Source organism: Schistocerca serialis, chromosome 3, assembly GCF_023864345.2.
Source record: "Schistocerca serialis cubense isolate TAMUIC-IGC-003099 chromosome 3, iqSchSeri2.2, whole genome shotgun sequence".
In the NCBI taxonomy this organism is placed as follows: domain Eukaryota; kingdom Metazoa; phylum Arthropoda; class Insecta; order Orthoptera; family Acrididae; genus Schistocerca; species Schistocerca serialis.
The window spans coordinates 51147501-51291679 of record NC_064640.1 but is presented as its reverse complement, the minus strand read 5'-3'; positions in this window follow the sequence as shown (position 1 = coordinate 51291679).

The following is a 144179-nucleotide window of genomic DNA, read 5'->3' as shown; positions in this document are numbered from 1 at the left end:
GAAGCTGAGACCAGAGTACGGTTCAGCAGTTTTGGTATGCTATATAAATGCCGTAGTAAAGGTAGGATTGCTATTCGTAGCGCTGGTATGGAAAGAAAAGTCCTTGAATGTATAAGGGAGAAACTCGTAGCCGACGACTTCGCTTTGATACTTTCGTTTATTTGGGTGTTTGTTTTGCTAAAAAGTGGTTCAAATGGCTCTGAGCACTATGGGACTTAACTGCTGAGGTCATCAGTCCCCTAGAACTTAGAACTACTTAAACCTAACTAACCTAAGGACATCACACACATCCATGGCCGAGGCAGGATTCGAACCTGCGACCGTAGCGATCGCGCGGTTCCAGACTGTAGCGCCTAGAACCGCTCGGCTACCGCTGTCGGCGTTTGTTTTGCACTTAATAAGAAATTGGAAATTCGTGGTAAGGAGTATGGCACCAAACTGCTGCGATCATCGGTCCCTAGGCTTACACACTACTTAATCTAACTCAAACTAACTTACGCTAAGGACAACACACACACCCATACCCGAGGGAGGACTCGAACCTCCGATGGGGGGAGCCGCGTGAACCGTGACAAGACGCTTAGACCGCACGGCTACTTAATAAGAACTGTACGTCATACAGTGTTGGTCCAGTGTGGATTTTATATCCTTACAAAATATAAATTGCATTTAAAAATTAATAAAAATTATTTAATCCAGTAACCTCTGCGCTTTTATGTAACCAAAGAAATTACTTTTGATGCAAGTACAGTTTACATCTACATATGACCGGGTTCCTAGGAGGAAGTTATTGTCTGTTCTACGAGATTATGGAATAGGAGGCAAACTTTTGCAAGCAATTAAAGGTTTTTACATGGATAGTCAGGCAGCAGTTAGAGTTGACGGTAAATTGAGTTCATGGTTCAGAGTAGTTTCAAGGGTAAGTCAGTACCAAGACTAAGTTATCTGTGCACCGTTCAATCTTTCGACCAACTTCGTTGTATGGGAGCGAAAGCTGGGTGGATTCAGGTTACCTTATCAACAAGGTTGAGGTTACAGATATGAAAGTAGCTAGGATGATTGCAGGTAGTAGTAGATGGGAACAATGGCAGGAGGGTGTCCACAACGAGGAAATCAAAGAAAAACTGGGAATGAACTCTATAGATGTAGCAGTCAGGGCGAACAGGCTTAGATGGTGAGGTCATGTTACACGCATGGGAGAAGCAAGGTTACCCAAGAGACTCATGGGTTCAGCAGTAGAGGGTAGGAGGAGGCGGGGCAAACCAAGGGGAAGGTACCTGGATTCGGTTAAGAATGATTTTGAAGTAATAGGTTTAACATCAGAAGAGGCACCAATGTTAGCACTGAATAGGGGATCATGGAGGAATTTTATAAGGGGGGCATGCTCCAGATTGAACGCTGAAAGGCATAATCAGTCTTAAATGATGATGATGATGATGATATACAAAAATATATGTATAGTTATTGTTATTTTGTAGTCAACAGAACGTTTTTCATCATGATCAAAGGCATGAGTTTCCTGTCATTATTGACAAATGCGAAAGTCGTTTTATATAAGTTTGATGGGATGTTGAAGTGACGTTCGAAATATTTCGGTTAGCAGCATTTTTTAAATATTACCTTTTGTAGAGAAAATTCCGATTTCTAACGTTACTCGATGAATCTGTTTTGTTTTCTTTATTTTTCTACAACACCCCTCTTTTTCACATTAAAAGTGAACTGTTTTCGAATTAAACCTGAATTTAACATGGAAAATTTCAGTTTTTCTGAAAATACTGCTTATTTTTAAGTAATTGACAGGATGATAACTGTGTATAACAAAAATATTCCGTGGTTTACCGTGCCCTTTATACATTTTCACTCAGTTTATAGACAGTTCACCGCTTCTGGTTTTTAAGGGAATCTAGTAATATACAGATCGCATACGTAAAGAAAATGGCCGTTATAAGATAACGCCTCATAGGTTTGCAGCATAATTAACATATAGGTAATGTGGGTCTGACCTTAACTGACTAAAGCTACTAGAGTGGCCATCACGAAATTAAGGTCACACCCATTGCCTGCAGCCCACCTGCGCTAAGCGCCGTTATTCGTTGACCTCATACCTTACACTAACATGCAGTGGGTCAGCGCCATCTGAATTTTCTGTGTTTCCGTGCAATATTGCGTGTTCTCGTATGGTATCAATCTTCCAAGGAACGCTGCACTGACGTGTGTTTGCTAGTGAGCGTAATGCAGAAGCAAGACCTACAGCGGTCGGAGTGTATAAAGAGCGACAAGACTTTTCGGGAACAAGTAAGACTGCCGTATGGAACGTACTGAAGATTTTTTTTTTTTTTTACAGGTCTGGTCAACAGCGAACGAATCAGGAATAACATAAATTTTGCGGATGTTTATAAAACGACAACGAAACCTTTTGGTGTTTCAGAATCGAGTGTACTGACAGTGCAGTAACATCAGCAGGATCCCTATATGTGAGCACATGTTTTGATTCTCCAAGAAACGGATATAAATGAAAACGGAAATTACGGGGTCGGAAGACTTTGATAATACCTTATTGTGTAGAACTGTAGTTCGATACTACGACAGAGGAGAGTATCTGACGGATAGAAAAATACAGAGCGATCGCCGTCAAAAAATTACTTATTCTGGCTCAGACACCTCCGTCCTCCGTTTTCAGTACTCACTTGGTTTTTGATTCAGATAGTTTAATGGTGGACAAAGATTTTTAATGGAATATAGAGACATAGCACCAGCAAGAGCAAAGTTTTGAATTATATGCTCTTACTGCATGCTGAGAACAATAGTCTTGTAGTACTTTGATAAAACTTCGGTTTCGCAAACCCAAACGCAAAAACATATTCAACAGAAATATTGGCCGGAAAGTACATACAGCTACTTTTGTATAGTATATATCGGCAGTTTGGGTAAGAGGTACAGTGACGAAGAGTCAGTAAGAACTACAAACAAAAAAATGATGAAGATAGGGAAAATTCCGTGTCGTATTAAGGCGAACAGTTGGAACTAAAACCCTGCAATGGCATACAAGTATCCGTGTGATATCTACCGTATTTCCGTAAATACATAACGCGAGACAGTAATGATGTCTCAGATTTTGCTAATAAAACAGTTCCCGCGTCAGTCACTTCTTTACTTTCACACACGCGTCTCAATGGTTAACACCATCGTCTTAAGGTGAAGAACTGTTTATTTACATAGCTGTTGTCGGTTATGAGTTCAGGTGTCTTTTTACAGTAGCAGAGCAAGCGCAGTGTGGGCTATTTTGGATCTTTTGCCAACAGTAAAAATTGTTTATTTAGGAAAAGAACTTTTGATATTTAAAAAAATCATGAATTTCTGAGAGGAAATTGTTCTTTCAGGGACGGTTGAGCTGTAAAATATCTGTATATTCCTGCCTGATGTATGTCTTCTTCACTGTACATAGCGTTTACAGTTTCACTTTAAGGATGTTGTACATATTCTTACACGTGTGATTGTTTACATTGGATACAAAGCTAAAAGATTAAACGGTTTTAACATAAAAACGTTCTTTCTTTTAAAAAAATGTGAATGAGTTGCACCAGAATATGGACATGTGCGCAATTCCGTTACTGTATTATGTAGTTACGTATACATAAATATACATGTTTTTTGATGGACTGCAGCATTGGGTACAAAAATAATGACTAAATGATTATGAACATAAACATGTTTTCCTTTTGTTTTAAAATATGTGAATGGGCTACACCTGAATATAGATATGATCACACTTCACTTAATATATTAATTTCTTATACATTAAAAGATTACAACATGTAAACGTACTGTAGGTGCAACGTATTGAGGGATGCGCAGGAGTGTTTACAATGAGTTCTGCGTATTGAATCTGTAAATTATCAGAAGCCTTAAATACGTTCAAGAAGCTTTTGAAAAAACTGCTTGAGCTTCTTTCACTATTTTTGTTGAGTAGATGTTCCCCAAGTTTCACTCTGTGTATACAGATTTCTAATTCTTCGTGTAGATACTTTCTGCGTCCTTTGTTCAGTGACTGTAGAATTCTGATGATGATTTCTACGTTGTCAAATGGCCTTCGTATATCTTTTAAATGGGAGGCTATTGTAGATTTGCTACGGTCGCAGGTTCGAATCCTGCCTCGGGCATGGATGTGTGTGATGTCCTTAGGTTAGTTAGGTTTAAGTAGTTCTAAGCTCTAGGGGACTGATGATCTCAGATGTTAAGTCCCATAGTGCTCAGAACCATTTGAACCATTTTTTTTTATTGTAGATTTGTGTGTTGTGTGTATCGGAACCTCAGAAGTGCCTTTGGTCTGTTACTGTGAAACGATGTCTGTACTCTTCGCCAACACCAGCTCTGTAAATAAGCAATTCTCCGCCTTAACACGCTTGTGAGAGCCATCCAAACACACAGTGGCAAAATAAACAAGTGAATGGTGCAGAAACTGTATTTATGAACAGTCGCATTCCTCATAATGCCGTCCCTCAAAGACGAAGTATTCAGATGTTACCAAAATTAATTTCATAGCTTTCTTAACAAATTTCAGCCTGAAAGTTTCTACAAAGTGCACCAGAACACATAAATTCATTTGGGACGACATTTTTTTTTATATGTGGGCGGAAAAGTTTCACACCTCTTACAGTGTATTATTTTTTATCTCGGAATAGTTTCATTTTTTCACAATGAAATGTGTATCACATGCATCTATAAACGTTGAGAATGTTCATATATTACTTTCAGCCCAAATACGTCAGTAGTTCTGTTTTCACCACAGACCGATGTAAAAAGAAACATTGTTCTTCAGAATTTCCTGTAACGTAGTTTTATTTTTTATTTTTCTTAGCAAGTAGCAAGAATTTTCTTTCGGAAAGTACCGTATTCTGGCCTAAAAATAGAGATTTCTGATATTCTTCGGAACTGTTACTAATATTTGTAATTATCTGTAACTAGCAATACTTTAGGGTGGTGAGGTGACCTTGAGGTACTTACTTGTGTGACGGCCGCTATAGGAAAACTACCGCAGTGGGCAAGTTACTTATGACTGTTTACCACAGCCTGCAGTTGCTCTACAGCTCTACCGAAGACGGAATGGGGCACTACTGAAGGAAAGCTTCAGTGGGAAGAGTAAAACAGACGTTATTGTTGTAAACAGCAAGTACGGAGAGTGAATGGAAAATGTTTGTTTTCAAACAAGACAGTTACATTAGTTTGAAAAATATCATATCCTCTGCTTATTGCTGTAAAGTAAATGAAGTGCTACAAACTTCGTGCGGGACACAGAATAATAGACTGATAATGTTCTTTCTTCCATGAGTTTTGTGTGTATAAATAGATATAATAACACCTTAATAGGTAGACTGAATATGTGTTGTGACTCGTAGAAAGACTACGGTGGACAAAATTATAGCATTCCACTGCAGCTCAGTTTGCATATTTTTGGTGCTCTGTAGCATCTTCTCATTTAACACCAGTAGTTGGGAAGTTGCACAAGGTCTGAACGGAAGCCAAACAATAGTTTGCAGAATCTCACAGGAGCAATATCTGCACCCAGATCAAACAGCAGAAGGTGCACTCATTGTAATCTGTGGACTTTCCATTTTAAGTGGTGCTTTAAAATTGGTTCCTACAGCAGTATGAAAAATGTCACATTCATTCTGCGTTCGTTTTGTTTGCTGCTGAGGCCATGTTTGTTATACAGGGAATGTTCAACAGAAGAAATTGCTATCTATGTGATAACGAAAACCAAATCAGTACGAGTACAATTTCGTTTTGAGTATATATGGGGTATTAATATCAACGGTTCTGTGATGTAAACTGTCGTACTTCCCGACTAAATGACCATAGTCATGTCCACAATGGTCCTTCTACATGTCCTCCTACAGGTCCTAGAAGATTTAACACTGAGGAGATGTGCCACTACTGTGCCATTACTATATTCATCATGATTTTCAAGTGCAACATGATATCGACACCAGCACTTCTCTGTACATAAATCCTACATCATCGTAATTCGGCAGTCTCCAACGGTGTACTAGCTTACCGCTATGATTTCAATGGGTGTCAACTCATTTCTCATGTACGAGACTGACTGTTCCTATTCTTCTGCACGACAACAAAGAACTGCTGTGCATTATAGAAGCTGATCTGCACTCGATGGTAGGTCCGAAAGTCAGGAAACTCCGATAGCAGATTTGGGATAGGACGGTGTATATCTTCTCCCACATAGACAGTGCGTATAAGGCTACCAGTAGTTACTTCGTACGCCTGCTTAGCTGGGTGCTAACGTGCTCGCCTCCCATGCAAGCGGGCTTAGGTTCGATTCCCGACCAGGTTGAAGATTTTCTCCGCTCGGGGACTGGGTGTTGTGTTGACTACCTCATCATTTCATTCTTATCACCGGCTTGCAAGTCGCCTATGTGGCGTCGAATGAAATATGACTTACACTTGGCTGCCGGACTTCCCCGAATAGGGGCATCCTGGCCAACGATGCAATACGCTTATTTCATTTCAGTAGCTATTTAGATCCAAAACACATCTGTTCAAAGACAATAGCGAAACTGGTTTACAACTTCTAGGTGGCATGTGGATTGGATTTATCTGGTCTGCACATAGGGCAAATGTCTACATATGGAATTCCCGAAATTAGTCTTAGTTGATTCCAGTTTCTTTAAATTTACGCAATATTGTTTCACAGGAAATACGCCGTCTTTTCTGCCAACTGACACGGTCCGGTCACATTAATGTGGCCACCTCCTATGTTCGACGTGAACGTGCAATAAACACTCACAGATGGCTGGTGCCAGCAGTAACAATGGAGCGTATGGGGCAACTGGGAAAAGAGTGCGATCACTGTCACAATGTGGAAAGGAAGCGACCTACCTTACGTCCAAAAGGGCGTGTTCTGAAGCTTTTGGGACAAGGGTGGAAGCTTTTCCGATACGGTTAACTTGTAAACTGTTCGCTTGCCACCGTGGTTATGGTGTACCGTGCTTGGCAAAACGGCGTTGTAGAAAATCGGTACTGAGGAAATATGGTACACCAAGAGTCAAAGGTGACAATGGTGACCCACTGCTGTGGAGATGTGCAGGGCGAAGAGACCTACATCTACATCTACTTCTACAGAGATACTCCGCAAGCCACCGTACGCTCCGTGGCGGAGGGTAGCCTGTACCACTATTAGTAATTTCCTTTCCTTTTCCACTCCAAAATAGAGCGTTCGTATGAGCCCTAATTTCTCATATCTTATCTTCGTGGTTCTTACGCACAATGTTTGTTGGCGGCAGTAGAATCATTCGGCAGTCAGCTTCAGATGCCGGTTCTCTAAGTTTTCCCAACAGTGGTCTTCGAAAAGAACGTTGCTTTCGCTTCATCGATTCCCATCTGAGTTCCCGAAGCATCTCCGTAACACTTACGTGTAGCTCGAACCTACCACTAACATACCTAGCAGCCCGCCTCTGAACTGCTTCGATGTTCTCCTTCATCCTGACCGAGTACAGATGCCAAACACTGGGGCAGTATTCAAGAATAAGTCGCACCAGCTTCCTATATGCGGTCTCCATCACAAATAAACCATATTTTCTTATAATTCGCCCAGTAAACCTAAGTCGACCATTCGCCTTTCCTATCACAGTCGTCACATGCTCGTTCCATTGAATATCGCTCTGTATCGCTACGCCCGGGTATTTAAACGGAGTGACTATCTCAAGCAGTACACTACTATTGCAGTATCCGAACATTACAGGTTTTGTTCTCCTACTCATGCGCATTAATATACATTTTCCCACATTTAGATCAAGCTGTCATTCATTACACAAACTACATATTTTGTGCAAGTCGCCATGTATCTTCCTACAGTCACTCAACTTCGACATGTTACCGAACACCACAGCATCATCAGCAAACAACCGCAAATTGCTGCCCACTCCGTCCGCCAAATCATTTAAGAACGTAGAGAACAACAGCAGTCCCATCACATTTCCCTGGGGCGCTCCCAACGACACCCCCGCCTCTGATGAACACTCGCCGTCGAGGACAACATACTGGGGTCAGTTACTGAAGAAGTCTTCGAGCCACTCACATGTCTGTGAACTTATTCCATATGCTAATACCTTCGTTAACAGTCTGCAGGGAGCACCGTGCCAAATGCCTTCCGGAAATCCAAAAATATCGAATCTGCCTGTTGCCGTTCATCCATAGTTCGCATCATATCATGTGAGAAAAGGGCGAACCAAGCTTCGCACGTGCGACGCTATCTAAAAGCACGCTGATTCGTGGACATAAGCATGTACAGCTGCTGAGCTGCTGACCGTTAGATGAACCAAGGGGCTATCGACAGCGCCACCTAAACAACCATTCAGCAAACTCTGCTGCGTGTGGGTCTCCGCAGCAGGTACGTAATCCTTGCACCCCTGCTGACTCCTGTTCACTGGCGACTATGGATGGAATTTGCACGCCGGTACCTCAGTTGAGTGTCCATTGAGTGGGGAAATGTGGGATTTTAAGATGAATCGCTTTGTATGCTCCATCAGGCTTGAAACGTCCGAAAGAAAACACCCTACAACAGTCTTCGGAATGGTCCATGCCGGAAGAGGGAGCGTTATGGTCTGGGAAAGGTGTTTGTGACGTTCCTTGGGTGATTTCGTCATTCTGAAAGGCAAAATAGACCAACACAAGTGTCCGTCTATCTTTGGGACCACGTCTACCCCTACATACAGTTAGTTTGTCCTCAGTACGATGGCATCTGTTGGTAGGACAGCACAACATGTCACACAGCTCGCAGTGCACGTGCGTGGTTCAAAGAAAATTTCATGTGTGATCTTAACTCCATGGGTTTCCAATCCCTAACAGCAATAAAAGTAATTTTCAACACAGCGCTTTCCTCCGGGTTGACAATGTCAACAGACTCACTGTGCAAATGTCTGTGTAAACCAGATAGATCACTTCCACATGCCACCTAGAGGTCTTCAATCGCAAGTCACTTCCATCTTTTGAAAGAAGTGTTTTTGCCGGCCGGAGTGGCCGAGCGGTTCTAGGCGCTACAGTCTGGAATCGCGCGACCGCCACGGTCGCAGGTTCGAATCCTGCCCCGAACATGGATGGGTGTGATGTCCTTAGGTTATTTAAGTTGAAGTAGTTCTAAGTTCTAGGGGACTGCTGACCTCAGAAGTTAAGTCCCATAGTGCTCAGAGCCATTTGAACCATTTGAAAGAAGTGTTTTATTTCTAAACTAACTAACTCTACGCGCATATGCACTTTATATGTGGGAGAAAATGTGCGCTGCCCTACCCTAAATCTGCTGTCGGAGGGGCATGACGTTTGGAGTCACCATCGAGTGCTAACGAAGATTTTTAATGCATAGCAGTAATTTGTTCTAATGCTGAAGTATAGGCACAGTGAATTTGGTAGCTGAGAAATGAGTCAACTGCTATTAACAAAATAACGACCGTTGCGATTGCTGAATTATGATAACGTAGGAATTACATAAAGAGAAGTGCTGGTTGTATTTCAGAATCGGGATGTATGACGTAATCGCACCTTACAGGTAGCGCATTATCTCAACAGCACATATTCTCGGATGTGGGACGTGTTGAAGGAACGTTTTGTACATGAATACGTTATATTTATCATAAAGTACGGAAGTGTAAATCACAGAATCGTTGATAATACCGCTCCATATATTCCCAAGGAAACTGTATTGATGAGGTGTATATCGGTTTTTGCGATCCCATAGATGTCTATTCCTTCTACTGTAGACATTGTATCTCATAAACATGGTGTCATCTGCAAATAACGCGAAAGAAGAAGAATTTTAGTATTCTGCATATTGCTGTAGGAATGAATTTGAAAACTCTGTTTAACATGGGAATTCCGCTTCCAGCAATGAATGCTCCTTCTGTTATTTGATACGGGTGTAAATGTGTTCGTGCGAGTTTCTGCAAATAACTTCATTGTCTACATTGTGTGTGAAATCGTATGGGACTTAACTGCTAAGGCCATCGGTACCTAAGCTTACACACTACTTAACCTAAAGTATCCTAAGGACAAACACACACACCCACGCCCGAGGGAGGACTCGAACCTCCGCCCGGACCAGCCGCACAGTCCATGACTGCAGCGCCTGAGACCGCTCGGCTAGTCCCGCGCGGCTGCAAATAACTGCTTGGCTTGTGTTCAGATCTCATGCAGCTCGCCAACTGCTGGTGGTACGATTGTCACTAAAAGCGTATGCTGTTCCATATTTTGTGTTGTGGCATACCTCACATGGAAATTCTTCCGATTCCGACAAGGAAGGATCTGGTTTCTTATAGGTACCTATGTGCACGTGCAAAAGTACTGACGCTCGCACCCCTCTCAGATTTAGTGGATACGCTACATTACAGTGGATAGCCCGTCAAGAACTGAACATCTGAAGCCGGCCGCGGTGGTCTAGCGGTTCTACGCGCTCAGTCCGGAGCCGCGCGACTGCTACGGTCGCAGGTTCGAATCCTGCCTCGGCCATGGATGTGTGTGATGTCCTTAGGTTAGTTAGGTTTAAGTAGTTCTAAGTTCTAGGGGACTGATGACCACAGATGTTAAGTCCCATAGTGCTCAGAGCCATTTGAACCATCAGATATGAAATCAGGAAGAAGGTGCACTGAACTGTGACAAAAATAAAAATAGAATCAGTGAACGGTTCAAGAACAAGAGGTGCAATAAAGAGCGGTGGTTAAGTGGTCATGGTGTTGGACTGCCAGGTGGGCGAGCGGTGTTCATAACTCCCCCTTGCCATTTACTTATTTGTTTATTTTCACAACATTATGCACTGACCGTCCGATCATGGAAATGTTTGTGTTCTCTTTCAGTAGCCTTGGCCGTTGTCATGCTATACATTGGTGATACAGGGTGAGTCACTAACAACTGCCACCAAGAATAACTCCGAAAGTATGATAAGAGCTGAGAAGTTTGTGAGACAAAAGTTGCATCGGACAACTGGGGCCTTATATGACGTTGATTTTTTGTTGCTAGGTGGGGTCGCTTCAGAGATATGAAGGTCAACTTAGTTTATTTTTTTTAATGGGATGCTATAGTTTGGTACTTGTTTTCTGATAGCGGCTATCGAGACGAATTCAATGATGTGTAATTTGGTTTTTTTAAATGGGATGCTATAGTTTGGTACTTATTTTCTGATAGCAGCTATTCAGACGAATCTAATGATGTGTAACAGTAAGGTCTTCGAAGATCAACAAAGGTCACAAAAGTGGCATTAGCGTCCATTTACAGAAGGTGTTCGATGTGATGACCATTGGTATCAACGTAGTGCTGCAATATTCTTACCATGGATTGAGTGGCATTCCTTATCACATCGGCACTTATCGAAGCACATGCTCTGACAATTCTCGCTCGCATATCTTCAGGAGTAGTTGGAACATCTTTACAAACAATGTCTCTTACGAGTCGCCACAAGGAAAAATTCAGAGGCGTCTAGTCTGGCGAACGACCGACTACGACACATCTCTTCCGTGTCCAATCCAACGATTTGGAAATTGTCTCTGCAACTCATTTCTAGCCATCAGCAGGACCCCATTGTGTTGATACCACATTCTGTTCCCTGTTCCTAAAGGTATTTCTTCCAACAACAGACCTAATGTTTATTGCAGGAATATGGTGTACTTCATACCGTTAAGATTTCCATTGATGAAATAGGGGACTATAATTCTGACCTCCAGAAGCCCACACCACGCATTCACCGACCACGGTTTTTGGTGTGCACCTTTCCGCAACCAACATGGATTTTCAGCTGTGCAATAATGCATGTTATGCAAATTAACATTTCCATGGTTCCTGAATGTAGCCTCGTCGGTAAATAAAATCAATTAATAAATGTATCGTCTCTCGGAATCTGAAGTTAATCCCATCTGCAGAATTTAATGCGACGGATACAATCCGTACCAGTTAATTCTTGGTGGAGACTGATATGGTAAGGACGATATTTATGGCGATGCAGAACACGAACAGCACTACTCTGGCTCATGACAGATTTAACGAGAACTAACACAAGATCTCGAACCACAGTGGCAAGAATACCAATATCCGTTTCTCGTTAGTAGCTTTCCTTCGCCGGATATGTTTCCGATGAGTTAAAGATCCAGTTGTTCTCAGTATATCATACATATATTTAAATGTACGACGTGTAGAGTGACTACATTGAGGTTAACTTTCGGCGTATAAGTCTGTAGTTCTCACTGGATTTCGTTGGCATTCTTCGTAAATGAGAAGCATATTGACTTTTTCTTCGAAGCAGTACATCATTCATATTCGCTTGATTAGACGATACTAGTCTTACCGTTCCTATTAGAGTTGTATTGCGAAACCGTTGAATATTGTTTACATGTCATTGGCACGTTACATGGATCCTCCGTATTCGGCGAATATTTACTATTTTCACGATGTATGGGAGGGAATTGTCAGAGCACATGCCTCTATAAGAGCAGAAGTGATAAGGAATACCACTCAATCCATGCTAAGAAGGCTGCAGAACTGCGTTGATACGAATGGTCATCACTTCGAACACCTTCTGTAAATGGACGTTCATGCCACCTTTCTGACCTTTGTTGACCTTCAGAGACCGTATTGTTACACATCATTGGATTCTTCTCGATAGCCGCTATCGGAAAATAAGCATCAAACCATAGCGTCCCATTTAATAAAACAATGTTGTAATTCATATCTCTGACGCGACCCAACATTTGTCCCACAAACTTTTCAGATACTATCATACTTTCGGAGTTATTCTAGGTGGCAGTAGTTAGTGACTCTACCTGTAGAATACGAGTCATGTGGTAAGAACACGTTACAGTGGCAAGTGAGTGTCATTATTAGTAAGAGAAGGAGAGCTAACACACAGATGTCTCACAGAAATAAAAACAACAAATAAACCGTTGTGAGCTATGTTACAACAAAGGAATTCAAGAGTCAAGTCTTCCGAAACGGAACGCACCTTCAAAAACGTTAAAAACATATGTTTTGACAGAGTACAGGGAAACTGTGTGATTTTGAAATTGTTGCGTTCATTTGTTGCAGTTTATGTGAGAAACTATAATGTTTTCATCATTTACTTGGGAGTGGTTACATTCACATTCATACGAACACCTATATCGAGCAAGCACTTACTCACCAGTCGTACAAATTAGATGTGACGACAAGAGATTCCTAGCATATGACACACGTACTGTCACAGACACCGTGTATGACACACCAGACGTGTTTTCCGGTGGAGGGTTCGGTTGACTTGTCGCGTTGTCATCAAGCGTTTGCGGTTCCCATTCGAAAGCCACTTTCTTTCGGCACCTAATAGAGTAGATGCGCAGAATCAACTGTAATTATAGGTCCATACTTAACACCTCGCTGTTGCGAACGGACGTTACACCACGACACAGACACAATCTTCAATAAAGCGACAACGAAAAAAAAAAAAAAAGGTACGAGTGACGTTTGATCACAGCTCACGCGCTTGGCAGTCAAACACTGTAACCACTGCCGGCCGGGGTGGCCGAGCGGTTCTAGGCGCTACAGTCTGGAACCGCGCGACTGCTACGGTCGTAGGTTCGAATCCTGCCTCGGGCATGGATGTGTGTGATGTCTATAGGTTAGTTAGGTTTAAGTAGTTCTAAGTTCCAGGGGACTGATGACCTCAGAAGTCAAGTCCCATAGTACTCAGAGCCGTTTGAACTGTAACCATTCTTTTTTTCTTTTTTTTTTTTTTTAAGAAAAGGAACCTTCCCGGTGCCAAAGGAAGGGGTGGGAACAAAGTGAGCAGAGGTCACACGCTACCCAAGGCCTGGCCACCCTCAAGGAATCAAAGAAAGCGTAGGGAACGTGGAGTAGAGGTACAATGAACAACGTTTATTTATTTATTTCACTTTTCTTTCTTTTTTATTTTTATTTATATATTTATATTTTAGCATTAAAACCACCGAAAATAGCAGGAAACCGACATCGCGAGAAGGAGGGCGCAGCAAGACGTCAAGACTCATTGAGACTATCAACGTATAGTTTTTCCGAGAAGAAGATTCCGATGACCAGAGAATATATAGCTTCTAAGTGTGGAAGAGGCGGGGATGAACTCTTCAGGACAGTAACACCCCAACTCTGGTGTGGGTTAAGGAAGATACTGCAAAGGAAATTGGAGAAAAATTGTCTGTATTTTGAAATTCAGGCAACTGCACAATGGCTTTAATTAAGGAACTGCCAGACATCAAGGATACTTTTCTCGCTACCAGCAAACAAGTAGTGTGTTGCGTGACCGCAAATACGCTTTACAGAGCTCGTCATCGCTTCCGAGAAGTATCCCGCGTCCGTAAAGAGGAGCAGTTGAGTAGGTTTTTGTCGAGGGGAGTCGTACGGGTAATTAGGGATGACATCTGTCTCACCAAGAACCAGACACCTCTTGCCGATCTGTACATCAGGCGGTGCTCGTCTGTGTCCTTAACACCACAGGCGTCACACAATGTTGTGTCTGAGAGGTGAATCCTGTGAAGGCGTGATACTTCACCATCGCCTGGTGCTCTGCTGAATACAGCATCATAGTATGTTCCCGGAGAAAGTTGAAATAGAATTGTTGAGTCCGTCGCCGCCACGCCTCAACCTCCCATCCGTAACCAAACAAGGTCTTGCGGAGGGCAGGCTTTGCACAGATCACCCACCAAGACAGAGCAGACTGATAGGCATCAAGCTGCCCACGTGGTCTCTATGATCTGTCGGCAGTCAGGTGAAGTAAGGTGGATCACGTTCAGTTTCCATAGTTCACGGCCGCGCCACATCCTTTGGCGGCAGAGATTGATGGCACCGATATATGCTTCGTAATCAGAGAACACAACGGTCCAGACTTGGGCAGCCTGCTCTTCACTGACAATATCGCGGGAGATGTAAACACGATCGAGTCGACTGGAAGAATGGCTAGTGAAATGTGTAAACCCCGAACGATCGCCACGAAAATACTCCCAAGAAACCACTAGGCTGAGGTGCTGGAGAATTTTCGCTAGCGCCACTCACGGAGAGTGACGCGGTAGTAGGTTTTTGGGTGCATGGGTGCAGTTGAAATTGCCTCCCATGATCAATGCATCCTGCCGACCAAGGAAGAGAGGCGTGACTGTCTCTCAGGAGAAGGTCGAACGTTCACGGTGGAGACCCGAACCAGAAGGCACATAGACATTGACGATCCTGACCCACCAAACGTGAGAGCCATACCTCTGACATGAGGGAGATAGGTAACTGCATCAGCGAGGATACCGTCACGTAAGAGGATCGCCACCCAACTACTAGTAGGGGAAGCATGAGCGACATCCGCGGCATACAGCATGTCATGGAGCGAAGTCAGTTTGTGACGTACGCGAACGGTGTTGGCATTGACAGTGGCTATTCGGTCTGGAAAACTGCCAGCGCCAGGAGAACGGACGAGTCAAACACGGGGGAAGCACAGGGAACTCGCTATTAGGCCCCCGTGGAAGGGCACATCACTGTGACGGGGAGGGAGCTGACACCACCAAAGAGGTTCATCGCTCTATACACCTCCAGAATGTCGATCCTCAACATCGACGTCGTACGCACAGGAGACAGACGTGTCACCGGGCCGGTTTAGTGCAACACTATCAGAGGTGCGCCCACAGGTAGCGTTAGGCGAAGAAGGGGAGGCAACCGCATCAGACGCAGGTAGGGGAAGGTCGGTGTCCGGGGGTGGACGCTGATTGGAGATGGAGGAGGGGAAGAACGTCGCGTTGTCAGGTGTCAGGGATCAGAGGACTGGGCACCATTAGTAGCACAGTCGTCATGCTGTGCAGATTTCCGATGGAAGCAGTCATCGTAAGGAGTACGGCGTTGTCTCTTCCGTTCCCTCGGCGACCGTTGCTTCCCAACATGCTGTTCCGTTGCGGATGGCGGGCGGCTATCTTCAGAAATGTAGCCAGATGCAGACGGTTGAAGGTAATACAGCTCTACGATCGACAACCATGGGTTTGGGACAGAGAGCTGGTGTGTGCTGACCGTCATCGTTTATTTGTATTGCCTCCATAGGAGAGAAAGGCTAAAAGCCCATCGCGTGGTCGAGAGGAACTGACACCAGTACCGACTGATCCATGAGTGGTGGTGGGAGGAGGCAGCACCGTCGCAGAGGTAACACAGTGGGCGCTGCAGGAATAGAAATGTCTGCGGTCGGCGTCTGAACCAGTCGACGTCGGAGGCATCCAGAACGGACATTGCCTTCCTCGCCACAACCTGAACAGATGCGCGGCCGGCCACTGTACGTGACGATAGTCCTGCAGCTGGCAATAAACAAGCAGGAAGGCACGTGTTTCCTTAGTTCAATTTTTATCTGACGGATACCACTGAAGACTCGGTACGTTTCGCATGTCTTCCATGTTTTAGCCACGTGACTGACGACGTTGCCGTAAGGTTTAAAGGCTGCCACCACAGCGTCCTACGGTACTTCAAATGGGAGTTCGAAAACCCGTAATGTTCGGAGGCCAAAACCAGCGTGATCAACAACGACAGTCCCTATGTGTCCGTCAGAGTATCGGAACTTTACAGCGTTAGCGTGGCACAACATCGGCGCACAGCTCGTCATTCGCTAGCCTTATGTACACAGTAGTACTGAGGATCGAAAAATGAATTCGAGAACAACTTGAGGCGGGAGAGGCATTTCATCCCGTATACAACTTTGAACTTCATACGCCTTCGGTCGTTCGTGATCCAACGGTGAAATTAATTTAATTTTGGCTTGGCGGTAAGAAAGCGCCATAATGTTCGATGAAGTCGGACTCTGGGACAAGCCACTACGCGGAAGTAAATAAACGTGCGCTCGCTCGCAAGCAGCACAACAGGCGATACGCAAACGAGGCCAAAGACCGACTGCCATTTAACCACGACGCCATTTCTCTCCCCGGCTGCTCCATATTGCACTTTTTGTTCTCGGATCGTTCACTGTTTCTGTTTTGCTCTTTTCATAGTCTAGTATCCCTTCTTCCTGTTTTCATGCTGGATCTGTGTTCAGTTTTCCAGGAGCCGCCCATTGCGCTCTTTTACCACTAAATATGAGGGGTGCGATGGGGAGTTGTGAGATGTGTTTGCTGTGGCTGCTTTAGTTTCGTTGTGCAACTATTTAATTGCAATAAATGAACCCGTCCACAACTTGCACCTGGAAAATTATCCATATTAATGTGTGTTAGTGTTAATGTACAGCACTACGAAAACCCGAAAGAGAACCGAGTACTATTGAATACAAGCTCGAGTACAGTGAACGTCACAGTTGTAAACACCAAATACCATTTGTGAATGCAAACTGATCGTTTCCAAATATCTCACCCAAAACATAATGTCGACATTTGCACTGTTGTGTAGATATAATCTGCACAATACAGTGAAAGCCGCACATTAAGCAAAGTATTTCAAATCATTTACTTTCCATGCGTGTTTAATACCGCTGGCGAACTAACATGATATGAAGCACATGGAAAATAACTGCAGCCACGATGTAAATGATTTTTAAAAGGAACAAATGAATCTAAAAACGACGTGAACCAGCAATAAAACCACGTTCAAATATATTTGTATTGTATTTGAAATCAGTTAAATGATGATTATATTATAAATGACACTGCACAAATTGCCTGAAGCAGAAAGGGGGATGTGGTATCAATCTAAATACAAACAAAGCTTTTCAAGTTTTCGTTGACTCGTGAAAGAAAAATTTTAACTATCACCAAGGAACCAAAGTTGACATGTAATTTAGCATTTTCTTTCAGCTTCTCAGTTAAGGAATGTAATTACATTACCGTGACAATTATTATCAAATCCTCTGCTAAGTTTTAGTAAGGTAAATAAAGTGCTAGTGACTTAGTGATTGCGAATAACAGATTGGTAATGTACTTTATTCCTTGAGTTTTGTGTCTATAAACGGATGCAGTATCATCATAATAAGCAAAATAAATATGTGTTGTCAACTCGTAGATAAAATCCGGTGAACGAAGTTATAGCATTGCTCTGCAGCCCAAACGTCTGCGTATTATAGGTACTCTGTAGTATTGTTTTTGTTTAATACATATTGTGCTTTAGGTGCGTCGAGAAAAAGACAGCTTTTCCAAGAAAATTACACAATGAAGAGCTCGAAGCCATAATTAGTCGTTTAAACCTGATATGTACAGAAATATCTTATAGAGGTTTGACAGCATGACTGGGTTTTGGGTTTGCTGAGGGTGGGGTGGAAGGTTCTGTGATCGCTCAAGATATAGTGAGACTTATCCATGTGTGGTGCCTAACGTCGGGTTCTGACATGCGCTGGAATGGCGAGCTAGCCATCAGGAGTGGAGAAGTGCTGTGTCATTTTTCTGTTCCTTTAAAATAAAGTATCAATTGTTGGACTCCCATATTTACGTGTCTTCCAAACAGGTGGGGGAAAATGTGCAAAATTGTAATAAATTCCCAAAAATTGCCAATAGTTACATTAGCTGATGTGGTTGCAGGATATGCATTATGGTAGTAGTAGTTAAACATTTAAAATCCTGCAATAGAACGAGCATGTGAGGATTGTGGTAGGGAAGGGTTTATTGGGAAAATTCTTGGAAAGAGTGGTTCATCCGTAAAGGGGACCACATATAGGGCGGTAGTGCGACCTATTCTTGAGTACTGCTCGAGTGTTTGGAATCCGTACCAGTCGGATTAAAGGAAGACATGGAAGCAGTTGAAAGGTGTGCTGCTAGATTCGTTCCTGATACGTTCGTACAAGACACCAGTGTTACTGACGAGCTTCGGGTCGTTATTCACCAGGGTACCTCTAAGAGAGTCGCTAGAGCCTATTGCTCACCAATTTGACGGGAATTTGACGTGCTTCGGGAACTCACATGGGAATCCCTAGAGGGAAAGTGACACTATTTTCGAGATAAACTATTGAGAATAGTTAAAGAACCGGCATTTGAAGCTGACTGCCGAACGATTATACTGCCTGGATCATACACTGTGCTTAGGGACCACGAAGATAAGATACGAGAAGTTAGGGCTCATACGGAGGCATAATGGCAGTCGTTTTAACCACGCTTCTTTGCGAGTGGAACAAAAAAGGAAATGACTAGTAGTGGTACGGGGTACCATCCGCCACGCTGCGTACGGTCGACTGCAGGAGATCTAAGTAGATGTGAAGGGAGAAATATATGTTGATGTAGATTTACGTGTGTAATCTTGAAAAGGGGGAGATTATCTACAGAACTGTAACAACTTCCTCAAAAACAGCAACTCGGAACAATACTCTGCTGTAAACTGGAAAAAACGAAATTGCAAATGTCACCTGAATTTGCTGCTGCTGTTTGTGCTGCTGCTTTTGAACGACAGAGATACAGAGCGTGAACGCTAAGTACAGCTTCATGATGCTGGGTACCTGATATGAGATGTTGGTGGAGTAGGGAATGCACGACGTGAGCGGGGTAATTGTGACCAACATTTTGGATCATAGATTTTGGTCATTAATGTTAAACATAAATTATTATAATTCAGGTCTTAGTTATCAGATTACACTAAAGGCGTTCGAACCCCTGAGTAAACATGAGAGCAAGTTGGCTATAATTAAATCCTTAATAAAGAAATTAACAGCCGAGGTAAGCTGTATGTTACATAAGGATGCTAGGCCTAGTGGCCATTTTTATATAATAAAATAATCGACCCCATTGTTCCAGGACTGGCCTTCTCTCGTTACTAATGTAACACATTTTAGACCTACGGACTAATCTACACCTACATCCGTACTCCGTAAACCACCTGAAACTGTGTGACGGAAGATACTTCTCGTACCATTAACGGCTGGCCGATGAACATTGCAAATAATACTACGAACAGCGTGGAAACTAATTTACGTTTGTCTGACAAGGTTTTATTTGCACAGCTTTCTACGTTTTTAGAGCAACGAGCAGCCATATTTCTGCATTAGGAAAGTTGACTAAATTATACAGACTCCCAGAATTACAGTCTGCCATTTATGTGGTCTCCGACACTAGAGCCAGCTGCTTCACAGAAAAGTGGTAGATGACAGTACCACACTTTCCTGCCGCAGTCTTCATATCAGGTGAAGACGTAATTAAAACCCTAAAGATAGCTAACCATTTCCCTCTAACCTATGTCGTAAATAGGGCTTAGTACCTCGAAACACCCTCCCTAGCGCTCCTCGAAACAAATACTTCATTAAGAGATGCCAATATAGGTGTTACCTTTAATTATAATTCACTTCAATACACTGTGTGTAATTTACCTTTCAACGTAGCTTAGAATATAACTGTTGATGACACACAGTGGTAAACGCGGGCTGCAGGATGAGCAGTAAGTGTATTTCTTGTGAGCCTTTTCCCGCCTTTGAGCTCCGGGCAGCAGCGCGCGCAGGAGGTGCCTCCGCTCGTCGAGATGAACGCTAAGTGCAATGCGTTAGCAGCGTTTGCCGAGTGTTGAGGTAACGACGTCAGAGTAACGAGGTGCGCGACTTCTGCTTTTCGCAGAGCGCGGACGTCGTTACGCTGCACTCCGCTTGGCGTCGGCGCGGCTTTTCGGAGACAATGCTATGATACACAGCAACACTACACTGCCCTGCGTTTGGTTGCGTGGCAGTCAAAGAGGCAATTGAAAGTTTAAGGGTCAGCGGGAAAAAGGGTTTCCCTCTACTTTTTCTTCCGTGCTTCGAGTTAGAAGTTGTATTTATTGAAATCTGCAGTTGGAAGCTACATATATGTCAACTGAGGGACTCTGTCGTTATTTTTCATTCCTTCTAGTTTTTATGACCTATCTTTCTCTTGACTACATATTTGTATTCTATGGGTTTCTTACTCCCTGGATAGTACTCAGCTTCAAATTTATCCGGTTATCCGCCTCGAAATGTCCAGCTGTAGAGCTACAAGCGGCTAAATTTTATTGCAATATGTTAATATACCCCTGGATTCGATATTCCTTCTGACACTCTTTTACTCATTGTCTGCGTTTGAACCTGGATTTTCTGCAACGAAAATATTTAAAAAAAAAAGGAAAGGAAATAGACATTAGATAATGACTTGATGGTAACGGTGGAAATATAGATAATGAAAATAGGAACATTATGACCACACTCCTCAAACTTATTTTACACACTGCCGATTAACTACCTTGAAACACAAAATATACAGTTTCTGATACGGGGCATAACTGATAGCGACATGTTATTACGTATAACAAAGTAAGTGGCATCGAACCACTAAAGATTGCGTACTTCGCTTTTTTCTTTCACTTCACTGTGCCGTGTAGCATCATACTTTGAGGTAGCTGAATTCAAAAATCAATAAAAAAGCTCTTTGTGCAGAAAGGGTGATCTGAACCATCAGAAATGTAGCACATGCAGCTTATGCTGGTAATTATTCACGTACGTATAAGTTAAGGTTCTAGAGTGTATGTGATTCTTCGGCTTATAACAGTCAAAAAGTACTATAGCGATCGCTCAGTAAACATCAGATGGAAAAATCTATTTGAAATTGAACAACACTTGGTAATTTTTGTATGGAAGAGAATTCATTATTCGGTTGGTTTCGTTCCCGGTCCGTTATAAATAGAAATAAAAAACGTGAGTGACAAATCCCTAATATTCAGACCACTATTGAGAAACATCACATTGACGGATGGATTTCCTTCTATTCTGTACAGGAGTTACTTGTAAGTAATTTAGAGACTTTCGCATTGCATAACACGTATGCGTGGAATATAGCTTTTACCTTTTTAAACAGAAATTTTGTGTAATATGTGTTTGCAGTGAGTTCTTCCATGTACTGCCTTTTATACAGTTCATCCTATTGAACCAAGAAAAATTGATGAAGAATTTAACTATGCATTATCACATTGAGAAGAAAACAAAAATTTATCCTTTGCTACTGAATGTTGTATTTGTGTCTAGCAAGCATGTTTCGCGTATTCATGCTAGGAATCATCATTGGTCTATAACATTACGAAAATTATTTAATCATTCGTATTTTGTTAGAAGATCTGCAGAGAATCTTGGCAGCTCATTTAAGTCATTTACCTATGTACAAATATATGGCTGCGTTGTTTTACCCGTACATTCATTTTATGTCCTTTTCATATATCCGTGTGTCCAGCATATAGCAGATGCAAATAGTACAGATTTCCAATTGTATGTCACATTTAAAAACTTCACTTTATGTAAACTGTCCTATTGCACACTACATATGGTCTTGCTCACGCGCTTCAGGACTGACTGAAGGACTGTGGGAGCTGTATAGATTGAATATAGAGTGATCTTTTGGGGTGGAGATGGAGACCGCATAGATGGTTGGGCACAGTGTTTTAAGGTGTGAATTTGTGACTGTATTGTCCTTATGCTATTGGTTATTTTCATTTTTACTTATGGCCTGATGGTTGAAGTGTGCTCCCTGTGAAGTGAGCATTCCCTTTCCTTTGTTGTTACAGCTTAAGACTGTCATGTCTGTTTTTATCCTACCGTGTTGGTGATTTTCGTTTATTACATGCTCCACATATGTTGAGTGGCTTCTACCAATTCCTAATAGTGGTCGGAACGATGTTTAACAATGCCAGGCGTACCGGATACACAGCACTCTTAAGATATATAGATTTTTAGAAAATTTTCTTTTCCTCATCTGAATTTACTGTTGAAGCGTGCATGACGACCATCTATGACGATAATTGACCTTAAGTGCTCGTATGATGACCTAATCCAGCAGCTGAATTAATGCCGCCGTGTTTTTTAGCAACCCCATAGATTTTATCTTTCCATCTACTGACTGCAACACACCAGCAGCTGGATGGGCTCGACTGTGCTAGAGGATTAGCAGAGCTCCTTCTCTCAACTTAAGTGACCATATGTTCTTTATCTCTAACGGAACAAACTCTGCTTGAAACCAGGTGGTGAAAATGTCACATGTCATCTAAGCATTCTCTGAATGCCGGCAAGTGAACTGTGACGATAACATGTTTACATGCTTGAAACATCTCGGGCTTTTACTTTAACCTACACAAAGAGGTTTCAGTTTATGTCTGCCCGGTTTATTTGTGGCAAAGATGAAGGTTATTCTGTCTTTATTTATTTTCAAATCCATCTACTTTCCAAACTATTTTGTATCGAAAAATGTTCAAATATGTGTGAAATCTTATGGGACTTAACTGCTAATGTCATCAGTCCATAAGCTTATACACTACGTAAGCTAAACTATCCTAAGGACAAACACACACACCCATGCCCGAGGGAGGACTCGAAGCTCCACCGGGACCAGCAGCACAGTCCATAACTGCAGCGCCTCAGACCGCTCGGCTAATCCCGCACGGCCTTTTGTATGGAGATTCTTGGTGAAGCAGACGATAATAAAGCGCAGTTTCATCACAATTATACACTTGATGATCATTTAAATTTTCATCAAAAATTAATTTGTGTAGGACACTGTGAAGCAGATTCAGCGTCGCAAGACCTTACCTCTCCTTCACTGGTCGTTTGGCGAATTCCATAGCTGCATTGTCTGCCCCGATAGCTGAGTGGTCAGCGAGACGGATTGCCGTCCTACGGGCCCGGGTTCGATTTCCGACTGGATCGGGGATTTTCTCCGCTCAAGAACTAGGTGTTGTGTTGTCTTCATCATCATTTCATCCCCATCCGGCGCGCAGGTCGCCCAATGTAGCGTCGAATGTAATAAAACCTACACCAAGGGGCCGGACCTGCTTCATAAGGGGCCTCCCGGCCAATGACGCAAAACGCTCATTTCCATAGCTGCATTTCCATCTTGAAAACCATCTGTCGGAAGCTATAAAAGTCTTTGTCGCCGCTTAAATCAAAGTGAAATTTTCAACTTAAGCTTTAATAATTAGCCCAGAAAGTGAGACACCTTCACCTTTCTTTATTAAATCCACCTATCAAGGCATTCTTAAAGTTCGCTGTCTTTTTCTAGTTCAGTCCTTTCTCTGTCCATTCCCACATCACTTTCAATTGTGTTTAGAAAACTTCTAAGTCTATTCTTTTGTTTTACCCATCCCTTACTGTTCCTTCAGGTACAGCCACCCCATTTCCCCCGCGTGATAAACTTGCTATTCTTCACAATTGTTCACACCGTCAGTAATTTTTCGTTTATCACTCATAGAATACACTTTCCGTTTTTGTGACATCGTAACAAGCACACAGAAATCCTGGCAATAAATGAATAATTTATGATCCACATGATCGTTGGGCTCATTTCCATTATTGCCAAGCACTGCTGCATAGTAACTTTGCTGACTGCATCACAGTGTTAAGCGTGAGATGTGTATTCAGAGCTTCTGTACTGCAGCAATCCTGATATGCTGCTAAGACAAGCCAAAAGTTGGGTTTAATTACATACATCTATTTTGATTGCTGTGTACAGATCTTGGAGGTTACAGCAGTAAATGACACTGCAGCAAGGCTACATGCAGACTGTAAGAAGACTTTTTCACGTTATAAAATCCACTGAGAGTGGAAAAATAATTCATAAATTATATTTTACTTTGGAGCACACACTGTATACCACGTTATACTGGAATCCGCGGTAAATCGGACGGCGGTTTATGGGGCTTCTACTGTACATAATTGTTCAAAAATGAAACACTGCAAAAACCACTGTTGAAAACAGAAAACGTACTGCCTCTCCCTGCAAGGAAATTTTCAACAGATCAATAAAAAATGTTCCATAAGACTTTTCTCCATTGTCGTTGTGGTACACTGCGACTGTGATGAATAAAGATTTCCACAAATTACTGGAACCAGCCCCTTCTGTTTTATTATTCAAGGAATATAAAAATTAAATAATAACACAAGGGGGATTAATAAGTGGAAACCATTATAAAAGTTTCAGCAAGATGCACGCTAATATTTTTCATTAAATAAAGAGATATATCTGCTAACCAACTCAGAGAAAACAAAGCCTTTGTTTTTTAATCAAGTAATTTGTTGAAAACAAAATTCCTGTTCCTTTAAGAAAGTAATCTTTAGAAAGCAAAGCCCCTGTCCTTTTAATCCTGGTAGGAAAGGTGACACATATGAGATGCCTGAATAATGAATGGATGTTACTTAGAATCTTAACTGCAACACTTTGTGGTCACTAAATCTCACATGAAGGTTACCCTTCCTTCAAAAATGAATTTCAGTCTGACTTCTCTCACTTATGCTTCTACATACTCATACAGCCAATATAAAATTTTGTTTAATAATTGTAATTCTTTAATACTGACTGTTATTTAAGCTTCCCATTGCTGAGTCCAATTCAAATCCTCCTAAAAATATTTAATGTCTGCATAGAAAGCAACATAGAAACCCGAATTTCTCCTTTCGTATCGTAACGTTGTTATCCTTTGTAGAAATGGCCTTGCAGTATCACGGTGTCGTAAACCCTGTACAGAAATGTCTATTGGCTGCCGCCTCGAAGCCCTCGAGGCAACTTACAATCTGCACTATGAAAATAATTTACCAACCCAAAGAGTAGTTCTTGGTGAACATCTACTATCAGAAGAAATGGTTTTGATTAATAAAGTTGATTTAGACTAACCATGAGAATATTTACATTAATTGTTTCGACATAGGCAATGAGCTACGCCTTATACGTGCTAGCTTCTATTATCTGATAAAAATAGTATTCAGTTAATTAAATTTACGAAAGATACGAACTTGATATAAAGGTAAGAGATATGCATTAATTTTATAATTATTATTGTGTTTCAGAAATACAGACGCCTTTACTCAGAACACCTACTAGTCTCACCACAATCATACAAAGACCGGTTCGTTAACACACGTCTGAAAAGACGCAGAAGAAACGTATTTCTGGAATGAGCTAGCGGCTTGCTGAACCAGGTCACGAATCTGAAATGATGGATAAACAAACCGGAATCCTCCCCACAATGGCCGCAACCGCGAGCGCCACTCTGTTACTCATTCCATAACATTGCCTAACCAACATCACTCTTTCAACGTTGGTCTCCAGATCGTGAAGTAAAGAAATACACTATCTTGTGTTGCTGAATAGTCCAGTAGTTACTGGTCTATCTGATTAATATGCACAATTACTGGAAATTAACATGTATAGCACCTTACAGCACTGAGGCAGATTCATGCAAAGCAATGAGGCTTTTTAATGAGAGCAGGATACAGTGTTTTAAGAACAAGTTTAAAAATGTATTATGGTGACAGGTATATATAAAAATAGACGCTCATGTCAAATTCAGTTCATTCCATAGTAAATTTTTATCATTATTTAACAGTAGTTTTAATATAAATTCATCCAAAAAGGTCTTTAAGAAAGCAAGTAAGCCATTGATAAGAAAGGAAATTACAAACCTCATGCACGAGGGAGAAGCAAATTTATATTAAGACTAGAAGTAGTAAGGACGTGACGTTACTTGCACTCAGAAGAAATATTATAATATTTTAAAGAACTCATTAAAATATCCAGAAGCATGCCTGTCGTAAAAGAAGTTATTAATGCCGATAAAAAGATGAAAACTATACGGGATATTGTCAAACGACAGACAGGGGAGTCAGTCAGTGTGCCAACAACTACAACAAACTAATCGACAATGTTATGGCTGATAATTTGCTAGTTGTGATTCGTTTTAACAATCACTTTCTAGATGTAGAAGCAAAAAAGAATTAAGTGGTTCAGTTGAAGTGGCGAGAGAAAATACTAAAACTTCATCCTACAAATCTTCCTCCCTAAGTGGGTGTTTTATGGTGTAGAGTAAAGTAATGTGTGCGAAAAACACACGCACGTTGTTTGTTGAAATGCTCTTTGCCCTTCCTACAGCATTCATTTTCCACTGATTAATCATAGTGAATTTGTTAAAAATTATTTTGATAAGCAACTAACAGTATGTTAGCTGTACTAGTTTCCTCTTCCAGTGTCTGAATTTTCCAAACAACATCAAATAATTAATTGTAGCTTTCCTTACATGACCTAATTTGTCTTACTTAGCACAATAATTTTCTGGCTAGATTTCATTTATTGTGTTTCCAGGTGTATCTGATTATTGCATAAGGATAATTTTTAGCAGTCCGTCGGATTATAATCTTTGTTCATTCACTTGCGCTCAGTTTCGGACTTCGTGGCAGGTTAAATCTGTGTGTTGCAACAAGACTCGAACCTGGAACCTTTCCATTATGAGGGCAAGTTCTTGGTTTCCTACGTTCCGAAATTCACAGATCGGGACGTTCGAGCTGCATGGAGGATCTCGTGACGAACTCCCCAGGAAATTAGAATATACTGATGGTACTTCGGGTTGCACACTATCGCCGTATGTCGTTCACACAGGTTGTTCCAGAAGTCCAGCACATACTCCGGGCCGTCGCGGAATTTGTAACACACTGCTTGGGCTCGTAGCCGTGCCACCGCGTTCACCTTGGCTTGTGGGTAGGACGTTCTGTCCGAAAAAAGAACACACGGAAGAGGAAAAAAGTCGTCTTCGTCACTAGATGCCACGCTTCCGCAGAGGGGCGCACAAAAGGCGGTGGGCGTCGTCGTAAATGACAATAAAATGCCATGAAAGAAATCGAAACACCAAAATTCGCGACTTTCCCTTCAAGTGGTTTTTCAGCTAAAAATTAATGTCAATTGCCTCAGTCCTCTTAGCTGTAAGTGAGTTTTCCTGTACAGGGCTGTACCCGTTTAACCCAAATGCGTTTGAGAACTGAAGGTCTGCTCCTTCTGAGGCCGTAAGAGTAACTGTGGAAACAACCACAGAAAGTGGTGCAACGAGCCGCAATCCATCAACAGCTACCCCAGCAGTCTACTCGAGATATCCTTTCTTCTTCACAGAAACAACGCCAAATAAAACTTTCAGAGCTGTACCAAACGCTCGTCACACACCTCCAGAAAATATTTCTGTAGCAAGAGCAAAGAAGCAAAAACGAGAGCTTCTGAACTCAGCAGTGGCGGAAAAAAAGTGCTGGTACCATAGATAGAGACAATGTTGACCTATTTAAGAAGACGGCTACCAGAATTAACGGAAAGGTCTAGACACCAATTCAGATAGCATTTTCGACGATTTTGTGTCCCTAAAATACTCTGAAGAAGAGGCGATGGAATGGAAATGTGGATTCTGCTAGGGAAAATGGCCAAGTGTTGCAGATGAAAATATGTGAGGGGACACAATGCCAAAAGTGTGCCACCTCGTATCATGAATAATGTGCCTGTGTGAGAGGTCGCAAACAAATTCTCGGATAAACCATCTCTGGAGGCACCGTGCAAGACGATCACCAATCTCACTAACATGGAGCTGTCTTATGAGGCGGTTTCGGTTCTGGAGAAGGGACTCACCTTTGCTCCCACCACTAGGTTCACGCCGGTCGCGGACATCGTCAGTGCACCTGAAGCAGCAGAAGAAGTGCGTCGGGAAAGCTGCCGGGCTCTGACCAGAACTAAACCTACGAAAACTAACATTACCAGTAGAGAGAGGGCGGCCATTCGGGACCTAAGAGAGTACTCTGAGTCTGTTATCTTACCTGCTGACAAAGACATTGCCACTGTTGTTCTTTCCCGTAAGGACTACATTGAGAAGATGCAGCGCCTGCTAGATGACGACTCCTATAGGAAGATCAACGCTGACCCCACGAAGAAGGTGAAGAACAAGAGCAGGGCTCTACTCAAGGACGCGGATCAACCAGAGGGGGACGCCAAGAACTTGTCACCTCGAGGACCTGTACCACCAAGACCCTATGGACTTCCTAAGGTCCATAAGGAGGGGGTACCTATGCGCCCGATTGTCAGCAACATTAGGGCACCTACTTACATGCTGGCAAAATATCAGGCGGAATTACTTAGCCCCTATGTAGGTAAATGCCCTCACCATGTCCGTAATTCCGTGGATTTCGTGAAACGTCTCCACAACTTCAGACTGAAAGACACTGATATCCTAGTGAGCTTCGACGTGGTTTCACTATTCACCAGGGTGTCTCTACGAGAGTCAGTCGAGCTTATTGGGCAGAAGGAACATTACCATTCATGGACGTCATGGTCAAGAGAAGAGCTGATTGTACCCTGAGCCACGGTGTGTACAGGAAGAAAACGCACACTGACCTGTACGTGCATGCAGACAGCTGCCACCACCCTTCTCAGAGGAATGGAGTACTAAAAACATTATTACACAGGGCGCGCAGCATCTCAGACGCAGAGAATCTGCCCCAGAAATTGGAACACCTCAAAACTGCGTTCCGAAAAAACGGGTACTCGGAATGGCAGATTAGACGCGCTCTCCGTCCCACCACCACAGCACAACCTGTGGAGACGGATGAAGTCACGGAAGAAGAGGTAGCCACTGCCTTTATTCCGTACAATGGCACACTATCGGGGGAAATCGGCCGTATATTAAATAAACACCGAGTTAAAACCGTCTAAGATGACCTCGGTTTGAGGAAGGCCGGCATATACCAAATTCCCTGTGAGTGTGGGAAGACTTATATCGGACAAACAGTACGCACCATCGAAGATCGTTGTTGAGAACATCAAAGGCACACTCGACTGAAATATCCAAATATGGCAGCGGTAGCAGAGTACTGTTTGTCCGAGAAACACGAGATGGATTATGAGCGTACCAACATCCTGACTCAGACCTCTAAATATTGGGACAGCGTTATAAGGCAGGCTATCGAAACTCGCAGCAGGGAATATCTTATCAACCGAGATTGCGGCTACAATCTCAGCAAGGCTTGGGACCCTGCATTGAATGTAATTAAGAAGACTCTCAGCAAGAAGTACGAACTGGTGACCAGGGCGGACGTAGCAAGCACATCGACGCTACGACAGATTCCGACGCCCACGTCTTCGCGCGGGGGGAGGGGACTGAATCGGCCGCCCGCCCTCAGGAGCTCAGTTCGTCAGCGCACCTGACGATGGCGACATGTCTGATCGCCGAAATATTGTGCCCGTTGTACACTATGAACCCGCAGTATACCCGTGGACTGTTCGAGCAACAAATACGCCGGGAGAAACTGAAGAATCACAAATTCTATGTGGACGCTGCAGGTGATCTGCACAAGAACAGGAAGATTTCAAGAAGGTTACTTTCTATTAATGGGAAATTATTATTGTATTACTAAGCCTAATCAATATTAAACAGAAATTAGCAATGTTTTCAGCTAAACATTCACGTAATTTAACTGTGTACCTGTCCACAATTAATCTCATTCGTCTACCCAGACGACTGTCCGAATAGCCCCACTCAGAGGCATTTTTACCCACTCGAGAAGGTAAATTGAATAACGGTATTAACAGTATAACATAAATGTTTCACAATCTTGTACAACCACCTATCAAATATAGGCTTGTTGTACCCATAGAAATATTATACATGCCTAAAAGGAAAATTTAGTTCATAATATCTCGGAAAAATATTATGTAACTTAAAATTCTTTTATCGCCCCACTGTACCCTAAATCTGTCAAGTCTCTGTAGACTTACATTCCACAAAATAATTTATAGAGTCTAACGCCAATTGCTTTGCTACAAAACCCGAAGTGCCAAGATTGTGTAACAGAATTTAATTATAAATTATGGCTGAACAGTGGTCTGTGACAGTGTTTTAGACGTTCCTTTTCTATGCTGAAAGTGCTCGAATTTACAGTCCAAAGATTCCGCCCTTCCCCAACAGCTTTCTATTCCGTTTAATGACCTACAGTTTCTGGTGATCATCTAATTTGCCAGCCTGTTAACGCGCCTTTCGGAAGCGCACTTAGCTTCTCATGCGGCTAACACTAGCTGTCTCATGACATCGACAAAATCCGTCATTGCATTCCGATTGTACGCATTATCAATTTACTTTCGATGAGGATGCTCTATGGTAACGTTCGTTACCTCTTATGCAGTCCTGCTTTGGAGTCCACTTTAAGCTACGAATATCCGTTGGGCAGTCGCAGAGGTGCTACATGGGAGTGTTCATGTGGGCATACAGTATTTTACGATACGATACCATCAGACGTAGTCATCGGTTCAGGGAAGGTGGAGAAGATCCGACCGCCGCCTTTTGATTCTGCAAGCTCCTTACTGACTGTATCGTAAATGAACCATTTAGCGCCCCTGGTGACGCATTAAGCACCGCAGTGACAAATCGTGGTGGTAGCTGCGGGTCATTCGTCACGTGACGAGTATTCCGATACGCGTTCCGCACGCATTAATCAGCTCCGCAGATGGGACTTCCGCGCCACGCACCATTTATCAGCTACCCCACAGCGCTCTTGTTCGGGCTATTGTTATGATCACGTCACGGTGAAAAGTGAGTTCCACTTTAGCAGCTACGGTGTGGGAACAAGTCTTTCGAGGTTGCTGTTCACCTGTCGCCTGTATATAAAATTTGCTGTTGTTAGGCATTACATTTTACGAATGTTGCTCAGTGTTTATTCAATGAAGAAATCTACTTCACTTAACTGAGAAAACATTAGATAAAATCGAACAATTGGTACTGAGAGTGAAAAAATAAAGTTTACATTTACACTTACGGAACTTAACAACCAGAATTTTTAGGTATGTACATTCTAAACACTATAATAAAGTAAGCACAACCCAAACGAACATAGAAAAATTGCTTTACTAATAGCAACCGTAACTGTCGGAACATCTTAGGGCCTGTTCGTGTGATAATCTGGTAACAATTTCTTACATCGAAGGCCAACTAGTGGTGTCATCTCAAGTGGAATAAGTGATTTGACTGAAGCAACACACTCGACAGGACAATTGTGTCATCAGTGGTACTGTTAGATTACAGTGTTACAGGAAACACAGTCAACCTCTATGACATTTCTGATATAGCCAGCAGGGTTGCAGTTTGCGACGTGAGTGGCGGTAATATCTACATCTACATTTATATTCCGCAAGTCTCCCAACTTTACGTGCCACTGTCATTACCTCCCTTTCCTGTTCCAGTCGCGTATGGTTCACGGGAAGAACGACTGCCGGAAAGCCTCCGTGCGCTCTCGGATCTCTCTAATTTTACATTCGTGATCTCCACAGGAGGTATAAGTAGGGGGAAGCAACATATTCGATACCTCATCGTAATTTCCTGTGATGTTTGGGGAATTATTACATAAAACACGAACGGTAGGGTGACCCTGTAAAATCTCAGTGTCTATCACAGCCGAGCACTATCCCTTCGTTGTTCTAGCAAGTGCCTATACCAGATCTTTGCTACCCTCAACTTATAAACACTTTCATTGGTCAGTATCGTCCGCCCCAGTAGCTGAGTGGTCAGCGTGACGGATTGCCGTCCTCTGGGCCCGGGTTCGATTCCCGGCTGGGTCGGAGATTTTCTCCGCTCAGGGACTGGGTGTTGTGTTGTGTTCATCATCATTTCATCCCCATCCGGCGTGCAGGTCGCCCAATGTGGCGCCGAATGTAATAAGACCTGCGATATGGCGGCCGGACCTGCCCCGCGAGGGGCCTCCCGGCCAATGACGCCAAACGCTCATTTCATTTCCATTGGTCAGTATCGATCACCACATGCCTAGGTGTGGGACAAAGCAACGGACATTTAAAATAGGCTCTCCAGCTGGACTCCAGGATTTCAAGTGTCTGCCAGTACCAGCTACAGATACTCGAATTCCGAGGACCTCCGTCAGAAAAGACAAGAATGCCAACATTACATCATCCGATGATGGGCGATGCATCTGTGGGAGATCTCAACCAGACAGCTTCCTCTTCTCGTATCACGCTTCATTAGTTTCAAATATGCTAACTATTCTGCAAGACCAACTTTCTGGTTGTATATATTTACAGAATTTACAGATTTGATAAGTCATGTAAGTATGTAAATTTTTGTACGGTGCAGCCATATACTGTACAAACCGTTATTTGTTAAATAGAGTACTTTCGCTACCGTGTTGTTATTTATTCTTCACAGCTTGAGAAGTTATCCATTGTTGTTGTTGTTGTGGTCTTCAGTCCTGAGACTGGTTTGATGCAGCTCTCCATGCTACTCTATCCTGTGCAAGCTTTTTCATCTCCCAGTACCTACTGCAACCTACATCCTTCTGAATCTGCTTAGTGTATTCATCTCTTGGTCTCCCTCTACGATTTTTACCCTCCACGCTGCCCTCCAATACTAAATTGGTGATCCCTTGATGCCTCAGAACATGTCCTACCAACCGATCTCTTCTTCTGGTCAAGTTGTGCCACAAACTTCTCTTCTCCCCAATCTTATTCAATACCTCCTCATTAGTTATATGATCTACCCATCTAATCTTCAGCATTCATCTTTAGCACCACATTTCGAAAGCTTCCATTCTCTTCTTGTCCAAACTGGTTATCGTCCATGTTTCACTTCCATACATGGCTACGCTCCATACAAATACTTTCAGAAACGACTTCCTGACTTTTTAATCTATACTCGATGTTAACAAATTTCTCTTCTTCAGAAACGCTTTCCTTGCCACTGCCAGTCTACATTATCCATATTAATGCCAAACTCTGTGCTTCTTGTAAATCTGGGCGTCAGTGTTGTATTAACCAATTTTAACGATTATTTATTTTACTCTGCCTTTTCCCTGATTAATTGTGTGCACATCAGAGCATAAGGGATTGCGTTGAGCAAACTGGGAAGTAAAATTTACACCACCTTCTATTAACACATCAACAAATGCGCATCTGTTGAGACCAGTTGATCTCAAATGGTGCCTCGCGTCGTATCTGTAATTTAAGTGTTTTGGCAGTATGGTGTCTTTAGCGTGGATATAAATGGCGTTGTTCAAGAGCAACGGAAGAAGCTAAGAAATGAATTTATTGGTGGGACTCACATAACGATCTGGCCAATTAAATGTAATGATACAGCCAGCGTGAAAGTCAAAGTTGACATTAGACTTAGCACTGCTGCTATGGGGTCGTACCAACTGCCAATGGATGGCCGCAAAAGCGATCATTGTTAGTGCGAGATACTGCAGATTCTGCCCTCTACGTCAGTGTTATGTGTCGCCCAATAATAAAGTGCTCTAACAAGGGAACTTTTTAAAACTTACCCCCACCGATCTGATTCATATTGGTAAGATGTGTAAGGCACGACTAGGATTTTAACATACGTAAAAACAAAGACGCAACTTTCGACCATTTCCGATTTAATCGAGCTTGAAAATTTTACGCGTGCTTGTATACTTCATACGGTAGCTTGTTGTCAAGGTGTCCGTAGTGACTAAGCGCTGAGTTTCAGAAATTCAATGTCTTTGGATCGGATCTTCCTGCCGGTACTTCTTTTCCTTTCATCTCCACCTAATTCTAATAACAGATTTATTATGACTGTATAAATTAACAGTATTTAATGATCATTTACTGTTTTCATAACCTTTATCTCGGAGAAAGGAGAAACAATTTCGTAGGGACAATGGAAATAAAAAAGAACATTCAAGATCTTTCAATAAAATCAATATACTCATTTTATTTATATTACTCTATCTACATTTGTGGCAAGTATAATGTGTAACCTATAGAACACAGCACGAACCAAGATGATACTGATCGTAGAAACGTGGAAGACAGTAATTACCGTAATGAACGCCGAATTTTTGCATGGGCGTGCCTTGTCAATGTGTGTATTCCAAAACCAACATCGTTTACATTCATAAACAGTTCTCGATCGTCACACCGTTTCGCGGCGTACCACATATCTCTGTTCTTATAATTACGTAGGAATGAAGAAACAAATATACTGGCAGTTAAATTCGATCTACAGACCCCCGGTTTATAGAACTAAGAGCTTACTTGCTTGGTTGCAAAGTTCGTAAGCGCCAACGACCATACGAAGTATATAAGCGAGTCTGAATTTTTCAAACTCGATTTTCACAAAAATGATTGAGAGCAACTCCTTCCTGTTTACGTATGCTGAAGCCTTAGTCGTGCCCTGCACACCCTGTCAGTACGAATAAAATCGATTACGAGAAGTTTGTACGGTCCTCTTTTAAGCGCCAATAGAAAACACTGAAGCTCAAATCGCTATAGGTACTGAAACAGATACGTTCAGTCGAAAGTTTTACAAAGGACATAACGATTTTCGGAAAGGATAGATTAACAAATTTCGTGGCAGAGTGTTTATTGCTATCAGATATAGTTTACCTTGTAGTGAAATTGAAATAGATAGTTCCTATGAGTTAGTATGGACAGAGTTTATGCTTGAGAAACGGAATAATTTAATAACTGGTTCCTTTTACCGACTCACCAACTGAGATAAAACAGGTGCTGAACAGTTCAAAGGAACCTTGGAGTCTCATTTAAAATTTGTTCCACACTCACAAATTATGGTTGGTGTAATCTTATAGCTATCCTCCATATGTTGGCGTAAATACATGTTTAAAATAGGTAAGAGGCAAGGAATGTCGTCCGAAATCGTACTGAATGCTTTCTCAGAAAATTATTTTGAACAGTTAGTTCAGCAGCCCAATCGAAGTGTAAATTGTTTCAAAAACATACTTGACCTTTTGCAACAAATAGTCCTGAGCAAAAGCGGGAGCACGATGACGCGTACAAGGATAAATGACCATAAGATCGTTGTAGCCAGACAGAATACCACAAAATCCAAATCCACCAAAAATAAACGCAAAATATTTCTGTCTAAAAAGGAAGATAAAAATTCGTTTGACGCATTCGTAACTGACAGTCTCCACTCCTTCCAATGTAGTTGCAGACCGGACCTGGTATAAATTCAAAGAAATGTCATCGACGGCAGCTAAGGAATTACACTGATCCACCACAGTACATAAAACATGTCTGTACGCTGCTGCAGAGGTAAGAAAAAAGTATGCCAAATTCAAAGGAACGCGAAATCTCTAAGATAGGCCATGATACCATGAAGCTCGAAATTTAGCTCGGAATTCACTGCGAGATGCTTTTAATAATTTCCAGAACGAGACTCTGTCTCAAAATCCGACAGAAAATTCAAAGAGGTTCTGGTCATATATAAAGTACACCAGCTGCAATACACGATCAGTATCTTCACTGCTCGATAGCAAGGAAGATGTTCCCAATGACAGCGTCACTAAAGTGGAACTATTGGCCGGCCGGTGTGACCGAGTGGTTCTAGGCGCTTCAGTCTAGAACCGCGTGACCGCTACGGTCGCAGGTTCGAATCCTGCCTCAGGCATGGATGTGTGTGTCGTCCTTAGGTTAGTTAGGTTTAAGTAGTTCTAAGTTCTAGGGGACTGATGACCTCAGATGTTAAGTCCCATAGTGCTCAGAGCCAACCCAAAGTGGAACTATTAAACACGGTTTTCCAAAATTCTTTCGCCAAAGAAGACAAAGTAAATGTTCCACGATTCGAAGCAAGAACAGCTACCAAAAAGTGTAACTTAGGATTAGATATCCTCGGTGTAGTAAAGCAGCTTAAATCAGTTAATAAAGGGAAGAGCTTCGGTCTGTAACACCTATATCGATGAGAAGTAGGTTTATATTATGTATCTGTGATTATGAAGCGTTTGTTCTTTGTTACTCAGGGTCACTGATTTGTGACAAGAAATTTAAAGTTTGTAATATCTGTAAGGAAAAAACTAAATAATGTTTAAAATAGCCTGGTCGGCTCCTTGGTGGGGATGGTACGCAGTCAGTGGCTAGCCGATGCTCGGTACACATCGAGGGTGCCACGGGAGGCATTTGGAAGCCGTTTTGCAAGGAATTTAGCCTCGGATGTGGATTTGGCTGTTGCATGGTACTCTCGGCAACAAGGAATTGCTTTAACACATAGAAAAAAATCTGTTGCAAGGAAGAAATTGTTGAGAGCAGTCAAACATCAAGAGCCGTGACAACAGTTAGCCGCCACGTCGCTTGCCACCACAACTTCGCCACTGCTCGACCAACTTCAGTGCATACAGATATGTATTAGAGCATGGACCAGTTAATTTGTGTGAATATTTTCAATATTAATCCAAATACTATAAACCTGTGTTTAGAACCATAACTTTTAACCTAATCATGAACCTATGCAGGATGCCATCCTAAGTGTTCAGAAAACCGAGTATCCTGTTTCTAACGAATTAATAATTTATTTCTGTGTATTAAATGTGCTAAAATTCAGCGATAGACTGTGTAAATGTTACTGTCTAAAATACCTGCTTCACAGGTGATGAAAATGACACACAAGTTAAACTTATTTGAAACATAATTTAGCCTCGATTGTTATCATGAACGATTTTTCGAGATTAATCGAGCTCAGTGTTGAGTAATTTCCTTTGAAGGATGAAAACATAAACTATTCCAAGTGGGGCTAAGAATTAAATATAATTGAACTGAACCTTACTACTGAAATAATCATAGAGTTTTACTAGTAATACAGTATCAGTTTATGGCTCCGCACCACAATTTTCTCATATTAGAAAGATAATTAGAATATTATCGCTCCTAAGGAAATCTGATATAGTTCTATAAATGGGTGTATAACAGGTTTAATTGTGGTATTATTTAATTCTATTTGTGGTAATCTTATGTCAGTTTAGTCAGAAACCTTTCCATGTCCAACTTTAGTTCGATGCTTCCTGCAGTAACATCTCAATACTGCGTCACGTAATGATCGTGATTGTAACTGTTATTATGACTTGGGTATCATTTTGCTTTCTATGACTACTGGTTTGTGCACTAATGGTTACTACTGCTACCTACAACTTAGATTGCCCTGTATTCGTGTGTATACAGTATGCTATTCATAGGGAATCTCAATGAAAGTCACTTCAACAACTAATATTCAATTTTATGAAACATAGTATTTCAAATTAATGTGCCTAATTGGGCTGGAGACCGGTTATTGTTTCATTCGTATGAACTTTTCTACTTTCATGGAACATCAGAGTTTAAGCCTGTTTAGTTTTCTGTTAAATTACAATATTTTCAAAATTAAAGTCCAATACATTCATGATTTAAGTGTCAGGAAGTCATTTCTGAAAGTATTCGTATGGAGTGTAGCCATGTATGGAAGTGAAACATGGACGATAAATAGTTTGGACAAGAAGAGAATAGAAGCTTTCGAAATGTGGTGCTAAAGATGAATGCTGAAGATTAGATGGGTAGATCACATAACTAATGAGGAAGTATTGAATAAGATTGGGGAGAAGAGAAGTTTGTGGCACAACTTGACCAGAAGAAGGGATCGGTTGGTAGGACATGTTCTGAGGCATCAAGGGATCACCAATCTAGTATTGGAGGGCAGCGTGGAGGGTAAAAGTCGTAGAGGGAGACCAAGAGATGAATACACTAAGCAGATTCAGAAGGATGTAGGATGCAGTAGGTACTGGGAGATGAAAAAGCTTGCACAGGATAGAGTAGCATGGAGAGCTGCATCAAATCAGTCTCAGGACTGAAGACCACAACAACAACAACAACATTCATGCATTAGACACACGCACGGTCAAAGTTAAAAATCCTCCCAGAGAGTAACATTGGTTTGTGTCACAGCAAGCGAGTGTTATAGGTCCAGACTGTATACCAATTAGGTTCCTTTTTAGAGTACGCTGATAAAATAGCAGTGACATTTAAGCGCTCGCTCGACGGAAGCTCGGCACTTTCAGACTGGAAAACTGCAAACATCACACAAATACTCAAGAATGGAAATATGAACAATTCGGTGTACTACAGATCCGTATCACTAACGTCGTTTTTCAGTACGATTTTAGAACACCTACTGGGTTCGAAGATTATGAATTACGTAAAATGTGACTGTCTTCTGACACATAGTCAGCGAGGAATCCGAAAATATCATTCTTCTGATTCGCATCTAGCCCTTTATTCACACAAAGTAACCCATACATGCGGTGATCTCAGACTGCTTCCGTATTTCTAGATTTCCTGACATCTTTTGAAGCTGTTCCTCACAAGAGACTTATAATCAAATTGCATGCCTGTGAAATATCGTTTCAGTTGTGCGAGGAGGACTGGAATCGTGATTTCCTGTCAAAAAAGTCACAATACGTGGTAGTCTATAGAACGTCATCTGTTAAAGTAGATGTGATATCTATCGTAACCCAAGGAAGTGTTAAAAGCTCTCTGCTGGTCCAAATCTATAATAACGATCAAGAGTTAATCTGCGCAGCCCTCTCAGATTTTCTGCAGATGATTCGGTCATTTGCCGTCCCCATACATACGGATAAATTATCATTGCAATAAAACAAAAGGAACCAGAGTTCTGACGGAGAGATTTAAGTGTTAGCTTTTCCGGTACGCTGTTCAAGAGTGGAACGGGAGAGCCTCTTCCAGGCACTTAATTCTTAATTGCAAAGTAGTTAGGTAGATGTAGATTAAAGCAGCCCCACAATAATTACATGTGCCCGTTGTCTGTTTTTCTGAAAGTCGGTACTGACCATCAATGAGAAAGCTTATCCCGAGATTATCATCGGTAGAGGCTGTGTATTACTGTTTTACATCATCGTATATCTCTTTATTTAATTACTTTAAAGTAATAAGTGCTATTGTAAAGCGTTGCTACTATAAATTAAGCGTTGTTACATATAGTTCATATTTGGGGAAATATAAGCAATGAAAGGAAGTTCGCTGCAGAGAACGCATCGCCTAATTACATCCAAAGTCTATTTTATTTGTCCATTAGTACTGAAATCTTATCCGAGGACTTTGAATTTAAAGACAATTCATTACTCTATACTTCTGGTATCTGGCAAAGCGTGACACAGCTTTGGCTCACAGAACTCCGTTACTTTTACCAAACGAAACGTATTTAAGAGCATCCTGCGTCATTTTGAAAGTGCAACTTTCTAGAGCAGTCCGATTCAGCGATAATTCTACATACGCTGGGAAAACCAAAAGAGTGAAGACTCGGCATTTGACTTGGAGTGTGAGTATTCCCCTAGGATGGAGCGAGGGCACTTGTTAGCGTTCGGGAGTTGGCCGAGCCCTGGGAGCAGGATGTTTGCGGAAGCCGCAGGCTGCCCCCCGGCCAGCCCTTACGTCTCCACCTGGCCCCAAGGCGCACGCCCCGCCAAAACACTACTGCTTGCAGCCAAAGGCGCTCTCAATTAATGAAATGGACTCATAGCTTATATTAGGCTGTAGTTACATCGCAGAGCTATTCACGTGCTTTAAATTTAATTAGATTATTCTCGCCAGTCCTAGAGGAAGATTTTACATCCCTAACTAGGAAAACGAAATAGGGATATGTATTAATGGAACGTACACGAACTTAATCCAGATAGGCTTCAGCCACGAATGGAGCAACACAACGTTGCAAACAGTCTTGAGAAGCGAGTTTAAAATACTCTACAAGAATACAGAACGGGGAAAACAATATTAATTAACAGTGAACATGTACAAACAGTTTACGAGTTTTTGTCGAAGACAACAACTACTTGAGCAACCATACTAATAAATAGTAGAGCAAAACTAGCCCCGAGTGCTATTAGTAAAATAAGGTAAGTTTTGAAAATTCAAATTCCTAAGTGTCTGCAATTGACAGTTTACAGTGTGTACTGTAAGACATGAATTAGGGAAAAGACACATGGGCTTGAAATGCAAAATCCATTTAATGTACGACGCTTGCTCAGCGAGCAACAAAGTGTGAGAGGAAAGTACATAGATGGAACAGGAAGAGACTAGAGTGACGGACGTAGTTAGAATCAAATGAAGGTGGATGGGAACGTAACCGGACGATTGGATGGTAGAAGGAACGAGAAAGTTGTCTACGGATTCCAAGACACACGGAAAGATTGATGCAACGATCTAACGGAAAGTGGGCACGTCAGTCAGGGCAACACGGATCAGAGAAACATAATGCATGGAAAAGTCAAGGAAGTCTGTATGAAGCACTGGATGTCAGATGGCTACTGCTGGCGACAGCTGTAATAGTGGCGGTAGTTATTTGACAGTAAAGTCTGGAAACAGCATCAAAGCGCCGGTTTGGTTTCTCCTGATAACGACATCCTCCTGCGTAGTCCCCGCTCGGAGATCCGACCGGGGGACTATTTTACCTCCGAAAATTTTTTCCCAAGAGTATGACATCTTCAAGAACCACACGCTTGTCTGGCATTCGACAGTGTGGAAATCGTGTTAGTGTTTAGCAAACGTGAATTACTAAATCGATTTTTCGGTAAATTTCACACGTGTCAGCAACCGCTTCCTTTGGAATTGGAATTACTACACTCTTTTTGAAGTCTGATGGTAGTTCGCCTGTTCCAAACACTTTGCTAACTAGATAGAAGAGTTTTGTTGTGGCTGTCTTTGAAATTCTGAAGGTAGCAGGGGTAAAATACAGGGAGCGAGAGGCTATTTGCAACTTGTACAGAAACCAGGTGGCAGCTGTAAGAGTCGAGGGGCACGGAAAGGAAGCAGTAATTGAGAAGGGAGTGAGATAGGGTTCTAGCCAATCAACGATGTTATTCAATCTGTATATTAAGCAACCAGTAAAGGAAACAAAAGAAAAATTTGTAGCAGGACTTAAAGTCCAGGGAGAAGCAATAAAATCTTTGAGGTTTGCCGACGACATTGTAGTTCTCTCACACATACCAAAGGACTTGGAAGAGCAGTTCAACGAAATAGACAGTGTCCTGAAAGGAGGATAAAAGCAAAACAAAGGTAATGGAATATAATAGAATTAACTAAGGTTATGCTGAGAGAAATAGATGGGAAACGAGACACTTAAAGTAGTAAATGAATTTTTCTATTTTTCCAGCGAAATAATAGATGATGGTCGAAGCAGAGAGGATATAAAATGAAAACTGACAATGGCAAGAAAAATGTTTCTTAGGAAGAGAAATTTGTTAACATAGAGTATAGGTTTACGTATCAAAAAGTCTTTCTTGAATGTATTAGTGTGGAGTGTAGCCATGTATGGAAGTGAAAATGGACGATAAACAGTTTAGACAGGAAGGGAATAGAAGCTTCTTAAATGTGGTGTTAGGAAGAATGCTGAAGATTAGATGGGTTCACCACGTAACTATTGAGGAAGTAGTCAATAGAATTGGGGTGCAAAGAAATTTGTGGTGCAACCTGACTAGAAGAAGTTTTCCATTGGTACGACATATTATGGGACATTAACGGATCACCAGTTTAGTACCGGAGGGAAGTGTGTGTGGGGGGGGGGGGGGGGGGGGAAGTAAAAATCGTAGAGGGCAAAATATGAATCCAGTTAGGAGATTCCGAAGGGTGTAGGTTAGGAGTTCCTCGTTAATGAAGAGGTTGCACAAGGTAGTGTAACATGGAGAGCTGCATCAGAACCAGTCTTCGGACTGAAGACTGAAACAACAACACATTGTCTATCTAAGTACCTTCAAAATTAATTAAAATGCACATTTCCTGTGGAGCATCCGGTATAATTCTATCACGTAAATTGCTAGAAAACTATTTAATTTAAAGGGCCCTATATTATATTAAGATGGCGAAAAATTGATTTCTACGATTTAATTTAATTTCAAATCCTGAAATATGAGTTACGGTGTAAACTTGCATGAATGCTTTGTGCTTTTTTTTATGTCTGTAGATGTAAGATGAAACCCTATAATACTAGCAGTGGTACTTTTACATAGAAGAATTAATAAAATAGTAAAAGATGTGATTTCTTAGAGCGTAGTCTACACATTTGACTGTATTTAAAGTTATTTGTGGTACTTTGTTTAAATTTGAAAAAAAATCTCAGATTCAATGTTTTTAAATTATGCTTCTGAAATGCCAAATAGCACAGCTCGAACGGCTGAAAGCGAAGACAAATTATTTTAAATACGTAGTTGTGTCAGCTCGACTACGCATAAAAGTTATCTGTCTGTGAAACGGTGCAGTCGTGTATAATCGATCCCAGAAATATACCTAGTCTAAAAGCCAGAGAAGCAAAAGTAATTATAGGAACAATAGCCTGTAACATGCAATTATAGCTGGTAGCTTCACAAGAGTCATAATTAAAGTAGAACTTGGTAGAGAGCTAAACATTTCCTTGGAAAAGTACGTGTTAACAGTGTCGAGAGTTCAACATATTCTTCGCTGTATTATTTATCACCAACTTTGGACTGATACAAATCAATGGGTGAAATGATATGGCCACGAATATGATACTACTTTTGCATAACTTTGGTTAAGGTTTATGTGTATGTAAACCCTGACAGTAATTTATTTCTTATGAGCTGCAGACTAAAAGTGGAGAAACTGCAGAAAAGTATGTAATTAAGAAGATGGTATCTGCATAAACTGAAAAAAATCAGAGATTATTGAGAGTTTCATATCAGCATTTGACAGCGACTGACTGCAACATGGGAAAGGAATACAATAGAAGCCAACTTGTAGCTTTCAGAGATGAAACAGTATCAAATAGATATAAATAAACATCATACCCAGTTGAACTCTATGGATAATACACGATATGTTGAATTTAACTGAATAAAAGAGACAATACAAAAATACTGCAAGGAACAGTCAGTTAATGTAGAGGAAGGCATAATTTTCCATAAGGCTGAGATGGTATCCATGACTACACCACTTATAAAGACTGTTAAGAAAGGTCAGTAAAAGATTTTGTTTAGCAAGAGTAAGAGAAAACACATTGCGCAGTATCTGAGCAGCCAACATCAAATGTTCAGTTCTAAGAACGAAAATGTGGAGCACAAACGGATAAATTTCAAATCATTGTTCAATACGCTGTAGGTAAGTACGTACCGAACAATGTTTTATAGAATAAAAAAGACCCAACGTGATTTTTTAACCGTGGTAGAATGATGCTACGTAAGCAGAGAGCGTCATCTCAGATTTAAGAGAACTCATAACTTATCTGGCAATCAAAATCTCAACGAAGCGAAAATGAAAGTACGGAGAGCATTCAGAGAAGCGATTAATTAATCGAAAGAAAAATTTTGTCAACCGATCTGATTTAAAACCCCGAGGAGTTGTGGTGGATCGAAATCATCTATTATGCTAGTAAGTGACCATACTAGCAAACGGAAGACGACAGAGGGAAATCCGAAATTCTGAATTAAGTCTTCCAGAACGGTTTCACTGTGGAAGACCGTAACACGTCCCATCATTACAGACTGAGGTAAGTGATAACGGAATATAAAAGTTATTACAATCGCTTAGCAGTGAAAGACCGTGTGTAGCAGACGAGATACGTGTAAGATTATACAGAGATTACGCGAATGTACTTGCTCCCCTTTTAGCAGCGGTCTATAGTATGCTGCAAGGAACGGAAGATACCTAGCCACAGGGAAATTGTGCACGTCATTTCTGCCTTCAAGAAGAGTCGTCGAACATATACACATAATTATAAACCTACAATGCTGACGTCAATCTGTTGCAGAATTCTGTAACATGTTTCATATTCACGTCGTGTGACAATTGTGGTGACGGAAAATCTGCGTTGTAAAAATGAACACAGTCAGCATGGATTCAGAAAATATCGTCCTTTTGAAACGCAAATAGCTCTTTATTCTCACGAATTAATGAGTGCTATCATTTCTAGAAAGCTTTGCACATCGTTCCTCACAAGCGCCTTCAAATCAAACTGACTGCCTACGGAGTATCGTATCGGTTGTGTGCAGGATTCGCTGATCTCTCAGAAAAGTCACATTTCGTTGTAAATGACAAAAACTCGCCCAGTGAAATAGAAGTGGTATTTAATGTTTCCATGGAAGTGTTATAGGCCCTCGACTGTTTCGAATACACATAAAAATTTTAGCAGACATTCTGAGTAGCCCCCTTAGATTGTTTTCAGATGATGCTGTCGGTTACCTTCTGGTGAAGTCATAAGAAGGTCAAAACCATTCGGAAAATGATTTAGACAACATATCAGTATGTGGGGGATTAGTAATAGATTCTAAGTAATGGAAAGTGCTAAATGAAACCCGTTAAATTTCGGTTGTACGATAAATCACAGGTATCTAAAGGATGTCAGTTCAAGCTAGGGATTAAAATAACGAACAACTCAAATTTCAACGATAATATAGAAAATTTTGTGGGGAATGTGAACCACAGACTGCGTTTTGTTGGCAGAACACTTACAAATTGGCCGTGCGGTTAAAGGCGCTGCAGTCTGGAACCGCAAGACCGCTACGGTCGCAGGTTCGAATCCTGCCTCGGGCATGGATGTTTGTGATGTCCTTAGGTTAGTTAGGTTTAACTAGCTCTAAGTTCTAGGGGACTAATGACCTCAGCAGTTGAGTCCCATAGTGCTCAGAGCCATTTGAACCATTTGAACTTACAAATTGCAATCTATTTGCTACAGAAACTGCCTACACTAAGCTTACCCGTCCTCTTCGGGATTACTGCTGCGCTATTGCGATCCTTACCAAACAGGATTGACAGAGTACTTAGAAAAAGCTCAAAGAAGGGTAGCGTGTTTTGTATTGTGTCGAAATAGAGGAGAAAGCTCCACGGATATAATACGCGAACTGGGCCGACACTAACTAAACCAAAGGATTTATTCGCTCTGTGGAGATCTTTTCGCGAAATTTCACTCACAAAACTTTCTTCTCCGAATACGAAAAGATTTTGTTGACACCCACCTACCTGGGGAGAAATGATCACCGTACTAAAATGGGAAAAAATTCGAGCACTCACGAAAAGATTTAAGTGTTAAGATTTCCCGCGGGCTGTTCGGGAGTGCAACCGTAGAGAAATAGTCTGATGGTGGTTCGATGAACCCTCTGCAAGGCACTTAGATGTGAAGTGCAGAGTAATCATGTAGATGCAGATGCGGAATCCGCAATCAGAGATCGTGCAGACTCATGTCACCGAGTTCGTCCATACAATCTAGCGCACCGTCGACATTTGTTCTTATCTAGATGCTGTGCTCCTTGACTTCATTAAGGCATTTGATACAGTTCCTCACTGTTTATTGAACATAATGTGTGCATTTCTTGTATAGGCCAGAAGTGTGACTGGATTAAAGACTTCTCTGTAGTCAGAACTCAACACAGTGCTCTCAACAGAACAAAATCTGCGTACGTAAATGTAATTTATAGAGTTCCCCAAGAAAGTGTGATAGGAACGTTACCGTTTACAGTATATATAATGATCTTGTGGATAACGTCGGAAACTCCACGAGGCTGTTTGGCTCTTTGCAGATGATGGGTTTCTTTGTAAGAGGGTAGCAAATTCAGAGGACTGTAGATAACAAACGGACGACCGGCAGCGGATTGATGAATGGTGCCAGAACTGGCAGTTGACCCTTAACGTAAATAAATGTTACATATTGCGCATAGATAGAAGAAATCACGTACTTTATATCTGCACTGTTGGTGACAAATTTCTGAAAACTGAAAGTCACGTAAAATACCCAGGAGTAATCATCTGGGGCAACCTTAGGTGGAATGACATCATAAAAAAAAATAGTAAGAAAGCCATATAACAGGCTGAGATTCATAACTAGAAACTTAGGGAAATGTAATTCAATCACAAAAGGAGTTGCTCAAAACACTTTTTCGATCGATTCTCGAGTATTGCTCATCAGTCTGGGACCCGTACAGTTTTGGATTAGTAGAAGAGGTAGGTAATATATGGTGAAGAGAGTCACATTTCGTCACGGGATTGGTTAGTCGGCGGGAGACTTACGAAGATGGTCAACGAACACTACCTGGAGTTGCTAAAAGAGGGGCTTTGTGCTTTACGGATTGTTTTACTATTGAGATTTCGATAGCGTACGTTCTGGAAAGAGTCGGATAACATCTTACTCCCCACTACATACGTCTACATGAGCACAACGAGAAACAGTGAGACATTATCGACATTCATTATTCCCAGGCACCATTCGCTTTTGCAACAGGGAAGGTGCGATGAGGAGGTGGAACCAGAAGTACCCACCGTCACACACCTTCAGACGGGCTGCACAGTACAGATGTAGATATAGACTCTAACTGAGGTATGAAAAACGGATACAGACGTCTAAAAATGTGCGCAACGGGGCTAAGCAGGTATAGCTAGAAGACAAACGCAACGCTGTAGAAGCGTAAGTGACTTGGAAAAGATCGATGGCGCCTGTAGGAAATTTTACCCTTGCTTGAAGGCTATTTTAACTAAAAACAACAGTGTTAACTTGGACAATGGTTTCTTATGCTTCAGACATGCTTTTTATGGACTTTTTATTAAAACTGAACAAAATATTTATGACTAAATCACGGTTCGTAGTACAACCATTTGAAATCTTTGTAGTGGTGTAAGAGAAATCCCCAGGTATGCAATATGTGATTTTCAATGTTATATTTCAATTTTATTCCGAAAATTAAGATTTGGCAATGATGCACCTTCTCAGTCGACATTTATTTGTCCGTTGGTGTAACCATTTCATAAAAAATACATACACGTGCGTTGTAACGCGAAAGGCAAAGGTCCCGAGTTCGAGTCTCGGTCGGGCACACAGTTTTAATCTGCCAGGAAGTTTCATATCAGCGCACACTCCACTGCAGAGTGAAAATCTCATTCTGGAAACATCCCCCAGGCTGTGGCTAAGCCATGTCTCTGCAACATCCTTTCTTTCGGGAGTGCTAGTTCTGCAAGGTTCGCAGGAGAGCTTCTGTAAAGTTTGGAAGGTAGGAGACGAGGTACTGGCAGAAGTAAAGCTGTGAGTAATGGGCGTGAGTCGTGCTTCGGTAGCTCAGTTGGTAGAGCACTTGCCCGCGAAAGGCAAAGGTCCCGAGTTCGAGTCTCGGTCGGGCACACAGTTTTAATCTGCCAGGAAGTTTCAACACAGATATTAGTTAATACTTTTTGCAGCCAAAGTGGACGTTGTTTGTCCAATATGTGATAAATAATGCTGGCAATAACGAATACGTAACCGTTTGGCTGTACGTGTGGCCGGCCGATGTGGCCGAGCGGTTCTAGGCGCTTTAGTCTGGAACCGCGCGACCGCTACGGTCGCAGGTTCGAATCCTGCCTCGGGTATGGATGTGTCTGATGTTCTTAGGTTAGTTAGGTTTAAGTAGTTCTAAGTTCTATGGGACTGATGACCTCAGACGTTAAGTCCCATAGTGCTCTGAGCCATTAGAACTATTTTTTGTACGTGTGGCAACAGAAGCTGGACACACGTTTCTCACAACACAATAATGAATCAATGAAAATATTGTTTTATATAGTCTATACTCAGATATTCTAATTTCGAAAATGGCATTTAAACTCATAATCGAGAAGTAAATGACTGACTGGAGGTAGCTCTTCCTTTTCGACAGTAATTTACGTTCACTAGATTCTTGGACATGTCAACCTACGTACTTTGCATAGATTGTAATTACTATGAAAATTTACTGGATGAAATAATCAACTGTTGGCTTTCAATAGATTGCCAACGCCAAACAACGAACCAAGCCAGTACACAATAGTATTATTACAATAGACACAAATATGAAATATGTGAACCTAATTTATTCTTTTCTTCGAACTTTAATTGTCATAATTGCTTTAATTTTAATTTACTTTTCTTTAGTTTTCTTCAGTTAGTTAGCAAGAATGACATTGTCTATGAATACTATTGAACGACACTGTAAACTTACTGACGTTTCATCACTAATTACTTTCAGTTATCCTTACAATAAGCAAACAAACCTTAGCTATTTAAACAACACCACATGGGTATTCAGTAACTGGAAAGGAATGGCACCCCAAATAGGTGAGAATGATTGATGATAATGATAAGATCAGGTACTACAGTTTTTACGTGCAACACTTATTATTGAAATAAAATTCACGGAGAATGTCACTGGGTAATGTCTCACAAAGTTTCTAAAACAATCTTACAGTTCGTTGAAAATGTCAAGCCGTTGTCGTCTAGAGTGCTCCAATTGGTCCCTGTACTATTTCGGGCACACCTTGATACGCAATGACCAGTTATGAGGCAGGATCTAGTTGTTATTGGAGCCTCTTAAACTCTTCGTCGTCTTGGAGCCTCGTTAATAACAACTGCGCCTCACATAGGCTCCGCAGAGCACATCACTTGCGTGCGTTCACTCTTACGTCTCACAACCGAGGAAGTCTCCTGCTAGCTCTGCTGTGACGTCGCAACCGCGTCCAGAGACAGCGCCCCTACACAAATCTTTAATCTCTGGCAGCGATATTGTTCAAATGTTCAAATTTGTATGAGTTCCTATGGGACCAAACTGCTGAGGTCATCGGTCCCTAGACTTACACACTACTTAAACTAATTTATACTGAGAACAACACGCACACCCATGCCAGAGGGAGGACTCGAACCTCCGGCGGGAGAGACCGCGCAAACAGTGGCATGCCGCCTCTAACCGCGCGGCAGCGATATTGCCTTTCCTAACTTTCCCTAACGGCATTAACTCAGAATAAATACATCACAATACCAAATAATTGGACCACTCACCCACACTCACTGCTCGGCCTCTTGTTCGCAACTCGATCCCAGATCCCTGGGTTAGAACAGTATCATTGGATGATGAGACAGTAAAGAGAAGAAGATAAAAAAAAGCTGGTTTCTCAATTCAGAGGACATTATGTAGTTGTAAGGGCAGAATTATAAATGAAATAATAAAAAATTAGTAATAGACGACAGTTAAAGGTTTATGCCAGTAGACTGAAGCCAAAGTATCGAGACAGAGTTCGAAATTTTTTTACATTTTTTAAGGGAACTACGATCAGATTTTTGGTTGCAGAATACAAACCCACCATGGCGTCAGGGCCAGCTATGACTTGGTTTTGGATTGTCACGAGCAGGTGACTGGCCTACCATTCTCGAGTGCACAGAGCAATTGACGAAATGGTGGAAATTCACACAATGAAGGCATCACCAGAACGAAGTCATCATCATCAATTGGTAGTCAGAATTACTAGTACAGTTTGCAAGTTGGTGACATACGTAAATCTGAAAAAACTAGATCAGAACTTTCACGGAGCACTAAGAGTGGGACACAAGGCCGTGCAGTAGTGTAATAGACTATAACGCATAAATACTAGAGAAACAGAATATAATATGTTGAGTAATCGGGACACAAGCAATGTAGAATGGTTGCACCAAACGAAGTCCCTAATACAGCAGTTAATGATGCTTGGAGAGAGACAGAAAAGAGGAATTCTTAGTTTTGTAGTAGAAATTAGCAAAATATTGTTCTTAACATTGAAAGATGCAGATGTTACATATTATAAAACACATATCGATGCCGTTAACAATTCTTCTTCTTTAGGGCCAGCAGCATAATATGTCTGGTAAAGATATGATTATTAGAGTAGATGCACGACATGGCTGCTTATAATAAGTAATCTTTATTTACCACAGACTGTTTCTGCTTTATCAATACCTCAGAGATGCGATTAGATTTACCGGTGAAACATGTCACCTTAAATCTAGATGACTTAAGGATAGCTGGTAAGAGGTTAAAAGAAATAGACAAGTTCATAGATAAGGAAGAAATCGAAACGGAATGAGAAAAACGGGTCCAAACCTACACCATTACCACATATGAGTGTAAGTTTAGTTATAATGGTTATTGTATTTATGTGTTGTTCCAGATATAATTACATCTACATCCACAAGGCTACTCTATAATTCAAAATTAATTGCCCGGCAGAGGCGCCTTCAAGCTGTTTCTCGATCGTTCCACTCTCGACAAGCGATCGGGAAAAACTAATGCTTAAATCTTTCCGTCCGAGGCCTAATTTCTCACATTTTATGACAATGATTATTTCTCCTTATGTAGGTGGATGCCAAACAAACGTTTTCGCACTCGGAGAAGAATGTTTGTGATTGAAATTTCATGAGAAGATTCTGCCACAACGAAAAACACCTTCCTTTTAATGATTGCCACACCAATTAGCTTATGATACACGTGGCACACTCTCTCCTCCATTTAACGACAACACAAAACTCAATGTCCTCCTCTGAACTTCTTCGACGTCCTCCGTCAGCGAGCCGGCCGGTGTGGCCGTGCGGTTAAAGGCGTTTCAGTCTGGAATCGCGTGACCGCTACGGTCGCAGGTTCGAATCCTGCCTCGGGCATGGATGTGTGTGATGTCCTTAGGTTAGTTAGGTTTAAGTAGTTCTAAGTTCTAGGGGACTGATGACCACAGATGTTAAGTCCCATAGTGCTCAGAGCCATTTGAACCAGCCATCCTCCGTCAGCCCTATCTGATGCAGATACAACATCGCGCAGCAATGGTCCAGAAAATGACAGAAGGGGGTGTAGACAATCTCTTTAGCAGACCTGTTGCACCTTCTAAGTGTTTTACCAATAAATCTCTGTCTTTGTTTCACTTTAACCACAACATTATCAATGCTATCGTTCCAAAGTCAGTTATTCGCGCTTGTAATCCCTAAGTACTTAGTTGAATTCACAGCTTTTAAATTTGTGTGTTTTATCTTTTAACCGACATCTAACGGGTTCCTTTTAGCACTCATGTCGATCGACTAACACTTTTCGTTATTTAGGGGCAACTGTTACTTCTCGCGCGATACAAATATCTTGTCCAAATCATTTTCCAAGCCGCGTGGTCTGAGGCGTCTTGCCACGGTTTGCGTCGGAGGTCTGAGTCCTCCGCCGGGCATGAGGGTGTCGCGTCCTTAGAGTAAATTATTTTAAGTTAGCTTAAGTAATGTGTAAGCCTAAGGGCCGATGACCTCAGCAGTTTGATCCCATATGAACTTACCAGAAATTTCCAAATTTCGTTGGTTTTGATCTTCCAATGTATTTACTAAATGGTAAGCGACAGCATCATCTGAAAATAATCTAAGAGGGCTGCTCAGATTTTCTACTAAATCGTTTATGTAGAACAGGAAGAGCAGAGGGCCTATGACTCTTCCTTGGGGAACGCCAGATAACACTTCTGTTTCGTTCGATGACTTTCTGTCGATTACTATGTCGGTGACATGTGGAGATCACGAATCCAGCCTCAAAGCAGACACGATACTCAACAGCAACTTAATTTGATTACAAGTCTTTTGTAAGGAACGGTATTAAAAGCTTTCTGAAAATCTAGAAATGTGGAATCAATTTGAGATTCCCTTTCGAAATCACTCATTACTTCGTGTGAATAAAGAGGTAGATGTATTTTACAAGAACGATATTATATGAATCCATACTAACTATGTGGCGATAACCGTTACCTTCCATATATACGGTCGTCAAAGGGTGGTATCTAAGTACGATTCTGCTCCGTGAACCATTTCTTAAAGACGAAATTTAAAACTTCAGCTTTCCTTTTGCTGGCTAACGTGTGACTGGATAAAGCCTTAGACCTAATTAGCGATTTTACGTAGGACAAGAATTTTCTCGCGTTCTCGGCAAGATCTTTCGTAAAGGTACGCCGGTGGTAGTTTTATGCTTCACGTATCTATCTTTTTACAGACGCACGAATATCAATTAACTTTTTCCTGTCGTTATTTGCGTGTTCTCTTCTTAACCGAGAATTCCATGGGTTTTTTCCTTCAGGATTTGCTGAATTTCATTGGTAAACCACGGTGGGGTGTTTTCGTCCTCAATCCACTTACTCTGCGACACTTCCCCAGAGCAGATGTACAATTTGGTTGGTCTTTGCCCATAATTCCTCTACGTCTCTGTTACTGGATTCATTGTCTAAGTGGGATACTGACAATTGCTTATCTGCTTTTTCTAGCATAAATACTCTTTTAACCTGCTTGATTGATTCATTAAATTTAGTAATCATAGTGTCTATGACGACATCATGGTCATTAATACCTGACTCTTTACTGACTTTGTAGATAAGGTCAGGCCTGTTTGTATCCAAAAGGTATAAAATATTTTCATTGGGTGTGATCCGTCGAACTAGCTGCTCAAGACAGTTTTCGGTAAACGTGTTCAAAACTACTTCGCAAGACTGGGTGTCTGTACCACCTGCAATGAATCGATAGACGTCCCAGCTTGTACACGGTAGGTTGAAGTCGTCTACAACAAATGTTGCAGGATCTGGGTATTTTTGCTCAACCGAATGTAAACATTCTTTGACTGAACAGAGGAATCGGGTGTCCGATTTGATTTCACCTGGACCTGTTATACGCGACCAAGATAACTTCACTGTCACACTCAAACTCCCCTCAATAGAGCAAATATTTTTGTAACTGCAATGAACACTCCCCCTTCTATAGCGTCTAATCTCTCTTTCCGATATACGTTCCATGAATCGCCAAATATCTCAGAGCTTTCTACATCGGGCTTCAGCCAGCTCTCGGCCCCGATGATAATCAGAGCGCGAGAAATTTCCTGGAGGGCAGCAAAATCTTGATATTTGTTACGAATACTGCTTCAATTTACTGATAAAATTTTGGGAGTCTTAGAGTCTTTACCACTAATGCCGGCTGATTTCGCTATCTGCGAATCGTCTGACGAATGCTCATCAAAGTATCTAGAAACATACAGCCTAGCCCAAAAAATCCCCATGGGCACTCCACAAGTACTCAGCTACCTGTGCGCTAAAAAATGCCTGAATTAACATTTACAGTTACAAAACGCGAAATTAAACCTCTTAAACAGGGAAATACGCACCAAGTTTAAGAAATATACTGCTAAGAAAACAGAAATAGGTAAATGCGTAACCCGTTGCTCTCCAGGTGTGTACAAAGTGGCAGCTATAACCTGACTGAAATTGTTGTATATTTACTTACCTTTCTGCAGCAACATTATTTTTCTGTAGCTAGCAGCATTTTCAGCGAGCAATATGAAAGGCTGCTGACTCTATCTGTTAAATCACTTGTGCGACTGAGAATTTTAACGGCCAGGGAGAGTGGCACAATGACGGTCGACTATTAATGGTAGACATTACTAGGTGGTAGAAGCACTGTGGCAAGTGCTATTTTCTAGTGACCATCAGGGAACTAATAGTGCTTATGGTGCCATATTATCAGTGGGCCTGTAGTTTTGCAGTAACATTGCATTCTGAGAGTTGTCACTAAGATATTACAACTTTTACACCAACGTAAGAGCTATGATTTTACCCAGATAATAATTCCAACTAGCGTGAACTGAACTGGAAAAAGACACTATTCAGTATTCCACAGGGTGTCCCAGGAAGAATGCTCAATATTCAGGGATATGAGAGGAACGACCATTTGAAGCAGAGAACTTCATATGGATGTATGGCCTATTCCAAGTGGTTTCCGAGAGAGAACAAATTATATGTTCACCTTCTGTATTATTCAATATAATCTCAGGTTTACACATGTACAACAGTCAGTAAACATTACAACATGCGTTTTACGAAGTATCCATTGAAAACTATGCATCTTTAACACGATTAAATGTAAGCATTATCTAACACGTCACATTACAGCCATGGCATAGTTCAAGTAGGCTAATTATTCGAATATACTACCATCAACTTCAGTGCATTTGTGCATTCTTGGGATGCGTTGCTTGTCCGAGTCCATCTGCACATGCACTAATGAGGGCATCAGCGTCCATAATGTGTCTAAGAAATTCATGTCACGTACTCACCTTTCGTTTTTACACCCAGACTTCATCTAATCACGTAAATAAAAATTTAATAGGGTAAGGTCTGGCGATCTTGGTAACCTTTAAACTATATCGGCTCGACCAATCCAGTGACTACGATTGAGATGTTCCCTCACACGTCTGGTAAAACGTGGAGGGTCTCCGTCAAGCTGGATGTAACTTGCAGTCCGCATGACGAAAGGAGTGTCCTCAGTGTGTTCGACAAACGAATTTTCCAAAATATGCAAGTAATTCTGTCCTGTCAATCGCTTTTCTAAAATGACTGAACGTATCAGTGTATTACCGATCATTCCGAACCAAACTTTGATCAAAAACCGAACTTGGAAATTTGTGGATTTTCCTGCGTCCATCGATTATTATTACCTGCCTTGTTGATTCTGTTAAATGTAAACGTGGCTTCATCAGTGAATAATGTTAATAGAAGCAAATGACGATTGTCGTTTAACCAGTGACAGAATTCATATCGTGTGGCATTGTCGCCAATGTGAAGATTGTGGACACGCTGTATGTGTTTGTGTTCGTCATATACGCATTCGCAGGACACTGATACGTGCAGAAAGACGTCGTGTGCTGGTTGTAGGACGCCACTGCACCATTTCGACAAAGTGTTGTTGTTCCTGTACAAATTAATAAACTACGAGTTCAGAAGAAAAATGGGAAACTGCAAGAGTAACTATTTCACGCAGTGTGCTGAGAACTCTGGTAAGCACTGTACTATCAGATATTCACCGTGTCGGAAAGCGCCGACGGTATTCTTCGACAGCAGCAGGGCACTACCGTCTACGAAGCCGTAAATAAACGCCGTATCTGCATATTCTTCGTAAGTGTATTGTGCGGCATTTTAGCCAGCGCTCATACAGAAACAGTTAGCCGATGCGTCTCTCTGATACACTTTCAATCAAATAAATGTTCAAATGTGTGTGAAATCTTATGGGACTTAACTGCTAAGGTCATCAGTCCCTAAGCTTACACACCACTTAACCTAAATTATCCTAAGGACAAACACACACACCAATGCCCGAGGAAGGACTCGAACCTCCGCCGGGACCAGCCGCACAGTCCATGACTGCAGCGCCTGAGACCGCTCGGCTAATCCCGTGCGGCCACTTTCAATCCCTCGCACTACTTCACTAGCTACACACCATGGACAACTGTGTGTTCAACGGGCTAATACAATGGCAGAAGGACATCCCGAGTAAAGATATTGGGCCACAATGAAACTTGGACAGGTTGGTTAGATAAGACACATACGTGCCCGCCAGTGGGGCAGAAACAAATTCACCTTACATGGGTTCTATCTCGGAAATTTTTTCTGAATAGAGCTAATGTGCAAATGAGGTATTGTGCATCAAATGAGCGACTCTGTCATCTCTCTGAAAATTAACCATTCCTCCTGGTAAATCCTGTATCCGTTTTCAAATGTAGGTTATTCCATTAGTTTGCAGGAATGTTGCAAAATATGGCAAGCTGTGGCGCTAATAGCGGTCATTTAATTTGGGGTAATGAGATTGTTTCTTTTCCGACTGACATTAGACAAACTTGAGAGATCCGTTTCTGTCTCTGTTCCAGACACTTAGAAGTCGTATTAGAGCAATTGATAAAGCTAAGTGGCAATCAGCACAGTTGGTGCTGCCCGTCGTTCTGTTTATCAGGAAGCATCTATAAAGAAGGATTGCAAAGACTAAAGACGGTGTATTTCAGAGTATGTGACCTTTGCTTAAAATCTAAAAACGTTGTTAAAATAGTTCCACTGATGCAGCTAAGATATTTTACACGGCCTAATCAAGAAGAACAATTATTTCTAATTACATGGTGCTAAGGAATTTGAAATAATTGGGATCCAAGACCTCAGTCCAAAAAGATAAAGACATTGTAAGTGAAGACGACATTCGAACCATCAATTGCCCATAGTTAGAACTGAAATTTCTGTGAAGACGTCATCTAGATTTAACAACGCAACAGTGGTAAATGATACAAATACTGGTCAGATCTCCTCAACTAGTCTACAGTCTCAATCAGATTAAAGATGAAGCCGAAATGACGATTTAGGAGAAAAAGAAGACGTTTATTTTTATTGTTAAGAGCACAGAACAGATGGATTACTCGGGTGGCGGTGCACGTTTAGTGAAACATGAGCTCACCAAGCAGACGGGGCAGTCCTGGTAACTAAAAATGTGACGAAGAATATACGACACTAAGAAGCTGAATTTTATTATGTCACTTTTCCTTACGCTACATAAACTAATTTCACTTTTTAATAATAACGATATCATAGCCTACAACTTTTAAATAAATACAATTTACTGACGTAATTTTCTTGAAAAAGATTTAAGTAAGTGATTAAATTTAACATTACTAAGTGGGTTCAACTAGCTTTTGCCATTTTCCCCACATCATTGTTCTGCCAGTGAAATTTATGTGTTTGCATCAAAAATACTGGCAAAGTAACCGAACATTATTTCTAATTCCACCTGAACAAGTACATGATGTATCTATTAATGTGAAGTGGTCTTATCAAAATACGTTTTCTTATTTATAAGAGAAGGTAGAGTAACCGCCATTATCTCTGTTCCCTCTACTTCCATTTGTCTTTAAAACTGCTATTTCAGTGCAGTGTTCCGATTTCCATGAATCAGAAGTTCCTCAAGCCAGTCTGGTAACAGTGAAGCTACTCTGTGTGACTGTATCTTGGTTACCAGTCGACCAATTGATTACGATGTTGACAATCTTTCGGATGTCTAGGAAGACAGAATCTATTTATTGGCTTACGACTACTGTTTGCTAGACTCATTTCATAAATTTACAGGGATCTTAACCCATTACAGCATTACACTAGCAATGCACTTAGTATGGAACTGTTAGTAACTGAGGAATGTTAGTGTGACAGAACGTTAAAGTCTGCTAGTAGTAATGACACAGGTGGAATATTGTTTTCCTAAGAATCTCGACTTCGATGCAGAGATTTTGTGTCTACAGTTTCTTCGTTAGAGTATATCAGCAGCTGAGCTTCAAACAGCAGCACGAGGGAGCGGTCTGTGGTATTCAGTACTTCTTGCTGCGGGTCTGCTTTACGTAATTTGTCGCTGGAAGGGCAGTCTACAGCAGGCGAGTAGCGCTGCACAAAGATTTATGCTCCACGGGGCACAAAAATTAGTGGAGATTGCTGCGCGAATAAAGTGCTGCATCGCACTGTATCAAAACCCCATTCAGTCAGCGCGGCACTCAAAACAGGAACATTCACTGTTGTTGAGAAGTGGATGACAAGTGAACTGTGAGAGTCCTACCCAGGAAAAGAACCATAGTTAGCGGGTTTAGTAATTCTAGCTGTAATTACAACGCTTCATGTCATTAGTACTTTTCAGTTGTTGCTAATTGATTTTTTACATATACCTCACGTATAGTTTGGTACTATTCTTGTTTAGTTATGATTTTTTTTACCGATTATGGGCATTTTGTATGTATATAACATACCATTAAAAAGTATACATGGTGTTCCGCTACTATTAGTTCAAATTGACGCAGCAGACAGAGAACATCAAAACAAGTGTATTCCGACGAGGAACATATGGCTTCTGAGATCAACTTGTAATTCAAATGGTTCAAATGGCTCTGAGCACTATGGGACTTAACTTCTGAGGTCATCAGTCCCCTAGAAATTAGAACTACTTAAACCTAACTAACCTAAGGACATCACACACATCCATGCCCGAGGTAGGATTGGAACCTGCCATCGTAGCGGTCGCGCGGCTCCAGACTGTAGCGCCTAGAACAGCTCGGCCACCCCAGCCGGCAACTTGTAATTATTGGTGCTGGTGTAAGATGTTGCGACGGTGTCGCTGCCTGGGAATGTCTACTGACATTGGAAACTGCTCTGTTGAAGTACCGTTGGTTTTGAATTCTGCTTCTAAACACACCAATTCATTCGCAAGCATCAACGTCTTATGACAGATATTGCATCTTCGTGGAGTATGTGTTGCCAGAACTGCTGTAAGATCTGCCTCTGAATCTTAGACAAGAGATGTACTTTCAGCACGATGGGGCGCCACCACGTTTCAGCATTGCTGTAAGGAATCATCTTTGAGCCATCTTGGGGAATCTATGATCGATGGGCCGACCTAGGTGGCCCTGTGGCCTGGTCGCCCCGGTCACTTAAGCTTACAGGTCTGGATTTCTTTCTTTGGGGTCAAATGAAACAGCTGGCATCCGAAAGTGTTGTGGAAACAGAAGAGGAACTTGACGGTAGATTTTCCGTCGCTGCTGGTACCGTTTCGGACATGTCAGGAATCTTCGGAAGGAACGACAGTCAATGGTCCGACGATGTGCAGTGTACTTACTGACCAATGGTCGCACATTCCAGCAGTTCCCGTGAATGCCACTGTTGTAATAATCACGCTAAACTACTTTCTGCGTAAACCGTCCCTAGCATCAGGAATTACCGTCAAGGATCATATGAACCATAACCAAATATATATGTACTGACGTCCTCTACTTCAAGCATTAATTTTAACTAGTAGTGTCGAAACACCCTGTAAAGTTTACTGATCCAAGTGTAGGGGCGATAGAACTGTAACGATATGATAGGAAATGCTAGAGGGAAGTCCCTTTGTGATAATATAGTGCTCCACGGCAGTTGGTAATTTGAGAAAGAGTGCCGGCCGCTGTGGCCGAGCGGTTCTAGGCGCTTCAGTCTGGAACCGCGCGACCGCTACGGCCGCAGGTTCGAATCCTGCCTCGGGCGTGGATGTGTGTGATGTCCTTAGGTTAGTTAGGTCTAAGTAGTTCTAAGTTCTAGGGGACTGATAACTTCAGATGTTAAGTCCCATAGTGCTCACAGCCATTATTGTGAAATAGCAATGCGCGTGGCATATAAATGATGAGGCTATGTTCCGGAGTACTTGCGTACGTGGCCTCCAGACAAAGTACTGTTTTCTTTAGTGTTATAAAAGCGCATGTTCTGGTATTAATTTTGAGTTCTTTTGTAAATGTAGAGGAAAAATGTAATTTATACATGTAGTAAGATTATTTTTGATCCAAGTCGTGTTACCTGCGGTAGGAGCCTGGTCCGAACAATAAAATAAGCCTTGGCGTCATTAATGTAATGAATAATACCAGAACTTCTTAAGATTTCCTGTCGACTTAGTAGCTAGAGCTTTACTTCCGTATTCGTTTATCTCTTCACACATAGCCTCCTTACGCTAATTTTGGCGTCGTTTAGCTTCTGTCTGTTTGTTAGGCTTTGTTTACGTTTAAATCTGAAGTGTAGCTCTCTTTGCTTTCGTAGCAACTACCCAAGCTGGTTTTCGAACCACGGTGGATTTTCTCAGTTCCCCATAATTTTGCATGTAAGCTGAAGGTGGGAGGGGAGGGGGGGAGGAAAGGAAGGGGAAGGGATTATTGACTGCATTGGGACATTACGCGGAATCAGCGGCGATGAGTGCCAATGTGTACCGAACCCGGGATCTGCCGCTTACTAGGCAGGTGTTTTGACCACTGCGCCATCCGAGACACAGCGTTATCGCAGCTGCGCGGACTGTCGCCTCACAGCCGACCCACATTCCCACCGAGATTGGGATATCCCTGGTTCGAAACCCAGTCCGCTACCCATTTTCACTCGTCGCCGCTAATTCCACATAATGTCCCGATGCAGCTGACATCACTAATACCTTCTCGTCCCTTTCGTGTCACCCCCTTTCACCTTCAATTTACATACAGGGTGTTAAAAAAAGGTACGGCCAAACTTTCAGGAAACATTCCTCACACACAAATAAAGAAAAGATGTTATCTGGACATGTGTCCGGAAACGCTTAATTTCCATGTTAGAGCTCATTTTAGTTTCGTCAGTATGTACTGTACTTCCTCGATTCACCGCCAGTTGGCCCAATTGAAGGAAGGTAATGATGACTTCGGTGCTTGTGTTGACATGCGACTCATTGCTCTACAGTACTAGCATCAAGCACATCAGTACGTAGCATCAACAGGTTAGTGTTCATCACGAACGTGGTTTTGCAGTCAGTGCAATGTTTACAAATGCGGGGTTGGCAGATGCCCACTTGATGTATGGATTAGCACGGGGCAATAGCCGTGCCGAGGTACGTTTGTATCGAGACAGATTTCCAGAACGAAGGTGTCCCGACAGGAAGACGTTCGAAGCAATTGATCCGCGTCAAGGGAGCACGGAACATTCCAGCCTATGACTCGCGACTGGAGAAGACCTAGAACGACGAGGACACCTGCAATGGACGAGGCAATTCTTCGTGCAGTTGACGATAACCCTAATGTCAGCGTCAGAGAAGTTGCTGCTGTACAAGGTAACGTTGACCACGTCACTGAATGGAGAGTGCTACGGGAGAACCAGTTGTTTCCGTACCATGTACAGCGTGTAGGCACTATCAGCAGCTGATTGGCCTCCAAGGGTACACTTCTGCGAATGGTTCATCCAACAATGTGTCAATCCTCATTTCAGTGCAAATGTTCTCTTTACGGATGAGGCTTTATTCCAACGTGATCAGATTGTAAATTTTCACAATCAACGTGTGTGGGCTGACGAGAATCCGCACGCAATTGTGCAATCACGTCAACACAGATTTTCTGTGAACGTTTGTGAGGGCATTGTTGGTGATGTCTTGATTGGGCCCCATGTTCTTCCACCTACGCTCAATGGAGCACCTTATCATGATTTCATACGGGATACTCTACCTGTGCTGCTAAAACATGTGCCTTTACAAGTACGACACAACATGTGGTTCATGCACGATGGAGCTCCTGCACATTTCAGTCGAAGTGTTCGTACGGTTCTCAACAACAGATTCGGTGACCGAGGGATTGGTAGAGGCGGACCAATTACATGGCCTCCACGCTTTCCTGACCTCAACCCTCTTGACTTTCATTTATGGGGCCATTTGAAAGCTCTTGTCTACGCAACCCCGGTACCAAATGTAGAGACTCTTCGTGCTCGTATTGTGGACGGCTGTGATACAATACGCCATTCTCCAGGGCTGCATCAGCACATCAGGGATTCCATGCGACGGAAGGTGGATGCATGTATCCTCGCTAACGGAGGACATTTTGAATATTTCCTGTAACAAATTGTTTGAAGTCACGCTGGTTCGTTCTGTTGCTGTGTGTTTCCATTCCATGATTAATGTGATTTGAAGAGAAGTAATAAAGTGAGCTCAAACATGGAAAGTAAGCGTTTCCGGACACTTGTCCACATAACATATTTTCTTTCTTTGTGTGTGGGGAATGTTTCCTGAAAGTTTGGCCGTACCTTTTTGTAACACCCTGTATAATGTATCACAGCTGCGGATTCCGTATGGTGTCTGTTCTTTCCTGAGCTTAGTCCATTGATCCCCAATCTTGTCAGACTGCATATGAAATTTTTGTAATGTCCCCGTAGGTAATGTGAAATCGGTTTCTTGTCACTCCTGAGAAACAGAAAGATCTACCTGCCTCAGTTTGTATTTCTATTTACCGCCGTATGCAGTGAAGCTGTAATGGCGTTGTGGTCTGATTCCCTGTTCTATCCAGACTGAGTCGAAAAGTTTAGGTCTGTTTGTCGCCAGCAGGTCTAGGATGTTATCTTCATGAGTCAGTTCTTTGATTAACTGCTGAACGTAATTATTTGTTAAGGCACTGATAACTATTTCACATTATTCTCTGCCCCTACTTCCTGTCCTAATCACTTGAGTCTCCCAGTCTATAGCTGGTAAGTTAGGTCCTGTGCCTTAACTGAAACATCACCAGGAAATAAACGGAAAATATTCTCTAAGTTTCGCCTTATCGACAGCACACAACAGCTTTCTAAACTGGAAGTGACTACATAATCATGTGACCAAAGTGGCAGTGTTTACATATCTTGCTACAATAGGCTAAAACGCTCTCAGCTATTAGTGAGGAAGATCAGACTAACGTTTTGGTGTGCAGTTATTATTGGAGAACCTGGACGAGCTTGTCACTAATGTTAGTAACATAAAAACATCGAAACTAGTACGCTCCTTAGCAAGAAGAAGTAAAATGTCCTGACAGCTATTACAGAATTGTTTTGTGAGAACACTAAGGTGGCTAAAATATGTGATCACGTGGAAAATCAAGAACAATTGGCTAATTGGTGGTCTATAATGTTAAGGAAGGATATTTGCAATGAATTTAATGATCATCTAAACGGCTCATTCTCATGTCAGACATGGTGTCAAGACACAGTAACCATTTCTCCTACAGGGGATCGGGTCGACTGCATGGCAGCAAAAGAAGTATCGGAAACAACAGTGTTGCTGTAAACAATGATAAGACAGCCAGAATAAACGGTTTAACATGGAAGAGCTTAAATTTTAGAATACAACTATATAACAAATTCATATATCAAAACATAAACCCAGGAGTGAACAAAAATATCGGTAACCAACTTATTAACTTTGTCAAGCGCCTTGACACAGGTCTGCCAGAAACATCTGGATCTTCCTTGGCTAAAGTACACAGTATTACCAGGCTGGACGTTACGATTTATAACTACTGAATGAATGTCGTGTTCCACCCTCTGAAAGACTGTTTAAGTGTGTTACACACCAACAGACAGTGCTTATTATGTGCACCACTGTACTCTGTGCCAGATGCTTTCATTTGGTCTAAATTATCGCAAAGCTGTGTACAGTTCATCCCATAATTATTGCCTGGGGTTTGGACGGGGTGATCTTGAGCAGCCGTTAGTTACACCAGGAAGTGAAGAGAGTAAGGTGAACTTGGAGGGATTATTATGGTTGAGGAGCGTAGGGTAGAGGGCGAGGAAAGCGCTATCATCAGCATACTGAAAGAGGCAGATTGTCGCAGGTGGTTTGGGTATGTCAGCAATGTAGGTGAGGTAAAATAGAGAAGAGAGGACGGAGCCTTGAGGCACACTTGCAGTAGGTTTCAAGGTGCGGCATTTAGTGTTGTTAGTACTGACAGATGATTAGCGTTTACGTGGGAAGGGTGCAATAAAATGGACATAGTTAATTGGAAGTGCAAAAGTCTGTAGTTTGAAAAGAAGACCAGAATGCCATAAACAGTAGTAAATTTTCCCCAGTCCAAAGGAGACAAAATTGGGGGATTTTCGGATGTTGAGCTGGTGGGATAGGGTCTGAGTGACGTACAATAGTTGTTCCTCAGAGAACAAGTTGGGATGGAAGCGTCACTGGTTAACGGGAAGGAGATGACTTTAGTTCAGATGTTGATGGACGTGTTGGGAAGGCCTTGATAAACAGTGAGATGAGGAGATGGAGCAGTAAGAGTAGTTATCGGTATGGGGTTTGTGAGGCTTTCGGAAAGTTGGGATTCTGGAGTTTTCCCACAACTCAGAATTCTGTGATGAGAATAGTCATAAACAGGGTTGCAAGCATGACTAATCACGAAGGGTCATTCTTTGAGGCTCAGAACTAGGGGAAGTGTTGCGTTTTTACTGAAGTAGTTGTTTCTTATCGTGTGCTGTGTATTTAATTTTCTGTGCAATGAATGATAATCAGGTGTGAACATTGGAAAAGCCGCATCTCAGTTTGCATTTTACTGGAGATCTAGGTACAGTACGTCTAGATCTACAATATAATACAGATACGTACACGACTGTTTGCTGTGTTCATCCCTGATTATAATCATTTCACAGTCGCTGAGCGCACATTTCCTAATGGTGTACAATATGATGTAATTTAATTGTTTGTGGTATGTTGTCCACGTAGTCGAAACTGGGAGCCAGGGATGGGTTAGCTATACTGTGCGTTCATGGATTGTAGGAAACAGGGTGTAATCAAAATGAGGGTCATCAGGAATGGATAAAATGTTGGATAGATAGGGTGCAAAGTGATCAACTTTTCTCAGGTTGTCAGGTAAATGATGATTGTTGCGGAAGAGTGGGTAGTGAGAAATTGGAATGCTTTCCAATACTTGAAAGAGCTAATGCAGAGTGTAGCATTGAATCGGGTGCTTTAATAAATTTCTAATGTGTCTTTGCATTCACCGTGACATGTCAGTATTTCCTAGTCAGGAGTCCGCTGGAAGCAGTGGTGCAAGCGAGAGGATTCTGGGAGGAGGAGTAGGGCTTAAGGAGCGATGAGGATTATAGTGTTGGTACAAATGCGGGCAGGCATAGCGTCTGGAAAGGTCTTTTACAGGAAGGACGTAGCGTGAGGGATATCATAATATTGTTGGAAGGTGAGTGGGTGGCCTCCAAATGGTTTACTATGGATTCACGTAAGCATACTTGTTGGTGAGGGAGTAGACTAGGACAACCTTTGAGTGGCGACTGGGATGAGGAGAATAGGATGGAGGTTTTGTCTGAGGCATGGTGAGGTGAACAAGTAGGAGGTCACTTCAAACTGGATACAGGAGTGTTGCAGTGGGGTGTACAAGGAGGTTGGGAGAAGCAAAAACGACATCTGTACTGGTGTTAATCCTGGTGTGTTGTAGGGTGGGGACAAGGCCATCTCGGAGGGAGTCGGTAAACTGCCATCACCGCTGGATTCCTGCAAGGAATGTCCTGTGTGTTTCAAGCTCAGCGTCAATAATATGGCTGCCAAATGTATGGTCGATGTTAATAAGGAGGTCATAGGCGACGGGGTGATTAGGTAGGATATAGATGGTGGCGCAGGTATCACTTAAGGTTTTAAATAAGAGGGTAACGGTAAGGTGTACGGCGGCAATATTGTATAAGGACTGAGACAAAGAGAGTAAATGCTTTTGGCGGCCAATGGCAACTCATCCTCTGCTCTGTGGAGGGGCATTATCTGTGCGAAGTAGGAGGTAGTGAGGGATTTGGATGGTGTGATACGGTTGGAGGAAGGTCATATTTACAAACAAGGAGTGGATTTTGTTCTCGGCCCGGATATGCATAAACAGGGCTTTGATCATTGGTACTGAACGGATGTTGTGAATTACTATGTTGTAATTCAGTTGAGCCATTATAATGAGATGGAAGTGGTTTGAATAGGTGAGGACTGGAGGGGGTTCAGGCTAGGGTGTTTAGGTGGGTGAAAACGAAGTGAAGCTGGTGTTGGAGTAAGTGGCTTGGGTTTTGAGACAGAAAACGCAGTGGGCAGCAATGGTAATTTGTTGGAGACAGTGTGACGTTCATATGGATGGGTGTGTTGGAGGACGATTTTCATGAATTTTATTATATCTTGACCAGCCGGAGGCGGACAGCGGAAATTTTTTAAATTTAATGTGGTTAACAAGGAAGGCAGATCATGACAGTGAGTTCAGATTTTATAAGATGGCACTTGGCTGTACGAACTAATGGTATTTTTCCTTTATTGTCATTTTATCCCCATCGCCATATGGGCAGGGAGTGGGCAGTCAACAGATACAAGTCGTAGCTCTTCAGCCAGGTCAGAGAAAAATTTTAAAATATATAAAATTGGACATTGCGGTTGACAAAATGAATGTTTGACTCAATAAAAAGACAGATAGTTGATAAATTAAAATATTGGCACAGATGAAATGGCAAGTGGATGTTTCACAAAATATAAAAGATATATTGACAACTGCGCATGTTAAACGATAAAAGCCAATGTGTTGACTGATTAAGACAGAGACAGACGAGTGAAGTGGTGAGTGGCGGTAGACTGCAATGGAGAGAGATATCATGAGAATGTAGCACTGAGGAAATTTGTGGTAAGATCTTTTATGAGATCAAACTGCTGAGGTCATCGGTCCATAAGCTTACACAGTGTTTAGTCTAACTTAAACCAACTTACGCCAAGGAAAACACACACACCCATGCCCGACGGAGGACTCGAACCTCCGACAGAGGGAGACGCGCGGACCGTGACAAGGCGCCACAGACCAGCGGTGCTTGTGTGGTCGGATGTTTGGAGGAGGGGTATGAGAGAGCGAATAGGGACACTTTCGGACCAAGCCTTAGGTTGTAGGTGGAAAGGAGTGGAGAGGAAGGGAGCCCTGACAGAGCGAGTTGGGGTGGGTTCTTTTGATATCGTAGGACAGGTATATCTACAGGGTGAACATTAATAAAACTGCGGGGACGGATTCCTGACTGGAAATGGTGGACAAAAGGTCCCATAAAAATGTGTCCAGAAATGCATCGTTGCCACGGTAGATGGTGCTGACGAATGACAGTTCCGCTGATCACGCGACATGTATTCCTTGTGTATTGCAATCTGTGTGATTGACGTAGCGTACTGTAAGCAGCAGAATGGCCTAGTGTTTATGTCGGGAACAAGACGACATAGTGTTTGTGTACTGCCAAGCAGACGGAAAAGGTCGAGAGGCAACATAGGTGTACCAAACCAAGTACCCTCACAGGCACCAACCACATCACACAACATTTCAACCCCTTGTTGGGCGTTAGTGTGACCAAGGGTCCTCTGAGACAGACGAACGTGCAGGCAGACTTCGTACAATAAATTTGGAGAACCAGTTTCTACACGATATTGAAATGAACCCTTGTACGAGCTCCAGGGAAGTAGCCCGCCAACCTGGTTTAACCCAAAGTAGGATTTTGTGTATGCTGTATGACAGCCGCTACTACCCCTATCACTTGCACTCCAATGGAGGCCACTTTGAACATCTGTTGTGACGTCGATGCGATGCATCTCTGTAGTGTGCTCTAGGACGATTTGTTCTCGTCGCACATATACCGTCAATTCCTGGACACATATTCACAGCAGCTTTCCTCTTCCATGTCAAGTCATGAATCTGTCCCTGCAGTTTGTAGGTTTCATTAATGTTCATCCTGTATATGAGGGCAGATCATAGCCAGGTAAGGGAAGGTGATTAATGTTTCGTTGAGAGAGGACGTAGAGGGTGTGGAGGCGTAGTGTTGTTGGAATGTGGTGATAATAGTGCGCCAAAGTTCCAGGATCAGTGAGCAGGGGAGAAACTATGGATGAGTAGTGTCGAGTTTACAGGTAATGTAGGATATTATGAGATGTGTAAAAGTAGGGAGATGAATTTTATACGTCTGTAGTGGATGTAGGTGGGGGAGGGTATGCAGATATGAAAGATTGGTGGAGTTCATGGCGTTAGTGGATACGTAGGGCATGATAAATGGAGGAAGGAGTGGAAGTCCATGACACATATGCATAGCAGAGAATGGGTCGAATCAACGTTTTTTAGGGGTGGGGAACTGTGGAAGGGTGCAATCCCCATTTCCAGCTAGTTAGAAGTCTTAGCCTATTCTGGGTTTTCTGCTGAATGATTAGTAGGCGGGGCTCCCATTATAGTCGGTGATCAAGTGTCAGTATGAGATATTTTTGTGTGCTGGTTAACTGGGTACGACGGTCATAAATAGTAAGGTAAATATTGAGGAGGCGAAAGCTGCGGGTTGTTCGGCCGATACGTATTGTCTAGGTTTTGGCTGCGTTGATTTTTTTAACTAATGGAAGAGACGGATGTCTTATACGAACACACTACGTGCAGATTCAATCGGATATGAAGTACAGTTATACAATTTACAAGAAGAATTGAAACCTTCTAAACCTGTAATACATGAGACAAAAAGAATGATATTGTAAAAAATAATAGTCTGCAACATAGTTGTGTGATACATTTTTTATTACTAAAATAATACAGTCGTCAGCTTAGAACAGTGATACCTAGCGGCGGTTAGGACAGTCACGCACGGACCGAGAAGTTGGCAGCGGCAGTTGAGAGCGCTGCTGCCAAACTCTCGCCGCAGCCATACACTTCCGTTTACAGTTTGCCTACTTTTTACCTACCAGCATGAGGAGTGCAAGTATACTATCCTCTGCTGCTAACGTGGCTGAAATGCAGAATAATGTATTAGAACCATCTTGCAACAGTATCCTTATTAATTCATACACATGTATTCTCTACTACAATATGTGGTTCACAGCAAGAACATATTAAAGTTATGTTTTCCTTAGAACATGTCTATATAGAGTTCAGAATGAGGTCTCATATTCTGGTGTTGAAAATTTGTAACAGACTACCGTCAGACTTCCGTCATGGAATTGAAAATACAAGCACTCAGAAGCAAAGCAAAGAAACATCACTATCTACTCGTATAATTTATTACCATACACAGAGCTCAAAACACCTCATAATTATTATTTTTAACTTGTCAAAAAATGGTTCAAATGGCTCTGAGCACTATGGGACTTAACTACTTTGGTCATCAATCCCCTAGAACTTAGAACTACTTAAACCTAACTAACCTAAGCACATCACACACATCCATGCCCGAGGCAGGATTCGAACCTGCGACCGTAGCGGTCACGCGGTTCCAGACTGTAGCGTCTAGAACCGCTCGGCCACTCCGGCCGGCTGTAACTTGTCACAACCGACATCTTACATAAATGAGATACAGGTCTCCACGAAAAAGACTGAGTATATAGCTTCACATGTGTTAACTATTATTTCCCTCAATAAAATGGTGGGGAATTAAAAATATTGATCCCTATCACTCCAACTTATGGAGCTATCATAACTGACGGGCAAGTGGAGAGGGGTTTACACGTGCTTGTAAACACACAGATTCTTCAAAGTCGATGTTTGCAAATACATATTATTTGATCGCATGCGAGTCGAAACGCTTCATTGTTGACATACCACCACACGTCGAGTGTGCAGCAAGGTAGGAAGCTTCAGCTCACTCAAATAGAGTGCTTCACTCTCACCCTTGCATATTAATCTGGACATTACGCAAGGACATGGCTTTTTTACCTTTATTACGGCAAAGTGTCGCAAACAAGTGGAGTTTATACGACGAATTACAAATACTGTACTTCTCAGTGCTGTGGAGCTACACAGTTGTATTTATTTCTTAACTATTTGTCACATATGGGACGTAACGCAGGATGTATCACATTGCTAAAACACAAGTTTTGTGAAGTTTTAGTGTACTCTTGTGGATAAACTTCTGCTACACCACTTCATCAACAGCGTGAGAGATATAAGCGGATGGTAGCAGCATCATTGAAATCGCAAGAGATAGCGGTCCCTTAGACAAAAACAGAAAGTTCTATTACAGCCTCATCGACATGCTCACCTCTGTGTGTGTCTCATTGACAGTCGGCATCTCATTTATAGCAATTTAATATATTCTGCAGAAGACACAACATAACTTCGTACAGATAAACTGTTAAGACACTTTAAGACATATTATGGCAGACAACAAATTTAGCATATTTACTCATCTGAGATGGACACAAATAGGGCGAGGAGGACATGGAAAAAGGTAGGGGGAGGAAGAGACAGACACAGAGAGGTAAAGGGAGAAATCGACAGAGAAAGGAAAGAGGAGGATATTTACAGAGAGATGCTGCCAGGAGGAGATGGACAGAATGGGTGGTGGAAGTGAACAGAGAGTGGGAGAAGGAGGAGATGGAAAGAGAGAAATGAAATCTGGTGGACAGAGAGACGGTGCGGAGGAGATGGACATGGTGAGATGGCAGGAGATGGACTAACAAACACATACCTGAACAATGCTGAGTACTCAGCTAGAGGTACTTAATACAGAGTAGAGCTGTTGTTTCATGCACCATTACCAAAAAACCTCAAAAAAACCGTCAGGTCATTAAATTTCATAATTGTTTTGTGTACACCATCCAATGAAGGAGAAGGGAGGAGGAGATTAGTCTTTAACGCACCGTCGACAACAATCTCACTAGAGACGGAGCAAAAGCTCGTATTGGGGAAGAATGTAGAAGGCATGCGGCCGTGCTTTTTCGAAGGAACCATCCCGGGATTTGCCTTATGCGATTTAGCGGGATCACGGAAAACCTAAGTCAGCATGGCCAGACGCGGGTTTGAACCGTCGCCCTCCCGAACGCGAGGCTAGTGTGCTAACCTCTGTGCCAGCCCACTGGGTACACCATACAGTAAATATTGTCTAGAAAACAGATGCTACCATCTTAACATCGAAGATAGTGACTCACAACCGATTATGAAAGAAATAGCATGATTCCTCACTGTGAGACCACTTTATATTGTTTACAGTCATGTTTTATTACTTATACTTTTGTAGACATATTGTAACTTCGAGAACTTTCAACTCATCTAAGGGAACAATGAACTGCTTTTCCATCTGATGTGTTGCTCTTTCTTACTGTCATCTAGATCTATACGACTGAAACAGGTAAAGAATAAAGAATAATTCGTACTACTGATTGCTCAAATCCAGATCTTCGAGTCCTTGACTGCTGTAGCGAGTCAAATATTAGTAACAGTAAAGAACTTTTTACTTGCAATATTGTGGAGGGCGATGAAATTTTCCCCCACACATGACTGAACATTCATTGTTATAGTACATATGAGTGCCTTATGCAATATAAAACGGGATATAAAATGAGTTTATTAGACATCAGATGGAGCTGGTATGACAATCAAAATAGCTGAAATTCGAAATTACAATTGTGACGGCAGGACATAAACACACACACACACACACACACACACACACACACACACACACACACACACGCACACACACACACACGCCCAGTTTTCAAATTGTGCCATTGCACTACACACTGTTTTTAACGTCAAAGTCCAATATTTACCCTTTGCCACAGCTGCTATTGGTTCAAATGGCTCTGAGCACTATGGGACTTAACATCTATGGTCATCAGTCCCCTAGAACTTAGAACTACTTAAACCTAACTAACCTAAGGACATCACACAACACCCAGCCATCACGAGGCAGAGAAAATCCCTGACCCCGCTGGGAATCGAACCCGGGAACCCGGGCGTGGGAAGCGAGAACGCTACCGCACGACCACGAGATGCGGGCACAGCTGCTATTCAGGCACTGGTATTGGTAGTGTGGGTTACGTAAAACTGAGTATTATGAGAAATGTACATGTTCGACCAACACAACTACGTTGTTGTTGCTGTGGTCTTCAGTCTGAAGACTAGTTTGATGGAGCTCTCCACGCTACTGTGTCCTTTGCAAGCCTCTTCATCTACGAATAATTACTGTACTGCAACCTGCATCTTCCTGAATCTGCTTACTGTGTTCATATCTCGCTCTCCCTCTACAACTTTTATCCCCACCCCCTTTCACAAACACACTTCCCTCCAATGTTAAATTGGTGATATATTTATGTCTCAGAATATTTCCTATCAACCGATCATTTCGTTTAGTCAAGGTGTGCCACATATTTATTTTCTCCCCAATTCTCTTCAGTGCATCGTCATTAGTTACATGTCCCACCCACCTAATCTTCAGAATTCTTCTACAGCATTAAGTTTCAGAAACTTCTATTCTCTTCTCGTCTAAACTATTTACGGTCGATGTTTCATATCCATACATGGCTAGGCCCCATACAAATACTTTCAGAAAAGACTTCCTAACACTTAAATAAGTATTCAATGTTAAAAAATTTCTCTTCTTCAGAAAAGATTTTCTTGACACTTCTAATCTACATTTCATATCCTCTCTACTTCGGCCATAATCATCTATTTTTCTGCCCAAATGACAAGACTATTCTATTACTTTAAGTGGCTCGTCTGCTGATCAAATCCCCTCAGAGTCACCTCACTTAATTCAGCTATATTAGATTATCCTTGTTTGATTTTTGTTGATGTTCATCTTACATTCTTCTTTCAAGACGCTGTGTAATCAACAACGGCTTTCTTTGGAATTGGAATTATTTCATTCTTCTTAAAGCGTCAGGTTATGTAGTGGGTTGCTTTCCCAAGAGTATCATTAGTTCTCACGGAACGTCGTATACTCCGTGGGGCCTTGTTTCAACTGATGTCTTTCAGAGCTCAGTCAAGCTCTTCTCGCAGTATAATACCTCCCATCTCATCACCATCTACGCCCTCTTCCACTTATATTATTGCCTTCAAGTTCACCTCCTTTGTATAGACCTCCTATGTATTCCTTCCACCTCTCAGTTTTCTCTTCTTTGCTTAGGAGAGGTTTTCCATCTGAACTCTCGATATTGATACAGCTGCTTTTCATTTCCCAAAACGCCTTTTTAATTATCCTTTTGGATATACAGCGAACTATGGACGAAGGACAACAGGCAGAATCCATATTTCTATATTTCCGAAAGGCGTTGGGCATGGTGCCCCATTTCAGGCTGTTAACGAAGGGATGAGCATATGGAATACGTTCACAGATATGTGAGTTGCTCGAAGACTTCTTAAACAATAGGGCCTAGTAAGTTGTCGTCGACGGCGAGTGTTCCTCATAGAAAAGGGTATCGTCAGGAGTGCCCCAGGCAAGTGTGATAGGACCGCTGTTGGTTTGGAGGACAGAGTGGGCAACAGTTTGCAGTTGTTTACTGATGATGCCGTGGTGAACGGTAAGGGGTCGAAGATGAGTGACTGTAGGAAGATACAAGACGACTCAGACAAAATTTACAGTTGGTATTATGGATAACAGCTATCACTAAATGTGGAAAGTAATTTAATGCGGATGACTACTAAGATCAAGCCTGTAATGATGAGATACAGTATTAGTAGTCTCTTGCTTGACAGAGTAAAGTCGTTTAAATATCTGGGCGTAACGTTGCACAGCGATATGAAATGGAACGAGCATGTGAGAACTGTGGTAGGGAAGATGAATGGTCGACTTCGGTTTATTGTGAGAATTTTAGGAAAGTGTGGTTCACCTGTAGAGGAGACCGCATATCGACCGCTAGTGTGACCTATTCTTGAGTGCTGCTCGAGTGTTTGGGATGCTCTTCAGGTCTGACTGATGGAAGACATCGAAGGAATTCAGAGGCGGGCTGTTATATTTGTTACCGGTAGGTTCGAACAACAGGTAAGTGTTACGGAGAAGCTTCAGGAACTCAAATGGGAGTTCCTGGAGGGAAGATGACGTGCTTTTCGAGAAACTCTATTGACAAAATTTACGGAATCGGCATTTGTAGGTGACTTCCGAACGATTCTACTGCCGCCAACTTACATTGCACGTAAGGACCCCGAAGATAAGATACGAGAAATTAAGGCTCACACGGAGGCATACAGATGGTCGGTTTCCCTTGCTCTATTTGCGAGTAGAACAGGAAACGATATGACTAGTATTCGTACAGGATAACCTCCGCCACGCAATGTACGGTGGCTTGCGGATTATCTATGTAGATGTAGATATGTTTCCCTTGGTGAAATATACACTCCTGGAAATGGAAAAAAGAACACATTGACACCGGTGTGTCAGACCCACCATACTTGCTCCGGACACTGCGAGAGGGCTGTACAAGCAATGATCACACGCACGGCACAGCGGACACACCAGGAACCGCGGTGTTGGCCGTCGAATGGCGCTAGCTGCGCAGCATTTGTGCACCGCCGCCGTCAGTGTCAGCCAGTTTGCCGTGGCATACGGAGCTCCATCGCAGTCTTTAACACTGGTAGCAAGCCGCGACAGCGTGGACGTGAACCGTATGTGCAGTTGACGGACTTTGAGCGAGGGCGTATAGTGGGCATGCGGGAGGCCGGGTGGACGTACCGCCGAATTGCTCAACACGTGGGGCGTGAGGTCTCCACAGTACATCGATGTTGTCGCCAGTGGTCGGCGGAAGGTGTACGTGCCCGTCGACCTGGGACCGGACCGCAGCGACGCACGGATGCACGCCAAGACCGTAGGATCCTACGCAGTGCCGTAGGGGACCGCACCGCCACTTCCCAGCAAATTAGGGACACTGTTGCTCCTGGGGTATCGGCGAGGACCATTCGCAACCGTCTCCATGAAGCTGGGCTACGGTCCCGCACACCGTTAGGCCGTCTTCCGCTCACGCCCCAACATCGTGCAGCCCGCCTCCAGTGGTGTCGCGACAGGCGTGAATGGAGGGACGAATGGAGACGTGTCGTCTTCAGCGATGAGAGTCGCTTCTGCCTTGGTGCCAATCATGGTCGTATGCGTGTTTGGCGCCGTGCAGGTGAGCGCCACAATCAGGACTGCATACGACCGAGGCACACAGGGCCAACACCCGGCATCATGGTGTGGGGAGCGATCTCCTACACTGGCCCTACACCACTGGTGATCGTCGAGGGGACACTGAATAGTGCACGGTACATCCAAACCGTCATCGAACCCATCGTTCTACCATTCCTAGACCGGCAAGGGAACTTGCTGTTCCAACAGGACAATGCACGTCCGCATGTATCCCGTGCCACCCAACGTGCTCTAGAAGGTGTAAGTCAACTACCCTGGCCAGCAAGATCTCCGGATCTGTCCCCCATTGATCATGTTTGGGACTGGATGAAGCGTCGTCTCACGCGGTCTGCACGTCCAGCACGAACGCTGGTCCAACTGAGGCGCCAGGTGGAAATGGCATGGCAAGTCGTTCCACAGGACTACATCCAGCATCTCTACGATCGTCTCCATGGGAGAATAGCAGCCTGCATTGCTGCGAAAGGTGGATATACACTGTACTAGTGCCGACATTGTGCATGCTCTGTTGCCTGTGTCTATGTGCCTGTGGTTCTGTCAGTGTGATCATGTGATGTATCTGACCCCAGGAATGTGTCAATAAAGTTTCCCCTTCCTGGGACAATGAATTCACGGTGTTCTTATTTCAATTTCCAGGAGTGTACATCTAAATCCTTGCATTTGTCCTCTACCCATTTCTGCTTCGCCATTTTGCACTTTCTGTCAATCTCGTTTTTTAGACCTTTTTATTCCCGCTCGCCTGCTTCACTTGCTGCACTTTTATATGTCCACCTTTCATCAATTAAATTCAATATATCCGGTGTTATCCAAGGATTTTTACTAGGCATTTCTGATACTCTTTCACTATTGCATCTCTTAAAGCTACACATCCTTCCACTCTATTTCTTTCCCCTGTTGTAGTCAACCGTTGGTTAGTGCTCCCTTTGAAACCCCCAATAACCTCTGGTTCTTTCAACTTATGCAAGTCCCCTCTCTTTAACTTCCTGCATTTTTGCCGCTTATTTAGTTTTAATCTACTGTTCATAAAGACGAAATTGTGGTCTGAATCCACATCTGCCTCTGGAAATTTCTTAAAATTTCAAATGGGGTTACGAAATCATTGTCATTTTATATACTCAGTCCGAAACCTTCCAGTGCCTCCAGATCTCTTCCACATACACAGCCTTCTTTCACGTTTTTTAAACCAAGTTTTAGCAACCATTAAATTATCCTCTGTGCAAAATTCTACCACGCAGCTACCTCTTTCGTTCCTCTGCTTCAGTCCATATTGACTTATTATTTTTCGTTTTCTTAATTTTTCTAGAGTTGTACTCTAGTCGCTCATCACCATTAAATTTACGTCTACCTTGACTATCTAAACAATTTCGTTTATCTCATCGTACATTACTTCAGTTTCTTCATCATCTGCTTTGCTGGTTGGCATATAAACTTGTGTTACCGTGGTAGGTGTGGGCCTCGTGTCTATCTTTTCTACGATAATGCGTTCGCTATGATGTACATAGTGGCCTGCCCACATACCTACTTTCTTATTCATTTTTGATCCCACTCCTGCATTACCCCTATCTGACTTTGTATTTATAGCCCCGTATTCACCTGCCCAGAAGTCCTGCTCGTCCTGCAACTGAACTTCGCTACTCCCATTTTATCTAACTTCAACCCGTCCATTTCCCTTTTTAAATTTTCTAATCTACCTGCTCCATCAAGGAATCTAACATTCCACGGTCCGGTCCGTAGAACGCCACTTTTGTTTCTCCTGGTGATGACATCCTACTGAATAGTCCGCGTCCAGAGATTCGAATAGGAGCCGGCCGCGGTGGCGGTGCGGTTCTAGGCGCTCCAGTCCGGAGCCGCGCTGCTGCTACGGTCGCAGGTTCGAATCCTGCCTCGGGCATTGATGTGTGTTATGTCCTTAGGTTAGTTAGGTTTAAGTAGTTCTAAGTTCTAGGGGACTGATGACCACAGCAGTTGAGTCCCATAGTGCTCAGAGCCATTTGAATTTGAACCATTCGAATAGGGGACTATTTTACATCTGGAATGTTTCACCCAAGAGGATGCCATCATCATTTAACCATGCCCTCGTGAAAAATTACTGCTGTAGTTTCCTCTAGCCTTCAGAGTTCGCAAAACCAAAACAATAGTATCCGTTTCTGTCGACATTACGCCGGTCGCGGTGGCCGTGCGGTTCTGGCGCTGAAGTCCGGAACCGCGGGACTGCTACGGTCGCAGGTTCGAATCCTGCCTCGGGCATGGGTGTGTGTGATGTCCTTAGGTTAATTAGGTTTAAGTAGTTCTAAGTTCTAGGGGACTTATGACCTAAGATGTTGAGTCCCATAGTGCTCGGAGCCATGTGAACCATGTGTCGACATTACAAAGCCAGATCAATCATTCATCCAGACGGATACCCCTGCAATTACTGAGGAAGCTTGTGCCCCTCATCAGAACCCACTAGCTTTTATCGCCTCTCAACAGATGCCCTGTGTTGTGGTAGCACCTGCGGTACCGCTTTCTGCATCGCTGAGACACAGTCTGCCTTTGGCAGTGTGGACGTGCCGTAGTATTTCCGTTAGTGGAGAGAGAGCTCACCTTGTTTACATTCTGACGCCCGTTGCTTATGTACCGGCTTAGCGTCTACGATGCATGGGGAATCGTTACCGTAAATCTACAGTCCGATTTACTTTCTAAGGCTCTCGAGTTGGAGGATTTTTTGTGTGATGAAGTCAGGAACATGGCGAACGACATTAAAGGAATTCATTTTTCGATCGTGAGCAGCACGGTCTACGTTAAAATCGATAACGACGTGGCGTGCAAACGCATCCTACACGAGCCCGGCTTCTGTCGTGCCGGCGGCAATGTCGGGCCATCGTCACTCTGGTGATATGGCACAGTCCATGGTGTGGGGCGGCGGGTAAAAATTATTAATTATGCCGTCTTATTCACACGAGCCTGGCAACTAATTTTGTGGTCAGCCAGAAAGCGAAGGTAAACATAATGACCTTTGTTTCCAGTCTACACGGCCACATTCTGGTCCAGCTCACTGAATGAAAAGTTTCTTTTTCCTATTTCTTTGCGGGATCAGGACTATGATTTTAAATAAAAGTATAAAGTTCCAGTCAAAATTTGTATTACGTGAAGTTTCTCACAGACAGCACTTAGAAATTCACTATTGGCGATTGAAAGCTAGTCTCTCTATTCTAACAGCACATTTAGCAGCCCAGAGGCGACCTCTACATCACGTTCCTTCCAGATTGTCCTTCACTCTGACTAAAATTCCTCAATGAAAGCTTGCAAAAAATGTTCCAAATTAATGCTCGCCATAAAAGTGGAAATAAAGTCACCACTTGCTACGCGGAATTGTAAATCACACGGACGGCACATTAATAGTTACTGTGGCGAATTCTAAGCGATCCAGGACGGTGTACAGACCTCGCGATTTCACTATCCATTTTTACCGCAAAACACGAGATTTGTCACAGCTCGGCTCTGACGTCATCCGAGGCAGAGCGCGATCCGACGTTTGACAGACGTGGATCTTACTGTAGTGCGGCCTCATATCTTCTGGACTGGGTGTGGAAGAGCGCAGTGTATCTGGAACGTAGGGTTTACCCAATGGGTATTTCCTACCACCGCTGTGGGTTGAAGGTGGTGGTGGACATCTTGTGTGATAGCGTAAGTCTCGGAGAGAAGTCGTAGGTGGTGAAGCTTCGACGCTGACCTGACTATTCAATATGAGCAACGGGCCCCCTATAGTGGTCGTGATTTTCATTTGGTCGTCCTAGCTGCTGGACGAGTGGGTTGTCGGAAGTGGGGGTGGTATTATAGAACCGACGCGCCGCTTCTTGAAATCGCTCCCTTACTAGGGGTTCTTCAGCATCTTCGTGTAGGAGACGGTGAGGAAAGTCGTTCGGTACATGGTAAATGCGTCGCAATATCTTGTTTTGAAGTTGTTGTAGCTTCTGTATGTGCGAGGGGCTGAGTGCGGGTTACATTTATATACGTGCCACAGCTGACGGCCGGGGGAACGTTTGTTGTCTATGGCTATCAGCCCCGAACGACCGCTTTCTCGGGCACATAAACTTTAATAATATAGTTACAAATTACTTCAGAAACCTCTTAGTTTTTATTTGTATTCAGTGAAGTTGTTTGAAATCACCGAAACAGTTTCAGCTTGCTAGAATTAAAACTTTGCTTTATATAATTTTTATAGTGGAACTAACGATAGATCGTTACCTCTGAACCATATCTTTACTAGAACTTATGTCAGCAGTTATTAATACTAAAACTCTCAAATTTGGCATAGGTCTGTCAGTTGGTATGTTTTATCATCTACGTAAACCAAAATTCTCTATTATTAAAATCACAGGTACTTAATCTACAACAATTGGGTACATTTTAGTTACAAAATTGATTTTTACTTAATTACTCAAAAACTATAAGAGATAGCTTAACTTGGTCTTTCAGTTATTATTTTTCGGGTGAACTGAAGCATAAAACAAATTTTCATGTTTCTAAGTCCATTATTTAGCGCCTCTGATTTTTCACAAAAACGTGGATCCGGTGTTAATTTGTTTGTTATATGGTTTTGGAAACCAGCACCACTTATATATGAGCTCTAACTGCACCTTCAGACCAAATTCTGGCTTTCTAGCTTCATTATTTAGCGTCACTAATTTTTCTCTTAAAACGGCATTTTTAAGTAAACTGTTAAGTCGAGAACATAAAGACTTGGAATTTGCAAAATTATAACACTAAACTACATTTTAACAAAGTTTTAAACATAAATTTTGATTTTTAATTTCATATTTAATTGTGGTGCAATACTTGCGCGCTACGCACAGACGCGTTGTGGTGACGTGGCGCTACTAGCGGTGAAATGGGGTAAGTCCCGGCACACTCGCTCGCCCCTGTATCTCACACACGATGCAGCGCTTGACTTGCTTCAGTGGCCATAAGCGGAAAAAGGGACTCGCTTTCGGACATATCCTGTCCTAAACTGAGTTTGAGAGGTCATCATTGAATCTCGAAGCCACGTCCCATCCTAATTACAGACAGGCGGAGGCCGCGCAATAATTATATACGACGGCCAGCCCCGGACGTGTTCCAGGTGCGACAAAGAAAGCTACCTTGGATCCAAATACCTACAAAGGCGCAGTACGGAACTTCCAGCCGCGTCGGAAACTACGGTGTATCGGTGACCTACGTCGCTGCCCTCGCTTCTCCTACCGCGTCGAAATGACGCACGAAGGCCACAACTGAGCCAGATCATACCCCAAAGGAGGGCGCCTCGGATGGGTGCCAACGCTGCCAGCGGCTGAAGTAACCGTCAACAATAAGACGGAGATCGACTCGGTCGGACACGGAAGGTCGCGTGAGGAAACAACGTTCTCCGAAACGTCGCAAGAGAAGTCGTCGAACTGTCTCCGGGCAATATGAGATGTTGCAGGCCAAAGACGAGGCCGCCGTCGACCCGAACGATCCCCACGAAACCGCCACCGCCGAAGGAGACGACGTGAGCGCGGCGGCGTCTACCGGTGTGCCAAACTATTTACTGGAATCAGAACAGCCGATTCTACGCCACTGGCCATTACTTCATCCGGAGGACAAAATGGACGCCGGCCACGGTTGCCGAGCGGTTCTAGGCGCTTCAATCCGGAATCGCGCACCTGCTACGGCCGCAGGTTCGAATCCTGCCTCGGGCATCGATGTGTGTTCTGTCGCTAGGTTAGTTAGGTTTAAGTAGTTCTAAGTTCTAGGGGACTGAGGACCTCCGATGTTAAGTCCCATAGTGCTCAGAGCCATTTGAACCAGTTTGAACAAAATGGACGATACATCAGTGGCTGCCTCCACAGCATGGCACGAACTGGAGGTCGAGGATGAGAACAAGTTATGGGACCCTGCGTTGCCGACGCCTCTCCACCTAATCATACTCTTCTCTGAACCCTCCGCGGGCGCGCGGAATGTCGTTCCACAGCGACGCCCACGTCCTTGCGTTGACGTCATCGTGGATTGTCCTTCAGCGGTCCGCCACCAGGCCTTTCGGATGCAACAATCAACACCAAGAACATCCGTTCACGGGTGAAGATCTACCTTATGCGGAAGATGTTCTGGGCATCTGATAACGATTTCGTCCTCTTGCAGGAATTTCATACGGCATGTCTACCAGATATCAATGACTATAGCATCGACGCCTCCGCCTCCGCAGTTGATCCCATGGGCCATGGAACTTCCAGCTACAACCCCGAAGGGATTCCTGTCACTTAAGTTACCTTCCTTCCACCAGCTTAGGGTATGGCATTCAATACCATGGGGACACACTTCAGTAATGTCAGCGTCCAGTCAGCACCGGCTAACGACACGAGTAGGACCAGTTTTATTCTGAGGACATCAGCCCTCTGTTTTTAGGGTGATACGAGCATTATCTGCTAGGAGGTGTTTTTAACTGTGCTCTGCACCTAAAAGATTAGGTTCTCCACTATACTACATGCCAGGAAATACGTATAGTGGTGTGGGACCTTCTCCTCAAAGACACCTGTGATGTCCAACATGGCAACTGTTCTGGTCATACCTTTCTTATCAGTTATTGTGCGAGTCGTGTAGTCGGGATTTTACATTTGCGATACAGGAGCCGAACGCTGGAGACTGGCCTTTTCCGAAAACTACTTTACATATGCATGGTCCTTCTTCTGCCACAGTCTGTATGGCACAGCTGTGCACAGTGGAAACTTAATGTTTCTCATCTGCATCATCCAGCTTGTCGCTAGCAAATCGCTGCAACATAGGCAGACTGGGAGCGACGCCTTCCAACAATGACGTAGTGGACTTATAACACTCCCTCTCTGCTACTACTGTACCATAACCTCTATGCTAGAAGCAGGTTGTAACATAAAGCAATTTTGTAAAAGCAACTATGGCACAAAGCAACAGAGCAGTGTTACCCTCTGAGAGGAATTTTGTTAATTTGACCGTGTTATTCCTAACGGAGGTGGCTTATCGGAAATGAAAGTAAGAATTACGTAAATGTTGGAATAGTGACAAACTAAATTTTGCCTAGCTATACTATTCCTAGAATAAGGGAAACGGTCGCCAGCCTAATTAGGCAAGAGAAAGATTAACATTCTCGTTTATGAAAGTAGGTATAAGTAACTATAATGGACAACACAACAAACACAACCTAGACTTAGCAACTCTCGAGTGCAATGAACTCTGACACACATATGTTTTAAGATTGAAGCTAACAACTGGAGCAGCACAGAAAAAAAAAACTATTTGCTAAATTATAACACGTACAGAAAAACACTACCACTTTCAGGGTTTGCACAAACTGAGTGGTCTTTATACTGTTAATATGCACACAAGAGAGACAAACACTTGGCATACATGAGAATGTAACGTTTCACAACTGCAACTTTCTCACTTTTACTACAACGAAACACAATGTTGACAAAATTGCAATAAACTGACTCACCTTTTGGAATTTACCACAGACAACAACGTGATCATTTACTTTATAAGACTCAGCCTAAAGTTTGAAGTTGGTAACAGCACTTTAAATAACAGTTTCAATAGGAAAATTATTATTGGACAAATAACATTTGCTTTAACTCACTCTGTTACCACATTAGCTTTAACTATCTTTCTAATAAGTTCAAGAGGCATTATTTAACAAAGCTCTAGGCTTCAACGTACTTTCAGTAAGGACACTCGGTAATCACTTCAAACGGAGAGGACCCTGAGAGGTGTTATGATGAGGAGTAAAATCAAGGTAGGTAAATAAATTCCGATATGAATTACCTTATATTTCAGCACACTAACACATCCATTAGGCTGATCCTTCACTGTACATCAATTTAGTATTACGTTACAGTGATTGCGCAATGTGGTGGCAACTGCATGTTGGTAGGTGGAATTACAGGTAGAATTGCCGGACTTTATCGTATCTTCATGGCGATGATTCATACAAATTCCAGAATAGATCCAGCTATTTATCCACCCATCCGAGGCACTGGAAAGAAGCAGTAAAAGCCTCTCTCTGAATCAGCATGATATGCACCTTTACATTGACAGTGCACAGACTGGTAGCTCCTTTCCGACTGGTGGCTCGTCTCCGACTGACTATCAGTTCCACCTTTTCCACCTATGCCAACCACAATTTGCGCGTGCTACGCATTTCCGTTCCAGAGGGGAACCACTACACCATTTACATACAAACTAACTAAGAACCCTAAGTGAGGATCAGCAATTTACATAACAGCAAACAAATACATTAAATAAAACAGAACATTTTCACATATTGACACTTCTACAAAAAATTATTCACACAAAATTACAATTACATACAATAAGTTCTGTTCCCTCCAAATGGGACAAAGAATTTAAATTACAGATACATTACTTTGCATAGAATCAAATCACGACATCAAAGGTTTGACAAAGAAAAGAATACACAATTTTATGCTATCGATTTGAACACATTCACAGGCGATCAACAATGTAACATTAAATAAAGCAAAATGAATCCATACAGCATAAGAGCTGTGGTGTTACACATGCCCCATGTTTCGTTGAAGTTTCCCATCAGGGATACTTCAAGGAAACATCCATAACACCTAAGTGGTGCTGGCTGCAAAAAAAAATTTATTCCATCCAACTTCAGTTGGGAGAAAAAAAAACACACACACACATTACAAATATACAGTATATACACTAAGAAATTGCATGTATTTCTTCCAAAATATTTTCAAAGTAAAATATCTAAAGAAATTTTCAATTTCACACTGGTTTAAGGAAACTAATTTTCATCATTACACAAAATATCTTTAAGCATGTTCATTTCATACACACACAGTTCAATTAATAGGCAATCAGTACACAAAATAAATCTGCATATTAGTACCAAAGGTATAGCCTTCAACAAATAATAAAAGAATAAACACATATACTATAACACAGAACATTCTAACTTAGCAGAACAGAAGTTTGTCTCTCAATAATTGTAAAAGGAATGTAAGTTTCAGACACACAAGTAGAGTCATGATCACAGTACATTTTACAAGGTTCAGCAATTAATGAAATATTGAAAATATCAGTTTGCATCCACATATGTACAAATATTTACACAAACAGCTATGGAAACCTTTTTCCAACTGACTCTTTAAATACCAAAGCAACTTGGCAAGGATGTTTCAAAATAAAGCTGCTCTTCATTAATAGCAGTCCAGAATATTTGTTGCACATAAACATACTAACCTATTCAGAGCCTATCTTTAATCATCACTGCAGTGTTTTAAAACAAGGCAGTCCAAAACTTTACGTTATTTCAAAAAACATAGTATCAAAAACATCTACATCCATTTAAATAAGATTCCTTATACATTTTATAATAACTTTTCACTGACTTCAATAAGAATAGTCAGTTTATAACATATTGCTCAAAAAACCTAACTTAATTCACTGCTTGCCTCAGCACTAGCAGTCCATGTTACACATTCTACCCATTATTGGTTTAGCAGTCTTTTTACATACACATTTAGACACAAAAACACAATTTAGATTAAGAATACACAAAAAACACATTTTTAAATTGACACACTGCCCCATCCTCTAGGTTTGGCAGTTCATGACCACTTATCAGCTCCTTGCCCCACAATGGCAAGTCCTTTGGTTACTGCTCACATCGTATATTTTGTAGTCCTTAGCATCAGGACCACAGCATTTTTATTATTTTGTCTTGTTTTACTGCCCATCAACATATTTTTGAGCAGTTTATTGTCATCATTTCCAGTTTTTGTATCATTCTGACACACTTTTGGTAAAATTTGCATTAGTGGTATAAAACATGAAACCTGTAACTTTGAAACAGCAATTAGACACTGGTAACAAAACCATTTCTTTTCAAATGACACAATCAGGTAACATATACATTAATCGAGAAAGAATTAAATGTCACATTCAGGATCAAGTTAGGATAAAGTATTTCTTACTACTCCTTTATCATTGCTTTTCCACACACAGTTAGGTCATTACATACATCAAGATCAGGACAATAATTTCATATCCTATTGCAAGTGATTTCTGCCAACTCTTTTGCTGGCACTAGCCACATACCTTAGCCAGGTTCATCTCCTCAGTTTTAAACACATATACAGTTTTTCAACACCATATTTGCCCCTTTCTTTTTCAAAAACATTTACATTTAATTATATTATGGCATTCATTTACCTTTTATTTTCAATATTCTTACCTTTTCTCATCCATATTTCTCTTTCCAATTACTTTTTAATTTCATTTTTCCTTTACAGTACCCACTATATTTTCATTATTCTTTGCCATTTTCTAGTGTACCCATATTATTTTTCCATTTACTTGTCCACAAACAATACACAATATCTTACATCATTGCCACACTATTCAATACACTCTGATAGAAAAGAAGGAAAGAAGATAGTAAAAGTTCTGAATGATGAAGAGGAAGGTTGGCAGCACGAAAAGAAATGGAAGTAGTGCTAGCAACGACTCGGGTCCCTGGTGCTCGTCAGGCACCTGACAATGCAAAGAGTGCATTGCCCCCTGAGGGTTGTACATTTCATTCATTATTGGTTTCTGTGGACATACATTTTCAGGTCAACTATATTTCTAACTCCTAAAGGCTTCCTTGACCTAGGGTACACAAGAAAATAAGCATTTGCATGTGGAGTTCCTTGCACTTCAAAAGGTCCATTGTAAATATATTTGAATTTAGAAATTTCATTATTAATTTCGCTAGATTTTTCATGGGTCTTTACTAAAACATAATCTCCAAGCTTAAATTTAGTTGTTTTGAGGTTATTATCATGCCTCTTAGATCTAGCGGCCGCTTTCTCTTTCATTCTTTTCTTAACTAACTCTTTTTTCTCATGCAGGTTAATTCCTACAATAGGGGGGAATTGCAAGATCTCTTCAATAATACTTTTACTTTTATGGTCCAACAGAATTTCTTCAGGGGTAAAACCTGTGGTTTCATGGTATAAGGTGTTCATGGTCTTTTCAAAGTCATTTACAAATCTGCCCCAAGCCTTATGGTTATGGTGACAGTAGGTTCTACCTAACCTTCCTAATTCACGCATATATCTTTCAACAGGGTTACTAGCCGGGTGGTAAGCTGAAATATATTTAACTTGAACATCATGTTGCTTCATGCCTTCCTTCCAGATTTTTGAGATAAACTGTGGTCCATTATCAGACAAAACTGCTTTAGGTTTACCAATGGTGTTAAAATACTCAGTCATCTTGCTGAAGACTGCTTTAGCAGTGGCTTTCCTGATTGGATATAATTTAATAAATTTGGAGAACACTTCCAATACTACAACAATGTAACACCAATTACCTGAGGTTTTAGGTAAAGGACCATACAAATCCACTGACAGTAATTCTAATGTGTCCTCTGGTACGGTATTCTGCATGAAACCTTGATTTTGTTTGTTTGTTACTTTTGCCCTCTGACATACATCACAAGATCTTATTCTCTCAGTAATTTTCTTAGTAACACCTACATTAATTGCAACAACATCATTTAACTTTTCAATGCATTTCTTGGGACCACAATGCCCTAAGGCAAGATGAAAATAATCAATTACTTCAGTCTCAAATTGCCTAGGCCAACACACCTTCCATTCTTCAGTGCTGGTATTCTTTCTCCTGTATAAAATTCCATTAAATATCTTGTAAAATCTACAGATTTGTGGGTAATTCGGGTTACTAAAATTAACTTTCACTGATTTCCAAATTTCATCCTCATTCTGGTGGAACCTCATACTTTTACAAATTTGCTCAATTCTTTTCCTACCTGGAACCTCCTTAATATATCTTACATGGAATTTGCCATCTTCATTATCTTCCCTTGGTAAGTTGTTCATACCCTCAGGCAACCGTGATAAAGCATCAGCTACATAATTGTCACTACCTTTAATGTATAATATCTCATGATCAAACTGTTGTAAGTACAAAGCCCATCGACTCAACCTGCCAGTAAACAGTCGACAGTTTTTTAAAAAGGTTAATGCCTTGTGGTCTGTATGAATTATAGTTTTATGTCCCCATAAATAATTCCTAAATTTCTTTAATCCCCAAATGATTGCTAAAGCCTCCTTCTCTGAAATAGTATAGTTTTTCTCATATTTAGTTAAAGTTCTACTAGCAAAAGCAATGGTATTATGTTCAGTTTCCCCAGATTCTGTGTTTTCCTGAAATATTTCAACACCAATACCATAAGCACTACTGTCTGTAATCATGTGGAATGGCTCACTTAAAACTGGATGATGTAAAATGTTTTCCCTTACTAACTCGGTTTTCAAATTTTCAAAATCTTTCTGACATTCAGATGTCCAAATATATACACTATTTTTCTTTAACAAGCCATTCAAATGTGGGCTGTTAAAAGCTTGCCCTTTCACAAATTTGCGGTAAAACCCACAAAGACCTAAAAACGCTTTCAACTGTTTCCTGTTCTTTGGAGGAGGGCAATTTTCAATAGCATTAAGCTTTTCTGGGTCCTTGCTAATCCCAGATGTGGTTATTATGTGTCCTAAAAACTTAATTTCTTGTCTCACAAATTCACACTTTTTTAACTTTAAAGTCATGCCCCCTGCTTGAAGAGCAATAAGGGTTTTCTTTAACAGGTCACAATGTTCTTCCCAGTTATCAGTAGCAATCAATAAGTCATCCACATATACAGTCAATCTAGCACAAAGTTCTTTTCCCAACACAGAATCCAAAGCCCTAATGAAAACAGAAACAGAAGTATTCAAACCAAATGGTACAACTTTGTATTGGTAACATTTTCCTGCAAACAAAAAAGCTGTGTATTTTCTAGAATCTTTGTGTAATGGGATCTGCCAATATCCAGCAGTAAGGTCTAAACTGGTTAGATATTTCACATTATGGAACTTTTGTAATAAATCATCTAAATTTTCAGGCCTGTCTACTTCTCTCCTGACAATTTTATTCAATGTTCGTGCATCAATGACTACTCTTACACCTCCATCCTTTTTGTTGACTATAATAAGTGGACTATTGTATTCACTATTGCTTCTTTCTATTACCCCCCATTCCAACATTTTATCAATTTCAGCTTGTACTGCCTCTTTCTTAGCTATAGGTATTGGATATGGTCTGACAAAGAATGGTTCATGTTCCAGGATATCCATATGGTATTCAAAGTTATTTACGACACCTGGTTTATCAGAGAACACTTTCTTATTACTATTCAAGATATCAAATAAATCATCTTTCTGTTCACATGATATTCCTTGGATAACACCAACAATCTCCCTTAGACTGTCAGTTTTTTGATCATCCTGCAATAAACCTCTCACATGGTATATTTCATATAGTTGGGATAAACCATCATTTTCAGATTCTATTTTTAATAAAATGGATTCCACATTCACAGCTTGGACCTGGTTGTTACCTTCAAATTTAATTTCTATTGTCTCGGTTTCCCTACTAATCTTAACAGTTCCACTACCACAATCTAAAATTACTTTTTCCTTGTCTAGCCAATCAATACCTAGGATCATTTCAGCACTTAGTTCAGGGACCACTAAAAAATCATGTTCAAATTTTTGGCTTCCTATTTCAAAGTCCATCAATACTTGTTTTTGAATGGGCTTGCTGGATCTACCAGTAGCTCCTATAATTTTCACTCCACTAACAGACATTATTACTAACCCTGGATTACATGAAATATGATTAAAGAAAGATTCTGATATGGCACTGATTTGGGATCCTGTGTCTAAAAGTACTTGCAGTTCAGTGTTACAAACATTTACAGGTATTATAGTTTGTTTAATAATTCTCTGTTCCTTTACCTCCTGTTCTTCCCATAATAAATCCTGCTCAACCATAATATCTTTCCAGGAAATATTACCTACTGATTTCAATCGTATATCAGGTGGCTTTTTGGGTTTGTGGACCTCTACATCTTTACAGATCTTTAACAGTTCACGGTCTACTATATTTATCTCTGAACATTCTTTAGGTTTCTGTAAATCTATTTCTGTCATTTCATTTAGTAAAGCCCGCCCTAATATAGTATCATCCGGCGGCTCTTTCGGTTTTGTTTCAGTTACACATTCCGGATTTTGTTTCGAAAAGATGTCATTAATTTTTTCGTAACCTCTTTCTGTAAAGGTATAATTATGTTTGTCGACCTCCGAAAATTCATCTGTATCTGAATCTGTCGTCTCTCCTTCGTCTGAACTATCACTAGGTTCTATTTCGTTATCAGATTCGAGCAGGAAAGCAACTTTTAGACAGTGGAGCAGATTATCACTAGATGTTTCAGCCACTTCGTTTTTCGACTCATTTTCTACACAATGCACATCGTTTGGACAGTCAGACACTTCTGTTATATCACTTTGAACGATTTCAGCCTTAACTTCATATTTAGTATAATCGTCATGTACTTCGATAACTTTCATTTCATTTTCTTCCATGCTGTCATTTTCGGGTAATCGTGCGAAATCCCTATCAGATCCTTCTGCATTAAAATCGTTAAGCACCTTTCCATCAACAATAACTTCACCTGCACTGCTTATAATGTCATGTTTACTAACGTCCTCCTCTATATCACTTTCACCTATCATTAATTGTGCACACGTCTTTTGCGTGGCGTATTCTACCTTCCTCTCTTCTTTATTCATCATAACCTCCCCCACATCTACGTCTTTTACCTCATATACATTATTAACAGTACCAATATTCTCTTTTTCACTCGCGTTTTCTATCTCCCTTTCATTCTTTAATGAAGTCTTCTCGCACGATTCCGATACTGAGTTATCTTTATCATATGACATATTAACTTTATTTTCATTTCTACATTCATCTACTACTGAAACCGGCCATCGGAAGTGTCCGATCCCGCCTCTTCTGTCTCTCTCTACGGCAGCCATCTTGTTCCGACGTCTGCCATTTGTGTCTGCTGCCAAGTGCAATGTACGCTGCTTCGGCAACGGCTGGCCCGAGCACGAACGGTCACGTGACTTCGCACTGGGAACGCCACTATGTATCATTCCGCGCCCGTCTGCTATAGGCGCGCCCTTAACCTTCCTGCCCCGTAGTTCACGTCTGTCCTTCTCGAATCTAATATTTGGCATCTTTTCTTTGGGCCCAAAATCGGTTTCCGCGTGAATCCGGCCCGTAACACACGCGGTCTTTAGTTTTCCATTTCGTCTCTAGTTTGGGAATTTCGTGCTATGTATCCTCTGCCGCGCGTCGTATAATTTCCTCTACCTCTCGCACGACCTCTTTGAATCGCGTTTACACGATATCTTTCATTTTCAGGTTGTTCATTTTGGTCATTACTTTCTCGCAAATAATTATTGTTATTATGGGGACGGTACTCGCGATTTCTTCGCCAGTGATCTTCATCTTCTACCCTTTCCAAGAACGCAGAAAAACTACTGTGTGTACTCCCAACATATCGTTTCGAATCCTCAGGCAGTTTCTGCCAAAGAACCCAGACGATCTCAGCTTCAGTTCTTCTAGCCTTCAAATGTATCAGTTTTCTGTACCATGATTCGCAGAATTCTTTCATGGTTTGCCTACCTCTGATGTCATACAACCTGGCCATTAGAAATTCACGCCACAACTGGTCTTGTTTTTGTTCTGACCAGTATTCGTCAATAAATTTTTGTTTAAACGTTTCAAAAGACATCTGGTTAGTATCAAGATTCAACCCCCACCTTTTTGCTTCTCCTGTTAATGCACTGATTATGACATTAATTTTTTCCTGATCAGACAAATATTCAGGAAAATTTCTTTCGCAATTCTTTACAAAGTCTAGGGGGTGCCATCCGTTATGCCTCTTTGCAGGGTCGAATTTCTCTTCGCCCTCTAATATTTTACTGAGAGGCATTCTTTCAGTAAAATGTGTAGGTCCGGTTTGTATTTTCCTTTCCAAGTCATACACTTTGCCTTGGATTTGTGAAGTGTTATGCTCATACTTCTTTTCGCAAGTAAGAATCTGTTTGGTTAGAGCTCTGCTTGTTTCTGTTACAGACTGTTTGATCTGTGCAAATTCCGCGTTACACTCTGTTTGTATTTCGGATTTAATACCGAATACCTTTTCGTCAACCTTAGTACAGACTAAGGGTTCAATTTGATCTTGAATTTTAATTACTTCAGAGTCAAATCTTTCGTTAATGTCATCAATTTGTCCTTGTATGTTGGCAATATTGCCATTGATGACAGTAATTTCGCTTTTGAGGTTTTTAATTTCATTACTCACAATGTCTACTTTTACATCAACTTTCTCAATCTGTTTACTAATATCACTACCCTGTGCTGCAATTAGCTGTCTTTGTTCTACATTTTGTTGCCCTAGTGCTGCGATTTGTACCTTAATACTGTCATTTTCTGCTGCATTTTGCTGTCCCTGTGCTGCAATTTGTGCCTTAATATTGTCATTTTGCGCAGACAGTATTCTAAGCAAATCTGTCAGATCTAGTGTCTTTTCACTTTTAGATTCTACTGCCTTTTCGTGTTCAGATCCTACACCCCTTTCTGGTTTTGGTGATTCAAACATATCCCTCGATTCATCAGCATAGCCACTGTCTTCGACAACATCGCCTACATTGTCTTGCTTAGTACGCGCTACACACATAGCTTCGATCTGTTTATTAATGTCTGCGTGATAACGTACGTAATTTAACTCGCGCGTCATGCCATCTGTTGGTGTGCTGCCTGAACTGCTCTCGGTTGCATTTTGCTCTCGCGCGTCTAAATTTATTTCTAATTTCCTGTCCATTTTAGCTATTATTAAGTACTGATACCTTTTATTTTTAATTTAAACTGAACTTTCACTACTAGTTCTGTCAAGTTATGTACAGGTTCGTGCCGCTAGACGTTTTATGTTCACTCAATGTGTGTAAAATGCTAACTACTTATAATTTTTTCCGTCTGTAGGTGCAAACTGAACAACGTCCTGTCACGCGGCGCCACGTATAACACTCCCTCTCTGCTACTACTGTACCATAACCTCTATGCTAGAAGCAGGTTGTAACATAAAGCAATTTTGTAAAAGCAACTATGGCACAAAGCAACAGAGCAGTGTTACCCTCTGAGAGGAATTTTGTTAATTTGACCGTGTTATTCCTAACGGAGGTGGCTTATCGGAAATGAAAGTAAGAATTACGTAAATGTTGGAATAGTGACAAACTAAATTTTGCCTAGCTATACTATTCCTAGAATAAGGGAAACGGTCGCCAGCCTAATTAGGCAAGAGAAAGATTAACATTCTCGTTTATGAAAGTAGGTATAAGTAACTATAATGGACAACACAACAAACACAACCTAGACTTAGCAACTCTCGAGTGCAATGAACTCTGACACACATATGTTTTAAGATTGAAGCTAACAACTGGAGCAGCACAGAAAAAAAAAACTATTTGCTAAATTATAACACGTACAGAAAAACACTACCACTTTCAGGGTTTGCACAAACTGAGTGGTCTTTATACTGTTAATATGCACACAAGAGAGACAAACACTTGGCATACATGAGAATGTAACGTTTCACAACTGCAACTTTCTCACTTTTACTACAACGAAACACAATGTTGACAAAATTGCAATAAACTGACTCACCTTTTGGAATTTACCACAGACAACAACGTGATCATTTACTTTATAAGACTCAGCCTAAAGTTTGAAGTTGGTAACAGCACTTTAAATAACAGTTTCAATAGGAAAATTATTATTGGACAAATAACATTTGCTTTAACTCACTCTGTTACCACATTAGCTTTAACTATCTTTCTAATAAGTTCAAGAGGCATTATTTAACAAAGCTCTAGGCTTCAACGTACTTTCAGTAAGGACACTCGGTAATCACTTCAAACGGAGAGGACCCTGAGAGGTGTTATGATGAGGAGTAAAATCAAGGTAGGTAAATAAATTCCGATATGAATTACCTTATATTTCAGCACACTAACACATCCATTAGGCTGATCCTTCACTGTACATCAATTTAGTATTACGTTACAGTGATTGCGCAATGTGGTGGCAACTGCATGTTGGTAGGTGGAATTACAGGTAGAATTGCCGGACTTTATCGTATCTTCATGGCGATGATTCATACAAATTCCAGAATAGATCCAGCTATTTATCCACCCATCCGAGGCACTGGAAAGAAGCAGTAAAAGCCTCTCTCTGAATCAGCATGATATGCACCTTTACATTGACAGTGCACAGACTGGTAGCTCCTTTCCGACTGGTGGCTCGTCTCCGACTGACTATCAGTTCCACCTTTTCCACCTATGCCAACCACAATTTGCGCGTGCTACGCATTTCCGTTCCAGAGGGGAACCACTACACCATTTACATACAAACTAACTAAGAACCCTAAGTGAGGATCAGCAATTTACATAACAGCAAACAAATACATTAAATAAAACAGAACATTTTCACATATTGACACTTCTACAAAAAATTATTCACACAAAATTACAATTACATACAATAAGTTCTGTTCCCTCCAAATGGGACAAAGAATTTAAATTACAGATACATTACTTTGCATAGAATCAAATCACGACATCAAAGGTTTGACAAAGAAAAGAATACACAATTTTATGCTATCGATTTGAACACATTCACAGGCGATCAACAATGTAACATTAAATAAAGCAAAATGAATCCATACAGCATAAGAGCTGTGGTGTTACAGACTGACTACGCCAAACCTGCGGTCTGGAGGACGTTGATGAGATACGGGAAGGATTTAGCCGAATGGTAACACAACACTGTCAACTACTACAATGCGATCTTCTGAGATCTCGACGCACAGCCACCAACCCCAGACAACCAGATGGAAAGGCAGAGAACTAAGGCGAGAATAACTGCGTTAGCACTCCGTACATTGCAGGGGTTGGTAATACGGACGCGACTCCATGATCAGCCAGGACTGGAAATTCCATCTATGCATCACATAGTGTCCAACGAAAGACGGCGTCGGTGACAGCTCATCGACTCTCTGGTGACGCCTCCGTAGGTGACCATGCAGAATGCATCGTCATCGCGTTCGTCGAACACCGCGAACTTACTTACGGGGAAGAAGATACCGACACCGGTGCAGACTACTCCATCTTGCATTACGTCTCGTGCACTTTCACCACACAGAGGTGGATACTTCAACAGTGGTGGTCATAGTAGAGGAAGTCGACGACGCAGTCGATAAGGGTGCAGTCAACAGATGGCCTGATATCGACGACTTACCAACTGAGTTTTACAGAGCCTTCTGGGGCTCATGGCAATGTGGTGGACGACTATGTTCCAGAGATTGATTACATCTTTGTTGATGGCATCGTCATTCCAGTCTACAAACCAGTCCATGGTTCGACGGTCATAAACCATAGACTTCTCACCCTACTCAGTAGAGATTACAAGATCTTTCCCCATTACTGGATATGCGCCTCCGGACGATACTCCCTCCCTCCCCTCCCCAGTGCAAATGACTGCTTGGGGACAGGTTAACATACAAACTGCTCAGGCGAATGTTGTTATTTAGCTGTGATGGCGGCGACCTGCAGATTTCGTGCAGCAGTCGTCGCTACAGACTTCAATAGCGCATTCGACAAAGTGCGTCGCTATTTTCTGTTTTCTGTGGTAGCCCACAGGAGCACCCTACCACCGTTTATCGACGTCCTTTGGCGCCTTTACAGTGGTGCCAGTTTACGAGTCCATGTCAATGTACTTTTGACAGAGCTAGTACTCATCCGCCGCTCAATTTGGCAATGGTGCCCCCTCTCTACCCTACTGTATGCTGTTGCCCTAGAGTCCCACATTGGGGCCTGACGAAGAGCTCTCTCTACTCAACCTTCGCCGTCACACCTTTCACTGCCGGGAATATGCTAACTACCTTCTCCTCTCTCGTCCGGTTTGACTCCGACATTCGAACAATACTCTTACTCATTACGCGTTATGGGTCTGCTGCAGGCAGTGCCATGAAAGTCACGAAATCTCGTACAACGTACATCAGATGACATCAGAAAAGTGGACTGGCAATCCTGCCACTAGTGCAGATATTCCAGTACCTTGGCATTACCTTTGCCCCCACTGTCACACGCACGGCCACTACGAATTTCCGTCACCTGTTACGCGTCATCCGCAACGACGTCCACCAGAATTTCCTGCGCCATTGCGACACACTGAAACACGTTTAGTTACTTCATCGTTATGTGCGATCAAAATTTGTCCACGTCGCGCAAGTGTTCCCTCTGCCGACGAAGATTGGGTTCAACCTTCCGGCGGCCTTTGGCTATTATCTTACAGCTGCCTCAGTGTTTAAAGTCCATTATGAGACTCTTACCCTGGCCCCACGGGATGGTGCTTCAGAGTCGTCAACGTCAGATGCGAGCTGCAGCCAACTCTGTATGACTTACATACGAAGACAATGGACCGGACAGGGCACACGCCTGACACGGTGACAGCTCATCGACTCTACCTCACCACCAGTGTCTGTCGGCCACATCGTGCCTCACCTGCCTCACTTTTCGTCCTTTTTCGTCGAATAGAGTTACGCACATACCAGATTACTCATGGACACGCGCCACCCAGGACCAAGGATTTTTAAAATCTGCTATTGCACCATGTTCCCTGCAACTTGCTAGAGACTAAATATTCCTCTATGTAGTGACCCATTGTGTGGAGTACCAACCACCAGCCCTTCCTCCCTACGGATGTCCGGACAGTGTGGTATCACGCTGTCAACAGGAAATTTGCCACGAAACAGCTACTGTATAACATCGGTTTGTCAGATCCCCCTCTTCGTTCCTTCACCGGCAGCTCGGAAGTGATGGCCACCGTCTGACCTGCACCTCTTCACACGACATTTAGTGATTCGTGCAGAAAATGACTACCTGATGAGTGCCACCGGATGCGATCGAGCCGCGAGTGTTTCTATACCCGGAGGGCATATATGTTTCCGCCGACAAATACAGGGCGAAGGATAAAGGGGTGGGCGGTCAGTTACCCATTCCGTGAGGGAGCAAATTCCTGCCTCGACTCATGGGCCTTTCTGAAAACAGCCCTTGCAGACCTCGAGCCACGCCACGTTACCGACTTTGATTTGCCGACAATCTTCGAGGGGTCTTTGATAGACCTCCACCTAGTTGGGGAGTGCAGGGAACTGAGGGCACCTACCCTCCCACCGGCGGTGCCTGACTTCCACCCAGCTATGGTCGATTCTACCCCAGACCTCTGCGGATGGGAGTGCATGAAATTAATGCATGGATTTCTTTACCGAGGTTTCTGACTTTTTTCCATATGGAGATCTGTCTGTCTCATATAATTTCATAATAATATGAAAAATAAAAAATAAATGAGTGAATAAATAAACAAAACAAGTCTTTCACTTTTGTTGATTCCCATGTCTCCCACTTTCGTATGCCCCATAGGTTCGGTGGCGGTGAGCGGGACATTGTGGGCACATCTCGGATTCGATTCCTAAAAAAAAGTTGGTAGAGCGAAAAGAAAGGTCACGCAAGCCACCCCACCGACGGCAAGGTCAATGGATCATGGGGATACAACAACATTATGAACCATGTTTTACAGAACCAAAGTGTGGCTCGAAACAAAAAATGTTAGGAACAGTGCTACAAACTACTGATTTGCTACATTTCTGCATTAGCGAGAAGTTAATTTTCTCACCCTGTGCAGAAAGTATTTTTACGAAAACTATACTGAACGACAGTAAAGAACTTCTTACATACAACCGTTTTGCGTCGTGTATCTTCGTATTTATCACTTAGGTACCATTTCACTCTGTATAAGGCAAATACATTTCATTTTTCAAACAGAAACGTCAATACCCTTTACAATATTCTGTTAAATACAGTTTATTATTATCATATGTATCTATATTGTTTAACTATTCTTGCCTATGTTCTTATTTTTCTAACGTTCATCTAGTGTGCTTGACTTCGATATCAATAAAACCTTTTCATATAGGGTGTTGGGAAATGCCCATTACAAGCTTCTAGGACCTGTAAAGTGGTATGAGTACATAATGTTTTGAATATGAACACATGTCCGGGAATACACTGTTTCTGTTCTACGATAGTTTTAGTTCAGATGTGTAACTCAGCCACTTCTGTTTGAGGAATTGAATTAGGAGTGAAAAATTTGGAAATTTGTGGTACGTTCCTATGGGAACAAACTGCTGAGGTCATCGGTCCCTAGGCTCACACACTAATTAATCTAACTTAAACTAACTTACGCTAAGGACAACACACACACCCATGCCCGAAGGAGGAACCTCCGACGGGGGTAGCCGCGCGAACCGTGGCGAGACGCCTAAGACCACGCGGTTATCCCGCGCGGCAAAATTAGGAGTGACTCAGTACAATTGTTAGGTAACAGTTCGAACGGAAACCTAACGAAACATGTTTATCACTTAGGCACATTTGTGTGTATTCACACTTAAACATTACGTGTTCACATTATGCCAAAACCAAAAGCAACCCTGCATAGTGTACGAACAAAACAGTAATGATGCATTAAAACAGCAGCTGGATGTGGCGACAACCAACGTTGCTGCAGACATTGTATCTACGAAGCATGTTCTGGTATACACTCTTTATCCCACCTGGTGTCCCTTCAGGTTCTAGTGCAGTCGGCAGAACTCGTGCCAGCAGATGTTCTACTGTCCCCACAAGAGTCTTGTAAACTAAACTTTGCATGCGACCCCTCAAGAAGTTGTCCCTAGTAGTTAAATCCGGCAATCGCGGCGACCACACGGTTGGAGTGCCTCAGCCTATCCATCTTTCACCATATCGTCTTTTGAGATGTCTCCGAATCGGATGTGAGAAGTGAGGTCACCATGTTGAAACATTTGCTGACGAACATTCAGTTTCACAGCTTCCAAGAATGGGCCGTTTACGTTTTGTAGGAAGATCAAGTATGCAAGACCAGTTAGCCTCAGTGGAAGGAGATATGGCCCAATCAAATGACCGTCCAGAATACTTCCCGACACGTTAACACCAAACCGGTGCTTAAGTCTCTGAACATGCTTGGCACAAGGGTTTTCGTCTGCCCAGACATAGTTGTTTCAAAAATTCAGAACACAGTTCCCAGTGAACTTATATTTATCTGTGAACAAAACTCGACCTGGAAACGGGGTGTGTCGATGCAGCGGTGCAGCAACCATGTGCAGTAGGCAGAGCGTAAGGAAAATCCGCTGGACCCCTTTCGTGTACCCATTTTAAGTGGCACGCATGTAATTGTTGCTCACCCAGAACTTCCCAGACGATACTGTGACTAAGAACTGACTGATGACCTTAGAAGTTAAGTCCCATAGTGCTCAGACTAAGAACTACTGCACGCGCAGTTTTTCGAGTACTCTTTACTGGGTTCTCTTCAACTCTATGCAGTACATCTTCTTTAAATTTGGACGTGGGGCGTTGCCGTTTATTCCACAGTCGTGCCTCCTCACGATGAAGATACCTGTTTCTCGGAGCTGCTGCATAACTTGGACAAAACGTTTGTGCGATGGCGTGCTACGTAACGGAAAACGTTCGTAATACAGCCAACAAGCAGCTCTTCCCTTACCTCGAGCTTCGACACAAGAAGCATGCCTGTGTATTCCGAGAACGTGAACACAACCATGTTTACTGGATCGGAGACGAGGAGGCATTGAATAGGTCTCGCAGCAAAGCAGACAGTAAGTGACATAAGGTGACCATCTGACATAATACACGTCATCCTCTCTACCCTAATGCATACCAGGACAAGCAAATCTGAGACCTTTCTCTTTCTCTCAGCAGATTTTGACACGTTATACATGTGAATTGAAACCGTCTTAGAACGGAAACGGTACATTTCCTGACATGGGTTCCTATTCAAAATATTATGTACTCATTCCCCTCTACAAGTCCTAGACGTTTGTAAAGGGAGTTTCTGAACACTCTGTATAGGCTAAGAATATACAGAGCGATATCAAAACAAAATCAGCCAGCCACAATAGTGGTTTCAGTCATGAAACCAGCAGCCATCACTGAACTCATTGTATACCGTGCCAGTGCCACGGCCTGTAAGGATACTGACGTTCCGTGAGCTGTACATGTTAGAATGTAACAACTGATATAAAATGAAGACGATAACGCAATGACCGGTAGGCGGTGATGCACTTCCAGTAGAGCAGTGAAGTACTGTCGTTTTACCAGCGAGAGTTTTTTTTTATTTCTGGAAAAAAAAATAATGCAGAAGTATTTATTTAGTCAGTCGTTTGGGTGGGGTTTTCGGCACTAGATTTGACAGCTTTGAATGGTCGTCAGAAACCACGCAAACGTAAGTATATTTCTATCACAAAAGTGATTTCCACCACATATATTGTGTGATACATAATTAATCCATATTACATCTGTCTAGAATCTCTGAAGATATTGAAATTATTTAATATGAATGAGCTGTATTCCCAGCTGTGGCTGATACTGTGAGCAGTCCTAATCTTTCATGTTGACTGTAGTGATAGATATATTGCAGAGATGGATTGTTCATTTTATTGTGCTGAATATTGATAATGCCACTGTCAAGGCGCCCTCTAAAATCAGTTTTGGCTTTCTTAGATGCAGGGAATATTTGATCATACATTTATATATCTTTCAAAAAATGGTTCAAATGGCTCTGAGCATTGTGGGACTCAACTTCTGAGGTCATTAATCCCCTAGAACTTAGAAATAGTTAAACCTAACTAGCCTAAGGACATCACAAACATCCATGCCCGAGGCAGGATTCGAACCTGCGACCGTAGCGGTCTTGCGGTTCCAGACTGCAGCGCCATAAACCGCACGGCCACTTCGGCCGGCTCTATATCTTTCGGTAAATACTTCTCGAGGTTTGAAGTTTTTAAGAATAACAGGTTCAGTTGAGTTCAGCAGTGGCTGATTTAGTTGCCTGTCTAAATCTGGTGTGCCTCTAACGTTCTTTTCATGGGATGTCCAATGTCTTAGCTGTCTGGTTAAATTTATAGACGACTGCGTACCCATCATGCATGGTTCTTCTACCTTTGCTCCATATATTCTATCAATCAAGTGACTGCTGTGGTGTTTAATGAAATCCCCGATAGCATCCCCTTTTGCATTCAGTTGCATTGATGAGTCGTTGAAGAGATTCTGTAACAGGTCTAAATGCTTCTTTAGAACTTGGTCTCTTTCCAAACACTCAAACTCTAACAATCGCAGTTTTTCCCAGGTAGCCTTGCGCGCTTCTACGACATAATCATCATCATCTTCCTCATCATATCATCATCTTCTTCTTCTTATCCTCCACTAATTCCGCCTTCTGCTTTCATAAATATATTGTTTTCTTTGGCTTTAACGTTTTTGTCGTCTTCTTCTCGGTCTGCGGTCTGTCTTCTTTTTCTTCAGCACAGACTCAGATTCACCTTACCTTTTTTGCAGCAACGATAGTTTCTTGTGGACATTTCGTCGATATGTCAAGGATTCCTAGTGATACTTTCTGCATGCAATGCAATACACAATCAGATTGAGGTTACTGACAGAATCACTTTTCATTTTTCTACAGAATCACTGTAGCATTATTAAATGTATTGTATATTTATTTGTGGTCTTCCTCAATGAAGAACCAGCTAATACTTCTTTTGCCACTGCACCGTATGTTCCTTTTGGTGTTTTGCGCCTATTTTCTTCCTTTTATAATTTCCCATGCCCCCTTCACAAGAAAAATACGCAATAAGAAAGGGCATGTGATACTGGTTCATGAAGTTTTCCGTCACCATTACCTCCATAAACTCGCTCATAACCCTGTCCCAGTATTTGGGAGTCTGTGCCAGAACTTTCGTTTCGGTGCAGTTCATGAAACATTTGAGTTACAGACAGTATTCAGCAATGGCTAATTTAGTTGCCTGTCTAAGTCTGGTGTGCCTCAGATGTTCTTTGCATCGAATGTCCACTGTCTCAGTTCTCTGACCAATATGGCAAGGTGTATGCACTGTGGACTATTGTGTTCAGAACTCCTTTCTTCTGCGGTGGGTGGAGACAATTGCTGGCTTGCAGGTACAAATCAGTGTGTAGGTCTGCGATACGTACTGCGGCCAAAGGACCCATCTGCTCTGCTTTTAACAAGTACATCAAGAAATGACACCAGGTCATCCTTTTCTATTTCCATGGTGAACTTAATATTTACGTGGCGTGAGTTAATATGTTCCAGAAACTCACTAAACCTCTCCAACATCTTGAGGCTAGTTCACAAAAGTATCACACACATATCTGAAGAAGCATGTGGGTTTGTACCTAGCCGTCTCTAATACCTCTTGTTCAAATCTTCCATAAACATACGGGCAGCCTCGGCAGACCGAGGTCTGCTCTTGGCTATAACTTACGTGTGCTCATAATATTTGCCCCCATCCAGTAAATAATTTGAAGTCGGTATATGCCTGAATAGATACTACAGTGCAGCATTAAATTTCTCTACAATCAGTTCCAATGAATTTTTTCAGTGCCACCCTGGTGAACAGGGATACCAAATCAAAACTGACCATTATATCAGATTCTGTGATATGTTCTTGCTTGAGACGTTGCAAGGAGTCCTCTGACTCGTGAACGTGGTGAATACACTTCTCCACTAAAGGGAACAACAGTTTCTGCGAGTACTTGGCTGCTGGCTGCGTTGATGCGCCGAATCTGCTGACAATTGCGCACAGTGGGACGCCGTGTTTATGTACTTTCTGCGGTACATGCAGTCTACGTGGAACTGGCGCTCTCGATAATAGTTGTTTGATGAATTTGTCAATTGGATTCGTTAGACGGTCTCGAGGTGTATCAAATGGTAGTTCCGTTGTGCCGTACGGGTCAACACTCATGCGCTCACTCCCATGGAAGAGAAAGGCATGTACAAGCAACGTGCTGCAACCAGCCACTAAGAGAAATAGGCGAGTGGCTCAAATGGCTGCTGGCACGACACAGGGCCGAAAGTAGACTGACTGTTAAGACCAACCGTATTGTGAAATATGACAGTGGATGAACTCGTTCTCACTTTTGTTTTGAAGGTGACAGTCTAATTCTCCAAGTACTGAAGAAATCTGACAGCTCAGAAATGAACAGTTTATCAATCGTCACAAGTGTGCTATTGCACGTAGAAGTTTTGTACTGTTCCCGATTCTTGTTTGTTTCTATCACGGGCATTTTTACGCCCAGACTGTACGTTGATGAGCTTCTGGAATCGGTGTTTATGCCTTATGGAAATGCCCACCCACTACTCTATTTCAACACGACAACACTCATCCGTACACAACAATTGCTTCCAGGCCTCGTTTTGAATTCTCAATGCTCTGTCAGGGATAGCTGTATTTCCGGGTCTAATAGAAAATGGGTAGGGTACTCCTGCATCCAAATCCGATGGAACTGGCTACATAAATCGAAGATACGTGGATGAAATTTCGTAGGCTACTACCAGGACCTGTAGAGCTACTTGTGTTTGCAGAGAACTGATAAGACTATAATAGGTCCTCTTTGCCAACACACAGAAAAACTTTTGTGCTGAGGGAATGGACATCGTCGGGAAAAAAGTGGCTTTTCGGCTAAATTTTGGACAGTAAACTTAAAGAACCTATACTCGAGACAGACTGTTCAACAATTCTTCTACCTGAACACCACATGTCACAAAACGACACCAGTTATGAGATAAAAGATATTAGGACGCCAGGCGTATTTGCTGTCAGCTTTCCCGCACTTCATATGCAAATACGATAGAATATAGTTTACGCAAGTACATGAAGCATGTGCGCCTTGCGAGGTACCGGATGGTTATAATTAAAGTGCAGCTGCTGCAGCTAGTCACAGAAGTCCAGTGTGAACTGTAATTTTCGTATGGCAGTGAAACCTGGTAGAGATTCTTAGACATTAATGCGAAACTGATTTACGCTGGAAAAAAATAGTTCCAATAGAGCAAATCTGGCGCTGTCAATGCAAGAAAGGCGTATAGAAATATTTCGATATATAACCGATTAAGAACGGGATGTAGGCAGGAAACAAGTGAGAAAGGCATAATTTTGTGTGTATTTTTAACCACCGCTTACACAACTTGTTCAATATGAGTACCAGAGACGTCGACGAGATAGTGCATCCGATCAACAGTTGCTCGCAGCAGTTCCGGTGGAATCTGAACAACGTGTTATTGTATACTGTTTTCAGATCAGATAGAGACGCGTTCTATTAGATATCCCAGAGCCAGAGTCACATGGATTTAGATCAGGAGATATTGCAGGCCATGCGTCTGGAGAACATCTGGAGATAACAGGTTCGTGGTAGGTTGCAACAAACAGCTAGGCGATCGACGAGAAGTGTTGATCCATCTTGCATGAAAACAGTGGTTTCTACGCAACTGCGCTCTTCCAAAGCAGGTATCACATGCTGTACAAGGAGGTTTCTATAACGTGCAGACGTCACTGTACAACTGACAGAACTTCTTGCTGTGTTCTCGTCAAATAGGAAGAGTCCGACAGTAAAGGTGCTTGTGAATCCACACCACACAGTCACACACGGGGAGTAGAATGGCTCTTCTTGCCCAACACGCGATTTAATAGCACCCTAAATTCGGCAGTTCTGTGCATTCATTGCATCCTGTAGTGTAAAATATGCCTCGTCACTACATAGAATATTTCCCAGGCACCTGTCATCAACTTCGATCCGTGCCAGAAACAGAATAGCAAATTCAGAACGTTGTTGACCGTGGGATGGACAATTCTCGTGACACTACACCAGCACTAGCACTACTCGGGGCAGGCGCTGCTTGGTTTGATGTAGCAACAGTACCAGGTTAGGACGTCTTCCTCTCGAATGCCACAACAAGCTCACCCGTGTTTTCGAATTTCATTATCATCTTCTTCATATCATTTAACGAGGTCAGGCCTCTGCTCACACCTTTCAATTGACGATACTTTCTCAATGCAGCACTGTAATTTCTGCCATTCACATAAAACAGTTTCATTAACAGCGCACCGTCTCTCTAGTCGATAGCCAAACTGTCCACTCTCGTTAATGCCTGTCAAATGACAGCGTGTATGCCATAATCCCAAATATCACCTGGTGGCCACAATTGGAATTGTTTTCCAGTATAAATCGGTTCCGCATTAGTTCATTAACATATCTATCACGTTTCGCTGCCATACGATAATTACAGTCTATGCTGGACCTCTCTGAGTAACCGAGCAAGGTGGCGCAGTGGTTAGTACACTGGACTCGCATTCGGGAGGACGACGGTTCAATCCCGCGTCCGGCCATCCCGATTTAGGTTTACCGTGTTTTCCCTAAATCGCTCCAGGCAAATGCCGGGCTGGTTCCTTTGAAAAGGCTCAACCGATTTCCTTTTCCGTCCTTCGTTAATTCGATGAGACCGATGACCTCACTATTTGGTCTCCTCCCCCAAACAACCCAACCCCACCACCTCGTAAAAGAGCCAGTAAAATGGAAACGAGACAGATGGAAAAAAGTAACTGAACTGTTTATCATTTCAAAAGTAATAGCCATAATAATTCTTAATACATTTATCGCTCTGTGAAACAAGACGGTCAGTGCCTTAATGGGGAAATGTTTGCTGTTGGCTACGGAACCATGATTTTAACCTAGATTGTACCTCTTCGTCCTAAGCAAATAGGTGGCCACGAATGTCTTTCTTCAGGGCACCAAAAAATTTAGAAATCGTATGGGGAGAGAAAGGTGCAGTATGATGGATAGGGCATCCCAGCGAGACTTCTGCAACACAGTCGAAACAGCCATGGCAGCATGTGGGTTGGCATTGTAATGCTACAGAATGTTGCCGTCCGTCAAAATTCCTAGGCGTTGTCAGCGTCGACGTAGGATTATTATGGATAGTAGTGTGAGAATAATGGAAACGGAAGCGTTGACCCCTGTATCTGTTCTCCTACAGATGCTGATGCGACGGCACCGTGCGACAGCCAGTGTTGAGCTCGGAAGCAGTGAGGAAACGCCTGAGGCAAATTGAACATTTGAGTCGAGGCGCCCTTTAGTAATGCAACGGTAGCAGATATCCGAGTTCGAATCTTGATCCGTCACGCAATTTTGTCACAAACTTCTCTTTTTACGCTATGTAGCGCCAGTTTAAAACTAAATAAAGACCTTTATTTTCGTAGTATCCAGAATTTTTGTCTGAAACACGTAGCCGGCCGTTGTGACCGAGTGGTTCTAGGCGCTTCAGTCCGGAACCGCGCTACTGCTACCGTCGTAGGTTCGAATCCTGCCTCGGGCATGGATGTGACTGATGTCCTTAGGTTAGTTAGGTTTAAGTAGTTCTAAGGGCTGGGGACTGATGACCTCAGATCTTAAGTCCCATAGTTTTCAGAGTCATTTGAATTTTTGAAACGTTTACAATTACACGATTCAGTAATTTAGACCATTGGCTCGTATGTGGGATGAACACGGCCCATATTGTCTTCTAGAAGTTAAGATTTTGTATTTTACCAATTTCCCTAAATCAAACCGTATAAAATTTTTTCGGAAAACGTACCTCGCAGTGGAGTTACCATTTGAAACATCTGCCAAATATTGAACGAAGTCATAAATGATTATGACTGAATCTCTTTAATCACATCTTTAAATGATGAAAATAAAACTATCGTAATGACTAAACTTTCCCCTATAGACATTTTCCGCATGTAGCTCTGACAAGAGAAGTGCGGAAATTTCAGCTGAACTCGTCAGTGAAGAGAAGTGCAGCTCCTGGTAATGCATGTTAGGAAAGATAACAAAGGCTCCTACCACTCATTATCCAAACATTTCCGGCTGTCTAATTACTTACTCAGCCGTCCACCCTGCAGCAGACGTATACTGTTTGCCTTCACATTAGTACTAAAGAGTCACTACCACTTCATCACAAAACTCAAGTTAGATAATTGTGTAGTTCGTTTCTTCTGTGCAGTGCTTTATAACTTCTGTCAATAATACTTTAAAATGAGATAGTAGGGTGAAAAGAAAACAGACACTGGAATGCTATATCCATCTGCAATTTCGACGGCGTTTCTTTCTTATAACGCCCTCATAAATCTGTTTCATTTGTGGCGAGTGCTGAAGACGTGCTAAAGTAAGTAAACAAAGTATATTATTAAGGAATCTTTGAACAGGTATGCGATTTATCTCAACTGTTCCCACCTAACAGAACCCAGTATGTCATTGTTAATGCAAAGACTACTAGAAGCGCAATAATATTTCATTGCATCGTAAGGTACTGTGATAGTAGCGGTGTCACGATGTACTTAAACGATCTGGCATACAAAGTTTCTTCGCACACTGGTGGAGGTCGTATTGGTATTTAGGGAGATTACGTCATTAGAAAATCGTTAGACAGTCTTGAAAATGATCAGTGAAACTCGCAGATGATGTCAAAATAAAGGAATGTAATGTAATGGTAGTAATAGACAAACTTTGACCACACGATCCTTTATCAGCCACTCGAGTCAGACACCACCGCCTAGTACATAACAGTATCTGTCGGAATAGATTAAAGTTAATCTGGCCGTGGAAGATGGTGATGCCAGACAGAGCTATTAGAACGTCATCTACAAAACACTCATCTGACAAATTCTAGAGAAAATTCGGTAGGTCCGGGATCCTTAACCAAGTCGGATTAACGAAAGAGGCGGAAAAAAGTCTGTGTGCTGTGCATATGTGCAGTGCGAATGTGTTCAGTGAAACACTATTTTTATAGCATCTTGTCCTTTTTTTCCTAAAGTATTTACTAATATCTCCATTACTGTCGTCTGAAAGACACTAGAACATTTTCTTGAGTTATTCAGAGTGGATAGTTATTTTAGTAATGTTGTCTTGAGCCGCCTACAACACAACACTCATGCAGTTTGATTTCTTGTTGTTGCTGTTTACCGGCAGTATCTCATTTAGTCTCTCTTTGTTTCCCAAAAGAAGCTCCATCACTACTCGTGATCCCCGCTTCCCCGTGGCTATTAAGGCGCACTTCATTCGTTATTCAGGTGAGGACGACTTGTAACGGTCTGATTACTGGCCCGTAAGGCTCTCCCCAGAGGTGTAGGTAATTTATTTGTTCAGTATCGAGGTAGGGCCTTTGGTACCTTAAACCGATGCCACTATTCTGCCTCAGTGATGACTACATCGTAGATATGCCTAACTGCGGATCGCAGTTAGCGCAGTTTCGTGTTTAAATTTTCAGAACGTCGTCCTATGAGTTCGGGTACCGACTGGAAAGTCGCTTCTTCACTTAATGTAGTAATACGCGTGTATTGTGATGGGTGAAGTGTCCATCACAAAACTCTATTCTGGATGATTTGTTGGTTGTACAGTTGGGCATTACTGACGAGGCCCCAGGATACACTGCCGTAGAGAATTCTTACGAGGACAGTAGCTTGGTAGAGACTGACCTTGATTGAGATGGTACTTTCTCTGCTGTTAAAGAACGGCATCAACTCCTTCACCATGCCCTAAGCCTTTTGTCGTAGATCCCGTACCTGCCTATTACAGACTGCGATGCCTATGGATTCCTTGCGGGGTGTACAGACAAACAGTCATGCGAAATACTTTTGGACATGTTTTCTGAAAATTGTCTTGCGCAGCTAGCTCGGCAGCCCACACGCAATGGAAATATCTTAGACCTTGTAGCTACAAACAGACCAGACCTTATCGACAATTTCAGTACAGAAGCGGGAATTAGCGATCACGATGTCATTATAGCAATTATAATTACGGAAGTTAAAAAACAGTCAAGAAGGCTAGGAGAGTGTTCCTGCTAGACAGAGCAGATAAGCAGTTATTAACGTCTCATTTAGACAGTGAACTGACATCGATGAGTTCCAGGAAGATGGATGTAAAGGAATTACGGGCAAAGCTTATGCAGATTGTAAATCGTGGTCTGGAGAGTTATGTGCCAAGTATCTGGATAAAGGATAGAAAAGACCCACCATGGTTTAATAACGAAATTCGGCGGGTGCTGAGGAAGCAGATGCTGTTGCACTCTCGTTTGAAAAGGGAAAACACAAATTATGACAAGCGAACGTTAGTAGAGTTTCGTGCATCCGTGAAAAGATCTATGCGCGAAACATATAACTACCACCACCGTCACACCTTAGGGAAAGACCTGGTAGAGAACCCGAGAAAATTCTGGTCGTATGTAAAATCATAAAGCGGGCCTGAAGCTTTCTTCCCATCCCTTGTTGACCAGGCTGATGTGACAGTTGAAGAGAGCTGAACGGAAGCTGAAGTTATAAATTGAATGTTCAAGAAATCGTTCATACAGGAGAATCGTAAGAAACATACCGTCATTTGCCCATCGGACGGACTCCCATATGGACGACATACTAATAAGCATAAGGGCGAAGAGGATAAACTGAAGGATTCGAAATCAAATTAATCGCCAGGTCCGGATGGAATCCCAGTTCGATTTTACAAACAGTACTCTACGACATTGGCCGCTTACCTAGCTTGCAATTATCGTGAATCTCTCGCCAAGCTCCACGTCCCAAGCCACTGGGAAAAAATGCAGGTGACACCAGTATATAAGAAAGGTAAAAGAACGGTCCCTGATCCGCAAAATTACAGACGAATATTCCTAACTTCCGTTTGCTGCAGAATCCTTGAACATATTCTCAGTTCGAATTAAACTTGCTTGAGACTGAGAAGCTTATGTGCACAAATCAGCATGGTTTTAGAAAGCATAGCTTGTGCGAAATCGGTTTGCCCTTTTCTAACAAGATATACTGAGAACTATGCATAAAGGGCGAAAGGCAGATTCCATATTTCTAGATTTCCGGAAAGCAATTGTCACGGTGCCCCACTGCAGGCCGTTAACAAAGGTACGATCATATGGAATAACTTCACAGGTTTGTGAGTGGCTCAAAGACTTCTTAGGTAATAGAACCCAGTGTGTTGTATTCCGCGGCGAATGTTCATCAAAGACAAGGATCTTCAGGAGTACTCCAGGGACGTATGTACATAAATGATTTGGCGGACAGGGTGAGCCATAATCTATGGTTGTTTGCTGATGATTCCGTGGTGTACGGTAAGTTGTCGAAGTTGAGTGACTGTAGGAAGATACAAGGCGACTTAGAAAAAAATTTCAGATGGTGTGATGAATGGCAGATATCCCTAAATGTGTAAACGTGTAAATTAACGCGGATGAGTAGGGAGATCAAACCTGTAACTTTCGGATCAGTATTTCTAGTGCCCTACTTGACACAGTCAAGTTGTTTAAATATATGGGCACAAGTTGCAAGGCGATATGAGGTGGAACGAGCATGTGAAAACTGTGGTAGGGAAGGCGAATGGTCGACTTCGGTTTATTGTGAGAACTGTAGGAAAGAGTGGTTCACCTGTAAAGGCCACTGCATATAGGACGCTGGTGCGGCCTATTCTGGAGATTCGTAACAGATAGGATCGTAGGAAGACTTCGAAACAGTTCAGTGGCGGGCTGCTAGATTTGTTACCGGTAGGTTCGATCAGCATGGAAGTGTTACGGAGATACTTCCGGAGCTCCAATGGGAATCCCTGCAGAGAAGGAGACGCTCTTTTCGAGAAACACTATTGAGAAAATTTAGAGAACCGGCATTTAAAGCTGACCGCCGAACGATTCTACTGCTGCCAACATACACTGGGCGTAAAGACCACGAAGATAAGACATGAGAAATTAGGGCTCATGCAGAGGCATACAGACAATCGTTTTTACCTCTCTCTGTTTGCGAGTGGAACAGGAAAGAAAATAACGACTAATGGTACGGGGTACCCTCCATCACGTGCCGTCGGTGGCCTGCGGGATATTTATGTATATGTAGATGTAGATGAAGAACAACTGTTGGGTCGGAAGTCACGCTCAAGTACTTCACGACTGGGTTCCAAGGTATGTCCTTTCCGGAGATGTGAGTCTCGTAACTGCGCCTGTTTTTATATGGCTTCGGTCTTGGTTGGGTTTATTTTGACCATGTTTCTCCTGCACCATATGATGGCATCAAGTTGTGTCTGCGTCCTCTGAATATTTGCATCGTGGCACCATCCGCTCGTGCAGAACGCGGTATCTTATGCGAATTGAGCAAAGTGTACGTGAGCTACAGTTGGCATGTCATTACGTAGATGGCGAACAACGAGGGCGAGAGTACAAAACCCTTTGGTATTCCTACAGTGGCTGTTTTCACACATGACCGTATCCCACCCATTTTCACCCTCTTTCGTCTGTTATCCAAAAAGATCGCTAACAGCTTGGCGTAACAATCGTGAATCGTGGTGTCTTCTCGAACTCTGCGCAGAAGATTGCCCTCCTGACCTCGTCATAGGCGGTTTCAGTATCGAGGAAGAAGGCGGCAGTCGATGTCGTAGGACTGAAATGTTTCGTAACAAGCTCTGTGATCCGGAGGACCTGCATTTCTACAGAAACTTTACTTTGAAACCCGAACTCCTCAGCCTGATGGTTTCGTCATACGTTTGATAATCCTTTCGAATGTCTGTCCCGGGCTGCCGTGAATACTTATAGGTTGGTGGTTTTCCGGTCGAGTCAGATCCTTCCTTGATTTGGGTATGGGCGCCATTTGCGCTTCCTTACATTTGTCTGGAAAATAAACAAGTCGGAAACACGTGTTGTAAATTCGTGTCAACACGACAGTGGCCTTACGAGGTATTTGTTTCAGCTGTTCGTTGGGAATGCTATCAATTCCCGGGGCCTTTTCGTAATGAGACTTCCTGATATTGGCACGGACATCGCTAGGCGTGGTGAGCCATGCCTTCTGGCGGACCTCCCATCGCATAAGTCGAACAGGCATTTACTTGGTAGTGGCCTCATGCTCTCTGTCAGGGCGGCTCAAGTCTTTGTGTATGAGCCTGTTTTGATCCTCGAAGGCTCCTATAAAGGCTTCAGCTATGGCGAGAGGGTCGTTGGTCATCCCACCTCTCGACATTAATGGAATAGTCGAAGGTTTAGTTCCATTGACATGCTGTCCGAGCTGCCACTCGTCTCTCGTCTGTAGGACCTAGTCCGTCATTTTATCCTCCCACACCTCGGACCACTTGGCAAACCGTCGTTGCTTCCTGTGGAGGCGCCTCCTGTCTCAGGGATCGTGTAATTCTTGTCATGGCTTCAACAACCTATTTTTTGGCGTTTAAGCTCTTGGAAAGGAAGAGGTTCCTGTCGCAGCCTGTTCTGCATGACGGTAGCGGATCACAATATTGAGGCCTTCAACACCAGCGATTTGAGATACTCCACGGCTCTATTGATGCCTTTCCTGCTACGAACATCCTTATGAGGTGGTTTCTGGCTGCGGCTATTGCCGGTCTTCGTCTGTGGCCCACGCTGTCACTGGCGTAGTCCTGGACGTGTTAGTGGTGAACTTTGGTCTCGGTTTAGTGCAGAACTGATAACAGCGCAGTGCGTCTTGCGCCTTTTTGCACCCCTTCCCTCCCACCTCCAGTTCGCAGTATCGTTTTCTTATTAAAATTGACGCATGTAGCCAGCTCAGTTTTAGGATGTTTGTAGTCCTCATTCTTATGTGGTCCTCCACAACGGACGCATCTGTAGGGAGCCAGTAGTAATCCCTGGTGTATGTCCGGTATCGTCCCTTTTGTTAAACTGGTGCAGGTCCTTTACGTGGAATCTTCTGCCCTGTAGTTCCTCTAAAACCTCTTTTTTACACTGTGCCTGGGGGTAGGTACCTGACGACTGCTTTCAAATCCCGGTTTTCCTGCTGCTGATGAGTGTATAAGTGTGTGTTATTATCTTGACAAAATTTTAATACCCTGTGAAAATCTTCCAACGAATCGTAGCGGTTGGCGTTGCTATTCCCTTTGTATACTGCTTTGAGACTGCCAGCCGTCACCTCCTTTATAGCTTTTGTCAGTTTGGTGTGGTTGGCATTGCAGCATAACACTAGCGGCAGGATACGTTACTTCTTTTCTACAGGTACATGGCGTGGAAGCTCTTGCCGCTGTGGTTCATCGTATTGTGGCCCAGTCGGTCCGGATGGGGTTTCGGTTGATTCCGACGAGGCTGCAGATTTGTTTCATGTCTCAACAGTTGTCTTCACTTTCTTCCGTTCCTGTGTTCGCCGTGACGTTTTGCGGTGGACGGACCGCCTGGGAGACACAGTTTAAAACTTGCCTTCTTCCGAAGTGGAAATGGATTCTCCTCTTACGTCCATACTTTCGTAGGACCCTAGTCATATGCTGGCGTCGTCGTTAGTGGGACCAACAGCGTTGCTGGCATCTTCGTTCGTAAGTTGTTGTTAAATACGTCGAGTTTCTTCGAGTGCCGTTATCCTCTGTCGTCTTCTCGTTGACTCAGCATCCAGCCTACATTTTTGACATTTTCGTACGCACCACTTCTGTTGGTCGACCCGTCATGTCCGCAGCTGATGAGGCGGTGAGTTGCCTAGTCGCACGGCTGCTGAAGCCTACTACAGCCGTTTACACGGACTGCGGGCGTCCTGTCGCAGCAGAGCCCTTGGCCTAGGTTTGACCCGTCCCTAGTTCCTTAATTCCGGCTAGTTCGGAAATCTAGCCTAGATGGCACTACGAGACCTCAGAGTAGGAAACAAACACTGTAGGCTTGTTCAGTGAGCGCTCTATGATAACAGTGTCAATGTACTTGCACAGAGAGCGCGATGTTGACGTCATGTGGGATCCAGCCACAATATCGTAAATTACTTCGTTTTGTTTCACAGTCTTCAATGCTATGAAATGGTTAGGGACTGTACTTGCGCGCGGTCGCAAGGGGATTCAGTGGCTGTCCGGGAAGAAAAGCTGCGGGCTGGTGCGACGTCTGGATACAGAGGAAATTCAGATGGCACTGCACCTTGCGATGCTCACCAGCTCACTGGTTTGACCGCACACGGGGATGTGTGGCGGTCAGTGGAGCGTGTACATATCTCTGGACGGAAAGCGTATGTGGGTACTAACGGTACGGTTGTCGTTTTATATCTTATAGCGACAAATACGAGGCAGATCCCAGGGTTGATGGCACGTCTGATTCAGGGTGAAACGCTCGTCTGTTGGGCTTATGGACTATTCTCCTGGCAAGGGGCCTGAGTATGTAGGTCATTGGGAGCTTAGACGGTAGTCGGATGATGGAGCATGGAGACGCCGTCTATAGAAGGCACCGGTTGCAACCCGCGGCAAAGTTATTTTCACAAATGACTTCTTTTACTCTACTCGATTATTTTAGCTGGCTGGCTGAATCGCTGTAGACAGACAGTCATGCACCTGAAAGTGGATGCACGAATCACTGTTTGTAGCACCGTATCCAATACCAGTGGCATGGAACTGGGTATAATTCTTAAACCTAAGTCACGCCCAGTACTGGGAACACAAAGCTAGTTGGAATCTGAAGTGAAAGGAGCGATACCTTGAAAAGAGATTAGAATATACGTAGGAGAGTCAGTCATGGTGTGGTGTCTGCTGCTTAAGGAACTCGATCACATGCTGTGAGACTATTAGAGATTCCGAACGAAAACACGTGGGTGCAGTAAATCATCAGAGGTAGATATGATGATCCAATGCTTTGATAGATCAGTTGCCAATGTAGCTGAAGTGGCCAAACCCTTCAGATACGATATAGAGATTATCAATGTTAAATACCGTGTTGATGCTATTGTGATATTTGCCAGCTGTGAAATGGAAGAGATACCAGATGAAAACAAGTATTCGTGTGAGTCTGTTATGAAAGTCTTTTCTGAAATTGCTTCGAGCAGATAATTAGAAAACAGAGTTCAACGTCTTAGATCTTCTGGTAACTAACACACCCGAACTTCTCGAATCAGTTAACACAATGGAGGGAATAAGTCACAATAAGTTGTTCTAGCGTCAATGGCTACAGGTACGTAAATAAATGTCAAAAAGACCGTTTTCTCTTGTAGGGTTTCCAGTCTTTTGACTGCTCTACCCTCCTGTGTCACCTCCTTCATCTCAGAGTACTACCTGTACCCGTCGTCCTCAGTTATTCTTTGGTTATATCCAGCCTCTGTCTTTCCCTAAAGTTAGGGCATATAACTCCATTTACTACGACAGAATCTATTCCTTGATGTCTTAACATATATATCGCATCATTCTATCTCTACTTTTGTTTAGTGTCTTCCACATTTTTCTCTCCTTGTCGATACTGCGGAGACTTTCTTCATTTCTTACCTTATCTGTCCACCTAATTTTCAACGTCCTTCCGTAGCACCACGTCACAAACACTTCCATTCTGTTCATTTCTGGCTTTCCTACACTGTACTGCAGCGTATGATTCACTTCCAGACACTTTTGAGTTCCAAATGTGCATTCTCAGAAATTTATTCTTCATATTAATACCAGTTTATGGATACTAGTAGACTTCTTTCGGCCATGAACGACCTCTTTACCTAAGATATTTTATGAAAGGTAAATAATTTTTCTAAGCATGTGCGACAGAAGCAGGTTTCAAATTATCTGAGCAGTCAACATCAGATTTTCTTCTCTGGAGAAGGAGAAGTGGAGCAAAAATCGGTAAAATTGCAGAATATTGTACAACACGTTTTAGACATTTACACTTCCTGTTCAAAAGTATCCGGGCACGTAGTAGAGGACATTAATATGAAACGTGTTCACCATCCGCCTCTATGACGGCTCGAGATCTGCTGGAGTGACATTTAGTTAGATGCACGAATGTCTGGGGAGGAATGGCAGCCCACTCTTCCTCAAGAGCCAAAAACAGAGACGGTAGCGATGTTGGACATTGCGCTCTGGAGGGAAGTCGACGATCTAACTCATTCCAAACGTTTACCTTTGGGATCAGATCGGGACTCTGAGCAGACCAGTCCATTTCAGGAATATTATTGTCACGAACCACGCTGCTTTACGACGGGGTGCACTCTCACGTAGATTCAGTCATCGTCTCCAGACTGTTCTTCTACTATACTCAGAACAAAATGCAATGAGAGATGTTCATATCTTTCAGCATTTAGCGATTTCTTAAGCGCAATAAGGAGACTATGCCATAACCATTGTAAACACCCCCACACCGTAACTCCACCTCCTCCGTAAGTAACTCTTCACTACACACTACGGCAGATAATGTTTTTCAGACATTCACCAAACACAAGAACGTCCAGACAGGGTATAGCGTGATTTAATACTCCACGTAACTTGTTTCCAGTCATTGACCGTCTGGCGGTGTCGCTCTTTACGACAGCGCAAACGTCGCCTATGAATAACTACAGAATTGTGTGGCTTCTGATTTGCAGCCAGCCTACGCAGTGTCCGACGGTCGTTGATCGTCAGTGCATGAGGTCCGCACGGTTTCGGTTTAGCTATGGTTGTTGCTTCACGTTTCCACTTCACAGTCACATTACCAACAGACAACATGGGCAGCTTGAGAAGGGTTGAACAATCACTCAGGGATCTGTTCCTGAGGTGGCATCCAAAGACTAGGCCACGTTCGAAGTCAGTGAGCTCTCTCGACAGACGCGTTCTGTTGTTATTGCTTCTCTACCGACAACACCACACATTCCCCGCCTCCTCTTATTCCACGCAAGCCCCCCCTCTCGCCGGCCGGGGTGGCCGAGTGGTTCTAGGTGCTACAGACTGGAACTGCGCGACCGCTACGGTCGCAGGTTCGAATCCCGCCTCGGGCATGGATGTGTCTGGTACCCTTAGATTAGTTAGGTTTAAGTAGTTATAAGTTCTAGGGGACTGATGTCTTCAGAAGGAAGTCCCACAGTGCTCAGAGCCATTTGAATTTGAACCCCCTTCTCGTGACATCTAGTGGTCAATTCCACATTAGATATCGGTGTATGGATACTTCTGAGCAGATAGTGTAGGTGTCGAGCAAGGTTGAGAGATTTTTGAGAGGCTCACTATAGTTAAATAGGAGGCTAAGACGAAAGCAAAGGAGCTTCATCACGGGTTTAAGAGAAGTCAATGTGTTGTTGACAAAAAATTGGCTGAACAATCACTTGTGTGACATAGCTAACCGCTTGAAACACGATGTAACTTGACCTTGTTTCGACGCAGAAAAAACTAAAAACAATTACGTACAAAATATTACAGAATCATCAACATAAAGGAAAAACCAAGAACAGATTGTTATTACACACAACAAATTCATGAGGTGACAATTGAAAACAGATTTACTAGTAAAATGCTGTCGTCACATAAATAATTTCTTAAAATCATATTTAAAACCATATAAAAATTACAGGTACTGGAACAATGGTACCTGTCAGTAAAAATTATAGCTGCATGACGTAGAACACTGTACGCCGCTAAAGGTTGTACGAGGCAACAGGCACTGCAGGTGGCATCAGACCAAGCGGGTAATAGGCCGAAGTTGCCGCAACGTCGACACAAAACGTGTCACACCATCTACTGACAATCAAAGAAATAAGCTACTTGCTTTACATTTTAAATAGCATATGTGTGTTCATATCGCATAATAAAAATTTATGCAGGACAGTGCAATAGCGAAAGCTCTATACATTTTGTGTGAAAAAGAATCGTAATGTAATAAATGAAAATCAGGGAAGAAAACGATATTTCAGAGTACTCTGAAGAAATGAGGGGTCAGTTTTAGGTGTTTGAAAGCAACGGTTTTATTCCATTAAACACATTTTTGTTAAGTGGTTGCAACTATTCCTTCAGAATGAAACCGTTGTTAAGAGAAAGGTGTTTGAAATATTTCGTTCTTCAAGGGCATCAAGTCTGAAGCCTTCTTTTTATGTGTGCGGGATAATGATGTCTTGAACTTTATAGGCTTATGCCCTGCAATCAACAAATGATCAGCAAAGCACGAATTATGTATATTTGTACCATTTTTACCTAAGAGATGTTCTTTAAATCTAATACAAATTGCTCGTATTATCTCTCCTATGTAATAGGCTGGACATGTGTCGAAGTTAATTTTATAGACACCTGAGGTTTTTAAAGGGGTATTCACTTGTTTCAATTTTCATATTATTCTTAGTTGAAGATGTTGCTTTACAGTCGTACTTATTTTGGAGGAGACGCTGAATCTTGTAAGATACAAGCACTGAAATTGGTATACTTTTTTCTTTTCATTACGTTCATTATTAGGAAAGTTCCAAAAGTGATGATTCTGTTTTGGTTTTATTTTTGAAAATATTGTCCACTATGGTTGGTTCGTATCCATTATTGACTGCGGGAGCTTAAACAATCTGAGAATCGAGATTTTCATGAGGTAAAGGAGTGGTAACAGCGCTATGGGTGGAAAATTGAAAACGGCTTTTCTTGTGAGAATGACGGTGTGTTGAACAGGGCGGTACTGTCTGATCAGTGCGGGTTTCATTGCGAAAAATTTTGAAAGAAATTTTGTTACCGTCTTCTGTTAATTTTAGATCCAAATAATTTAACTGACGGAATTCGTTTTCGAGGCCATATGTGAAAGAAATTTTTTCGTGAAGTTCGTTAAATATTTTGAAGATATGGTCAGTGCCGTTATTAGGTCTTCGTAAATGGTCAAGATGCCATCTGCATATTTATAGTATGAAAGAACACCTAGAGTGGCAGCTGAAAACTTTTGAAAAAATGTCTTCTAAGGAATTTATGAATATATCTACAAGATTGTTAGGTAATGCTACTGCAGTGGGTAATCCATTAGCTGCTACTGATCGTCTCTTCAAAATCTATTTTTGGTTTTTACACTATAATAATGGTACTGTAAATTTTTATAGGTAACTATTTTTGTGTTTTCTGTTGGAGACACCCATAGGCGGTGTCGAAAGCAGGTCTTGTTGCAAACGGTTGACTGTATTACACAAACCGTAGTGTGGTATGGTTGCTGGCTCACAGCCATGTTTAAAATTGATAGCTGAACGAAGTAAAACTGATTGTAAGGAGAGCAATAGGAATACCTTTCAACAAATTCTAAAGAAATTTTTTTTTGACCAGTGTGACAGGAAACGCTCAAAAGATTTGGACTTACGTAAGGTCAATAAACGGCAGAGTCATATATTTAGTCGCTCAGTCAGCACAGTGGCACCGAAAAGGATGACATACAGGAAAACTTTACACTGAATGAAGTTTTCCGAAATAGTTTCACTGCGAAAGATCAAAATGCGGCTCCTCCTTTGTCATCGGACGAACACCGAAATGGAAGACATCGAAATTAGTAATATCGAAGATACGTACCACGGTATTGTTGAGCAGAATATGCTCGGTATTCTTTCCACGTGAGTCTCGAGCTGTCTACGACAGACTCTATCGGCTTTGCCAGAAACACCCAAAGAGCTCAGTTCTGAACTGGATAAAAACTAAAGCATGAGGACTGATGTCACAGCAGCTTTGACGATTTGGCACAAGCTGTCAAATTCTTCTGTTTGACACGAGATATGCAATTACGATTTACTGACACTACGCGACTCTGTCTGTGTTTAGTTTGCAGTTCACTGTTAATAGTGATTCATAGCTGCTAACCATTATCTTTAAGATAAGTTTAGATGATTTTTGAAAGAAATTTCCGCCATTTAACTGTAGATTCGCATTCTTCTATTTCAAACAATCATGATTTCAGCTTTATAGACTTTCTGAGGCGCAATTTTAACTGAAAATTAATAAAATGCGGAGCGTAAAATGGGAAACAAAAGGTCATTATATACTTCAGAACATTGCTTACATTTCAAAACTGCCCCAGCTGCCTAAATGACATGTCGTCGTTGAAATAACATTTATCTTACTCTCTAAATCAGTCGTCGTATTAAAGAATAGGAGTACGTATCAAATATACATAATTTGGCTGAAACTGTGCATAGTTAATAAAAATCAACGAACTATAATGATTATTTGACAGCAAGTACTTTGCTATAAACTGCATTCACCACGTTCATACATTATCTAACATTAACATGTCAAATAAACAGCATATCACTGTGTGAACTGCGTTATCTTTGGATTGCCATAGGCACTGCAGGAAAGAGGAACGAAATTATTAATTTGATTGTGTAATTAACGTATCCATACAATGCATACTAATAAAAGCCTCCTACAGAGATACAATGCAATATACTATTCTCAAATTGTAAGTACAACATTTTTATAAGCATAACAAAACGTCATACCACAAACGCTATATTATTAAATCTTAATCTTAATTTGTGTTGCCTAAGTTAAAAGAAATCACATGCATGCAGCACCACCACAAAACCCACGAACCTTACACCCGCTAAAATCCGAGCCAGAACTCAATGACACTCGTCACACATTTACAAAAATCGGCAGTGTCTTTAACGTACTACTCAAAAACCTGCTGTATAATAGAGAGAGACTGAAGAGGGGGAGAGAAGATAGTGGAACAGGGGTAGGGGGGGGGGTAGGGAAAAGGATGAGTGGGTGGCGGGTGGGACGGGCCAGGGGACAGGGGAAGGAACAAAAGATGGTTTAGCATTTGGGGGTGAGGTGACAAAGGGGTGGGGTTGTGTGGAATAAAATTTAAGGGGTGAAGAGAAGAGGTGTTTCAATGATAGTTATGGGAGTATGGGGGATGTGGAAGATTGAAGGCGTTTCAGGGCAGGTACGGGATATAAGGAGTTAGTAGGATATGGGAAGATGTGATTGGCGGTGGAGGAATAGACAGCAGATGGTAAACTATGTGATTAAAAGTATCCGTACACCCCCAAAAACATACGTTTTCGTATTAAGTGCATTGTGCTGCCACCTACAGCCAGGTACTCCATATTAGCGACCTCAGTAGCCATTAGACATGGTGAGAGAGTAGAATGGGGCGCTCCGCGGGACTCACAGACTTCGAACGTTCTCAGGTGATTGGGTGTCACGTTTGTCATACGTCTGTTCGCGAGATTTCTACACGCCTAAATATCCCAAGATCCACTGTTTCCGATATGATGGTGAAGTGGAAACGTGAAGGGACACGTACGGCACACAAGCGTACAGGCCGGCCTCGTCAGTTGACTGACAGAGACCGCCGACAGTTGAAAAGGGTCATAATATGTAATAGGTAGACATCTATCCGGACCATCTCACATGAATTACAAACAGCATCAGTATCCACTGCAAGTACATGGTGTGGCCATGTTTTTCATGGAGGAAGCTTGCACCCCTTGTTGTTTTAAGTGGCACTATCACAGCACAGGCCTACATTGATGTTTTAAGCACCTTATTGCTTCCCACTGTTGAAGAGCAATTTGGGGATGGCGACAGCATTTTTCAACATGCATGCAGCACCACCACAAAACCCACGAACCTTACACCCGCTAAAATCCGAGCCAGAACTCAATGACACTCGTCACACATTTACAAAAATCGGCAGTGTCTTTAACGTACTACTCAAAAACCTGCTGTATAATAGAGAGAGACTGAAGAGGGGGAGAGAAGATAGTGGAACCTGTTCATAATGCACGGCCTGTGGCGGAGTGGTTACACAACAATAACATCCCTGTAATGGACTGGCCTGCACAGAGTCCTGATCTATAAAACACCTTTGGGACGTTTTGGAAAGCCGACTTCGTGCCAGGCCTCACCGACCGACATCGATACCTCTCCTCAGTGCAGCACTCTGTGAAGAATAGGTGGCCATTCCCCAAGAAACCTTCCAGCGCCTGATGGAACGTATGCCTGCGAGAGTGGAAGCTGTCATCAAAGCTAAGGGTGGGCCAACACCATATTCAATTCCAGCATTACCGATGGAGGGCGCCACAAACTTGTACGTCATTATCAGCCAGGTGTCCGGATACTTTTGATCATATAGTGTACTTCGGGGTGCTATATTACGTACCTAACCATACACCGCAGTATTATATGAATATTAATTGATTTCATACAAATGTAGTCCTACTAATTATAGCATGTTGAGTTCTGAATTATGCATAATCTTTATTTCTTCCTTTCACTGGTACCATGTCCCGCACTGAGGCACGGTCGGCATTGTTAGGAACGGATTTGGCAAGGTTAGTGGAAAGGGGTGGCCGGATGCCCTTCCAGCCGCCAGCCCGCACACCCCGGGACGGAATAAGTGTACCCCTGCTGTCTGCGTCGAGTGTTATCAATGGAATAGTGCGAGCGTGTTCAGATGTCTGCGAGTCGTGTAACTAAGGCGGAACATGGGTACCAGCCCGGTATTCACCTAGCAGGATGTGGAAAACCGCCTAAAACCACATGCAGGCTGGCTAGCACACCGAGCGACGACGGTAATCCGCCGGGTGGATTCGATCCGGGGCCAGTGCGACTACCCGACTCCTGGAAGCAGCGCGTCAGCGCTCTCGGCTAACCTGGCGGGTTCTGAAGTACACATAATACTTTCTACATTTATTGAGTGACGTACCTATAAATTCATTTTACTACTGATAAAACTAGTGGACTACCAAAAACTGTTCGTAGCTGTTATAAATTTCCATAAATTGTCGATTCTAACAGAACTACATAGGCTAAGTTCGTCTCAGTGTACTATCACTTTAATATAAGCATATGGCGGTATGATCTTCCAACAATTTATAGTAATTTTTCATTTATAATAGCACCCAATAATGTTTGACAGACTTTTGTTTCACTAGCAGTAAAATCAATATACAAGTATAGGTATATCATTTCAAGACTCTCTCTCTCTCTCTCTCTCTCTCTCTCTCTCTCTCTTTCTATATATATATATATATATATATATGTATATATATATATATATATATATATATATATATATATATACTTCAGATTTATATATGCTGTAATTTACACTTCGCAACACAATTAATGGGTCAGTTTCAAAACCCCATCATTGACTCCCACTGCAACGCATAAGTTGGAAATTCGGCATGAAGGTACCTACAGCCTTCCTATGTATAGGTGTAAAAGCGAGGCGCCATGTAGAGTCACCCTCGGGTTCGGATGGTGGCGACACATGTCAAAATAGGGCTAGAGCCCAGAAGTTTATGTGAGGTGTAAAGGGGGTTAATGATGTCACATTGGCACGAAATTTCACCACAATTATACCCAGAGCCATCGAGTACGTCTCACACAGTGGAAAGATCGTCAAACCCCTCCTGCTCACGTTTCATTCCTTCACTTGAGCCTCTGCAATGGAGGTCAGAACCGCGGCGCACAGCGTTAAAATCGTTTCTTATGGGTGGCAGAGGAAAACACTGCAGACACGTCTAAGTTCAGTTTCGTCACGGAAAGGACTTTATGTGTGGCAGAAAGGGTTCCAGTGAATATACCCTTCCCATGGGGCGTTCATACTCACACATATCCGCGTTCAAAAACGACGGTTCTCACCGCGATGAGCAACAGGACGAAATCCTTGCCAACGTGTGACACTGCTGACACTCCTGGACGATTCAACCCTACCCGGAGGGTATCGAGGGCCAGAAACACCACTGAATGTGATCACACTCCTTTGGAGTGCCGTTGACCGTAATGTTTGCTCTGCTGCACAGGGTGGAACCACTAGAGACCTTTTAAAAACGTGCTTTTTCAACCCTCCTGTTTCGCCTAATGCTGTTACATGATCACGAAGGGTGCGACATTGGCACAACGTGTGAATAAAATAGCAAAATATCCTCTAACACTACCCAGGTCGGCAACATCCTTGGTTAGACCCGCCCACCTTTGCTGAGCACCTTGGAACGGTACCTGAAGAACCCGTGACGATTGTCCTAGTTGTCTGTAGCCTGCTGCCACTCTTGCGCCTTCTAGTAGGCCATCCACAATCGGTGGTTGTTGAATGTGTTGCCTGTCTCCAGCGCCTAGGATTTCCTCGAAGGTTGTCTATGTTTAGGTACGTTTCTGATGTGCTCAACAAAGGCTGTTAGGTGGAACCGGGAGAGTTGGCGAACCCTTTGCCATTTTCTTCGCACGTGCGACAATGTCGCAGACCTGTGTGATCACACGTGAAAGAGGAGACCTGAAAAAGCAGAAGCACCCTCAGCTGCTTCGGATCGCATTCAGATTTCGTCGATGGTTGCGGCAGTGTGACCTTAATGTTTTCCTCGACCACCCATAAGAAAAGCGTGTGATTTCAACGCTGGGAATCGCGGTTCGGACGTCCGTTGCAGAGACGTCAAAAGAAGGAGTGAAATATGTGTTAGAGGGAATATGACGACCTCCATCGTGTGACACGTCTGCGGTGGCGTTGGACACATTTTTGGTGAAATTTGGTGGCAATGTGACATAATTAACCCACCATACCCCTTTATGAACTTTGGCTTTTTTCTCGCATGTATCCTCACATTTCTGTCTGAAACATCACCGAGCCCACTAATGACGCAGCATGGAATCACGCTTTTACCCCATTATAGAGGAAGGCTGTACGCAGCTTTGAGCCAAATTTCAAGCTTCTTTGTTGCAATAAGAGACAATTAGGGCGTTTCGAAAAAGGCATCCTTTAATTGCGCTGTACAGTGTTGCAGGACCATACAGATATGACATTAATGAAGATTCGTGTAACACTGCAGTTTTAGGTTTATATACATAATATAGCATACCGAAATACCACCTTCTGTCTACTCCTTCCACCTCCAATCACATTTTCTCACATCCCACCCCCCTATTTCCCTTACACCTCACATCCTCCCTGAAACTCCCTCCATCCTTCACCCTCCCCACTCCCGTGCCTGGTGTTGAACCATCTCTTTCTTTTATTTCACGTCTCTGGTCACAAACTTGCAGCTCCTCAGATTACCGCTTTCGGTCAGCAATAACTATCCTCAGACCTACACGAAAACATGGAAAAAAATACAAGCAGTGGATTATCAACAGCTTAAAACAATAAAATAGGCCATGCTGACAAGTATTACTGACATACACGAGAAAATTGTGCGCTTTAAACATGACGAGGCATACCTATTTAAAAAAATTCATGTCCTAGTATACTGGAGCCAAAGTGACATCGTCAAATTCTAAACTCAAAATCAACCCGAGAATCGCCACACATATATAAATTCTACATCTACATATACATACATACTCCGCAATCCACCATACGGTGCGTGGAGGAGGGTACCTCCTATCACAACTAGCATCTTCAAAAGAAGGAGTGAAATATGTGTTAGAGGGAATATGACGACCTCCATCGTGTGACACGTCTGCGGTGGCGTTGGACACATTTTTGGTGAAATTTGGTGGCAAACGAAGGAAAGATGACAGCCTATATGCCTGTGTACGAGCCCTAATCTCTCTTATCTTATCTTTGTGGTCTTTCCTTGAAATATAAGTTGGCGGCAGTAAAATTGCACTGCAGTCAGCCTCAAATGCTGGTTCTCTAAATTTCGTCAGTAGCGATTCACGAAAAGAACGACTCCTTTCCTCCAGAGACTCCCACCCTAGTTCCTAAAGCATTTCCGTAACACTCGCGTGCTGATCAAACCTACCACTAACAAATCTAGCAGCTCGCCTCTGAATTGCTTCTAAGTCCTCTCTCAATTATAGAATTATAGAATAAACAAGAGCCATTTTGTCAGCAGCGCTACAAAGCGAAACAAAGTATCGTACAGAAGCCCCAAAATGTTTGTGTAGGATGTCGTTATCAGGAGAAAGAAAACTGGCGTTCTACGGATCGGAGCGCGGAATGTCAGATCCCTTAATGGGGCAGGTAGGTTAGAAAATTTAAAAAGGAAAACGCGTAGGTTAAAGTTGGATATAGTGGGAATTAGTGAAGTTCGGTGGCAGGAGGAGCAAGACTTTTGGTCAGGTGAATACAGGGTTATAAATACAAAATCAAATAGGGGTAATGCAAGAGGAGGTTTAATAATGAATAAAACAATAGGAATGCGGGTAAACTACTACAAACAGCACAGCGAACGCATTGTTGTGGCCCAGATAGACACGAATCTCACGCCTACGACAGTAGTACAAGTCTATATGCCAACTAGCTCTGCAGATGACGAAGAAATTAAAGAAATGTATGATGAAATAAAAGAAATTATTCTGATAGTGAAGGGAGACGAAAATTTAATATACATGCGTGACTGGAATTCGGTAGTAGGAAAAGGGAGAGAAGGAAACGTAGTAGGTGAATATGGATTGGGGGTAAGAAATGAAAGAGGAAGCCGCCTGGTGGAATTTTGCACAGAGCACAACTTAATCATAGCTAACACTTGGTTGAAGAATCATTAAAGAAGGTTGTATACATGGAAGAAGCCTGGAGATACTGACAGGTTTCAAATAGATTATATAATGGTAAGACAGAGATTTAGGAACCAGGTTTTAAATTGTAAGACATTTCCAGGGGCAGATGTGGACTCTGATCACAATCTAAAACTGAAGAAACTGCAAAAAGGTGGGAATTTAAGGACATGGGACCTGGATAAACTGACTAAACCAGAGGTTGTACAGAGATTCAGGGAGAGCATAAGGGAACAATTGACAAGAATGGGGGAAAGAAATACAGTAAAAGAAGGATGGGTAGCTTTGAGGGATGAAGTAGTGAAGGCAGCAGAGGATCAAGTAGCTAAAAAGACGAGGGCTAGTAGAAATCCTTGGGTGACAGAAGAAATATTGAATTTAATTGACGAAAGGAGAAAATATAAAAATGCAGTAAATGAAGCAGGCAAAAAGGAATACAAACGTCTCAGAAATGAGATCGACAGGAAGTGCAAAATGGCTAAGCAGACATGGCTAGAGGACAAATGCAAGGATGTAGAGGCTTATCTCAGTAGGGGTAAAATAGATACTGCCTACAGGAAAATTAAACAGACCTTTGGAGAAAAGAGAACAACTTGTATGAATATCAAGAGCTCAGATGGAAACCCAGTTCTAAGCAAAGAAGGGAAAGCAGAAAGGTGGAAGGAGTATATAGAGGGTCTATACAAAGGAGATGTACTTGAGGGCAATGTTATAGAAATGAAAGAGGATGTAGATGAAGATGAAATGGGAGATATGATACTGCGTGAAGAGTTTGATAGAGCACTGATAGACCTAAGTCGAAACAAAGCCCCAGGAGTAGACATACCATTAGAACTACTGACAGCCCTGGGAGAGCCAGTCCTGACAAAACTCTACTATCTGGTGAGCAAGATGTATGAGACAGGCGAAACACCCTCAGACTTCATGAAGATTGTAATAATTCCAATCCCAAAGAAAGCAGGCGTTGACAGATGTGAAAATTACCGAACTCTCAGTTTAATAAGTCACGGCTGAAAAATACTAACGCGAATTCTTTACAGACGAATGGAAAAACTAGTAGAAGCCGACCTAGGGGAAGATCAGTTTGGATTCCGTAGAAATATTGGAACACGTGAGGCAATACTGACCCTACGACTTATCTTAGAAGCTAGATTAAGGAAAGGCAAAGCTACGTTTCTAGCATTTGTAGACTTAGAGACAGATTTTGACAATGTTGACTGGAATACTCTCGACGATGGACGGTAACTAGTTTGGACAAGAATAGAATAGAAGGTTTCGAAATGTGGTGCTATAGAAGAATGCTGAAGATGAGATGGGTAGACCACATAACTAATGAGGAGGTACTGAATAGAATTAGGGAGAAGAGGAGTTTGTAGCACAACTTGACTAGAAGAAGGGATCGGTTGGTAGGACATGTTCTGAGGCATCAAGGGATCACCAATTTAGTATTGGAGGGCAGCGTGGAGGGTAAAAATCATAGAGGGAGACCAAGAGATGAATACACTAAGCAGATTCAGAGGGATGTAGGCTGCAGTACGTACTGGGAGATGAAGAAGCTTGCACGGGATAGAGTAGCGTGGAGAGCTGCATCAAACCAGTCTCAGGACTGAAGACCACAACAACAACAACAACAACAACAACATACTCCCACATGACCCACAAATGTAGTCAAGCATTCTTCCTACATATACACATTAAGTAAAATTTCATTAATTGCTGTCTTTCCTCTATGTTTGATTTATATTGGCCAGCAGTATATTTGCCTGGATGTCCTTGGTGTCATATAGGAAATCAACTTTATATGACGAAATTTTGGGTGTATGAATCTGTCTTTACTCGCACTTATTTGTTTAGTGTAGGCCGGAAAAATTAGTGACAAAGTAACTTACTGCTGTCCATATCGAAGAAGTAAGTATTACATGGGACTAGAGTTCATGTAGAGAGGAATAATAATAATAATAATAATAATTACACTCATACACACACATCCAAGGATCACAAGCCCTGCAGAACACGCGTTGCTACTACAAACTGCTTCCATTCCTTTGCGTTCTGTGCTCGGTTGCTCCAGGGCTGTCACGTCCTTCGCCAGGTCGTCCATCCAGCACTGCCTTGGACGTCTATAGGTGTCTGGTATTTGGTTTTCCCTCAAGTACCTTTTGCGCCTTTCTTCTGGCATACGGGCTACATAGCCCGCCCACTGGATTCTTCTGATCTTCAGCGTCTGTAGGATTGTTGGTTGCAGCGTCAACAGGTAGAATTCGTCGTTCTTCCTCCTTCTTCATTGTCCTTTATGGAAATTCGGTCCCCATTTCTTCTTCATTACTCCTCTCTCAAATGCAAACATATTTTCCTTTTCTCCATTTAGTCATGCTCCGGGTTTCTAAACTGTAGATTATTGCTGGGCTATGTCATGGTGATATAGATTTTCATCTTAGTGTTCGCATATTTATTTTGAGCTGAACGTCTCCATGAATAATAATAATAATAACGATAATAATAAAGCTGGGAAATCACTTCGCTTATAGATACCGCTGTACCCACCACTCACAGTTTGTGAACCAACTACAATTACAAGATGACCAAGTGCAGGTGTCCGGGATATTATGTGACTGCAGTACTCCGTCGTACATCGTCTCTGTGGTAATACCGGACACGGACGTTTTTCCAGAAACGGACTGTGAAGTGGCTACAGGTCACAAAACTGGGTGTTTCGCAATACTGACAACTGCAAAGGGCGATTTCATAGTACACACGCAGAACAGTTCGTCAATTTCTCAAGAAACCTAATTAATTAAATGAAAATTTGGTGGATATTGGGTTATTTTTGTGCAAAACAGAAGTAAAAATGTGTTTGTACCACAGTCAGAGACACGAAAATCAGAATAACAATAAGCAGAGTAGAAATGCAGGTACAGCAACCAGTTTGCTGTCGTTGCAACTATGTAATGGCTGAAAACTTAAATACGTATGTATTATGCTCATTGAAAATGGGTGAAAACGCGAAACGCGTATTAACTTAAATAAAAATGCATTAGAAAGTGCCTGGTTCCTGTATGTATTACAATAAAATAAAGGAAATTTGTTATTTAAATCATTATCAGTTTATTAGTAACATTAAAAATGATCAAGCCTTAAGCCAACAATAATAATAACAGTAATAATAATGAATACAGCAAACGATGTTTCGATCAGAGTCCAATCTAATCGTTTACCTACGAATCTACTAATAACTGATTTATACCAGGCCTGAGAATGTACAGGTAATTACAGGCAAGTTAATAGGAACTTAAAATAACAACACTACAAACGTAAAGGAAAGAGAAAAACAATTGTGACCCCATAAAGAAGATTTTACGCTCACAAAAATTAACAATATCTTGCTATTACTATTATTTTAGCAAGTGACCCAAAAAAATAATAAATCAGAAGAAGCCGTCTCGGATCGCGGTTGAGCCGGAGCTGTAAATCCAATTCTTTACCTTTCTCGGTTACAGAAGTGGTGCCATAGAGAAACAAACATAACAAAAGTTTTTCGGCAAAAGCACAGCGTCGTATCTACCGCAGTCGGTATACGACGATGGTCGATTTGCGCCTCTTCGTGCCATCTAGTGGCAAGATTCTCAACTACCTCGCCAAGCCTCGTCTCCCAAACAGTTCACGGAGGCGCCGCTAGATGGCCGGCAACTGCACACAGCTACAGTGGCCGTTCGGTGGCAGCGCTGCATTTGAATTTTGTTGTTGTGAATCCTCGTTTCTTCAGCGTTCAGAAGTGGTTGACAGCGTACAGCTACGGTTATAAAGTCCTTACAGGTAACTTTGTTAGAGATTACGGACCTAACGACATAAATGAGATATATGTTTTCTGTCTGTGATTTAGTTCTTACTTATCGCCAACAGCATGCTGCGAAATATACGACGTAGTGTACAAAATGAGTAGTAATGCAACTGTATAACTTAAGCAAGATTTGCAGTTGATTACATTCATGTGTGTTACGTAATATAAAGCCGTTTTGTCTTTTGAGGCTTATATAAGAAATATTAAACCGGTAATAACTGACCGAGCGGGGTAGCGCAGTGGTTAGCACACTGGACTCGCATTCGGGAGGACGACGGTTCAATCCCTCGTCCGGCCATCCTGATTTAGGTTTTCCGTGATTTCCCTAGATCACTTCAGGCAAATGCCGGGATGGTTCCTTTGAAAGGGCACGGCCGATATCCTTCCCCATCCTTCCCTAATCCGAGCTTGTGCTCCGTCTCTAATGACCTCGTTGTCGACGGGATGTTAAACAGTAATCTCCTCCTCCGTTAATAACTGAAACTATTCCAAAAAATGCGTTTGTTTAATTGTAAACAAAAGTAGCAATGTAATTCCAAATTGACGGGGATGAAACATGCTGTGTGCGAAATAAATTTCATGGCCTAGCCTGTTTTATCATTTAAGCGTAACTAGTCATCTTCTGAATAACATACTTGGTTTTCCAGTTCCAATGGAACTCGGAGATAATGCTGACATACTTCTCGTTTCGTTTCAGGTAAGTCCCTTGCATCCAGTTGAAAGAGTTCTTAGAGACGGGAAGTGCAAAGGTGCCGCCGTTAAGGTAAGTTTGTTTCTCTATAAATTGATACTGCATCTGTAGTCGTACTTGGCTACCGCGTGCCCGTTTTGACTTGCAGCTGTTTTGCGGCGAGTCCAAGGCGCTCATGAGATACGAGGGTAGTTTCTTGGACAGTATGTTAATAATTTTAGCACCAGTATTCATTTACGTCATATGATATCCGTGGTAGTTTCCGGGTAGTCACTTCTTGTTATTGCCTTGCACTTCATTAATATATACCGAATAGCCAACATTGTTTACTGCTTACGGTTATTAATGAACTGTTGCACATCGGCCACAAGTGATTTAGATAAGCAGCAGCTTCCAGTGGTGCTGATCGTTTGAATTATGTGTGAGGAAGAAAGAAAATAATAATAATACAGTAATAATCATCGAACGAAGAGCTGGAAGCATGTTGTTATAATGGCTGCCATAAAATTTGAACTTCACGTACACGTACCGCTTTTGCATAACAGCGAGATAATTAACTTTTCAAAATAAATGTATTGTACGTCAGTTTGTTTTGATTTCTTATAGAGCAGCTACATTTTTGTTCTTAGTTGAAGTATTTACGAACATTGTGCATATGCTAAACCTCATAATCTGGAACTACAGGTTACTATTCCCACTCACAATTTATTTTTCTTTCCATTACCTGTTTTGGAGGCTTAAACGTCCATGACAGGGCAGTGCCCGTAAATTAGTAAGACATGATGCTATTGTATGTATGACGTTTGGGTATCCTGTGGCATTGTCTGGTAGTTGAAGACACTATTCTAGTACAAAGCACAAAGATTTGTGGAGGTATTTTTATTACAAACATGAACCGTAACACAAATGCAAATACATTCAATGATCGCAGATCCCTTTTCCTATCGTGTTTAGATCACAAACAGCATCCCATACACTGAAGTAAGCAAACAGTGCTTTAAAAGCTAATAAGTGCAACGAGGACAAAAGCAATTATGCTGTCAATACTGGAAAATGTATATAACTTTTTGATTAATGTTGTAGTATGACACTGATATTGTGATTTTGGAAGGGAGAGAGAGAGAGACAGAGAGAGAGAGAGAGCATCGTTTAGGCTTTAGAGGCTATGACAGAGCTGGGAGTTGCCGGCCGCGGTGGCCGAGCGGTTCTATGCGCTTCAGTCCGGAACCGCGCGACCACTACGGTCGCAGGTTCGAATCCTGCCTCGGGCATGGATGTGTGTGATATCGTTAGGTTTAAGTGGTTCTAAGTCTAGAGGATTGATGACCGCAGATGTTAAGTCCCATAGCGCTCAGAACCATTAGAGCTGGGAGTTGTTTGACGCATGATTTCGATTTCATTTCTGCAATAGAAAATTTTGGAAATTTGTGGGAAGTTCCGATGGGACCAAACTGCTGAGGTCAACGGACCCTAGGCTTACGCACTACTTAATCTAACTTAAACTAACTTACGCTAAGGACAAAACACACACACAGCCATACCCGAGGGAGGACTCGAACCTCCGACGGGAGAAGCCGCGCGAACGGTGGCAAGGCGCCCCAGACCGCACGGCTAGCCCGCGCGGCATTTCTGCATTAGCCTTATGCTTTTGTCACTATATAGTATTTGGAAATTTCTATTACAGGCGTCTAGGGATTGTAGAGGTGACTAGGTAATAGGGATCCCATGTCCACAAATGTGTCGTTCGGATGTAAATAAGTTTGAAGATCATATCACTTTCAAATCTCCCGCTTCACGATACGCACACAGCGAAGGTAATTAGCTCTGTCGTGTGTGCTCCAAAGCGGCCATGACGTAAGCAATGTTTCGAGTACACGTTGTCGGCTTCTCTTCTATGTGACGAAATGCACCCTCTTCAAAGCCGAGACCGCGGCGTGTCCTTGGGGCACCATAGTCAATCCTCCTGGTTGCGATTGTGCCAGTTTCTCGCTGCTTTTATTGTTGTCGGACGAAAATGTTGTATGATGTCCTACTTACAACAGGGATTGGCGAAGGTTCCCATCTTCCCAGTTTGTGTGCATAAGGTGGAACAGGAGATTTGGAAGTGATCTGAGCTTCAAACGAATTCTATACATTTCCCGACATATGTTCCTTATCAAAATTTCTTCTAATAAGTACCCTCTAAAACGATTAGGAGCTTGTAACAGGAGTTGCTGAACACCCTGTATAATGCTTTGTTCTGCTACTGTTACGAATAAAGAATGATGAGTGGAATTTGGTTGTGAGGGTACTGATGTCGGGGTGAAGTGAGTGGTGTTGAAGTTAGTAGCTTATACAGCAGTGAGTGATTGTAATAAAATTTACATCTATAACATAACATATCTAAGAAATGATTGAGGCACTCATGGATGATGTTGTAGATAAAAGAAACATAGATATACTCCTAACGCTGACAGGGGGGACAAACCGTTGGTGTGTAGGTGGATCTGCTGGGTTTTGTGAGTCACGTCAGGCAATTGTTTATTTGGAAACTATCATGTAAACATGAAAATAACGACCTAACTAATTAACTCAGTTGATGTGAAGAGGGAGAGGTTGGGATGGCAGTTTGTGTGCGCGCGTATTGCTGTCTGCATTTAGAAACATAGATGATGCTGTTCTAAATGTTGTAATTTTTGCTATGTGGTATGGACTCAGGTTGTTTTCTTTATTGTTCGTACATTCAGAATGTTTCAGGGATGTCTATTTTTTCCGTTTTTTTTTCTTTTTTTGCCTTTAGATCGGATTTGTAGAATGCTAATACTTATATGATTAACACGGTATTTTATTTCATGCATGTCTTACCTCAACTATTTCTCTGATATAACGCGGAACAGATGTAAGTTTTAATATAAAACAAGAACTGGCATATAACTTTAGCGCCACTTCATACAGCAAAACATGAACACCCTCACAATGGCGATTCCCTTGTCATTATTTATGAATTCCAGCTGTATAATAAAGATATTTATAAGACTATTAAAATAGTGCCATAAGCCATAAACCTACGCAAAAAGTAGGAATCCTGCGAGCTTTCTCACAATTGAAACTGTGCGCTCTCTCGCTCTCTCTGTCCCTCTCCCTCTCCCTCTCCTTCTCTCTCTCTCTCTCTCTCTCTCTCTCTCTCTCTCTCTCTCTCTCGTTCCCTTTCACACTGTTTATCTCAGCCCTCTCCTTAAACACACACACACACACACACACACACACACACACTACACTTACACACAAACTGTACTTACTAATTTCAAATACACCATCTTTGTTTACTTAGGCGTGTACAAAGACTGTGAGAGGTTGTATGTGATGTAAAGTGGACAAGAAACGAAGCCCGCAACCAGTGCAAGTGTTTACATTTATTTATTTCACCGTTCATTCTTCCTGTCAAAGACCTCCACCATACTGTGAGCCTTGTGCTAAAATAGTGGTTCAGTCTTTATCTTGTTCTACCAGATTGTGCCACAGGTTACTGGAAAATCGTGTGTACGATACGTACATGCCTTACTAATTAACACAAATCCACCTGCTGTTGGAGGTGTAAACCTCCGAAACGCGTAGTGGAAATAAATATACATTTTGATTAATTACATTAACGGTTAGTTTCAATTAATGTCCATAATCGACAGTGTAAAGTCTAAATTAAAATTTTCACATTTGAAACTGAAGCTGGAATTAGTCATTACATGGTTGTATTCCGTGGTTACTATTTCCAGTAATGGGGTGCTTTCCCGCAAAGTCTTCGGGTATAATATGGTTACTGGTTGACAGATAGGACTGCTAAATTGATGGAACAGTTACTAATGGAAATAACTGCACTAACTGCCCATTTATTGGAAGATTACTCCGTTTGTAATAGAGAGTTGGCAAAAAAGTAGCTGGCTGTCTGTTACCTAGGAAGATACAGTGAGTGTAAAAATATTCAGACACTTCGCTGTTTCTGCTCTGAAGCAAATTTAGAAGACGAATCAGTGCTAAAAAGATCGTAGCCTGACGATTCCAGATGTTGTTGTTGTTCTTGTCGTTGTCTTCTTTCCAAAGACTGGATGATGCAGCTCTCCGCCCTAGTCCGTCAGTGTAAGCGTTGTCAATTCTGGATAATTACAGTAGCGGAAAGCAGAATACAGGCAGAGTTTCTTCGAAAGTAATACACAATGTCTGAAGCGTGAATGTCCTTCTTTTATTTTTTGTGTATTAATGTGCAACATGCTCCACTACAATATTTCTAATACTACATGTATGTATTTCTGTGTATGTGTGGGAGGAGAGGGGGGGGGAGGAGGGTGACGGTGACGTAATGTTTGTATTGTATGATGATGAGAGAAGGAAGAAGGTGAAACCCGTTACCGGCACATTGCTAACACCTCGGGAATAGCACCAGTGGGACCGCCAAACTTAACTTCCCCACCCAATGGACGGATCAACATCAGCTGTGTCACATGCCCCCTCTTCATGAGACACGGCTGACAGATTTTGTATTGAAACCAGGACATTGGCGCGAAGTCTGGTAATCAGGAACTTTAAGCCACCAACTCTCCTCCCCTTCCTGGCCAAATAATGACAGTGAAAATTTGCTCTACCACCAGGTTTCAAATCGGCTTAATTCTGGGTCGAGAGTCACTGCAGAAGCGTGAGTTAGTGACCTTTTTTTTTTAATCTCATTTTGTTCGTTATGGCTAGTTGCATTTTTTCGGGGCGGACATCACATGAGATCCATTCAAGTTCATCGTTGATCCGTTCATTCAGTTATTATTATTATTATTATTATTATTATTATTATTACTACAGAGGTCAGCCAATCCTCTGATCGAACTCGCTGAGCTACCATGCCGGCGTGACTTCGGCCAGGGAGGGGGGTAAGCGTATGTGTATCGGATTTATTATGGAAATAATGTCTGCCTCCGTAGCGTAGCGGTTGCGTTTCTGTCGACCACGCAGCAGGCCCAGGTTCGATTCCCGGCAGGGGACTGGGTATTGTGTGTGCGTCAACATCAGTTTCATCATCATTGACCCGCAAGTCGCCGAATTGGCGTCAGCTAAAAAAGACTTGCAATACTGGGCCTCCCGGTCAACAATGCCACACCATCATTTCTATTTTTAAAGAAAGTAGTAGGTACATACATATAGCAAACAGTCAGGAAGGAACTGCATAGTTTCTTTCGGAAGACGATTATCAAAATAAGGCGTTTGCTTCTCATGGATAGAAATCAGTATAAAGGCACTCAATATCCTGTTGTGTTATTGCTTTGATAGTACTTCGTCAAAACTTTGTTCTTCCTGAGTACCTCAAAAATTCTCCTTGGCATTGATTTTTTAGGGTTTGTAGTTCTTGCAGGGTGTCTCTGATTGTGTTCCATTGCGATAAACACGCCTCGCTAGATTTACCACGGGGGTTAAAATCCAAGCTACATGCAGTCCCGGGCATGGTATCGATATCTTTACATTCAAACCCCGTTTTTGTTGTGCAGAAACCTACACAGCTGCATTAGCAAACCTACACAGCTGAATTAGCTTGTTAAAATATTAGACTTTCGTCCCCTTGGTTATCATATATTCTGTTCCATTCTGTCTCTATCATCTCAGTGTACAGATTAGAGCTCATTCTAATGTTCACCCAGGCAATGCTTGAGTTACTTTTAGTGCAGAATGCTGCCCAAATCATGGCACTTCCATCACCAAAATTTGTGCTCATTCTTACTTGCCACTCTGTTCTCAGATCATGCCTATCTCATAGAAATCCATCCGAACCATATAAAACCAGGGCTAACGGACCGCTTTCCACGATGTGAGACCGGGGCTGTTCCTCAGAGTAACGTAGCTTGACATGGTACCACGGTACCTTAACTCTTTATGTTTGACCGTGCCTTATTCTGGTATGTATTAGTTTATTTTATGCTTCTGAAGAAGGCTAGATTACTCTAGCTGAAACCTGGGTAAAGTCCAGTAACATTTCGCAACCGAGGCGGATTTTTGACATATTAATTTATCACAGTTGCTGACAGGGCTGCAACATGTTAAAAATTCTTAATTTTACATCATTTTCGTCTTATGACTATTACTTCTTCTTATTCTTTATTTAAGGGTCTGAGACTTGTAAAATGTTTGCTGAGGAAATACGTGGTAATACGGATGCCCTCGCCCGACTTATCTATCGTTTTTAAATTTCCTACTTTTCTAATGAAGTGTAACTGAAGTCTTGGCATTGATCTAGCTATTCTTCATTATGCTAACGTAAGCTGACTCATTGCCTTCTTACTTATATATTATCTTTTTTTTTAACTGAGTCAGATTTAGCAAGTGAGTGCAGTGAGAAGTGTATAGGTTGGTAGTAATTACGCTTTCGCTACTTGAGACAGTGTACATGAAAAACTATTTACTTTATGGATACCTAAATTTATAGAAATGATGTTCAGACTGTCTGCTGCGAAGGATTTGCGTTTTTAGTTTTGTTGGTTACATGACTTGTCGTTAGGGGCAGGAACTAGTACGGCGACGTAAGGGTGAAACACAAGCAGCTGTGTGCATTACAGTTTCAGACAGTTATCGTGGGTCTGTACTGAGTAAGCAGGACTTTACTCGTAATCTGTTTTATCAAACCAACAGCAATAGCGCAGCTCCTCTTCGCAAGTATCGATGCATTGAGCGAATACAGAGAGGTATTCTTTACGCATTGGGATTGAAGAAAATGATTCGGAAGTTCAAACTAAGTGGCGATTTGGGAATTGCTCCTGGGAGAGGCCGAAGGCCAATTGCACCACAGATTGTTACCACGGCTGAGAATGCTGGAAGAGATGTGCGATCTTCAGTCAGTGCATGAGCTAAGTCACTACACCTGAAGATTCCATGATCCACCGTTGTTTCCGTCAGCAGTAGAGCAATGAAGCAATCACTAATGCGGTTCAGACTGTCGTGGACGCAGATGGTCTTCACACTGAGCAACGATTGTAACCTGAAACGGAAACATGGTACGCAATTGTCAAATGTAGCCCTTCCATGTGTAAATTAAACTGTGCTTCTTTCAATAGTTTATTCGATGTTTCGACAAACTTCCATTGTCCTACGATCACTCGTTTCTCGTGGGGGAACTCTCAAGTAGTGAAAGTTTAATTATAACCACCCTGTATGTGATTCAACATTGTGTCACAAACAGGTAGCTAGGGAGAGTGGAAGGGAAAGTGCACTAAATCGGAAGGACTGAAGACAAGGTTTTAAAATGGCTTTACCTTTCAACGGAACAATAACCCTATCACACGTCCTTGAAGTGTAAGATGTGGTTTATGAACAATGTTCAGATGCACCTTCATTATTTACTTTTAAAATTCGACTGAATCCCGTTTTCTGAAAAGAATCGAAGACAGGTCAAATCAGCGCATTCATGACACAATGTGTATATTTACTTTTATGTTTCATGTATGTACTCGTATATAGAAATTAACGACACAAGCAGCGTTGCTGACTCTCTATCACGGGGACCCCGGTTCGATTCCCGGTCGGGTCGGAGATTTTCTCCTCTCGGGACTGTGTGTGTGTGTGTGTGTGTGTGTGTGTGTGTGTGTGTGTGTGTGTGTGTGTGTGTGCTGTAGGCATCACCATTTCATCATCATTGACGCGCAAGTCGTCGAAGTGGTTTCAAATAAAAAGACTTGCGCCAGGCAGCCGAACTCCCCTAAAGGGACCCCCGCCAAATATGCCACGCACATTTTTTCGTTTCAATTATTGTCACGTCCTCTCAAATTCCCAGCCTTCTCTGTATGATCATGCTGGTACAGTATTTATCCTCAATCAGGCTTTGGCGTCAAAATATATTTTTGCCATTACACTTTTGTGAATAAGCGCCAGAAATAGATGAAAATACACAGCTTTATTTTATTTGTGCAGCGTGTTTCATCATTAAATTATTATATATTTCACTTGCTAGATAAATAATCCAACATCTGAAATCTGCAGTCTACGTTATTCCTAGCAGAGAAATTCGTCTTCTAACGAAGCACCATAGCAGAAATATCTAGGTGTCTCATTACAGTTATGTTTACTCTGTAAGCCATGCTCATATCAAATTGCCTCAGTAGTTACAAATATTTATGCAATGACAGCCTGAATTCTCGGATCTTGTACAGCTCGCCCGAGAGTTTTTGGCTGCTTTCACACTGCATAATGGACGGTGATTACACATGTCTAGGAGACTGTCCTATTTGTTCTTTCTTATCTGGAATACCCGCTTCCGTACCTTACAGCGATTACTTGTTTACACATCTAGGAGATGCACTAAATTAGAATTGTCCAGTGCATAGACAACGGTCGTAAAGCTTTTCGTGTTTTATTTTACTGAGATGTGTTCCGTCTTATGTTGTTGCCACTGCGATGCCAAATTTTGTTTGTAAAGTAAGCGAGTCTATTATTCCTGCACCTACTTAGTACGTTTTCTTATTGCAAGTCATTTAACTATGTAAATCTAGTAGTTACGGGGAAATGTAGTTAATGCAGTTTGATAGTTGTAGACACATGTTTTGTTAATTAACTGGTTACGAGATATAAAATTATCATTAACAGGATGTACATTATTTACTGCACAGTAATTGTTGATTAAATAATGTCGCAGCCACCTGCGGTTGGAAGCAGTCAAACAGGGCACTATCTTCTTAGTCTTGTACACTGCGCTAAGCCAACACTGCAAGTGAGCTCACTCTTCATTGTGGCAAATCGGCCTCAAGATCACACGTTGAGAACTAATTGCAGCTCCTCAACTTCAAGTCGCCTAGTGTAAAGTAACCGTGATTTTAATCAGGCTGTTCGTAGTGGTCACAAATTTATCACAAATTTTTAGTTTTCTAGTATTTTCAATAGGCCTTATAGATGCTAGCCATCAGATTTTGCACACATCTTTTTTTATTATTATAGAAAAGGAAGACATGATGGAAACCATATGGTGGTAATACGGAGATATCAGTAATGAATCTAACCGAATTGAACTACACCTTAGAATACAAACACTAGGTAATATGTTCATAGTTGTTAACTGTTTTTATATGACTACAAAGTGAAACATGTAATATAAAAGGTAGTTAGTAACTTCAAGTGCATTGAAGTCTTTGTGGTCTCCCTGGGAGAACCTCAAAGGACAATAGTGCTGGTATGAATGAAGCCATAATGAGTTACAATATCACTATTAAACATCACCTTTCGCAATGTGCGTTTTACCGACGCAGTCATATATTAACAACTATAGCCTCACTCGTGTGAGAAATTGCGCTTGAGAGGATTCTAACAAATAAAATTTTATTTTGAAGAAAAACGTTCATAGTTGCAACAATTTTTGTTTAATGACGCTTTTCGCTCTTCTAGGGCTTCATCAGATTTCTTACCAACATAGAAGAAAGGAAAAAATGAATAGTCAGACGTGTGGTCGTATTATACACATCTTGAAGGAAAATTATCGAAGGAGCGTCGACAAACCATTAGAAAGTAAATTTGCGTTTGCCGTTACGCTGTAAAATAAGCATGCGTCAAGGTCGCGCTAAACAGGGCGGGTGTCTGTACAACAAATATGAAGTAATAGGAGAACATGTAAAGAACGAGGAAGGAGTACAGCAGCAGAGGCAAAATGAAATGTGAAAACATCACCTTCGATACACATATAACGGCAATAAAAATTGACGGACACAGTTGAAGACATCAAGCATGTAAACAGTTAAGCATTAGACTGAGCGCTCCGTGACGCTTAGCGGCGGAAACTCACACAGATAGTGTGCAAGAGTAGTTTTGAAATATAAATATTTATTAAATGAATATAATAGGAATTAAAACCGAAACTACTAAGCAACACATCCTAAAGAAAGAATACATTAAAATAATAAATAACCGTGATGTGATACGCTATATAAAAATTAAGAAGCAGAATACTACCAGAAAGCACCAGTAGGTCGCGTGGGAATTGCGACTGTTGACAGTTGATGTAGCCATTAATAAAAATACATCAAAAAGTAGACGGTGCAAACTATGAGAATTTAAATTCATAAAATAAATGTAGAAACGCTAATTGTAGAGATACAATCACTTCTACAGTTCGAATAGAAATAGGTTAAAGCCTATAAAATGTAACTATATAAAAATGTATAAAAGGAAGACATGCTATAAAAGCAATTAAACCACGTTAAAACGAAGATACTTCCAGGACTGTGTTAGTAAACCATAGAAACATGAATGGTTGTAATTGAAATAGCTAAAACCAGCAGTAAAAACTTAATGCGTGAACAGTAATACTGATAATAAATTCGAAATAGTTCTGACTTTTACGAATACTAATGAGCTGATCATTAAGCAGTTGATCATTAACGGTGCATATATGTTTAAGAGTTTCCAATTCCTCAAGCAGATTAAGTATCTTGCCTTTATGAGCGTAATGTAATATTTGGAGTTTTTAAAATAATTTCCTGACGCCTTCAGCTGCCATTCACTTTATTTGATGCACGCTTGTACAATTTCAGCCTTAGGCCATTTTCAAGAATCTAAAATGGGAGCATTATACAATTGATTCATTATGAACTTAATAAAGGAACAAGTCGTCCTAAGATATATTAGGCAGATTATAACCTATTTCATGGACGATTATTTGAAGATCTATTACGCCATTTACGTCCTCGCACCTATAACTGCAAGTAGTTGCCACAAAATTACATAAAGTCTTATTTACACCAATGATGAACGATGTATAGCTTAATTAACAAATTCTGTAAAATAATTATAATCTACCTTGTATGAGCACATTAAAAACATCGACCTTGCAACAACTACACAAAAGTAACGTGTTCCTGAAATAGCAAAAAAACTGTTTCTAATTTATTTTGTGACAACTACATGCAGCCATAGGAGCAAGGACGTACGTGGCATAATATACCATTAAATAATCATCCATAAAGTAAGTTATAGGCAGCCTAATATATCCTGGGATATGATTTGTTCCTATATTAAATTCATATGTGGTACTAGTACATCCATTGTGTAATGCTTCCGTTTTAAATACTTAAAAATGCCCTAAGGCCGAAATTACACAATCGCGCATCACAGAAAGAAAATGGCACCTGAAGGCATCACGAAATGGATTCAAAAAATCCTTTGCACCTATAGACTCTGATACTATGAAGATTAGAAAAGCTGGAGATTGCCCAGCGTGGGTGGTTGGCGACCCGTTGCTTTGAAATGCTCAGCAACGGCGGAATGATACTTTACGTGGCCCTCTTTTGTTAACAAGTGTTGTTGTATTTAGTCTTAAACATCCTGTCGGTCTGCTCTACGTAAAATATTTGACAGACATATTCTAATTTATACACTGTATAAGTGGCATATTTATCCTTCTAAGGCCGCTCATTTTGAACATAATTGTGTTTAGTCCTGTTTTGGGTCGTGAAAGCTAGTCGGGTATCAGAAAGTTTGAATAATTTAGCCAATTCGTATGGTACCTTTCCAAAAACCGGAAGTTTAGAGTATTTCAGATTTGAGGACGAGAGATTTGTCAGCAATTTATTATTGAGTTTTGACGACATTTTATTTTTATATAGCTTTTCATCGATCAGTTTACGGTATCCGTCATTGACAATAAATTTTAAATTTTGGAGCTCTCTGTGAATAGATAGGGTACTGAGAGGAGAAGCGTAAAGACGGTCGGTCGTAGATGCCGATGACATGACGACTCGTGGATGACTGTATCACTGGTTGTGGGCTTACGAGAAATATCGAAACGAATTATGTTATTCAAAAGATGTAGATGTAAGTCAAGATAATTGAGAATTTCTTCTTGATTCATGATTTCATGGGTGACACACGTTTGGAGGTGCAACGCGTTGAGTCCAGCAGTTAAAACTGGAATGTCGGAAGAGAAACATTGAAAACTATGACTGTCGTAAACATTACAGCGATGACAAAGTATTTTGATAATTTTGTTGAAGTTCCCAATAAAATATTTGCATTCTAAAAAGTTGACAGAGGCAACTGGCTAAACAGCATTAATCTAATTTGGAAACCATGATTATGGAAAGATTTGTAATTTCACGCATCTGGCGTAATGAAGTACCCTAATAGTTGTGAATTTTTTCGGCCTGTATCAAAGTGAAGCATAAAATATTTTTCCCACACGAGCACACTCGGAATGTGTTCTTAGTACCGGATTAATATGTGCAGAAAGAGTAACTTGAAAAGCAACCCACACGCCTGAGGCTTCTTCTATTCAAATGGAGTTCATGCGTAGTTTCATACAGAAAACTGACATAAATTACATAGTGGTTCTGTTCACATTCTGTTCCCTCGTGATGCCTTACTTCCATGGCGCAAAAGTGCTACGGTTTGAAACTATTTCTGCATTGCCCGAAGTGCTGCGAAGTAACTATAGACTCCTTGCATTAGGACGGCAGTTCTAGGAAAGCGATCCGTACAGTGCCGCCTATAGAATTTTAAGTCCGAAGCAGAAGTCACGCAAACACGTAAGAGAGTACGCTGTTCTATTCTCGTTCTTTCTCTGTTGCTCTGGTTTCAGCAATCGATAGCGCCATTTTAGCACCGAATTGTGAGAGTTCTGTCCCTAATCGCAAACACTCGTTACGGGAGCAAAGCCATAAATTTCGAGTCCTGTAACCAGTATGAAATACAGTGTTAATTAATCCTGCATAAATAATTAAAAAAATATTTCTCACTGTTTACGTCAGTGATATATCTTGTTCGGTGTGAAGCATCAAATACTTAAAAATGTTTAAATATTTAACATGGCGGTGCTTCAGCAACGGTACACGTTGAAGCGTGGTAGTATCGAAAAATAACGACAACCCAGTAGTAGAATTAAAAGTTTATTAACCCTTTACCATTGTTTCGACAGATATTAATTAGTCTTTTTCGGAAGGAAACATAGCTATTGAACAAATTATTACAACATAACTAGGAGAGAAGTAACCAAAATCGATAGACAGTATATAAGAAGTATTCTTTTTTGGAAGAGCATAATCACTCGGAGAATCACTTATTGACAAAAACTGGTTTTGGTACCAATAGTCTCTTGTCTAGTACAGTGTGCTTGTCAATCACAAATATCAACAGTTAAAATGTATAACTGAAGGTAGTAGCCCAATGCTGTAGGGCTTTGTCGTACAATATTTAAATAAAACACAAGTGCCATTGGATCCAGCTGCGCATTTAATATGACACATACATGGCTAGAGACACGAGCCAACTAAAAAGGGCAGGCATTACCAACAGGTAAACTGTATGATACGTGGCGCTTAATGAGCGAACGAGCGTGTGTATAGCCGCACTGAGTAGCCAATGCCTGATTAAAAAACAGGTTCACGTAAGCGGTGCTAATTATCTGCAATAAAGCAGCACGAGAAAATCTTGTAAATAAATATGGGAAAGAAGCGGATGACTTAGTAAACTATTGAAATAGTGAATGGTAACAAAATGCGTAAAACCGCAATGAGCAGTACATGGGTACTTGAAAAAATAAGATACTTAAAAAGGATATGAGTAAATTAAATTACGATGAAAAAGTGTGGGGAGGGGAGTAGAGGAGTATGATCTGATCGTTTACAATATTACCATATTGGTTCGCTAAGTGACTGAAAATTTCAAGTTCTTCCCATAAAGCTACAATGGACTCAGCCCTTTTACCTCTTTGTGCAGAATTATGTGTCCTCTAATCCCTTGGAGAATGTTCAACAGTAAGTAAGCTATCTGTGAAGGTCGAACTGTGTACATTACGATCATCTTCCTTTCCCAGCAGGTGTTCTTTGTATCTCACTTTGATTGCTCTACCTAATTGTCGTATAGAAAGACTGTGACAGTTACTACAAATCGTTTTGCATACGCCTGAATTGGAGAACGGATCCTCAACTGTTTTGAGAGAGTGCACACTTTTTTTTAAAGTTATTATCTGCTCACCAAAAGGCCTTTATTCCTGTAGGACGCATTACCTAAGACGAGTTTACCACTCGCTGTTGGCCTCCACGTGTTTGATTTCTTCTTATTGCTATTTGCATTTATGAAGCCTACTTTCAGTTTTGTAATTTCATATAGCATACCTTTTCGTGAATAGCTGCGTTCTTTGTTTAGTTTCTCATTTTCAGTGTACCCCCTTGCTTCCCTCTCCCCCCATTCCTTCTCCCCCCTCTCCCCCATCCCACACTTTTTTCACTGTAATTTAAACCCCTTTAACCCTTTTAAGTATCTTGTTTTTCCACGTATGTACGTACTGCTCAGCGCGGTTTTGCACATTTTGTTAAAATTTGGTAATTCAGTAGTTTAGAATGTCATCTGCTCTGATTTTCTCAAAATGCTACTTGCATCCGATTTTAGTTTGTTTTGCACATTTTGTTAAAATTCGGTAATTCAATAGTTTAGAATGTCATCTGCTCTGATTTTCTCAAAATGCTATTTGCATCCGATTTTAATTTGTTTATATTGCATACTTTATAATTCTCGGCTACTTTCCGTGGTATGCTAGATCATAGGTTATAAGAATCACCGCTCCCCTTTCCCCAACCACCTTTTTTGCTAATATTTTAATCTGTTACTCTCCTTCTTGTAAGTAACTGTTCTTTCGAGTTAGTTACGTGCTGATTAATACGGCTCTACGTGATTATGCCCATTGTACATCATATTAACATGTCCTACGAAGTGTTTTGGCTGTTTCTCGTGTTGCTTTAGGCACACACATGCAAATATTTAGCACGGTTTCAGTGAGCCTGCTTACTCTTCACATGTCATACGACTTTAACACCTTCCTCCCCCCACCCACCGGTTTTTCTTACTTTCATTAGTTTTACTATGCTTCACTCTTAGTTATTAACTATTTTATTTGCTGAATCAGGCATTCGCTGCTCAGTGGGTCTACGCACACAGTCATTCGCGCAGTAAGCACCACCTACCAAGTTTACCTATTGGCTGTGCGTGCTCATCTCAGTCAGTTTGCTCAGATTACTAGCCCTGCATGCACCATACTAAATGTCAGATGGGTCTATCGTCACGTGTGTTACATTGTAAAAGTTGTACGACAAAGCCATACTAATTTCAGCTTGATCCATTGGCACTTGTGTTTTATTTTAAAGAGTTTACGTCAAAGCCCTGCAGCAAATGGTTTACTAGTTTAAGTTATACATTTTAACTGCTGATATTTGTGGTAGTCATGCACATTGTACTAGACAAGAGCTTACTGGGTCAAACATCCGTTTTTTTCAATATTTGATTCTACAGGTGAGCATGCTCTTCTAAAGAAATGTTTTGTAAATTCTTGTGTGTCGATTTTGGTTCCTTTTCTGTTGGCCATTGTAACACTGTTGTAATAATCTGTTCAGTAGGTCCATCCCCTTCTGAAAAAGACAAATTTATATTTGTCG